General features: G+C 44.5%; 7 protein-coding genes, 2 long non-coding RNA genes and 3 other non-coding genes across 20 annotated transcripts; 4 read left to right on the forward strand and 8 right to left on the reverse strand.

Moving 5' to 3' along the window:
* Positions 1 to 23,803: 23,803 nt before the first annotated feature.
* LOC100844894 (protein TIFY 11d) lies at positions 23,804 to 25,273 on the reverse strand. 2 transcript variants are annotated; one of them, XM_003571685.4, is made up of 3 exons: positions 24,794 to 25,273; positions 24,395 to 24,646; positions 23,804 to 24,171 (listed from the first exon to the last, which is right to left on the reverse strand). In XM_003571685.4, exons 1-3 carry the CDS (start codon positions 25,039 to 25,041, stop codon positions 24,075 to 24,077), a joined length of 597 nt encoding a protein of 198 aa, XP_003571733.1. In that variant the 5' UTR covers positions 25,042 to 25,273; the 3' UTR covers positions 23,804 to 24,074. The 2 variants fall into 2 exon arrangements, with proteins under 2 accessions (XP_003571733.1, XP_014755883.1); XM_014900397.2 differs by having other exon boundaries at positions 24,395 to 24,652.
* An 8,837-nt stretch (positions 25,274 to 34,110) lies between these two features.
* Positions 34,111 to 41,387, reverse strand: LOC100826572 (translation initiation factor eIF-2B subunit beta). Of its 2 annotated transcripts, none has more exons than XM_010236381.3 (9): positions 41,191 to 41,387; positions 40,952 to 41,106; positions 37,721 to 38,002; positions 37,336 to 37,465; positions 36,240 to 36,347; positions 36,041 to 36,143; positions 35,841 to 35,966; positions 34,952 to 35,145; positions 34,111 to 34,450 (listed from the first exon to the last, which is right to left on the reverse strand). In XM_010236381.3, exons 1-9 carry the CDS (start codon positions 41,241 to 41,243, stop codon positions 34,360 to 34,362), a joined length of 1,242 nt encoding a protein of 413 aa, XP_010234683.1. In that variant the 5' UTR covers positions 41,244 to 41,387; the 3' UTR covers positions 34,111 to 34,359. The 2 variants fall into 2 exon arrangements, with proteins under 2 accessions (XP_010234683.1, XP_003573855.1); XM_003573807.4 differs by having other exon boundaries at positions 37,336 to 37,468.
* Positions 41,388 to 43,645: 2,258 nt separating this feature from the next.
* Positions 43,646 to 45,707, reverse strand: LOC100826885 (probable calcium-binding protein CML8). The gene is made up of 6 exons (XM_003573808.4): positions 45,399 to 45,707; positions 44,695 to 44,873; positions 44,484 to 44,511; positions 44,210 to 44,362; positions 44,017 to 44,119; positions 43,646 to 43,909 (listed from the first exon to the last, which is right to left on the reverse strand). Exons 1-6 carry the CDS (start codon positions 45,399 to 45,401, stop codon positions 43,839 to 43,841), a joined length of 537 nt encoding a protein of 178 aa, XP_003573856.1. The 5' UTR covers positions 45,402 to 45,707; the 3' UTR covers positions 43,646 to 43,838.
* Positions 45,708 to 58,211: 12,504 nt separating this feature from the next.
* Positions 58,212 to 60,610, forward strand: LOC112271405. The gene is made up of 2 exons (XR_002964292.1): positions 58,212 to 59,476; positions 59,611 to 60,610. It is a non-coding gene; the product is annotated as an uncharacterized LOC112271405 (long non-coding RNA).
* Positions 58,717 to 58,824, forward strand: LOC112272082. The gene has a single exon (XR_002965781.1). It is a non-coding gene; the product is annotated as a small nucleolar RNA Z188 (small nucleolar RNA).
* Positions 58,915 to 59,022, forward strand: LOC112272080. Its single transcript, XR_002965779.1, has one exon. It is a non-coding gene; the product is annotated as a small nucleolar RNA Z188 (small nucleolar RNA).
* Positions 60,611 to 82,489: 21,879 nt separating the features above from the next.
* Positions 82,490 to 89,512, reverse strand: LOC100827185 (ATP-dependent RNA helicase eIF4A). Of its 4 annotated transcripts, none has more exons than XM_014901680.2 (8): positions 89,312 to 89,509; positions 89,176 to 89,224; positions 88,898 to 89,038; positions 88,324 to 88,557; positions 88,105 to 88,144; positions 87,944 to 88,041; positions 87,813 to 87,852; positions 82,490 to 82,903 (listed from the first exon to the last, which is right to left on the reverse strand). In XM_014901680.2, the coding sequence occupies exons 1-7, from the start codon at positions 89,389 to 89,391 to the stop codon at positions 87,835 to 87,837; spliced, it is 660 nt and encodes a 219-aa protein (XP_014757166.1). In that variant the 5' UTR covers positions 89,392 to 89,509; the 3' UTR covers positions 82,490 to 82,903; positions 87,813 to 87,834. The 4 variants fall into 4 exon arrangements, with proteins under 4 accessions (XP_014757166.1, XP_003573857.1, XP_014757165.1 ...); XM_003573809.4 differs by having other exon boundaries at positions 82,490 to 82,852; positions 89,312 to 89,507; XM_014901679.2 differs by lacking the exon at positions 82,490 to 82,903 and adding an exon at positions 82,910 to 83,058.
* MIR7754 (microRNA MIR7754) lies at positions 85,753 to 85,875 on the reverse strand. Its single transcript, NR_127042.1, has one exon. It is a non-coding gene; the product is annotated as a microRNA MIR7754 (primary transcript).
* Positions 89,513 to 93,160: 3,648 nt separating the features above from the next.
* Positions 93,161 to 94,867, reverse strand: LOC100827499 (tryptamine hydroxycinnamoyltransferase 1). Its single transcript, XM_003573810.4, has 2 exons — positions 94,397 to 94,867; positions 93,161 to 94,274 (listed from the first exon to the last, which is right to left on the reverse strand). Exons 1-2 carry the CDS (start codon positions 94,763 to 94,765, stop codon positions 93,345 to 93,347), a joined length of 1,299 nt encoding a protein of 432 aa, XP_003573858.1. The 5' UTR covers positions 94,766 to 94,867; the 3' UTR covers positions 93,161 to 93,344.
* A 19,410-nt stretch (positions 94,868 to 114,277) lies between these two features.
* On the reverse strand, positions 114,278 to 126,461 carry LOC100845502. 2 transcript variants are annotated; one of them, XM_003571687.4, is made up of 12 exons: positions 125,950 to 126,461; positions 125,757 to 125,858; positions 121,640 to 121,720; positions 120,687 to 120,796; positions 120,466 to 120,601; positions 120,301 to 120,399; positions 118,837 to 118,942; positions 118,369 to 118,688; positions 118,090 to 118,272; positions 117,803 to 118,000; positions 116,156 to 116,470; positions 114,286 to 114,772 (listed from the first exon to the last, which is right to left on the reverse strand). In XM_003571687.4, the coding sequence occupies exons 1-12, from the start codon at positions 126,295 to 126,297 to the stop codon at positions 114,680 to 114,682; spliced, it is 2,091 nt and encodes a 696-aa protein (XP_003571735.1). In that variant the 5' UTR covers positions 126,298 to 126,461; the 3' UTR covers positions 114,286 to 114,679. The 2 variants fall into 2 exon arrangements, with proteins under 2 accessions (XP_010234685.1, XP_003571735.1); XM_010236383.3 differs by lacking the exons at positions 125,757 to 125,858; positions 125,950 to 126,461 and adding an exon at positions 124,162 to 124,873 and having other exon boundaries at positions 114,278 to 114,772.
* A 458-nt stretch (positions 126,462 to 126,919) lies between these two features.
* On the forward strand, positions 126,920 to 131,687 carry LOC112271617. Its single transcript, XR_002964929.1, has 2 exons — positions 126,920 to 127,037; positions 131,378 to 131,687. It is a non-coding gene; the product is annotated as an uncharacterized LOC112271617 (long non-coding RNA).
* Positions 131,688 to 137,484: 5,797 nt separating this feature from the next.
* On the reverse strand, positions 137,485 to 140,938 carry LOC100828411 (protein CutA 1, chloroplastic). Of its 3 annotated transcripts, none has more exons than XM_010236384.3 (7): positions 140,715 to 140,938; positions 139,669 to 139,760; positions 139,362 to 139,424; positions 138,303 to 138,334; positions 138,078 to 138,172; positions 137,857 to 137,945; positions 137,485 to 137,773 (listed from the first exon to the last, which is right to left on the reverse strand). In XM_010236384.3, the coding sequence occupies exons 1-6, from the start codon at positions 140,879 to 140,881 to the stop codon at positions 137,861 to 137,863; spliced, it is 534 nt and encodes a 177-aa protein (XP_010234686.1). In that variant the 5' UTR covers positions 140,882 to 140,938; the 3' UTR covers positions 137,485 to 137,773; positions 137,857 to 137,860. The 3 variants fall into 3 exon arrangements, with proteins under 3 accessions (XP_010234686.1, XP_014755480.1, XP_024317940.1); XM_014899994.2 differs by adding an exon at positions 139,893 to 140,037 and having other exon boundaries at positions 137,488 to 137,945; positions 140,715 to 140,854; XM_024462172.1 differs by having other exon boundaries at positions 137,488 to 137,945; positions 140,715 to 140,934.
* Between the last annotated feature and the right edge of the window lie 704 nt (positions 140,939 to 141,642).

Raw genomic sequence — 141,642 nt, forward strand, 5'->3', positions numbered from 1 at the left:
GAGAAGTGCACGTTCGGCGTAGACTCGGGGTACTTGCTGGGCTTCTTAGTATCTCATTGGGGGATCGAGGCCAATCCACAAAAGATCGAAGTGATTGAGAAGATGGAGGCACCCCGCAAGGTTAAAGATGTCCAACGACTCAACGGTTGCGTTGCGGCGCTCGGGCATTTTATCTCAAGGTTGGGCGAGCGAGGCTTACCTTTCTTCAAGGTGATGAAGAAGAAGGGCCCAGTTAAGTGGACCCCCGAGGCAGAAGCGGCGTTCTAGGACTTGAAGCAGTACCTGAAGTCGCCGTCGATCCTCGTTGCCCCTAAGCCGGGCGAGCCGTTGCTGCTTTACCTAGCAGCGACAGACCAGGTGGTGAGCTCCGTGCTCGTTGCCGAGAGAGAAGAGGAAGTCCCGGGGGCTGAGGCAGTGGGGAAGGGGGCTCCCGGAAATCCGGAAGAACCCCCGGCTACCACCGCTGCCCTGAGAACCGAGGGGCAGCCCACTCAGGTTGTCCCCCGCAAGCGGCTAGTGCAGCACCCCGTGTACTTCGTCAGCACGGTGTTGCGCGATGCCCGAGTACGGTACCCGCAGATCCAAAAGCTCTTGCTTGCGATCCTGCTCGCTTCACGGAAGGTGCGCACTACTTTCAGGCGCACATCATCACGGTGGTGTCCGGGTTCTGCTTGGAGCGAGCCCTCATCAACCGTGAAGCCACCGAGAGGGTGGCCGAATGGAGGATGGAGCTAGCGGAGTTCGGGCTGCGTTTTGCGAATACCAAGAGCATCAAGAGTGCCGCTCTCGCCGACTTTGTCGCAAAGTGGACGCCCACGGGAATAAAAGAAGAAGAGCCGGAAGCAAGCCTTCCCGACAAGATAGATGAAGGATACTGGGTCATGTACTTCGACGGCGCCTTCGGCCTGCAGGGTGCCGGTGCCGGAGTAGTGATCGAGTCGCCCACTGGAAATCAACTCAAGTTTGTGATTCAGCTCGACTTCACCAACTCTACCAACAACACAGCAGAGTACGAGGGACTGCTAGTCGGGCTGCGCGCTTGGTTGTTCGCGGGGATTCTCAACTCGTGATCAATCAAGTGAACAAAGACCCCACAGATGGCAGTGTATGTGAAAGAAGTGCGAAAGCTGGAGTCCAAGTTCAAGGGACTCCGGTTTCAGCACGTGAAGCGCAAGGATAATTTTGTTGCGGATGAACTGTCCAAGCGGGCAGCGGAATGCAGCAAGGTACCTCCTGAGGTATTCGTACAGAATCAGTCAAAGCCCATTGTCGATCCCAAGTCAGTTGCCAGGAAGCCCCCCCGGCAACTCAAGGAGACCCCGCAGCTGCGGGGCACCATGCTACTGAACATGTGGCATGCTTGAGCCGGGTACCGCCACCTTGGGCCACGAATATCATTCGCTACCTCAAGGACGGAACCCTCCCTGAAGAAGACATTGCCGCAGAGGGAGTGGCCCGGCAAGCAAAGATGTACGCTCTGGTGGATGGGGATCTCTACAAGAAGCGTCCAAACGGAGTCATGCTCCTCTGCGTGCCCCAAGAGGAAGGGCGCACACTATTGGAGGATATCCACCGAGGCACATGCTCGCACCATGTGGCCTCCGGGGAGCTAGCTGGAAAAGCATTTCGGCACAGCTTCTACTGACCGACAGCATTAGCTGACGCCAAACAATTAGTCAAGACCTATGAAACATGCCAGTTTCATGTGAAGAAGAGCAACCAGCTAGCTCAAACCTTGCAAGTCATCCCGTCCTCGTGGCCATTTGCGGTCTGGGGGCTGGATATCGTCGGCAAGATGCCGAGAGCTATCGGCGGCGACGAGTATCTTCTCGTGGCCATCGACAAATTCTCGAAATGGGTCGAGGTGGAGCCTGTGCGAGCTGTCACGGCACAGGCGACCATCAAGTTCTTCAAGGGCATTGTGTGCCGGTTTGGTGTGCCTAACAGCATCATCACTGACAATGGCACACAATTCACCAGTGCTGTGTTCCAAGCATACTGCGAGGACATGGGCACTAAGATCCACTTCGCCTCTGTCGCCCATCCAAGAAGCAACGGGCAGGTGGAGCATGCCAACGCAGAAGTGCTGCGAGGGCTCAAGACGAGAATCTTTGACAAGTTCAAGGGCCACGGGAAGCACTGGGTCGAAGAACTCCAGCCCGTGCTGTGGTCGATCCGGACCACACCAAGTCGGGCAACGGGCCAAACTCAGTTTGCCCTCATCTACGGGGCAGAAGCTGTGCTGCCCCTCGAGCTCAAGCATGAGTCACCTCGGGTACGTGCGTACGGGGACGACAGCCAACACGCGCAGAGGATTGGCGACCTCAGCTTCATCGAGGAGATTTGATGCCAGGCTGCTGTGTGAGCTACAGGCTACCAGTATGGGCTCCGTCGTTATCACGACAGGAGAGTCCGTCCCCGAGGGCTCGAGGTTGGAGACCTCGTCCTGCGCCAGATACAAGGAACGAAGACCGGGAACAAGTTGACTCCAAACTGGGAAGGCCCTTTCCGGGTAGTGCAGGTGACCAGACCGGGGCCTGTCCGGCTGGAAATTGAAGAAGGTTTGCCGGTGCCCAATAGCTAGAATATTGAGCACCTGCGCAAGTTCTACTCGTGAAACGGTGGTGCCTTCCCCACGGGTGACGCTGCGGCGGCGTGCCTCTTTAAGCTAGTGTAGCCGGGCAAGGCCTGTTTGTAATCCGCTAGCACAAAGATGAATAAAAATAAGTGTTATTTCAGTGAATATTGCGTTTCCTGTTAATATGTGCTTCTGTCTCCTGCTCTAGGTGCACATAATTGTCTCTTCATCCTTGGCTGTGAGCAGGGGGCTGCCGGAACCCCGAAAACAAAGCTCGTTCCCGGGACGCCCCAAAACGTGGCCTAGCAGTTGCCGGACCCGTCCACAACGTGTTACGTGCTAGCAAGGCAGCATGGAAGTATGAAAGTGCTCACACCCAAGTCTGAGGTCGACTCTTCTGTGCCCGGGGGCTGGGAGGCAGGAGCTTATCCAGTTTGTGCTGTTTTTTGTGCGTTTTGAATTTTTTTGTTATGCACCTAGGGCACTGGTGCATCCCACGGCGTGTACCGCTGTAGGATGCATTGTCACCGCGTCCTTGCCGAGACTCTCTAATGGATGCTCAAAATCCAGAGGGATCCACATATTGAGGGAACAGGAAGCTAAGTACTTTACTTTGAGTTCTTGGTTCTTTTTCTGCACTAGCTTGCCGGAGTAGACCCAGTCCCTGTGTAGCCGGAGTGTAGGAAGGGCACTTGCGAGGGGAGTACGCTCCCCATGCACGGCTCACGGGTCCGTCCCGGAGGCGTGTGTGCTGGAGTAGTTAACTCGCAAGTGGAGAAGTAGCCGGTACTGCCCAGCCCCAGGTTGGCACTGCGGGTCCGTCCCGGGTCCCTGAGCTGGTTGGGTTAGTGGTGAGCGCGCCCCCGGGAACACAAGGCGTAATACACAGAGGCGAGGTGGCTGCTCGGCAAACTAATTCACGATACAAGAAACCACACTAGAACATAAAGAATCACAGTGCATTGGAACGAAAGTAAGCTTTTAAATTGACTAAGACGAGTATATTGTTTAAGGCGCCTCACGCCAGTCATAGGGGAACAAACAAAAAGCAAAAAACATGAAATATACAAGGAACGACTACTCAGGGGGCGCTTCCGAGGCGGCGGTCTCGGCGGCAGGCGGCTCCTCGGCGGCAGCCTCCTCGTCAGCTTCACCAGCACCGGCTTGCCCCGTCATCCATGCGACCATCTCGTCCACGAAGCGGCTGACGGCGTTGGTGTGCTCCTCTTTGTTCTCCTCCAGCGATCAGTCGTTGAAGATGGTCTCGAAGGGGAACTCCGGATGGGCTTGGTAGACTCGCGGCAGGATGGCACCGGCAACCTGTGACGCGGCAACGCTCACTTGCCGGTCCCCGAAGCTGCGGATGCGGTCCTCCACGCCCGTCAACCTCCCCACGAACTCCGCGAAGAAGGGATAAGGGTGCTGACGTCGCTGCCGTCGATGGCTGCCGGGGGTACCCCCAGCTTCGACAGCGACTTGTTCCCCAACTCCGCCAACCTGTGGAGCAGGGCAGTGTTCTACTGGCACTGGCTCCCGAGCTTCGCGTGGTTGCAGCGGGCGAGCGAGCTCGGTCTCAGCTTTCTGGCTCCTTAGCTCGTCCTTCAGCTTAGAGATCTTTGCCGCCTTCTCCGAGTTATCCTCGTCGAGCTGCCAAAGATCGTTTCCGACGACGTCCAACTCGCCCTTGAGGGCTGTTGGCGTCAGTTGCAGCTTTGAGCTGCTGCTAAAACTCGCGTTCCCGGGTTTGGAGCTGCTCCTACACCTCCTTCTCCCGGGACACAGCTTGTGTCGCCGCAGCCTGCGCTGCCGTGGCCTGCTCCCCGAGTCGCTGGCGCAACTGCTCGAGATGAGGCCTCTCTTCTCTCGTCAAGGCGCTCCTGGAAGCCCCTTCACGCTTCCTGGTACTCTCGTTCGGCTTGAAGGCGCGCCGTTTCCAGTGACTTGAACACATGTTGGTGCTCCGTCCGCAGCTCTTGTAGCTGGCGCTGGATGTGCGCTTCCGGGACCAAGGGCTCGGACGCCTCAGCCCGGGCTTGCTGCACCACCCGGATCTCCTCCTAGAGGCGCTCCTCGACCTCCTCCCGCGCGCCGTCCAGTCGGCCCTGGGCTGCCACGAGCTGTTGGCGCACCTGGTTGTAGCAGTTGATGAACTCCAGCTGCTGCCGCTTGATGCCGTCAATAATCTCTTGGCCCTGGTCGAAGATGCTGGGGTCCCAATTCAGCGGGCCCCAACCTGCCCCCGCGATCGCCTCGGTACTCGAGGAGGCTCCTGCGGCCACAGTCTGTGACCGCACCACCTTCTCAGGTGCCGGCGAAGGCAAGCGCGTCATCCCGCTACAGCCCGCCGCGAGCTCGTCTAGTGTCTTGGGGACTGGGCGGCCGCTCACGGCTAGCCTCCGTCGCGGCCCGGCCGAGGAGCTCGGATCCGGTGGCCGCTTCCTCCCCGATAAGTACCGGGTCAGTGGCGTGGTCGCCGGAGGAGTCCACTCAGCCCCCACTCGGCCCGGTGGAGAGTTGTTCCACCGTCACCTCAGGGGTAGCTCCCGCATCGACTGCGGTAGCCCCTGGGGTGAGTTCCGCGGTGCCCTCTCCCGCAGTAGCGGCAGCAGAAGGGGCTGCAGAAGGGATAGCTAGAAAAGATAAAGCGCAAGTCAAGAGAATAGAATGGGGAGGAGTACCAGGGCGGGTGTGGCATACCTTGCTCCGTGTCCCCTCCCTCCGCGTGGGTCGCCTCTTGGCGCCTGCCGTCATCCATTGCCGGGTCGGTCCCGGCAACACCTCCTAGCCCTGGATAAGGAAGCACAGAAGAAGTATTAGACGCTAGAAGAAATAAAAGGAAGAACTGGTACACGGCAGAGTTGTCGGGCGCACCTGCTCCCGGGGCCACCATCCTGCCTGTCGTGTGGGCGGCGCTGTCCCCACCCACTGTTGCCGCCGTCGCCGCAACCCCCGTCCCGACTTGGGGGCTTCCCCCACTCGGGCCAGGGGCGGTGCGCGGTTTCTTTGCCAGGGTCGCCGGTGGGGAGCTCACCGGTCCCCTCTTTCCCGCCGGCCTGAGACAAGGAAGGTTAGTCATCAGGGTGCTACCGGGAAAAACGGGAAGTGGAGTCAAAAAGAGGAGACATGGTTCAAGGGAAAAAGCTTACTTCGCTGGATTCAGAATTAATCGACGGTCGGCAAAGATCCCTCCCAGAGGAGGCGCCTTCCACGCTGGCGGAGCGTCCCCGCTATCGCCAGAGTTCCCCACCGCGTCGGGGGCTGAGCCCCGAGCCAGTGAGCTGCCCCCACGCTGGCTCCTTTGCACGGCGGGCAGGCGGGATAGCGGCACGGCGTCATCGTCATCACTGTCCCCTTCCGCAAGGCTGTCAACACCCTGGAACCCTTCGTCCGCGGATGTGTTGACAACCTCGCGGGAGATGTCGTAGCGGGCGGAGGCGCCCGTCGGCTCCTCGGAATCCCCGTACGAGTCGTCCTCCCCCTCGCTCTCGGCCACCAGTTGCTTCCCAGCTCGGGACCTTCGTTGCGGGGGAGGGCTGCTTGACGGTGTCCCCGCCATGATTCCCCACTCATTGCAGGGTGGCTAATTGCTGGTGCTCGGGTTGGCGACTTCCGCGTAGAGGGCCGTCACACCCGGCGAAAGCCCGGCGAAGGGGGAATTGTCGCCGGTAATCCCCCTTAGCCAAGTTTGGATATGCTCCATCGTTAGCCCACCCCGCTGCAGCCTCATCTGGTCATTCTCCCCTGAGTAGGTCCAGACTAGGTGGGTTCGGTGTTGCAGCGGGGCGATGCACCTAGTGATGAAGCTCTGGGCCACGTCCAGATCCGTGAGCCCCGCGCGCCACAGTGCTGCGATATTGTCACAAATCGACGCAAGCTCCGCGTCCCTAGCGTCGCAGTCCCGCTAGTCGCAAGATTTCTTCAGCAGCGCGGTGGGCTTGCTGTAGGCTTCGTCTTGCTCCATGATGTAGAGCCAGCACTAGTCCGTGCGCCACTCCGACTCGATCTTCCGGTCCTCCGTGACGATGAACTCTGACTTGAGCCCGTCCCAAAACCGAAATGAAACCCCGGAAGACATCGCCTCGCCCTTCTCGACTCGAGGATGGTAGTAGTGGCGGAATAACGCCACGGATGTCATCACCCCCACAAACGCCTCGCAGATGTACCGGAAGACGGTGAGCTTGAAGGAGGTGGGGTGGATCTGTGCCAGTTGGAGACAGTAGGCAGAGACGATGGCGCGAAGGAAAAGGGAGTGCGGCGGCACGAACCCGGAGAGGATGAACCGCACGAACACCCGGTAGTAGTGCTCGCCGGGGTCCGACCCGACAGGCAGGATGCGCGTCGGGCCGTATTCGTTGTGCTTGGTGGCCACCGCCAAGCGCAGCTTCTCCACGGCCTCGCCATTGTAGCCGAGCCTGAAGAACGCATGCCAGGCCCTCTTTTCCTTGTCTTTGCGCTCCTTCTCGAACATCTCCTTCTTGCTCTCTTCTCCCCTTTGCCGCTGGCGCCCTTGGGGCTTGCTGGGCCTTTGGGTGCCATTGGTGGAGTGGGGGGAGGAGGAGGGGGGAAGCTTCTCAGGAGTTGGAGCGCAAGGGGCTTGGGGGAGGCGGTGGCAAGGGCAGTGGCAGTGGGGAATCCTTGTGACGCTGCCCCTGGGTATTTATACACCAGACAGGCGGAATTTCAACAGGAACCCCCCACGATCAGCAATCAAGTGCCCTAAAGTTTTGGAGGAATCAAGATGGTTTGCGCGACGTGGCCATAACTCCCTGTTTCGCAGGTGGGGAGTGAGGCCAGGGATCGTGCACCCGCCCCTTCCGTTCCGACGGGAGGAGCCGTAACGGCGGCCTACATGGCCGGGTTCCCAGCTTGGCCTGGGACCCACGCGTCGGGAGGGCGTAGCCCGGCAACCGATCTAGGATGACACTACCCGGGAGCTCAAGGTTGCCGGCCCACACCCAGGGGCTACTGTCGTACCAGTGGCCCACGGGACCCTACATAAACGGGACGCGTGGGTCGCAACCAACGAGACCCCGCTAGGTTGGCTCCCCGGGAAGGGCAAACCCGGGAAGCTCACCCCCGAGGAAGTAGCCAAGGGGGGAATATGGAAACACGCTTACCAGCAGAACCGTCGCACGGGGTACTAACATCATTGGCAGCATCGGGGCCATGGCCAGGATAAGAAGGACAACCATCTCAACGGCTACCCAGGAAGTATCATCCCAGGAAGTTATCAGCTCGCTGCCCCCGCAACTAGCCAGGCAATGGAACAAGTAGCCAACCCGGGAACCCCCCGGGCGATCTGTAAAGCACTCTGATTTGCGAATAAAACTAAAAGCAGGACGTAGGGTGTTACACCTCCGGGTGGCCCGAACCTAGGTAAACCTAGCTGTCGACACCTCGTGTCTTTAGTCATGCCGGCGATCGCCGGAGCGATCTCCTCGCCCTCCACCGAACCCAAAAAAGGGGTGTCCAACATCCCCAGTGCCGGAGTCCCGTGCTCCGACACATAGTAATTGGTTTCAGTGCTACTACCTCCGATCATAAATTGTTGTCGAAATATTACATGTATCTAGACACTTTTCATGAATAGATACATCCATATTTGGGCAAATTTGAGACAAGAATTTAGTATCGGAGAGAGTAACATTTTTTTCTAAATTCAAATGAAAATCAAATCAAATAAGTTGATTAAATTTGTATAAATTCAATGAAATTCGTTTGAAACAGTACTTAAATGATTCGCAAATTTTTCTATTTCTAAAGGTTTAAACGGTTTAAACCTTTATAATGTCCTCACCGAATTCAGGATGGCAACGGGTATGGACGGGTCGACCACATCCATATCCATATCCATATCCATCTCCAAACCGACTATCCATCCACGAAAATATCCGTGGATCTAAAACAATATCCGCATCCATATCCACAGGTATGCGAGTATCCATGGATTATCCATATCCATACAGTATACATCATAAACAGCAGCAACATCAGCATATACAACAATAGCAGTATACAACAGCAAACAATATCCATTATTTTATTAAATACCGGGTGGCTTGAGGAGTGGCGGCTCGTGGGAGCGAAACTGAAGGAGGAAAATTAGGGTTAGAATTGTGGGAGAAGAGAACTATTTATATGAGTATATGATTGAAAATGGACCAACACGTCAGTAATTTATTTATTTTATTAAATAGCGGGTATCCATGGATATCCATGGATCCAATTTTCTATCCGTGTCCACTACATGACTTGGCGGGTATCCATGGCTGGATATCCATGGATCGAGATGCCGCTCCATACCCGCGATCCATGGGCTGGATATCCACTTTTTCAGTATTCATTGCCATCCTGACACCGAATGTGCCTTAATGTAGCAATCAGCAACTTGATTGCTAGAAGAAACGAATCGTGTCCAGTAACATGATCTCAAAACGTTCCCATAAGTTGAACTCAAATTATCACACCATAAGCAAGGACATCTTGGCCCAAGAGATTGTACTCAAATGATCCGCGGTTGCATTTGCTAATGCTTTAGGGCATCTCCAATTTTGGTTGATACTAAGTTTTTTCTCTTCCTTCTTCAATATATTTTTTCTTTTCTTATTCGTCCGAGGACATTATAAATGTTTAAACATAATGTGATGAGACTACAATGTCTTGAGATAGAATCTCGGTGTGCCAATAGTTGTCTGAAACCATCCATTATAACCAATATTGTTGACACAATGACTTCAAAATTGTAAGTCGCATATGGAGTTGTAAACCAACATTATTTATTCAACTCATTCATTATTTCTGCTCGCTCACAAGAGGCGCTCAAATGAATAAAAAATCGATGTTTCGATATGAGATTGAGAATATGACATGTGTTTACCCTCTCTTTAATATGATACACAATTCTGGTTTTATTCAATATAACACGTGGTCAACAATACACAACATTGTCAAATGGTAAATATAATTGGATGATAGTACGAATGAGTTAAAGACAACAACAGATGCAAAAGGATTTATCGCTGTGTGCATCGATTTATGCAGAGGTCGGGGATCTTCCCCTTTTCGAAAAAAATGTACCATAGATTTATGGAAACTGAGCACTAATTAGAAGAAATTAGCATTGAATATCTTTCTTGCTTTTGTCTAAAAAGAATTATTATTGTCTTGTGCTTCGTACGGAGCATGCTTCTCCAAGCTACATGGTACTCCCTCCGTTTTGAGAAAACTCCATTTAAAACCTGAACTTGTACGAATCGTCGAAATCGAACCCTGAACTCCTAATCCCGGATTTTCAGACCCTGAACTCCTAATCCCGGATTTTTGGACCCTGAACTAATTAACCCCGGTCAGTTAACCCCCTAACCCGAGATTATCCATTCGGTTAACCGGGATTGCTAACGTGGCAAGGGATTAAGTGATTAAGCACTCCATTGAAGCGACCACCCCCTACACGGGTTCGATCTCTGTGCTTTAGTGCTAGTCCCTGGATCGACTCACTAGCACACACAGTTTCAAGATGTAATATCATAGAACAAAGGTCTCAATATTACAACGAATCATCCAGAATTTAAAAGGTACTTACAACTCGCATAACCTCACGGGTTAGCTGGAAATAAAACAACTGTTTAGCAGCGGAAGGTTACCTCCAAAGTAAAAGTTTTGTTTCTATTTTGAATTTTTTTTCAAAAGATTTGGACAGAATATACAAGAACAAAGAGGTAATTAATATGCATGAAACAATGATAGGATTTAAATTAAAAGATTGTGTGGTTTTTTGCAACATAGGGCAAGATTTAAACTTGCATGCCACTATTATTTACAAAATAATTTCTCTTCTGGTCCTAATGGACAGAGAACATGCTCAAATAATTTTACAGCAAGCTAACATCTCAAAACTATTTTGAAACAATTCATTTGAACTTTAAACCATATTCAAGCATTCTGTAATTTTCTTCTGGCAAAGTTTTTCAATGTTGAAATTGTACTGTGCCAAAATATTCTACAAGTTGTGAGGATTCCAGAAAGGTGCGGATCATAAATTTTGGACAAACGGTTTGAAAGATATGATGTTTTGAAGTTCCAGGGGCTTTTCTACAAAAGTGTCATTTTTTATTTCGGACGAAAAATAAGATTACAATTGCTTTGCCACGTGTCAAAATCTCATTGGACGATACCGGTTCATCTAGGGTTTTATTGCTGGCCGTTAGATTGAGATCAACGGTGGAGATTAGGGGGAGGGCTCACCGGGCGGCGCGGGTCGCCGGAGCTTCAGGAGGAGGCGGCGGCGGCAGCTGGCGTTGACGGCGCGGGGGTCTCCGGGCGGCCGTTCGGCTCGGGGACACGCGGGGCGGACACGGTTCGGGGGCGCGGGCTCAACGGCGGTCACAGCTTCGGTCAGGGAAGCTCGGGGCGGCGCCTAGGACGGCCGGAGGTCGGCGGCCGGCAGCAGAGCTCGGGTGGCGGACGACGGCGAAGCTTCGGCAACCAAAAACAAAAAGAAGCGTGTCACGTGGTGTGGAAAGAATAGAGGAGTGCGGAGAGGAGGTCTTCGACGCGCGGGCTTCACCAAAGCGGCGGCGGCGGCGCGAAAACGGTGGCGGATGAAAGCTTTTCCGGTGAGAAATCTGGGCGGCCTGGCAGCGAAATTGGGAGAGAGAGGAGGGGGAAAAGACTGCGGGCGACGAGGGTTTTAAGATGACGCAGTCGGTTCGGGGAAAAGAGGTCTTGTCCGAGGCGGACGCAAAGTGGCCGTCGCGCGCGTCGTGGCCGGAGAACTCGGAGACGGTTGGAGAAGAAGGGTGGCGGGCCCACCGATCAGCGGCCACGGGCGGCTCGGGCGGGGCGGAGCCGGTCGGTCCGGTCCGGTTCGGTCTAGTTCGGGCCGGTTTCTTTCGGTTTTTCTTTTCTTTTTTTCTATTTTCTGTTTTTGAACCTCAAAAATTGATTCGAAGCTCCAAATCACTCCAAATAAATTGCAACAAAATTTGTAAAATCTTATTTTCATATGATCTAACTTTTGGAACAAGAATTTCCTCAAAATAAAATATTTAAAAATACATTTGCCTATAAAATGGCTTTTAGGGCCCTTAGGCTATCAAAATAAATTATTTTTCAAAATAATTTCAAAAGCCAATTTATGGGATAGCTTTATATATGCATTAAATCCCTTTTTATACCAATACCCTCATGGGTTAAAATGCAAATACTCAAAAGTAAGATCAAAGCGCAAAATCAAATAAAGTCATTTTGCAAAAGGGTTTTCTGGGTAAATTTTAGGGTTTTCAAATGTGGTTAAATGCAGAGTGACATGATGCTCATGATATGCAATGCATATGAAGAGTTTTAAAAATTGGGATGTTACAGACCTAACCCCCTTAAGATGAATCTCGTCCTCGAGATTCCTGTTGGTTAGCAAAAAGGTGTGGGTGGTCTTCTCGAAGATCATCCTCGCGTTCCCACGTAGCTTCTTCTTCGGTGTGGTGATTCCATTGAACCTTGCAGAATTTGATGGTCTTAGAACGGGTATGTCTTTCAGCTGTTTCCAAGATTCTGGTTGGTTTCTCTTCATATGTGAGATTGCTTTGAATCTCGACCTCGTCAAGTGGAACTGTATCCCTTAGTGGCGTATCGGCCATTTCCGGGTGGCACTTCTTTAACTGCGACACGTGGAATACGTCGTGGACACTTGTCAACTCTTCAGGTAACTCCAACTTGTAAGCTACCTCTCCTTGGCGTCCTAAAACCTTGTAGGGTCCAATATAGCGTGGCGCTAATTTTCCTTTATTCCCAAATCTTTTAACTCCGCGTATCGGGGAAACTCTAAGATACGCTCTGTCACCAATCTCATAAGTGACCTCCCTTCGTTTGGAATCTGCATAACTCTTTTGCCTGGATTGAGCTATCTTAAGCCTGTCTCGAATCAGCCTGACTTTCTCTTCGGCATCCTTTATCATGTCGGGTCCGAATAGACTAGGGTCTCCTACACCATCCCATAGCAAAGGTGTCCTGCATTTCTTGCCATACAAAGCTTCGAATGGTGCCATTCCAATACTTGTTTGAAAATTGTTGTTGTATGAGAATTCTGCATACGGTAGATTCTCATCCCAGCTAGACCCATAGTCCAGAGCGCAAGCTCTTAACATATCTACAAGAATTTGGTTCACTCTTTCTGTTTGTCCATCCATCTGCGGATGAAACGCTGTGCTAAACTCTAGTCTCGTGCCTAGATATTCGTGCAATTGTCCCCAAAACCTTGAGGTAAATTGGGTACCTCTGTCTAAGACGATCTCTTTAGGAACTCCATGTAGGCATACAATCCTAGACATGTATCGTTTGGCCAACTGTGCACTTGTATAGGTGGTCTTCACAGGTATGAAATGGGCAACCTTGGTCAAACGGTCAACTACTACCCATATTGAATCATAACCAAATCTTGTCCTTGGCAAGCCGATGATGAAGTCCATGCCTACTTTATCCCATTTCCAGTCTGGCACTGGCAATGGTCGAAGTAATCTAGCTGGTTTCTGATGTTCAGCCTTGACTCTGCTACAAACATCACACAGAGCGATATACTCAGCGATATCTCGCTTCAATCCTGTCCACCAAAACTTTTCTTTCAAGTCCATGTACATCTTTGTATTACCGCGGTGGATTGAGTACGGTGAACCATGAGCTTCCTGTAGTATTAGCTTTCTGATCTCGGGGTCCTGTGGTACACAAATACGCTTCTCAAACCATACGGTACCTTGGTCATCCTCAACGAATCATTTTGCCTTTTCGATAGTCATATTATCCTTTATCACTCTGATTTCTGAGTCTTCTTTCTGGGCTTCTTTAATTCTGTCCAGCAGAGTGGGTTGTACTTCCATGTTGGCTAAGTAACCTTCCGGGACTATCTCTAATCTGAGATCCTTGAATTGCTCACACAATTCAGTAGTTAACTCTCCAGCTATAAGTCCATTAACATAGCCCTTGCGGCTCAAAGCGTCAGCTACTACATTAGCCTTGCCTGGATGGTATTGCAGATTCAAATTATAATCCTTGATTAACTCTAACCATCTTCTTTGTCTCAAGTTCAACTCCTTCTGCGTGAATATATACTTCAAGCTCTTGTGATCGGTGAATAACTCACAATGTTTTCCCATGAGATAGTGCCTCCAAGTCTTGAGTGCGTGCACTATAGATACTAGTTCTAAATCATGAGTGGGGTAATTTCTCTCATGATTCTTAAGTTGTCTTGAGGCGTATGCTACGACTTTTCCTCCTTGCATCAAAACACATCCCAATCCTAGACGCGAAGCGTCACAGTACACTTGGAAAAATCTTCCAGTAAGTCGGGTGAAACGAGGATGGGTGCTGATACTAGTCTCTTCTTCAAATCTTGAAAAATTTCTTCACATTTATCAGTCCATTCAAACTTCTTCTCTTTCTTCAAAAGCTCAGTCATAGGTTTGGCTATCTTGGAGAAATTCTCTATGAACCTCCTGTAATATCCAGCAAGTCCTAAGAAGCTGCGAACATCTCCGACGTTCTTAGGGACTTCCCATTCAGTCACTACTGCTACTTTAGCAGGGTCAACGGCAACTCCGTTTCCTGACACTATGTGTCCCAAGAATCCTACTTCGGACAGCCAAAATTCACACTTGCTGAATTTTGCATAAAGCTTGTGCTCTCTAAGGTTTTCCATGATCAGACGCAAATGTTCTTCATGTTCTTCTTTGCTTTTTGAGTAGATCAAAATGTCGTCGATGAATACTACGACAAACTTATCCAAATATTCCATGAATACCTTGTTCATCATATTCATGAAGTATGCCGGGGCATTGGTTAATCCAAATGGCATCACTGTGTACTCATATAGGCCATACCTAGTGGTAAATGCTTTCTTGGGTATATCCACTTCTCGGATATTTAACTGAAAATAACCTGATCGAAGATCGATCTTTGAGAAAACACAGGCTCCTTTCAATTGATCGAATAGATCATTGATTATAGGTAGTGGGTACTTGTTCTTTATCGTCACCTCATTTAGTGAACGATAGTATATGCACATCCTTTGGCTCTTGTCTTTCTTTTCCACAAATAGGACAGGTGCTCCCCATGGTGATGAGCTAGGACGAATAAATCCTTTGGCCAACTGTTCTGCAAGTTGCTTCTTCGGTTCTTTCAATTCATCTACAGCCATCTTATACGGTCTCCTGGCTATAGGTCCACTTCCGGGCAATAACTCGATAAGAAATTCCACATCTCGGTCCGGTGGCATGCCTGGTAATTCCTCCGGAAACACATCTGGATATTCTTTCACTATCGGTACATCCTCTAGGCTAACCCCCTTAAGAGAATTCACCTTGGGTAACTCAAGCTCATAGGTTGACTTGAAGCGGATTCGCTTCTTTTCCGGAGTTGTGAGTGTGATAGTCCTCTTGACACAGTCTATAAGTCCTTCATACTTGGTTAGCCAATCCATTCCTAGGATCACATCCAAGCCTTTTGATCCTAACACTATCAGGTCTGTGGGGAACTTGTGTTTTCAAATTTCTAGTGTCAGCATTCGGCATTCATAAGCCGTTATCATCTCTCCCCCAGGTGACTTCACCTTCATAGGGTTCACTAAGGTACTAGTGGGTAATCCATTCTTATGCACAAAACTCCTTAAGATGAAAGAATGCGATGCACCGGTATCAAACAGTACGAGTGCTTCAAAAGAATTTAGACGAAAGGTGCCGATTATGATACCTTACTCCTCCGTGATTTCTTCCATGTTGACGTGGTTCACATTGCCCTTCTGGAGTGGGTTAGGCTTTGCTCCAGCCTCATTGAATTTCTCAGGACAATCATTGGAGTAGTGCCCCATCTTGTGACACTTAAAGCATTGCACTTGGCTCAGATCCCTGCCAGTGGTGCGGTTCTGCCCTGGGTTGCCTCCATTGTTCTGGCCACTGCCCTTATTGTTGTTGATCCTTGGATGCTGGTGCTGGTGGTTCCGGCTGCCATTACCTCCCTGGTGGTGGTGGTGTCCTTGACTTCCATGGCGGTGATGGTGTCCACTTCCTCCATGGTGACTCTGATGATTTCCACCATGCTTAACCATCAAAGAGCTGCCACTACCCTCGTACGAGGTGCGCGGCTTCTGGTGTGAACCATCGTGGTTGTTGCCATGGTGAGGCATCTTCCTCCTGTTTTCCATCTGATTCTGCTTGTTTTCAAGGATGATGGCTTTGTCCATGAGGGACTGGTATGTAGGGATGTAAACAACTGCCAGTTGAATGGCGAGTTCGTCGTTCAAGCCATCCAAAAACCTTTCCCGGCATTTTGCATCAGTGTTGACGTCGTCCGGGGCATAGCGTGACAACTTGTTGAAAGCTTCAATGTATTCTGACACGGTCCTGTTCCCTTGCCTCAGTTTGTGGAATTCCCTCTTCTTCAAGCTCAGCGCGCCTGCAGAGATGTGGGCGGTGCGGAAGGCATCTTGGAACATTTCCCATGTGACCTCCTCCATGGGTGTAGTGATTTGATAAGTCTCGGTCCTTCAAGCAGGTGAGCAGCAAACCTCACCTTGTCAGCTTCAGTGCAGCCCACTGTCACTAAACATTTGCTCACAGAACGGAGCCAATCATCAGCCACAATTGGTTCCGAGGAGCTGGTGAAAGTTGGTGGACGCAGCCTCAAAAACCTAGTTAACATGTCCACTTGAGGTGGTGGGTTGGGGTGCCGGTTGTTGTGGTTGTTGTTGTTGTTCATCTGCTGGGTCAAAGCCTGCAGAATCTGAGTCTGTGCGGCCAGTAGTTGCTGCATGGTGGCAGCATTGTTGTCTGGTCCCTCCTCATTGTTGTTGGCATCGCGCCGAGTTTCACGTCTCGGCGGCATCTGTTTTGGGACAGCATAGATGAGGAGTAGATAGATGGGGTCTAAAAGAATCTTAACTCAACAACAAGCAAGCAAGGCATAGCAATCACCAAACAAGTAAGATCCAACAAGCAAATAACTTGGTTCAGGCATCCAAGCCTAAGAAAAGGAGTTCGAAAAGGAAACAGACAAAGTTTTGTTATCCAAAATAATTTACTACTATTATTTGTGGCCATCAATAAAACCAAAAGTGACAGCTCACATATTACGTCTACCATGAGTAAGTACGTACCAATGGGTTATTATCCTATCAAGGTCACCTTCAAATCTTGTAGTTCTTCATAACTTCATTCGTTGAAATCTTCACGAACCCTTGTCGCAATCTCAATCCTCAACTTCTCCTTCTTCATCCTCTACGGTAACTCTAATACTTTTGAAAAGGAGAAGAATGTTTCAAAATTTTCAAAATGGAGATAAGATCATGGAAGAGTAGATGAGTTGAGAATAAGAGAGGTTTCATAGATATCTGGTTTTGCAATTAAGTCCTTAGGTCTTATCCAACACTAGGGTCACGATCCTATAGGCAACACAATGCTCTGATACCATCTAAAGCGACCGCCCCCGTACACGGGTTTGATCTCTGTGCTTTAGTGCTACTTCCTGGATCGACTCACTAGCACATTTCAAGATGTAATATCGTAGAACAAAGGTCTCAATATTACAACGAATCATCCAGAATTTAAAAGGTACTTACAACTCGCACAACCTCACGGTTTAGCTGGAAATAAAACAACTATTTAGTAGCGGAAAGCAGAAGATACAAGGGCACATCAACACCACGGTGAGAGCGTGTTGGAATGTAGGCCCGTAACCCAAACAAGCAGAACGTACATCTTACTCGTCGTCGGAGCTTCCTGCATCCTTAAACGATGCAGCCACTACGGTCAATACATTGAATGTATTGGCAAGATTCACTAGGAGTTATAACAGAACCTACCAAGTATATGCATAATGTGGCAAAGTGGGGTTCAAGGCTATTTGCATAAAAGCTTAGTTGTTGAATCCTATCTTTTAATCAAATAGAATTTTATCACTATTGGACACGGGGTAGACACACCCATGCTCTTATTAACCTAGAGCACATTGAGTGGATTCATCAAGTGCTCCTACCCTGTTCAAACCATTCGTTTTATTTAAGAAATTGGAATGAGTGAGAGTTTCCTTACAGCTCCACATCTAGTTGCTCAAATTGTCCATTGCCGGGGACACGGCTAAGTACTTAGTTTTGACGCTCTCGAGAGTTTGTACACATTCCCCACAAGAAACCGACGTGTTAATCCCTTGCTGTCCTCAGGGTAGAGTAGCAACGGCATCGATTACGAGATTTTCAGAGGTAATTTCCTAAACCACGAGAGAATCACGCTCCCCCTACACATTCTACCTCAATACAATTTCTCGGGTCTAGGTTCATACAACTTACTCTTGTCTCGGCAGAGCCCATATAGCATTGTGGTTGTACTGGAAGCTGCTAAATAGGAAACTAGTCCAGTCTCGGTTACCTCAGGTGGCATTCCACATTTGCAACATAGGCGCTCCCCGAATCCACGGAAGAGACGTCCATGGACGATCCATTCCTGAATCCACAGGAACTCGACTTAGAGGACCCATAGAAATGGATCTGACCCCGCTAATCCTCAAAATCTTCAAAGCAGCCCACCCAAGACGGTTCATTGAATTAATTGTTTTGCCTTACATCTAATAAAACATTTCATATCGCCAAAGGCATAACAATATCATAATGTAGTTATTTCCCCCACGATACTACCATAGCCTAGCATTCAACTACAATCGATGACAATTTGGTAGTAAGGTAATGGCGAGGGTAAAACTATACTACCTGGGATTTATAGCTAGCATAGAGGTACGAGTAATATTCTTAATGCATCTAATAAAACAACTAGTGCATAGTAAAATATTTAGGAGAATGATCAAAGTGAACTTGCCTTGTCCAAGGTTGTGGTAGTTCTCGCACTCTTCGCAACAACAAGGAATACACTCCACACAATCTAAATTAAAAGAAGACATACACACAATAAACACAACATTCAATATGAAATCATGCCATGATGATGCGCACAAAGGTTACCTCCAAAGTAAAAGTTTTGTGTTTTTTTGAAAAAAAATTCAAAATATTTGGACAGAATATACAAGAACAAAGAGGTAATTAATATGCATGAAACAATGATAGGATTTAAATTAAAAGATTGTGTGGTTTTTTGCAACATAGGGCAAGATTTAAACTTGCATGCCACTATTATTCACAAAATAATTTCTCTTCTGGTCCTAATGGACAGAACATGTTCAAATAATTTTACGGCAAGCTAACATGCTGAAAACTATTTTGAAACAATTCATTTGAAATTTAAACCATATTCAAGCATTCTGTAATTTTCTTCTGGCAAAGTTGTTCAAAGTTGAAATTGTACTGTGCCAAAATATTCTACAGGTTGTGAGGATTCCAGAAAGGTGCGGATCATAAAGTTTGGACAAACGGTTTGAAACATATGATGTTTTGAAGTTTCAGGGGCTTTTCTGCAAAAGTGTAATTTTTTATTTCGCCCGGTTCGGTCCCGTTCGGCCGGTTTCCTTCGGTTTTTCTTTTCTTTCTTTCTATTTTCTGTTTTTGAACCTCAAAAATTGATTCGAAACTCCAAATCACTCCAAATAATTTGCAACAAAATTTGTAAAATCTTATTTTCATATGATCTAACTTTTGGAACAAGAATTTCCTCAAAATAAAATATTTAAAAATACATTTGCCTATAAAATGGCTTTTAGGGCCCTTGGGCTATCAAAATAAATTATTTTTCAAAATAATTTCAAAACCCAATTTATGGGATAGCTTTATATATGCATTAAATCCTTTTTTATACCAATACCCTCATGGGTTAAAATGCAAATACTCAAAAGTAAGATCAAAGCCCAAAATCAAATAAAGGCATTTTGCAAAAGGGTTTTCTGAGTAAATTTTAGGGTTTTCAAATGTGGTTAAATGCAGAGTGACATGATGCTCATGATATGCAATGCATATGAAGAGTTTTGAAAATTGGGATGTTACATGCATGTGCACCCCACGTGCCTTTATTGACTTGTATATGTTCGTCCCGAATGAAAATTGGAAAAATTATATGGTTCTTGCGTAGCAGATAGAGGAGGCAGCCGCAATGTCGTCCTCGTCCGGTGCGGCATCGCCACAGTGCAGACATATTTCATGTTCAGAATCATATCTACAGCATACCAGGAGCACAAATTATCTAAAAACCAAACGAAGATTAACCCTAATTGGTCGGTCAAGAAACCCTAATTTTCCTGTGAGAAAACCCTAGATATCAACCCAAAATAACGCTTCTAATCTGCGCAAATCAACGACGAGCAGGTCGGGGAACTTACTTTACGGTCACCTATGCCTCTGATCATCTCGAATCAACAGCGATCATCCGCCGGTCGCCATTGCCGCTTCGGAAGCTCGGGGTCGAAGATGGACAGTCCCGAGAGTCGGCACAGGCGACGTCAACGATGGTTTTAGGGGTTCTCATGGGCTGAAGTGGCAAATGGGCCGAGCATATCTAAAATCCCAATCTAATATGCCGTGTCAACAATCCCGGATGAACCAAACAGGTAATCTCAGGTTAGGCGGTTAATCGACCGGGATTAATTAGTTCAGGGTCCGAAAACCCGGGATTAGAAGTTCAGGGTTCGATTCCGATGATTCATACGAGTTCAGAGTTCAAAATAGACTTTCTCCTCCGATTTTATGTAGGGTGTGTATTTTTCGCAATGGAACGCGCGCACCCACCCGCCTGCGCGATTTGCTCTAACTGAAAATCGCTCGCGACGTTGTCCTGCGGAGCTGCACTGCTCTAACTGAAAATCGCTCGCGGCGTTGTCCCGCGGAGCGGCCTCTAGTTGCTGGGACGCACGACGGCAGTTAGGCTGGAGAGACAAGCGTATGCGGCAGTTTGCACGCGGAGGCTACCGGCTGGCTTCGCGTTAATTCGTGCGGAAAAATGTAGAAGTACGTCCTGCAAAAAGAAAACGGAGGGAGTAGTCCCTTTTTTTTATATAAGGCGTGTAAATTTTAGAGCCAATTTCCGAAATATAAGGCGCATAGCCTTCTGTCCGTCCACGCGCGCTGGATGTCAACACAAAAGTCACACCCGCTATTGCATGCGGAAAAGTAGACAGTTAATTTTCTAGTGGGTGCATCCACACGTTCAATTCTCTTCCGATGGGTGTTGAATGGTGCGATTTTTTATAGCTGGAGTAACAAACTGCTGGGCAGTTGCCATGCGGGAAACCAGAAGTGCACGGTATGGAGTTTGCTTTAATATTAGCGCTGAGATTTCTACGCATTATATAAAAAACGGAGGGAGTACGTATACAGGGTATGCTAATTGATAGTTTGATACCGGCTATTTCTATCCTCGATTTGGGCTATGAGTAAATCCAAGAGTACTACGCTAGCACCAAGGAGGGCACGTGCCGCCGTTAATTAGTTGGCTTTTGAAACCAGTTTCTTGAGAGATCTTTCTCAGCTCTACCTGTCGATCACTTTACGCCACCCGGATCTTGTAGGCACGATTGCGGTAGAGCGGCACATCGGTCCAAGAGGAATTTGATCGAATAACATCGGACGAAAATGAGTATTCATCACCTCCATGTTTCAGGGTCGAGAGGGATCTATCAATTCTCAAACCACAACCGACAAGTCTTCGGTATGTGCTAAATAGGGCCGCAAAAACTCATCACACGCTAGATTGATGTGCATAAACAGAGAAAATCATTTTTTGTTCTACTGTTAGGCTATTTCAGGTCCACAGGCATTAAGCAGGCCCAAAACCTTTGTGAAAAAAAAAAGCAGGCCCACAACCACAGAGCAACTGAAACTAATACAAGTCTGCCAACTCTTTTGCCTGTATCTAGCCGAAGCTGCCTATGTTCTTATACCACTTGTTACCTACTCCCTCCGTTTTTTAAAGATTGGCATATTAGATTTCATTAAAACAAGACTTTGATCATAAATTATTATGTTAAAGTGTGGTTTATATGACATAAAATCACAAGTACCATGAAGTAATTTTGATAACGAATCTAACAATAGTAATTTCATGTCATATAAACATACATTGACATAGTAATTTGTGGTCAAAACCTTATCTTAATGAAAATTAATATGCCAATTTTTGAGAAATGTGGGGTAATTTTTAGCACACTAAAATAGCAAATCGGACGCCCACGTGTATTAATCACGTCAAATTGAGCAAGACATGCTTATAAGAGATATTGAGCCCTCTCCCAAAAATACTCCCTCCATCTCATATTAACTGACTTTGTATTACATGTATCTAAATGCTTTTTGGATGGAAACATTCATATTTGGACAAATATGAGTCAGTTAATATAGGACGGAGGGAGTACTAGACTAGCTACCCTCACCATTAACGTTCTATACCTTCTTCTACAATTGATGTGGAACTAAAACTCAACATCTAGGGTCTGTGTGAAAACGTGCATATCAAAGTATGTCAAATTCCTTTTTAGATGAAACATGTTACTCCCTCCGACCGGTATTACTTGTCTCAAATTTGCCCAAATACGGATGTATCGATGTGTAAAAAGCGTCTAGATACATGTAATATTTCGACAAATAATTCCGACCGGAGGGAGTATATCTTTTACCCAGAAAAAGTAAACTGTTGGAGGATGATGGATGCAAGCAACTACATGCGTACAAAATGAAAACGAGCGTAACCAAAATGGGCTAAATTTTTCTAGCAACAGATCAGCTGAAATTAATGTCTTTCACTAATTAATACTAGACCGCTGGCATGTATGCGTGAGGTCTCTCCAATGCTCCAGCTACACTTTCGAGCACCCCATAGATGCAAAAGAAAAAAAAACTAATGTGGAGGCTTAAAAAAGAAAAGAAAAGATGACGTTGTATTTCATACAGGTAAATACACCCGCGGTCTTACTATTATTGAGCCGGTGTCACTTTAGCCTAAAATTATGAAATTGCACACCTAATCCTAATTTTATTTTAAGTGGCGCACGCGTGCTCCTAAACTGGTTCCGGCCCGTTTGACCCGTCTACGTGGCAAGTTGACCCGGTACACGTCAGCAGGGGGGCACATTCAAAAGCAGTTTCATTTGAATTTCAAAAAAGTTTCATTTAGAAACTTCTCACATTCAAATCAAAAACAATTTCATTTCAATTCAAAGGAGTTTCATTCATAAACTTCTCACATTCAAATGAAACCTTTTGAAATTGAAATGGAATTGCTTTTGAATGTGGCCTCACGCCGACGCATACCGGGTCAACTTGCCACGTAGGAAGGTCAAACAGGACAGAACCATCTTAGGACCTCACATGCGCCACTTAAAATAAAATTAGGACCTGAATGTGCAATTTCATAATTTTAAGACTAAACTGGCACCGGCTCGATAATAGCAGGACAGCGGGTGCATTTGCCTCTATTTTATAATACAACTCATAGCGTGTGGAACCAATACTACTAGAACAGTATGTTTTTCTCTCATAAATTCACTAAATGACAACTCTTAGATAGAAAACTAAAATACAAAGCATTAAGAAAATTATATCATCCAAATACATACTCCCTCTGTCTCATATTAAGTGACTTTTTATGATATGTATCTAAACGTTTTTTAAACATAAATACATTCATATATGGACAAATTGAAGTCACTTGACATGGGAGTGAGGGAGTATTATACATTTATGTTTACGAGCGATCTGATGCAAGGAGTATTAGACAGGCCCAAGACCGCAGCCCATCTCCTCCCGGCCTTTTCCACATTCCACCAGTTCTTTGCCCTTTTTGTGGACTCGCGCGGAAAGTGATGAGGCACCAGAGAGTCAACATAGAAAACCAGAGGCTATTTCGAAGACACACCGCAACACGCCATTTCCCACTTCGTATTTGCGTGACGTCTAGCCTGGTATGAAAAGGTAAACTAAACATAGACCAAAGACTTGTGTCTTGGATGCAGAAGTGTACCATGTACCAACTACCCAGAAAAGCTCACACGGCGCACACTTTCTTCTGCATCTTCCTCTCTCCCTCTACTTCGCGTCAAACTTGAAACTGGAATGTGCTAATTAATTATCTCACGAACCCTCGTACAAAATGTTGTTGTGAGAGAATAGAAATCGTTTTTACATGTGTCTAGATGTTTTTTAGGTATATAAATACATTCATATTTGGACAAATTTAAGATAATTAATATGGATCGGAGAGAGTAGTTAAGATACACTTAACTAAGAGGGAAATTAAACAAAAATACTGGAAAAAAATGAATAAAATATACCCAATTATCTTGAAAGATTAGCACTAGAATAAGTTGTTCACAAACATAAATAAATAAATAAATAAATTAATGTCTAGAGGGGACCATCTAAATAGCTGAGGAAATCTTAAGGTGCCAACTTAACTTACATGCCCAGGACGAGAAAATAATTAATTAGAAAAGAATTCTCTTGGAGCTTTAAAGAATTCTCAAACAAAGACGGCCGGTCCTGAACAAGTCGGAGCTTCCCTTTTTCTTTCCCCTCGAAGCTGCTAGGTGTTCAGAGCGCGAGCCACGTCGACGGGTGGTCATGATCTTTCGGCGGCGGCGACGCCACCGGCTTCTGGTAAGGACGATGATCGGCCGTCGCGACCTGCCTGTTAATTGAGTAACGCGCACATGTCGTTATTCATCGTGGGCAAGATTTAGCAGATGTTTAATTATCCGAACAACATACTACTAATTAATATGGCTAAGCGCCAAGCGGTGATGCGTGTGGAGAAAGATAAAATACTTTCTCGTAGATAAATGTCGCAAAAGAAGGAAACCGACAAAGGAAAATAGGTAGGAGGTTGAGTGAGTAGTAATTGCGTCGATCACCTGTGCTTCCTCTTGTGGAGGAACCGCTGCAGCGAGGCCTTCCTGGCGAGGGGCAAGTCGGAGAGCGCCCCGGGCTCCGGGTCCGGGGATTTGTCGGCCGCCGGCGCCTCCGGAGAAGAGGAGGAGGAAGAGACCGATCCCGCCAGCTGCATCAGCTTCATGGCCTTGTCGGCCGGGAAGTCCTCGAACACGACCACACGCCCGTCGTAGAACATGGTCAGCGGCGCCTTCGTGATCTGCGTCGTTTCCGCCCTGCAGCTTCAATCGACGCAAATCACCCCCCTCCAACGACGTCAAAATCAACCAGATCTACGCACGCGCGTCCCAAAGTAACCGGCAACCACAAACGAAAAGAGAGTAATTGATTCATTCCTCGGCATGATCGATCGAATTACTCACCATTCTTTGGGCAGCAGCTGGGAGGACGACGCGCCGCCGCCGCCGCCGGCGGCGGCGGCGGCGGGGAAGAACTGCATGGTCCTCCTGGGGGCGTCCGCCGGCTCATCCGGCGACGGCAGGCCGAGGCTCAACGCCAGAGACCTTGGCGCGCCTCCGCCTCCTCCTGCCTGCTGCTGCTGCTGCTGCTCCCGCATGTACTGCCGCATGAGCCCGCACGTCACGGCGAACCTGTTGCTGTTTCCGGCCATCTCGATCTCTCTCTCGTTGATCCCCTTTCTTTCTTCCAACAACGAACGGGTCAATCTCGGTCCACCGATCAATCTCTAGCTTCTTTGGGGCGGAGTGCGTATGACACTGGCGTGTTTATATATACGTGGAAGGGCGGTGCTGATGTGGCGATTTGGCTTGCGTCTGTTGCTTCTTCAGTTTGTTTGTGTTGTGTGGGGCTAAGAGGCGAGGAAAGGAGCACGTGAAATTGGAGGGTGTGGATGGCCGCGGGTAGCGACTTGCTGGGCATAACAATCTGTGGGCAGCCACCGCACGGCTCCACTACCGATTTATTTACGGCTCAGACATACATGCATATCTTTTTCTTTCTTCCATCCAGGTAGGAGAATTTATTTGGCGCAGGCCAGCTGCATGCCTGCATATCTTTAGATATTCTTTTATTCTGCTCCTTAGCTTTTTTTTAGGGTGTGCTAATTGGGTGACTGGCAATAGTTGGCTTGGCTGCCAAATGGTTCTAGTGCTGTCTCTAGTAATTAATTAAATGAGATCCAAAAATACTTGAGCAAAACTTTTTTTTCTTGCATTGATTTTATCCAAAATATACTCGAGTAAGTATTTATTACTCTTATCATTAAAAATGGAAGACTGTATCCAAATGTAGGATCATATCTATCACTGGTTAAATCTTTCTACTAGAGGTGGATTACTACATTTTAGGGCATGTACAATGGGGTGACGTCAGCCTTCTCTTAGCGATGCCACATAGGATAAAATCTGATGTGGAAGAGAGAAAAACGAAGAAAATGCACAAGCCTTCTCTTAATTAAGAGATGATCTCTTCACAAGAATGATAAGGCAAAGATAAGGCAAATTTATCATTGTACTAAATTTCATCTTTTTTTAACATTTATTTAGTTAATTTTATTCATCTAAACATTAATTCTAAGATAGAACACTAAGAGATAACCCATTGTACAACATGTTTTGTTGTCTTTTCTAATTGACGTGGAATGCCTAAGATAAGACAGTCTTATCAACCATTGTACATGCCCTTAGTTTGCTAATGTTGGGAAATCATATTTTTTGTCTATTTGGTCTGGTCCGTGTATTCTATGTGGTGAAGATTAAGTCAATGACAATCAAAATGTCAAAGAGGATGGGTCAATCCACATAAGCAAGGCAAGCAAGTCACACAAATTCAAAAGAATGACCAATATATATAGAAGACAAAAGACTCGAGCCGAGAGAAGGAAAGCAGCGCACCCAAAAAGAAACAGTGCTCACGTCGCTTCTCGCGGGCGGTTCGTGCGAACCCTAGCCGCCGCCCCCTAGGGATCCTCCTGTCTGCTCATGCCCCCTCACGGCTGCGGGGTGGTTCCTGGCTGTGGTGTGGCCCTTCTCTTCGGACGGCTTGTTGGGCTTCTCCCCCGCTAGTTGCCGGAGCAGCGGCGTGGTCCTAGCCGTGGCGCGGGCCTCCTTCTCCGGTAGTCGTGTCCTCCTTCTGGCGGCGGCGGGCATTGTCGGTGTCAACGGTGATGAGCGATTCCGCCAAGGCACGCGCGTGCTCTGGGTCCTTCTCCTACTCATCGCTGGACGCGGGTGGCACCGCTAGTGTTTCGTCGTCGTCGTCGTCACCTGATGAGGAGCTCGAGACGGCAGGTCGTGTCGCGCAGCGCCCGGCTGCGCAGCAGGACTCGATCTCCTCCTGCAACAGTGTACTCACAACGCTGGCGCCACTTGAGCTCTCGCTGTCATGGTTGGCTCGTCCCGGAGAAAAGTATTGGAGTGGCACTACGGGAAAATCATCCTTTGCCGACGGCCTGGGCCTTTGCCGGAGGCTTTTTTTTGGGCCGCCGACAAAGAAGGCTTTGCCGACGGCAAAAAAGAAGAGGCCTCCGGCAAAGAGAAGGCCTACGGCAAAGAATAAAAAAGGCCTCCGGCAAAGAAAAGGCTCCAGCAAAGAACATAAAGGCCGTCGGCAAAGAAGGCATCCCACGGGGACTTAACCGGCACCTAACGGGGAGAAAACTGACGGAATTCTATGCCGGAGGCCGGCCGCCGGCAAAGAGTTTTCAATATATATTTTTTGTATCCCTTTCCTCTCGTGTTTCAAATTATGATGTAAACTACCACTTTTTGAGTTAAATTTTTTACTATACTTTCATTTAGCATTGATGACGGGCAATATGAATTAAAATCAAAACTTTTTATGTAAAAATATTATTTATCATTTTCTAGGACCGTGTAATAAGGAAAAATGAAAAAAAGACTAAAACTTTGTCAAAAATTCACAATTTTTGGCATGGTACCAATTTATAGGTATATAACACTGGGATAAAAATTACAAGTCAATACACAAAACTAAAATGGTAGATACTTCACAAAATGAATGATCTCGAGAGTGAACCTCCACATTTGCATCCCGAACCAAGCCTTGTGAAAAAAGAAATAATACTAAAACATTGTGAAAAAAGAACAATTTTTGGCATGGTGTCATTTTATGGGTATATAAACTTGGGATGAAAATTACAGGTTCATACACAAATTAAAATGGTACATGCTTCACAAATTGCAACATCTTCGTCTAAGTTTCCGGAATTAGCGTTCAAATGTCCTATTTGAGTCCCGAACCAAGTTTTGTAATCAGTTTTTCACTTTTTGATTTGATTTTTTTTCTGTGGTTTCATTTACCATCATTGATGAGTAATGTGAATTAATATCACCAGCTTTTATGTAAAAAGAATTATTTATCACTTTTTAGAGCCGTTTAATAGAGAAAATGAAATAATACCTAAACTTTGCCAAAAATTAATAATTTTTGGCATGGTGTCAACTGATGGGTATATAAACTTGGGATAAAAATTTCAAGTCAATAATAAAAATAAACTGAGAAAAACATTTGCTAAGTAGACACACGAAATAAAAATGAAAAATATGCCTTTGCGGCAAAGACTAAATAATCTTTGCCGGCGGCCTAGCCTCCGGCAAAGGCATATTTGCCACGTCACCGATCGGCGTGACCGTGCCACGGATCGGTGACGTGGCGCGATCTGAACCGTACATCTCTGAAGCGACCGCCCCCTTATTAGGGTTCGATCTCTGTTCTTACTGTGCTAGTCCCTGGATCGACTCACTAGCACACAGTTTCATGATGAAATATACAAAAACAAAGGTCAAAAGTACTTTATTACATCGCATCATCCAGAATTTAAATAGTACTTAGAACCTCGCATGACCTCTTGGGCCAGCATAGAACAAATATTGTTTCATCATCATAAAACGATGTTTCAAAATACTGCAGCGGAAAAAGGGTAGAACATAAGGGCCTCAACTACTCCAAGGTGAGAGCATGTTGGAACGTAAGCACGTGACCCACAACATAACGACGAACCTCACTCATCGTCGGATCCACCTGCATTGTTAATTGCAGCCATTACGTGGTCAATACATTTGAATGTATTGGCAAGTTCACCAGACTTATAAAGAACCTACCAAGTACATGCATAATTTGGCATATGTGGAGTTTGGTTGTTTGCATAAAAGCATCATAGTTCAATCCTATCATTTTTAAACAAATAGTTTTAAATTCTATTGGACACGGGGTAGAAACACCCATGCTCCTATTAACCTAGGCACATTGAGTAGAAACATCAATGCTCCTACCCAGTTCAAACCATTCACTTTATTAGGAAATTGGAATGAGTGAGAACTTCCTTACAGCCCCAATATCTAGTTGCTCATAATTGTCCGTAACCGAGGACACGGCTAAGTATTTAGTTTGACACTCTCGAGAGGTGGTACACTTTACCCACAAGAAATCGACGTGTTAATCCCTTGCTGTCCTCAGGGTAGAGTAGCAACGGCATCGACTACAGGAATTTTCAGAACATAATCCCCCAGACCACCTGAGGGACGCGCCCCCACCTACACTGCTACATACCGATGTCACCTCGGATCCGGGTTCATATTTCTTACATCCATCCTGGCAGAGCCCATAATACCATGTGGTTGTACTGAAAGCTACTAAATAGGAAACTAGTCCAGTCTCTGGTTACCCCGGGTGGCATTCCTCAGTTGCAACGCAGGCGCTCCCATAGAAATGGCGAGACGACTCATAGAAATGGACCCGACGTCGCATACATCTCCACTTCCTCAAAGCAGCCCACCCAGGACGGTTCATTGAATTACTTGTTTTGCCATACACTAGGAAAACCATATTGTAATTCAATAGTATCACATTGTAATAATACCACCCTCGTATATTATCACAGCATAGCATTTTACTACTACGATGGCAATTGGTGGTGAGGTCATGGCAAAGGTATCCTATACTACTAGGAGAATCATAGCATAGCATAGATACAAGAATGATCCTAACAATGCAACTAATAAAATCTAGTGCATAATAAAATATTAGGTAAATGATCAAAGTGAACTTGCCTTGATAGTAGTTGGTATTCAAGCACTCTTCACAATCACACAGTTCGCTCTCCGAGAAAACTAAACAATACAAACAATGCATACATAAACACACCATACAAACAAAAGAATATATGTATGCCCTCATGTAATGCAAAACATGTGACATGAGTGGGTTGATTTTATTCGGGTGATCAACTGGTCCAAGGCATTAATAAATAAGCACATGTAATTAGGGTTTTAAACAAATAGCAAAGGTTAGGGTTTAAACCCTAAAATAAGGTTTTATTGGCATCAGCACAATAAATTAATTCAAGATATTTATTTCTCTGTCCCATTGGACAGAAGACAATAAAACAAATTTTTGGGCACTGGTTTCATTTAAAATGGACTTCTAAATAGTTAGTTATGATTTAAATGGTATTAAACCCTATTCTGTAATTTCAAAGTGATTTAAATATTCAAATTTGAATTTGGACAGTGCTAAAAGATTCTACATTTCCTAAGGATTCCAGAAAGGTGTGGATCATTAAATTTGGCCAAACAGATTAAAAGATATGATCATTTGAAGTTATAGGGGCTTTTCTGCAAAAGTGCCATTTAATTAATCCGGGGGATTAAAATTACATTTTTCATTTTTATTTTCCCGTGCCACGTGTCAGCTCCTCATTGGCTAATACCGTTTCGTTTAAGTGAAATAATCTGATCTAATCTGAGCCGTTGACTAGAGATGGACGGTCGGGATCGAAGATGAGGGTTTACCGGCGGCGCTAGGGTTCCGGCGGTGGCGCAGCACGAGCGCGGCGGCGGCGAGCGGTTCCGGCGACGAGGCGGCTTGGGGAAGCACGCGGTCGGCGCGGCGCGGCGCGGCACGACGAAGTCGCGGACGCGGTCGGCGCGGCTCGGGGCGGTTGGGGTTGGCGCCTAGGTCGAAGACGAGGCGGCGGCGCGGGCGGCGGAGCTCCGGCGAGCGTCGGGCTCGGCCATCGGGGCGCTGCAGTGCACGAAAAAGACGAAGGAGCGCGTCACGGTGTGCGCAAGAGGGAGAGGAAGACGAAGGCGCAAGCGGCGGCGAGGATGGCTCACCGAGGCGTCGGTGGCGAGGGGAAAAGCGGCGGCGTCCGAAGCTTCAACGGCGAGCAATTCCAGCAAACTAGCGGCGAAATCGAGGGGGAGAGCAGAGGGGAAGAAGAGAGGGGCGCTCGGGCTTTATAGCGATGCGCTCGGGCGGTTCTGGGAAGGTCGGGATTAGCGGGGAGCGGCAACGGCGCGAGGGGACGGCGGCCGGGAATCGCGGCGGCGGGGCGGGGGCTTTCCTTCGGGGAAGAAAGCCCTAACAGGTGGGCCCCACCTGTCAGTGGCTGCGGGCGCCTGCGCGGGCCGGTTCGGCTAGGGCGGTTCTGGGCCGGTTCGGCCCAAGCGGTCGGACCAGTCCGGTTTCCCTTTTCTTTTCTTTTCTTTTTCCCTTTTTCTCATTTCTTTGATAACTTTTGATTTAGAACTCCAAATTGGTCCAAATAAATTCCAGAAAATTTGTAAAATCATGTTTTATCATGATTCAACTTTTGGGAATAATTCCTCTCAAAATAAAACATATATAAATACATTTTCCCTATAAATGCCTTTAGGGCTATATAACTATTTAAATAAAATAGTTTTTCAACTCCAAAAATTACCAAAAAAATATGGGATAGCTTATTTATGAAATAAACCCCTTTTATAAAAGGACCCTATTGGTTTGAAGATCCAAGGCACAAATGGGTGTAAACCCTAGGGTTTAAATAGAAATAAAGTCTTTAAAAACCTTTTTGAGGTTCAAATTTGAATCAAAATTGCAATTGTGGCATGATGCTCATGGATGCAATGCACATGTAAAAGTTTGAAATTTTGGGATGTTACAATCTCTTTTTTCTTTCCTCCTCTTCTCTCTCTGTTTTCTTTTCCGGCCTTCTCCCTGACCGCCCGTGCCTCTCTTTTTCTCCTTTTTCCTCTCCGCCCCCTCTCCGTTCTTCCTCTAGGTGCGGCGTGCAGCGGGGGGGGGGGGGGGCGAGGCCGGAATGAGCAGCAGCAGCGCAAGGACGCGGCGAGGAGCAGCAGCACTGGCGGCGCGAGGAGTAGCGGCGACAGCGGGGCGAGGAGCCGCAGCAGCAGCAGCGAGGAGAAGCGGCGGGGCGAGGGGCAGCAACGGCAGCGACCTGCAGCACCGACGGCGCGAGGGGTAACGGCGGCGGCCTGCAGCAGCGAGGGGCAGCAGCGTGAGAGGGGCGGCGGCGAGGAGGAGCAGCGCGAGAGGGGCGGCGGCAAGGAGGAGCAGCAGCAAAGAAATTACTTTTTTTTTTAATTACGGGTTTTTTTCTTTGCCGAAGGCTAGCCACCGGCAAAGCATCATGTGCTGTTTCGTCCCGTTATCTACTTTTCTTTGCCGAGAGCCGCAAAAGGCCTCTAGCAGAGGCTTTACCGAAGGGTCCGTAAAAAGGCCGCCGGCAAAGAAGCCTTTGCCGGTCTGCCTTCGTGCCGACGCCCTTTGCCAGCGGCCCCGAGGAAACGCCGCCGGCAAAGGCTTTGCCGGAGGCAAAGAGGCTTTTGCCGGAGACTTCGGGCCGCCGGCAAAGAATGATTCTCCCGTAGTGCGACATGCCTCCGAGCACGGAGCCAGCGGCGAGGAACCGCCTTGTCTTCGACTCCTCTGCATTTGCCGCGGCTAGGGTTTCCTCGACCGGCCGGGGACATGGTATGGCCGTCGCGGCCTGCACGGCGGACGGTGAGGCGGCGGACAAGTTCTGTGGCAGCATTGGGTTCGCCGGAAATGCTAGCTAGCGGTGGCGGAGGTGGTTTTGCGGCGGCGAAGGGGATTTTGTGGCGGCGGTGGGCTGTTCGGACCCCCTCCCTCCGAGGCGTAGATATACGTACCTCGGACTCAGCTGTTCGGATCCATTCCTTGGAACAGCTGTTTCGATCCCATAACTCATTTTTTCGGGCTGGGCCTGTTTCGTGTATCTGTTCGGGCCGATTGTTTGATCCAAAACCGAGAAACGAGAAAAGTACATTTTTCGTCTCTCAACTTGTCGGAAAATTCATTTCTCGTCCCTCAAAAACAATTCGTAATTTTTTCATCCCTCAACTTTCAAAACCAGACACTTTTAGTCCTTAAGGCTATGCGAAGCGATTTGTCTAGCCACGTGTCCGGTTTGCACTTAATCCCATGACCGCCGAGGCTGTTGAAATTGGCCGTCGTCGTGCTCTGGATCTCGTCCAGCCACTACTTCTCTTCCATCTGCATCATCCATATCTTGATTGAAAAAAAAATAAGTGAAAAAACTATGCGAAAACCAGACACGTGGCTAGGAAAACTACTTTGGATGGACTAAGCATATAAAGAAAGAAAACCATATAAACAAAGAAAAAAAGTAAAAGAAAGGATGGGAGATGTTTCCCATGCCAAATCAAAAAGAAAGGTGAAATGAAAGATACCATAGCAATGTGTATCATACTGCCTGTTTCCTTATAGTAGGATCTCCAACTTTTTGGAATGTTCCAAATTCCACTTGAGCATCCAAATCTGGATCAATACCAGCAAAAACATCTCGGAACAAGGTTCTAGCGCCATGCCAAATGTGTCCGAAAAAGAAGAGCAAAGCAAGCATGACCAAAAGTGAACCAACCCTTTGGACTGCTGCGAAAAACACCATCCGATTTCAAAGTAGCCTGATCTAATTCAAAAATTTCCTGACTAAAAATGTCCGGTTTTGAAAATTGAGGGACGGAAAAAATACGAAATTTTTTTAAGGGACGAAAAGCGAACTTTCCGACAAGTTGAGGGACGAAAAAAAGTACTTTTCCCACCGAGAAACTAGTTCAGATCGCATGTTTTCCGTAAGGCCGGGCCCGTTGCCGGCATCTGTTTGGGCTGATGTTTTGGTCCAAAACATCTGAATGAGTTTAGATCGCATGTTTTCGGTAACCGCTAGAGTTGCTCTCAGGTGCCAAGGGCTGAAAGACATGGGGCCAAAAACAAAACACAACGAAAAGCCCACAAAATCTAAAACACACGGGCTTGTGGAGCGTCAACAAACACATAACAGCACACAGCAGGTCGCTTATTCTAAAAAGAAACGCAGCAGGTCACCGTGCGAATCTTAATGCGCAAACAAATTGGAGGGTCAGGTTTCAAAAAAACAAAAAGAAATCAGAGGGTCACGCCGTCGACTGATCTGGAACTAATGCTCAAACCAAACTGAAAAATCTTCAGCCAAGCAGCAAGACTAATACTTTTAACATTTGGAATTTAGACCAGGCACAGGATGCAGGGTCAAAATATAACTCACACTCCGCTCCACATATGCAGCTTGAAGGACGAGATGTCATGATGCAGGGGGCCACAAGACATAATACCCTACACCGTGCATCTCACATATGTAGCTTCTTCAATAGTCTAAACAATTCATCCATTTTTCCCCATAAAGAAACAATTCATCATTAATCGGTCATGACCCAACCAATTGTCCAGACAATATTGTACTCCCTCCGTCCAACAAACGTCCAACGAAAGATGTCTCAAGTTTGTCAAAATTTGGTTGTATCTAGACATGACTTAGTGTATAGATGCATTCAAATTTAGTCAAAGTTGAGACATCCTTTGTTGGACGGAGAAGTACCCAAAAAAGGCAGCATTAAAACTTTCACAAGGAGCATGATTGCATTGACCTCCTGCAATTTGATAGTACTTGCACAATTTGATAGTACTTACACTTACACAAAGGGAAAACAGCTGATTCCACTCAAGTGAGCAATCTCCTACACACTACAGGCAAAACGAAGAACCACGATGAGTGTGGCAACATCATTTCGGTTTAAACAATGTCCCAGATTATCTTCATAATGGTAACACACACCAGTAGTCCAATGTGGCTTGTGTTCTTTCAAGATGTTGACTTCCGTTGTACTACCAAATCATCAGCTGAGTAGTATTCAGAAATAAGCCGGTACATATATGATGGACTGTGCCCGCCACTGTTAAGTATATATTGGAGAGTATGTTAGCAGCAGCTGACAGTGATTTCAAATGGAAGAGTATAGCGATATAGATGACACATGATCAAATTTCAACTTTATAACACTTATGCCAGGAGGGAACACATATATTCTTTAAAGAAGATGGACACCCCAATTCAAGGCGAAGAGGATTCTATCCCGGGTGGGACGGGGGGTCTAGTCTTCTTCCTAGAATTATCCATACCTTGCAAACTAAGTTAGGCTCCATTTCTAAATTTAAAATTGCTCATCGTAAATCATAGTTCTCAGCTCTTAAACATAAATTTCATATGATATACAACCTGATTTATGTTTAAGTTCTGTACAAAAAGATATCATGTTATAAGTACGATTTCATCACATTAGAATTCATGGAACTAGAATATGAGGCACAGAAATATTCTCATAAACTCAAAGTAGGGTGCTCCCAACAAAGCTTCGTTTAGATGATCCCGAAAAATAGGTAACAAAAGAACTTACGTGTCGGTGACGAAAAGACTGACAAGCTTCGGTGGCACGTAGTCAAATGTTGGATTAACAACATTTAGAAGTGGAGTACCATCCTGGGTACTGAAGTTCATGCAATTTGAGAACTCGCCAAAGTCCAGCAAATCAGATGGTGATTTAAGTTCGTTCAGTAAAACCTCCGGATTGTGTGGATATAAAGGACACAACTGTCATATGAAATGAAGAATATTAAGTGTTCACTACAAAACATAAAAGTTGGCACAAAAAAGAGATGCAGAGAAAATTTCAGAAATAAACATTGTGACTCATCTAATGTATGATCATTCTGGCAGCAACTACACTATTAATACTGATTAGTGCTTGTCTGTGAGAGGCCATAGGGTTTAAATCCTCATCAGAGCAAGGTTTAGATGACAACTGGACAAGACAAACTGAATTATTGAACAAGAAAGGGCAAAGATAACTGATGCAATGCAAGTTTTTAGATCTAAGCACAACCTGGACTATAGAATCTGCATGAAACAGAGTGTCCTGATGACTGAGATGAGACCAGAATATTTGTGTAGAACAGTAAATAACAATTCATGACATATTTGCATTTGGATTTGATGGTCAAAATATTTGGTTGAGGTCCTTATAATGGTATTTTTTTCACATGAGACAATTAGCATCACAACATGACTTATTTGGGTCCACTTTTTTCCCTTTATTTACTATGGAAACTGGAACAGGTCATCAATTAAAAACAGGAGGATGCACACAATTTTGTTCAGAACCCAGCCACACGTGTCTTGCTGACCAAACACTGCCTTAAGAATAACAGGAAAGCACTGTGATTCTTCAGATGCTTGATAGCGTTGCAGTAGATGTCACAATTACATGCACAATATATAGAATGAACCTTATGACTGCCTGCAACCACGACAAAGGGTACAGCATGCTTTTGAGCAGCAAGAGCAACCATATTCATCCCAACAGGTGCAATGACTCCACCATTTGCCATTATTGCATGAGCTCCAACTATGACCTACAAGATTAATCAGGAGTTATAGTTCTGATGCAAACAAAGATGTCTAAATAATAACTACCATGCATACATACCATGTTAACTCGGGAGATCATAGCAAAAATTGCAGAATCTGTTATAACAGTAGTCTGTACACCTTTCTCAACCAGCTCTTTAGCAAGAACATGTCCCTGATATCTGATTCAACCATTAAAAGAACAAAACTGAATCAAGCAAGGAGATCCTATTACAAGAAATATTCAGTTCACAATGAAGTTCACAAAGTATGCAGACCTTGGAGAACCTTCAGCAACAAATACACGAAAAGATCTCTTCTTCTCCTTAGCAGCATACAGGAACTCCTTCACGGTTCTCGAACGACCTAAAGTTAGGATCACCTCACTGGGGCAACCGAAAGCATCAATCAGATCCAATTAGTTTTTGAATAGTACAAGCAAAAACTGTCATAAGCTTTCGGCCATAGCTCAATGCCGCAAGGCAGCACCAAGCTATGAGTTGTCCCATAGAGGAATATTACGATTCATGTGAACAGTACCCGCGTGAATCAATTAAGGAGTTAAGTATGGTAGCTTTAGTAAGGATATCTATTTAGGTAAAAGAGATTGTCTTAGTTAAGGAAGAAAAAGATATGGTTTGTTGGGAAATTAAGGATTCTATTCTTAGGCATCAAGTTGTGCCTTCCCTATAAAAGGGACGCCATGTACCATTATGGATTATCCAGTGAATAAGAACAGACTAGTAAAGATCTAATCCCTGTTCCCAGCCTTCTCTCCCTCTCATTCCCAGCAGCATGGCCAGCCAACCCTCACTCTTCGGAGCTGTACCTCCAACCTTGTCACATTCATCGGTCTTAGGACCATGTCTATTATAGCATGTGCCAAAAACATTCAGATGGTTCTCACATGTTGGAAGGCATCGCTGAATCTAATTTTCACATTAATCCAGACCGAGGAGGCGAGGAGCAATTATGAGCTTAAGTTTTCTTTATACACCTTAAAAGTAGATAAGTCCATGCAAGCTTTGGTACAAGTTTATACAATAATTGCGGTAGCGTGCCATAAGCAACTACTTCTATTTGTTTAGGTAGTTCAGTACATAAAACACGAAAGAGAATATTAAAAACCTTTGCATATTTTGATTCATTTTTGTGAAAGAAGGCAGTGTAATCACCCAGACATTTAAGAACTTTAATCATTTGCCATTCGGCACATGTTTCTTTTGTAATACACACATGTGAAAATTATCAGCAATCTCAATCCTATGCAAGAGCTCAAAAAGTTGTCCAATCATTTATTTCACATAAATAAATAGATATGATTAGTTAAGCTTAAAGTAATATTTATCTACATTGGCCAAGGAATGATCGTACTTCTGGTGAATAAGTTCCACGGCTTGCTCAGAAATCTGGTCATAGCATGTATCAATCTCCTCAATAAGATCGCCAATGGCAGCAATAACATCATGCTTTAGTTTCCGAGTTTTTAAGCTCTTGTCACCAGCTGCTGACATGGCAAACACAGAATGTCAATGTCAATAGTAAAATTAACATTATAAAGGAAGCCCCATAAACTTGATAATATATCAATTAGGTACATACAATCATCTTTTTTTACAAACAAGTAATTGTAAAATAGACAGGAGAAAAAAGGAATTCCTCTTCAGGTAGACGACTCAAAAGCGCGTAGAGAGAAAAGGAACGGCTGATCAGGTGGGGTATAAGTACTGAAAGAGAATTCTAGAGATAATGAACTTACTTTTCCCATCTGAATCCCCAGTTGATGATGCAGAACGTGAAAGTGCAGTGCTCACAGGAATATCGTCCAGTAGAGTCTGCAATGAAGGTGCACGGAGGGCATTTCTCGCATGGGAAGCAAGAACAGCAGCGGATAGGGTAGGATGGTCATCATTTCCACTGTCATATTCATCATCACTGTCAACAGTTACAGAAAGACCTTCGATACCAACTGCTGTAGAAGATATATCTTCCTCTTTTATTATATGCAAAACACGTCTCACAATGTTTCCAACTGCAAGCTCTGCAAAAGGTCAGGAAAAATATTTTAAAAGGCTAAAAACTAGAATTTGCTACACCACATATTGTTTGGAGAAAATATCTTGTGCTACTGAGGACCCGGGTGCTACTATGCTCCAAAGCCACAGCAACTTAACCAAAAGTTGTGGAAATTTTGAAAAACACTGTAACATGTACAGTCCTACAAAATTTCTACTCCAAGATTGATTTATACATACATTGAGAAACAAAAAAAAAACAAATACAGTCATGATAAAAGTGTAATTCGCAACAGAATTGAAAATTGTTACTACTCATAACTGTTTTTTTTTGTTTTTCAATTATATATATGTTCTGCCAATCCACTCAATTTTTTTGAAATTGTTTCACAACTTTTTTGTTTGTAGTGCTCATGGCTTCAGAGCATGGTAGCAACCTAAGCCACATTAGCACTAGGCATTTTCTTATATCTTTCATTATACATGAAGTCAAAGCTGAATAATGAGTGTCACCCTATTGTAAGAGTAAAATTTTCTAGGACGAAAGCATCATTATTTCTGACACCCAAGGACCATTCAGCAATTGGATTATTCATCAAGCTTGCTGATAACTACAGATGAAGTGTTAACTACCTAGACTGAAAGCTTCACTAAGTTCTAATGGTACTAATGCCAATAAACAAAAGTACTGTGTATATTTCACCAAGGGCACAAATTAATTTATCGTGTATATTTTGTTTATACTTCTTCGAAGTGAACACGTTAATTTCACTCCAGACATAAACCCAGCGGAAGTAGATAAATGCTTCAGTTGAACTAGGCTGCTTCCATGGAACAACTAGCTAGTGAGCATGATTTTCAAGAACACTATACGTTTCACAGTATAGTGCGATCCTACAACAACTGGGAGGTAAAGGCTACATATCGCATTCTGGATTGCATTTCTCTAGTATCGTTGTCAGACTCCGATACTGTTGTGGACCTTGATCCACGACAGGGTAACTGTCATACTGAAGATAGCCAGACGGCATGGCTGCAAGGGATTGGGTAGACATAGGTTGAGAGGAGAGAACAACTTGGGAGTGAATATATTGTCTCTTCTTCTTGATTCAAGATTCAAATTAGATACAAGGCATCCTTATATATTGGATATTCAGACCCTTGATCTTTCCTAACACAATACAAACTCGTAATGACTTAGATCCTTTAATCCTGAACTTCCTAATACAATACTATTTCCTAAAATACTCTCCTCCCTACAGTTTCCTTGGTTCTGCAAGTCCTTGCCCAATACATGAGCATCTTCTTCTGCAGTATGTGCCTTCTTGCAGGATGGCTGTCCATTACATCTGAACATCCACAGCACTACACCCCTCCCAGGATAGACATTGGTTTAGAGGAGAGAATAAATTGGGAGGAATAGATTGTTTCTTCTTGCTTGATTCAAACTTGTTCAGACCTTTCACTTTTTCTATCACAATACGAACTCCCACAACAGATACTAACATTAGAATTGATTGGATTGTTTCAAATGATACTAGCACCAAAAAAATATAACCGTGCCTCAGTAGGTTAGATTGGAGGCATCAGCTTGCACTTCTGGCCGCAGCAAAGTACATAAACATGACTTGCCGTTCTCGCTAGACAAGGTGATACTAAATCTTATGCTTGTTGCTCCTATTTCATTTATCAGCCGCATGTGACAGTGGGCTGAATTTCGTTTTCGCAACTCTGATAGAAGAAGCCCATGGAGGTCTACTATGACTGGCATATCCCAGTGGACAAATTTTTTATTTCTTTATGAGCTAACAGGATGAACATTTGCACTGCGTGATTCCTCTAAAAAATATTGCACTTATAAATAAAACGAAGCAGTGCTGGCACATATAGCTGCATACATGTGTGTGTACTTTAAGATAACCATTATTGTGATGCAAGTAAAATATATTGTTGTAGCAAATTATCATGTCTTCACATAACATTGTGTTACATAATCTATTTGTTTATATAGTAAAATAACAATTTTACTTAAAAATAAAAATCTCATAGTGTTGTGATGCTAAACAATCGTGATACCGAAAACCTTGCTAGTGAGCTTACCCTGGAAATCTGGATCGACAATCTCATCATATTGACTTGTATTGTATCTCTCATATTCATATAAGCTTCTAGTAAACCTTCTTTTTCTCTACCTTGGCTGGAAGACCATTATCTGGTAATAATTTGTCTTGAAATGTAGGGGTACTAAATTTAGTTGTATGTTGACCGTTGGTTTAATAAATGGCACATCTAATTGATAGTTCATATGAAAAGCTATATTGTAAATTACAACTTACATTTAAGTGCTCGAGTTCATTGATAGGTCACACGCATGTAATGCACAATGGCCATGCAATTCACCATGCACTTGATGAGATTTAAATTACATGACACTCAGAAATAACCAGCATGAAAAACTAGAAATCCATAATCAAGAAAAACAAAAACAATGTCCAAATTGCAAAGACTTAAGTAGATTTGCTATAAGATCAACTTTCTACACTTCCCACTTGATACTACTCACTGTTCTAAATAAAAATAGATTTGAGACAACCTTTTAAGAAGCACTGACTGAAAGCAGGCAAAAAAGAGAATTCTCAGATAGAACCAATCTATTTCCTAGAAACTCCGTTGTTCCACAAGATACATGCCTTCCATAGCCATGACCCAAATGATCTATCGGTCCATCTACTGGGCAAAAACTGCATCATCTAGCACAGCTATGTCAATGTCAAACTATGCTACAGATATATTAACATAGAGTTTGCAATTGGAGCAACAGACAAGTTCACTAGCAGATCAATACATCCCATTGAACCCAGTTCAGCGTAAGTCAAGCAATTACACACGAATAAAATAAACCGTGACGAGGAATTTACCACTCGAACGATGGAAACACAATCGAAATTAAAATACTATAAAGATTGAGGGCGCACCGATGGGATTAGCGGAGATGAGCTGCTCCCCGACGGAGCGGATGGCGTCGGCGAGGGCGGCCGCTTGGTTAGTGCTGCCCATCCGGTGCTGTGACACCACTGACCTCAGAAGCTCCGCCGTCTGCCGCGCCACAGCATGCGACCCCTCCACCTTCCTGCCCACAAACAGACATAACTTACGGGCAGACCAGAGCGACGCCTATTCGGCCCGGAACAGGACAGGGCGGCTAGCTTCTTACCGGCGCTTGAGCTTCAGGACGAACTCACTGACGAGAGGCTGCACGTCCGGCATGGCGGCGCGCGGGTGGGAGCGGAGGCGGAGGATTTGGGGGTCCGATCGGCGGCGAGGGAGAAGACGGCGGGGCTTAGGGTTTTCAGAGAGAAGGACAAATTCCTCAACGGGGCGCTGCAGGTTTACAAAATTTACAGTTCGGTCCTCCTCCTTCACATGTACTCTCTCTGTTCCTGGATACGGAGTACTATAAGATTTTCTAACTTCATCTTATCTCAAACTTCTTGAAATTGACCGAATTTATTTTCCTATAAAAAAAGAAATTGACCGAATTTATAAAAAGTATGCAGACACATACAATATCAAATATACAATGCAATCAGACCAAATTTAACCACAACAGTAAATTTCAAGGATCCAAGATTTGAGAAACTGTTTCATGTCGCTCGTGCATCTCCTCCTCAATTGATCATGTCATAGTGCTGCCCTTAGGTGGTCCCTAATGCAGTGCACCCATGCAGTAGCAGAAAAGAGCAACCTAGAATTTAACATAGTCCCTCTGATCCATATAAATTGTCTCAAATTTGCCTAAATATTAATGTACCTATGCCTAAAAAATGTCTAGATGCATGTAATATTTCGACAATTAATATGGATCCGACAGAGTACTAAAATTGCAACCGCAACATACTAGTATTTACAAAGTGTCATAGAACAAATCAATACTCAAACAAGGACATATTGATGAAACAAATCATGGAGAAATACTTCATAACACCAAGCATCAAGTTTGTCAATGAGTTACATAATAAAATTGCTTGATGGAGGAGATGGTGATGAAGACAATTCCCCGGGCTATGGAGAGAAAGACAATGTCCCTGATGACGTTGACGAGCAGCCGGAAGCGAAGGGGAAATGTTCCCCACCTACCTTTCTTCCTTAGACCTCCCTCTTCATAAGGAGGAGAGTTTCCCCCTGATCTTGGTGCCTATGGCAATGGAGACCCGAAACCTTCCTCCATATTGGATCTAAATCTAGAGGAAACTCTCTCTCTCTCTCTCTCTCTGTGTGTGTTTCGGCCTCTTCCTTATGTCCAAAAAACATTAAACTTATTGGCACCCTTAAGTTAGGGTTTTCACGATGGAGTCCAAAGGGCGGTGGCAAAAGCCTTGTGGGCCCAGGGCGCCTGGGGTCCTCGGGTGTCGTCTGGCGGTCTCCTTTTTTGTGCCCTTCAAGTCCCCCCTAGATCTTCTCTCCAGCCATTTCGGTCATTTAAGTACCTGAAATCATGAGACAAAAATGGGGGGGAAACTGCTAGGCATTGTTAATTGCATTTAAGCCCACAAAATTAATAAAAACATGGATGAAAACTTCAAAAGAAATAGATACGTTTTGGGCGTATCAACATGTTGGTCAACCTCATCACTATACCGGGGCATTCCTCGGGCAAGTCTTGTAAAAGCCCGACCATCGAATCTAAAGCCCGAGCTTGGCCCGAATCCTAGACTTTTCCCAAACTCAAGCCCAACAAATGACTGATTGTACATGTGAAGATGCAGAAATAGATTGTACATGGGAAGAGGAAGCATCGGGCGGCGTCGCTGCGATGGGAGGAGAGGACACAACGGTGGCGGTGGACCGTGGTTGGAGGAGGACGCAGCGGTGACGTCATCGTGGTTGGAGGAGATGAAGTCGCAGCGCGTGGTCAGGGGAGAGGAAGGGACGTCGGCGGCGACTTTAGGGGCGTGTTGGGCCATAGGGTGCGCCGCCGTCAGGACGTGGACTCGGGGGGAGAGAGGGAAGTAGGAGTTGATTAGGGATTGGGGAGTAGTTGATGGGCCGTACGCAGGGCAGAGTGTGGGTGGGGCTTTGCCCATTATTGTTTTGTAACCATTCTAGATCCCATTACCGAGCCCGGGCATGCTAATTCGGGCTGCAAGTTAAAGCCTAGCCTGGTACGGAAGTTGTCACGGCTTGTGGACTTAGACCCGAACCCTCCACCAAAAGGGATCGAAGCCGCCCGGCCAGTCCAGTTTTTTCTCGACAAGCTCGAGCCACGTCATCATGCCCAAATGTACTCATCATTTGGGCAAAGGAGGATGGTTAGGTCAATTTTAATTGAGGGGGGGGGGGGGGGGGCGCTTTCGTCCTGCAATGGGCAAGTGACCGACCTAGAGAAAACCCTCAATGTTTAGTTGCGGGTGAGTATGAATATAAGGATTTTGTTGCAACGGGCTGGAGATGGTTGCATGGTTTTCTTCAACCAGAGTGTATGACATTCTACTAATACACTCGACAATGTTTAGCTATTTCCTTTACACATTTTCCATTGGGCGATTTTAATTTCCACATTGTGTGATCGTTGAACAATAAAGTCAACGAATTTTGAGCGCTCCAATAAAATGGACATGTGAGGACGGGGATGCCCTTTTTGGGTCAACCTTAGTGAAAAAATCATGGTATATATAAAAGATATGCAATAACATTTATTTTCTAGTAATAACAGGAAATAGTCTCGATAAAATGAAGGGACTAGCCCCCAACTTAAATTTCATAAGTAAAGACATCATCTATTATCTGTTAGTGCTTCACATTCCAACACGTGCGCAAGGGGCTCGCTATATAAATATACACTGTACATTGGTGTTGTGCTAATTAAAACCCGGTACCGAAGCTTGTGCGCTTCATCATCTTCATAAACTCGTCCATGTCGATCTCACCGTCACCTGCGTGCTTAGAGTTAAAGACTTAAACAGCCACATCATGTTGAGTAGTAGTACTGCTAATGCTATGCACGGACGGTCAGAACTGAAAAAAAGAAACGGATAGGTACCGTCTTCGTCGGCGGCCTCGATCATCTCCCTGACCTCGTCGAGCGTGAAGTGCTCGCCAGCGTCGATGGCCAGCCGCTGAATATCCACGTCAGATATCTTCCCCTGGATTATTAACATATATGCAGATTACATTACGGCAGCTAACAGCTTATAAACTGATGAAGAACACAAAGCAGGTAGGTAGCTAGGTACGTTTCCGTCCTGGTCGATGATCCGGAAGGCCTTGGTGAGCTCGTCCCTGGCGTCCCTCTCGCCTATCTTGTCCGTCATCATGTGCACGAACTCGTCCAGGTCGATCGTCCCGCTTCCGTCCTTGTCCACCTCCGCGATCATCTGCCTGATTTGCTGCCAAAACCATCGCACGCACGCACGCACATCAGCTCCAACGACACTTGAAATTTTATCGATTCATCCATCATCTTCTCTAAAGAACAAAACGATCCATCAGCTAGTATAAGCCACGTACCTCCGGCGTCATCTCGAACCCCAATGCTCTGCGAAAGATAACAGCATATCTGAATTAGATACTCACTCCCTTTCATAATTCTTATCGAAATATCACATATATCTAGGCATATTTTAGAAATAGATACATCCACTATTAAGCAAATTTGAGATAAAAATTATGAAACGGAGAGAGCACACTTGACGACACTTGAAAAATCAAGCGTAAGTACCTCATCGCAACATTCAGCTCCCTCGCATCGATGGTGCCTGAACCGTCCGTGTCGAAGAGATCGAACGCTTCTTTGATCTCCTTCCTCTTCTGCGCCGTCAGTCGCTTGCGGCGGCCTCTCTCTCTCATGTAACTAGGGGCAGAGGAAGGAGACTCGTCGTAGCCCCTGAAAGAGGTCGCCTACATGCCAGAATTCAGAGCTCAGCAACTGCGGTTTTTGTTCAAATGCCACTCTCCTGTCTCCTTGGCAGATTTTCTAGCTTCCGATGAAAAATGGAGTATATATCATCTGATTTCAACTAGTACTACCAAGATAACATTTTTGACATTTATTATCCAAAAAAGAAAGAGACAAATTATTCTAGAATCTTACCATGTGTAGAGAGACTACTTATTACTAGTTCCTTCAGGATCAACCAAGCACTCAAATGACCTACAACTGGAAGCTAAATTTACTCAAGCAGAAAGTACTTCATCGGAAGTAGATTGCCTATGGGAGAATCATCTCAAGACTTGCAAAAAGAAGTACAATAGGATACTTAAGGGGGGGAATCATCCGTTTTTCCTCAAGTCTAGCTACTCCTATCATTAGCCTAGTAACGAACAGGGAAGATGAGCCAACAGCGAGCTAGAACACAAAGGCGGAATTCCTAAAATTCGGCAATCACAAGTAAATATTCATCAGGTTATCGAGCAATCGCGTACCATTTGGAGACGAAGCAAAGCAGAGGTTTCTTCCTCCTTCGCAGTTAGCCAGCCAGGCTAGCGCCTTCTTCTCCTTATTCTTGTCACTCTCTCTTTATCGTAGAGAATACGAGAGAGGAAAGGATAGCAGAATAATTGGTTGCTTTTCAGAATGAGACAGGAAAGTAAACAAGGGAGAAGAAAAGGCGTTCACTGCAGCTCCATGGAAGCCTGCACGAACACGTCGTTAATTAATCAGAAGTCCTCACAGATCCATGCTTTATCGCTCGGGGTCCAAAACTATTTCATCTTTGGATATCAGGAGCATAATTAAGAAACGGCAGCTACGTGTTCGGTCGCTTTTACTGCTTTTACACGGAACAGGGCGGCGGGTGTGGTGGATGCGACTCCGGACTGGATTTTCCGGTTTCCAGTAGTATCGTTTGCAAATGTCATTTTCAGAGACTCGTCCTTTCTCGATTTACTAGTATGATGCCCGTGGGATGCTACGGAACCATCTTACATCGCTACGGAATTATAGCGGTCTCTCTTGTTTGATTTTTACCACAACCATTTTTGCTTTAGTGAAGGATTGGTGGCAGCGGTCTGTTACCTTCGACTACATCACTTTTTAATGCCTTTTTTACTTTACAGAAAGTAACTCTCAAATAAAACAGAAAACGAAAGGTATCGAATATTATGCCAATTTTTTTAATTTACCAATATAGAGGGGGCGAAGGGCAGGGGCCGAGACAGATCTGATCGTGCCCAGTACCTGGCAGCTCATCGATGTCGTCCGAGCCTGATCCATCGCGCCCGTTGCCCAGCGAGTCGACGTACTTCTCTTTCTCCCCTTGCCCACTACACCTTCCTGGCGACCCTTACTACTGGAGTGTTGCACGATCCACGACAACCATGTCCACCTCAACCACAACGCTCCAACTTCCTCAGGGGTGAGTGTAGAGAAGTGCCAAGGTTAGGGTGTGCTTTCTAATGACGTCGCCCTCTAAAGGTGAGAGAGGGGGCGGAGTGGTGATGGGAAGGAGGCACTATGTACATTGTGGCGACTCCAAAGGCGGGAAGAACGAGATCTAATTTTCTGATTCGGAGGTGTTTGTTTCCTGGGATCAAGGAGGAGGGGAGATGACCATCGATGGGCACTTTCATTCTAGTGTTTGTTTCCGTTAATTGAATATTCTAATTATTTTATGTTTGTTTCCATGTACAAACACAATTTGGATATCCCTTTCTTTTTTGTTGGAGCGGATGACTGGTCCTGGTCAGGTTTTGGTACGGGACGGTGAGTTTACCACTCACAAGTAAACTGTAACAAGCAACAAAGTCTTTGATACAAACAATTTGCAAACTGCCTTAAAAAAACAATTTGCAAACTTTCCTAAAAAAGCTAATTCGCAAACAATTCTTTCGCTGCCATATACTCTAAAAAGGACAGTAAGAAGAATTCTCTTGAAGCCATACAAATAATCCTCACAAAAATTTACCAATCATCATTGATTAGCATATACATAGGCAATTCTTTCATAGATCAGCAAGTGACGACCAATGAAGCAATCCCGTCTCCCAACGGCAAGAGCCCATATTGGCTACCGATTTTTTTTTGAGCTTTGGCTACCGATGTGCCCAAGCCCCAATCCAATCTCCCTATCTCCTGTTCTCTCCCGTCAGCTCCTCCCTCTCCAAGTCTTCCTCCCCCTCTGTTTCCTCCCGTGCACACCGCCAGGGCCAGGCGCCCCTTACCCCCACCAATCCATTTCTCGGTTTCTCCCGTGTGCCGCCGCCCGCCGGCGTTGGTGGCGCATCCCTTCACCGCGCCCCTCCCTCTCCCTCTCCTGTACGGCTATACTCCATCCTTCTCTCCTCCCTGCAGTCCCCAAACCAGATCCCATGGAGCCCGCATCCCCCATGGATGGTTGCTCCGGAGCCATCGACCTTCGGCTGCCGCGCCGCCACCGCCTGCCTCCGCCGTCGCGCGACCATCCCCTGCCGTGCCGCCGCGAGCGCCGTCGTCCCACGACCTTCCCCTATCGCGCCGCCAACGCTTGCTGTCTCGAGCCACGCCAGTTGTCGACCTTCCCGAGCCGCACCGCTACCCGCTTATCGGAGCGCCGCTGCTACCCTCCTCTGCCTCGCCTCGCCGGTTCGCCGCCAATGCTTGAGCCCTAGCCGACGGTGTTTTCCTTTGCAGGAGAGAATGGGGAGAGAGGCGTGAGAAGCTAGATGGGTCGTGGGAGACGGCAGAGATGGAAAAGCCGGCCCCACATGTAAGAGATGGGCAGGTGCGTGACGTACGACCGCCACCACAAGGATCTTTTATAGGAGTTAAGATTTGGTTGCCAGCATGCATTAGGTTATTCGTGCGTTGCTACGAAACATAAATATGTGTAAATGAAACTTTTTTTTTATAAAACCAACTAGAGATAGTGATATCTCGTATCTGTACTCGTGATATCGCTTTCGAGAATGCTGGCTACAGAACCCAATCCCTTTTATGTCTATTTCACGTACGGGTGTGATAAACTTTAAAATTGTACCATGTTCTCATGTTCTCAAAGTTTGGTCTGAACTCAAGATTCAAACCTAGAAAAATTTATTAAGTTTTCTTTAATTGTGCAATATATATATATAACACGGCGAAGTATTAAATAATAGCTCTTCGACGGTACCCATAATTTTAATATAAGTGGGTTAATATAAACCGTTCATTTTTAATCTAAAGGATCAGATTAGCCCATACTCCTCAACTCCAGTTTAGGTCAATGGGGTATCACCTTGGAGTATTCAGGAAGCGGGACAAAAACGTAATTTAACCGGGCAAAACGAGCCCGGCAGAGCAGGCTCGATGACTGCGAGGATGGCGCGGCGGCTCGTGCCGAGCTAGGACGCCGGGCAGCAAAGAGGGTGTGGAGGCTCCAAGCGTGGGCGGCCGGCAACAAAGACGGGTGGCGAAGAGGTCGCAGGCAGTGAGGACGCCGTGCTCGCTGCGAGAGCGGCACCGGCGGGCAGCGGAGATGGCGCGAGCGTCAACGGCGGGCCGCTCCGAGGGCTCGAGGGCGGAGGCGCGCTCCGAGGGCGGCGCCGGCGCGATGCAGCGATCATGGGGCGCTGCCAGCGGCAAGGTGCCAGGGAGGAGGGCGGCGGCCGGACAACGTCGGCAGTGAAGAAACCTGCTCCTTTTAGTTATCTTTATTTATTACTTGTTCTGTTTCATAATTCTTGTCGAAATTTTCATGTATCTAGACAATTTTTAGAAATAGATACATTTATTTTTGGGCAAATTGAATACAGGAATTATGAAACGGAGAGAGCAATTTGCATTTTTAAACTCGTACGTCGTCCCACAGCGCAAAGACCATCCCGATTTTCTTCCTCGCTCGAAGCGTTTTCTGCTCCGCTCTGCACACAAGAAAAGCCCGCCTCTATCCCCAACCCGCAGGCGAACGCCACAAATCGCCGCCCTGGCAACCGTTCCTCTCCCACCGAATCCATCTTCCCCCATCCTTCTCCCGCTCTGCGCGCCGTCTCCCCCCGGCCGCTGGCGTCACCTCCCTCCTTCTCGCAAGCCGCCGCCGCCTCTCTGTCACGCGAGCCGTCACCGCCTCCCTCCTCCGTCGAGGCCGCCTCCCTAATCCCTGCGAGCCGTCGTCCTGGATCCGGCGAGATCCGTCCCCGTCAGCCTGTGCCCCTAGCGAGGCTCGGAACTTTCTCATCCGCTGCGCCCCAGCAAGGCAGCCCATCTCCCCGAACCCTACCACCCCCAAATCCCCAAGCGATTCTCTTTTCCCGTTCCTGTTGGCGGCGGCACACGCCATGCGCGCCGGAGCCGACACCGCCACGGCCTCCGGCACCGATGCTCGACGGGCTACTGCTTCCTCCTCTTGCAACGTCCTTCCTCTCTCGCCGCTGCCGTCACGGCCTTTCGATCCCTTTCGTGTGTTTTCTAAATGCCTCGTTTATCCCCTTTTCTAGGATTTTTGTGGGGTTTGGCAGTCAAGGGCGGGGGCCAAGCGCGTGCTCGCTGACGAGGTCGTGTCCCCTGTCACCTCCTTTATCTTCCACGAAGTAAGCTGGTCCATCTCCCTTCAGTTTTTCATTTCTTCCTTCTCTCTGTCCTCTGTTGTTTTGTTCCTGCTATAAGCGTTCCGGCTAAGATGGCATTTTCTTTATCATCGGACTCTTTAGATGACAATATGTTGTAGATTGTAGATAATCATTTGTGGTTTTCCTACTGAACTGCAGGTAAAAAAGTTAGTCGATGACAATGAACTTCACGACAATTTCGTCAGATGTTCTTACTCTGCACTGTGGAAATTCTCATGTTTTATTTTGCTAATTGGCTGACCTAAATTTGACGAAGCTTAGTAATGCTCCTTAGGTGGTGCAAGTGCTTGACTACCATTTACTCTTGAATTTCTTTACTTTCATTACAGCTGCAAAAGAGTAGAACATGTTCAAGCTATTAATTTGGACATTTCTCAAACTGTAGAAAACGGTATCGGTACCACTACTTGTGCAAGTATCGGTTCTTCACGGCTGCTCTTGAAATGGTAAGTGTTGATAAGATGAACTTACTTTGTATGTGAGCTTTGCTGCTTTCTGTTACAGATTTTGATTGCTAGTAATCTTGGAGAGCTCTAGAGGTCCTGGTTACATGAGCTTATTGCAGATAGAAAAGAATACTTGAGGAGAGTAATTTCCTTCAAAACCCGACTGATGCGTTCATAGCAGGGCGATCATCCTTTTTTCCAGAGGATTGGTCTTCCTAATTCCTAGCCATTTCTCTACATCAAATAATATTTATTATGATACTGAGGATTTTTTTATCAGTGTGCACATCTTCAGATGCCTTAATTTTTACCATGCAAATTCTGAATTATCATCCAAGTATTTCTGATGCTTCGTGTATTAACAGAAGCAACAGACTTAAGCGTTCATAGCAGGGAGAGCATCCTTTTTTCCAGAGGATTGGTCTTCCTAATTCCTAGCCATTTCTCTACATCAGATAATATTTATTATAATACTGAGGAATATATTTTTTTTAACTGTGTGCACATCTTCAGATGCCTTAGTTTTTACCATGCAAATTCTGAATTATCATCCAAGTATTTCTGATGATTCGTGTATTAACAGAAGCAACAGATATCTTTTCCTATTTAGAGCCAGTGAAGGTCATAATTGAAGAGCTTACGATTGGAGAGGTTGTTCTGATGTGCAGGTAAAATTCATACATGACCTTGGTTGAACACAGAATGTTTTGGTGTCCTGGTTAGCTCGCATGATTTCTTTTAACTACCATGTCAGAACAGATTTCTGATGGTGCATGTTTGACTATGGAAAACCCTAGGGGCTAGATTGATACCTAACGAGCTGGTCATCAAGAATTAATTTCATTCTGAACAGTCTGGTCTTATAAGTTGAAACCTCTGCATCTGATTAATTCTTTCCTTGACTGATCTATAACCATGTCTATTTTTCTATTTTCCCCAGAAAAATAGACTCGTAGTTTTGCTAAATTTGATATATGCCTAACTGCTCATTTTCATGTTCTTTGAGTGATATATGTGTTTTACGCTGAGTGATATATTTGTAGCTGCACTTATTTGCTAATTTTGATGAAGTGCTTTTCATACCCTGAGACTGTTCATGTTGCAAGTTTTCAGATTGGATTTTAGGATCACTTTTTACATATTGGCTATATCTGCTTTAAAAAACGTGGTACATAATGAACTACTTGATGAAATATAGTTCACCTTTTATATATGGCATTGATTTTTAAAAACTCTTTTTTAGGGGAAAGCTTTTAGTTAACCGATGCACTTGATGGAACACAAGGTAAGCTGAATTTGATGTTCGACATTTTAATTTCAGTTAACCAATGCAATGAAAGCCTGCAAGCCATAGGAGACTTTCACTTTCTACTTAAGTTGTGCTGGAAGCAGATGCATTGGTAGTTTTGAGCCAACTGAAGACCATGAAGAGGAGGCACTATATGTACTCTTTGTATTTTTGTGGTAACCTAAAGTTGGGTTGCCATGTTGAGAACTGCTTCCAGCCTTTTTCATTTTCATGTCACTCTTTGTATTTCTGTCATAGAGATTCGCATGTTTGTAGGAATTATAAGAACCGAGTGATTTCACCGTAAGTGGTTTGCATTTTCAATTAACGTGTTTATTGCCTATACGTCTGGAAATTTGGATGCATTTTCATTTATGTTTTCACAAAGAGTTTGTAGATCCGTAGCAACGCACGGGCACTCCACTAGTAACTAGTACAGTGCCCGTGCGTTGCCACGGCCTCTTAAACATATGCACATAAAAATTCACTTTTATAGAAAAGCAACATGATTTGACATTCGCAATGAATAAAACAATGGTTATTAATCAAAATGTCATTTACTTCCTAAATCTAGAGTCAAGCTTGACAAGCGAGCTGTCTACACAGATAGTGTACTATTTGCCACTTGTATTGAATCAATTGTTCATACAGACCTAGTATTGGAATTTGGAACACATCTTGCTCTACATAACATTGGTGTTACTCCATTCCGTCGAATTGTCTTACTTTTTATATCTATTTGTAGAGCTAACTCTTGAAACTTTGTGACCGGGTTGAGCACATCTTGCTCTACATAACAAAAAGAATCGGGAACTTTTAGGTCTGCATGACCTGCACCACGCCACCACAGCGAGAAGGTCCAGTGAATAGAGACAGGCCCTTTAAGTGACATAGAGTATGTGCTAGTGCGGAGAGGCCATGAGCCTGTCAAAAGGCCAGTTTGAGAAAATTCAGTTCGGCAACTTAGAAATCAGCACGAACCATTTTATCAAATTGATCAGCCCGCACAGAGTTACCAAGTTGAAGTTCGCGATACTTTGGTCCAGGCCAGCGGCTTTAGCAGGGTCAAATTCTCCTTTTACTTCTGCTAATTCACATGAGTAGACTGTAGCAGTATCACCAGGCTTCGAGTTGATATCTGTCAAGCTACTGGCTCCATTATGGTACCTCGGTTAACAGTGTTGATAAACCCACTACTTCACCGTCAATAATAACAGTAGCATTTGTAGATTGTGAAGAAGATGCATTGCGTTCCACATCGAAGCTGTCTGTGAAGCATTGCCCTATTTGGGATAAAAGATTTCATCTCCCCCGCTGGAAAATCAAGGTCTGAAGAGCCCCACATATTCACCTGCATTGCAGTTAAATGTTAAATATTATAACCAATTTGAACAAATAGATTAATCCAAAACATGCATGAGCATCAGCATTTAGACATTACTGGAAAGAAAGCAATAAAGAAACTATTTCATCTCACCGACATGCCCTCATCTCCCACACCAGCCAGAATTAGCACAAGACCTACATTAAGTAAGAACCCTCCTGAAACATAAGCTTAGGCCCGGTGTAATTCTTCCAAATCCAAGCAACTTACATGCATGTTCATAGTTCAGATCAAATCAACTTTGGTCATAACATAAACAATTTCTTTTCTTAAACAAGCTTTCACAGACTCATAAAATATTGTTCGAATTAACTTATATCTGAAGAAAAACTAAAGCAACATGAATATTTACAGTTACAGGTGTCTAACCAGGAAACATCTAAAATGACCAAGGACCCAAAACAATAGCAAATTTCTGATCTTATCTCTACTCACCATGACACCGCAACCCTCGTCAGCAATCCTTGCGTCTCTCAGTGCTACTACACTATCTTCCACCATGTGCTATGCAGAACTGTTAGTGGTGTATGTAAGATCTCTCCTTTTCACTTCTTTTGGAATTTAATTGGTAATAAAACTGCAATTTGTGTATAGGTTCAGCACAAAGGGGTACTAAAACTGCAATTGGCCTATATCTTCAGCACAAAGTTGTGCTCACCCCGAGTGTTCTCGTGAGCATCTAGTTGGTCTTGTGGTGCCCTTCGCGGAAGGAATGGATCGGGGCGAGCTCGGTGCTGACGTCGACCTTGTCGCCGTTGGATGTACAGTCGGATCCCCTGCTATAGTGGGCCTTGGCCGTGGGGAAGGATGGCGATGGCGGGGTATGGGGCTGCGACCCGTCACGACCTAGATGAGGAGTGGGGGGCGTCTCTGGTGTGAGTCCGTGGCTGGGGAGGGCGACCGCATCGTCCGCAGAGGGTGAGGGCGGCGGCTTCGGACACGGCGTTCTGCTGTGCGTGTCCCATCCGAGGAGGTTGGCGGCGGCGTCCGCCCGGGACGAGGCGCGGCTGGGACAGCCAAGGTGGAGCAGAGCGAGTCGTGGGGAGAGGACGAGAAGGCCCTCGATCTAGATCGATCCGCACGACCGGCGAGGTTCAGGGCCATGACAGAGGCAGAGGGCGGCAGAGGTGCGAGGGATCGAGTTAACGAAGGGTTGGACGGCAGGTTGATTTCACACTTTCGTAGGGGGTAAAATGCAAATATCCGGTGGACGACGACGGAGGAAACATTCCTCCTTTTATTATTAGGGTAGATTTTTACGGATGTGAAATATCTATACTGTCGTCCCTATTACTCCTTTTGTTTAGAGGGAGTATTAAGTTCGGTAGAATTTGTTAAATTATAAAAACATAAGAACTATAACAAGAAAGACATATATATGTACTACCTCCGTCCAACAATAAGGGACGTATTAGCTTTTTTTTACCATTGTTTTGATCAAAAATTACTCTATTAATATATAATTATATGACATAAATTCATATCCGTTATATTCCTACTCAAGAATATTTGCTTATGGTTATGATTTTAATCACATTAGTTACATATTCACGAAGAAATTTTTGGTCAAAGCTTGGTCAATCGAATCCTAATATGCCCCGTATTGTTGGACGGAGGGAGTAGTTCTCTAGTCTAGAAATTGGTATGTCATTTGAATTAATCTAATAGTAACTATGAATCTAATTACAAAACATGTGACAAACCTTGAGATTTAGGTCTGACTAGGCGTGATTCGTGAGAAGAGACATCTGAAAGTATGGACTCCAACGACCGGCACATCGTCGCAATAATCAGCGAGGATGGAGCATCTAAGGCTCCAAGCTGCGTCTGCCGGGTGGCAATGTCCTAGTAAAGCCGAGACGTACACACCGACGGCATCTGCACCCATCGTAGTAGCCACTCATTCCTCCATATGGGCATGCTAATACATGGGGTCCACCGTATTAGAGATAGGTGATTAAAAGAGAGGTACCAGGCACACAGATGCTTTTGGATGGACCCTGACGTTTTCTCTTTCCTACGTTTTCAAACTTTGATTCTCTCTCTTTTGTATCAGCCACATCACATACCTATTTTCTTTTTCACTCACACTTGGTTTTCTTTGTACGAATTTTATTCCCTAGTACATAGTACAGTGTGTCAGGTACATGTACATCAAATGAAGGTACATAAACAAAGGTATTAATTTTATTTCCTAGTACATAGTACGTCGTGTACATGGACTTATGAGACAAGTACATGGTGTGGTAAATCACATGTATTAGAAAAATAAATCTGTCAAAATTTGGTACCTCTTCTAAGACTAGTACATCGTATGGGTACATCACATGTACCTTAACAATTTTTAAATATCTCACATATCAAGATTGTGTACATCATGTACCAATATAAATTCACAACACAAACATTCATAGAATATAAGTACGTTGTCATGTACCCAAGGTACATGATGGTACTCAAAAATCACAGCACAAAAATTCACTACCCAGTGACTAACTACCTTCTCAACTAATTTTTAAAGATGGAACCACAAATTCACATGGTACTCCAAAATAACAGCACAAAATCATGGTACATGATGGATCCAAAATAAAAAGTCACATTGTACTCCAAAATCATGGTACACGATGGATCAAAAATAAAAATCACATGGTACATGATGGAGACCGAGAGGGGCTGCAAGAGAGGCGGCTCGCAGGAGAGATGGCTGCTAGCGCCCTCGATCTTGGTCGGAGAGGGGACCATGGGTAGCCGCCGGTAGCCGCGTACAGGAACAACGTCGGAGAGGAGGCCGAGGAGCAGCTTGGCGACCATGGGAAGGTTGGGGGACGCCTGGAGGATCTGCAGCGAGGCGGCGGAGGCACCGATGCCGTCCTTGAGGAAGAAGTTCACGCTCAACCATGGGAACACGAGGCACGGGGTCAGCCACAGCCATGGCCGGATGGACTTTAGAGTGGGGAGAGGAACGTGGGACACATCCATCTGCGAATTGAGATTAAGAAAAAAGGAGGTGGACAGGTGGTTGGCAAACACCATGGCGTCGGCGTCACCCGGAGGTTTGGCAATGTCCTAGCATCAGCGAGCAGCAAGTATCCGTGAGTTAGTATTGTGAAATCGAATCGTCGAAGGCTGAGAGATTTTCCCATAGGGTTGTACCCCACCATGTTAAGTGGTGCATCTAGGCATGGCTGTCCTTTTTTTTTTCAAAAAGAGGAATAGCCCCGCAATCTGCATCAAGCGATGCACACAACCATTTTTATTGCATTCATTCATCTAATTCCTTTCATTAAGGAAAAAGGATTAAGGAACGAAATTGTTGGCTGTGTCCGTTTGGGTAACATTAGGCTTATCATAAAGGAGCAATTGTTGGCGGGCTTTGGTTTGGGTTTCTGATCCTCTAAATAAAATTAACACCAAAATCTAGTATTCCTTCTATACTAGTCGCTGTTTTAGTTCAAATTAGCACTTAAACAATGACACGACTTTAGGATCGGAGGGAGTACTAGCTTGTGAACCTCCACGGCCCAACGTTCGTGGCGTGCGGCCTCGACGACGCTTTGAGTCGGCTCGCAGCTATAAGGTGCACCCTGGATCCAACGTCTGTGGAAGCGGTACGTCAGACCTCCATACTACATTTTTTTTCCGAAAAGATTGTAGGGGAAATACTTAAATTATAAATGTGAGCACTAGGATTTTAACCATGTTGGATGGAGTCATGCACTCACAATTGTACCACCGCACCTTCGTGCTACATTACTTTTTAGTTGTCATCAATCAAAGGGATTTACAGCTCGTTTGGCACCTATCACTTGGGTCTAAAATTCTGAAATTTATTTTGCATTCTACTCCCTCTATACCGGATTGATTGGCCCCGGCATTTTTGCAAAAACACCATTGCTATTTCCCAAAATCGACTCACAGTCCACGTTCTATCAGAACTTTTGTGAAAACCCCCTGTTGTTTTCTGGAATCAGGTCGCGGTCCACATTCAGTTGAATGTATGTACCGCAGGTTGATTTTGGAAATTAACAGGACTTTTTGAAAAATAGCTAGCGCCAATCAATTCGAAACGGAGGGAGTAGAAATTAAGGGCATCTACAAGGATGAGCCCCCATTTGTCCTCCCCATTTGTCCATTTGAGGGTGTTTGGAAAAATGAGGCTGGAGAAAATAAAGTTGTTCAATGGGAGCCCCCATTTGACCTTCTCATAAGTGTTTGACATGTGGGACAAGTGGACAAGTTTTGCACTCCCTATTCTATCCCCAAATTTGGGAAAAAAATTGGGGATGTGGACCACTTTTTAACAAATGAGGATTACCATTAGATTGTATATTTGCCCAAGGATCCTCCAATGGACAAATGAGGTAAGTTTGGAGGGTGCCCTTGGAGATGCCCTAACTTGTTTGGTTGGCACGAAATTAGCCATATAAATTCAATCTCAAATTTTATGGAATCAGCATATTACTCAATTCCTCTCTAAAAGTCATTATTTGTCTGGAATTGACGCTTACTCTACAAATCCATGTGGCAGACAAACATGACTTTTGAACCGAAATTCAAATTCAACCAAATGAAATCTGATAAAAAATGAGATTTCATTTTATTTCTACCAAATGAAATAAAAAAATGGATGACAAACGAGCTGTTAGAGAAATGTGGATTATACTATCCATGTAATAGATAGCACAAGACTATGTTTAAATATCTAGCCTATTTTTCAATCCGTACCAACACATGGATATGGTGCTAGCAACGTAAAGTGAGAGGAACGTTACCTCTAGGAGATAGGGGCGCACAATGTCTACGAGCTCACCTTTGACCCCGGTAGCTTCGACAACAACGTTATGGCTTATGGAATATAGTTGCCAGGTCTTCTTTCTGCTGAGCTGGCACATTGAATTTTAGCTTGTCGGTGTTTTATAAGATGTTCTAACTTTGTGTTATAAAAAAATATATCAACATTAACATTTTTAGTTTAGTTTTATTAAACCCGTTATACATATATCCATAGTATACCAAGCCTTCGACCAAGTATCACTCTATTAAGTTTGACTTATTGATCCAAATCATAACCATAAGCAAGTATTTTTATATTATGTAATTATATTAATTTAAATCACATAAATTATACATTAATAAAGTAATTATTGGTCATAGCAAATAACATAAGCCATGTATATATAATAACATGGAGGGAGTACTTATTTGATCTTTAGTTATCAGTATGTTTTTCTTGGTCAAACTTTATACTATTTATATTTAATTTAAAACAATGATAGAACATCACCCCTTTTGATAGAAAAACAATGCTGTTGTCTTTTCATCTTATGTTAAAACACAATGCACAGATCGAAGGAGAAAGTCATCACCACAGCTAGCATTTCCTGTTTAGGAAAAAAAGGGATATACAGTACTTTTTTTTTTCTCTCGTAAACTATGATACAGTATTTAAGAGAAATACTCCGTACAATATTTATTGTTAAATCCAAACACCTAATTTTTTTCTGAAATATCCAAAAAAAGTAAAAAATTATCTCCTGAAAAAAATCTTGGATTGAAAAAAAGCGTGCAACATTGACATTTCGTGTCTACTAGTACCCCCCATTGGCCTCTGCCAACCCTTCGTTATCCGAATTGCACCCGACTACCCGATCGTCGATCACAGGCCCAAATCAACAGTACCCGTCCGTTGGTTCCTTGGCCAGTCCGCTACCTTAGCTAGTGAGCTTTACATATGGACCACCCACGTTGGCCAGTGGCCACCGCCTATTAATTCCTCTACTGCTCACCTGTCCAACAGATTCTTTCTCCCACCTAATCCCCTCCGTCTCATCTGAATAAAAGGACCCCTCTTTTTCTCTCTTCAGGCTTTTATCTTTGGGTGGTCGAGTTCTTGATTCTTCTTTAATTTTACCATACGCGGAAGTTTCTTGATTTGCCTTTCTAGTTGCTCTGCTCGGTTCGATCTTGATTTTGCCGTTCTAGTTGCTCTGATCGTTTCGATCTTGATTTGCCGGTGCTATCTCTGATTTTGGGGGCACCATCTCTTGTTTCAATCTCTCTTTCTCTCTCCCCGACTCTCTCTCGCTCTCTCTGAATTTTTTGTTTCTATGATGATCTAAAAGCATCGGTGAATTCTGGATGAATGCGTTTGCGCACGAACAGTGTGCCGCTCTGGTGATATCCCTGCGTTATTCATCTGAGGCACGCGCGCATGAATGATGAATGTTATTGCTCTCTAATCTTTAAGTTTCAATCTTTCTTTCTCTCTCTCCCCGGCTCTCTCTCTCTCTGAATTTTGTGTGTCTATGATGATCTAAAAGCATCGGTGAATTCTGGATGAATGCGCTTGCGCACGAACAGTGTGCAGCTCTGGTGATATCCCTGCGTTATTCATCTGAGACACGCACACATGAATGATTCATGTTCTTGCTCTCTAGTCTTTAGTTTCAGACCAGTCTTCTTTTACTCGATCCGGCAATTCAGGTCGGTAGATCTGCTTTATGGAAGTGACAGACTTGTAAAATGCTGCCCTTTTGTTTTGCATCAGGACTGATTTTGTTTCACAATCAATTGAGATTTGTCGCGAAACGAAAGGAAATTCGACTGAGATTGACACTTGATGCATATTTATCAATATACATAGGTCCAAAACTTGTAAAGGACAAAAAATCAATTAATTTTTTCAATGCTCATCAGAGTGCTGGACATGCAGATGCAGATAGAAGCGTCTACAACAGGATGACACAACATACAAGCGTCGATACAACAAGCTGGGCTCTGATTCGCTGGTTCTGTTTATTCCCATCAATGTGCAAAACATGCAGGTACAAGTGGGAGCTCTGATTCACGATCTGTGAAGGTGATTCTGACATCTCTTGCCCAAAGAATGCACCACTTATTAGTACGGATACTGGGATGCGTACTGCGATTAGTGTCGCCTGCGTGCTGTGTTGACAGGTTCCTGTGAGATGATTTTGGTTGCTGTGTTGACAGGTTCCTCCTGTCAGGTGTTGGAGAGGACGTGTTGGTTCTCGCACGTTCCCCCTAGGTATTCGGTTCAGTTTGTCCGTCCATCGATCATTCAATCTGTTCCCGTGTTCTCTGTTTCGCGTTTGTGATCTTTGCTGTCAGGTTCTTGTGTGATTCCTCGCAAGACGGATCCGTCCTAAATCCTCAACCCATCCTCTCTGGATCGCTTGGACTCTTCATAATAAAGTTGAATGATCGAATGATTAATACTGCGAGTCGTGCATTTATACACGGAGTTAGCACAACAGAACCTGAAACGGATGTGACTACAATCGAGCCGCGTGCACACGGGATGCGGTGATCGTTGAAGGTTCGGCAGTTCCGGGATTTTGCCATCACGTTGCGACTGTCCCGAAATTCGTTGAAGAGTTACTACTCGATCCCGGACAAAGTACAGCTCGATCTACATATTGTGCTTCGTCCGCTAATGCTGCATAGGGAAGGATCTTACACATCAGCAGCATCGGCGGCAGAAACCTTGGCTTTGGTGGCGATAGGAGTAAAAATGGGTTTGCAATTGAGCATGCGCGCACGGTCAAGAGATATATTGCTCATAGGACGGAAATAGGCCATGAGGAGAACGGTGGACGTTGATGTCGAGAAAGTGATGAAGATCACCAAGATTTGTCATGGCGAACTCCTGACGAAGATAGCCATTGTTAGTTGTATGCACATTCAGATTTATGACGCAATGGAAAAGACCAAGATTTGTGTGAGAAGTCATCAAGTGTGAGCACCACTCGAAACTCACAAATAATCCGACTCCAGATCAAGGAAAACAACTCAAATCGATGAACTATTTGGTTCTAGCTGTGCTGTTCCACTCATCCTCACTCACACCGAATTCGATTACAAGAGTAGGTCAAATCTAGCCTAGTCTACCCGGTCCGCCGAAAGCCAAGTTCTTCTTGGAAACTCTACTATATAAAGGTAGTTCCTGAAAACTCTACTAGATAAAGGTAAAGGTTACAGGGTCAATTGCCCCATTCTGGGCCTGCAAACCTCGCTGGAAGTTGTTGTTGTCGTTTGGGCCGAGTGTAGCGAGGCCCATCAGAGGAAGACTTGTACAGGTCCACCGGGTCGCTGACACCCTCTCGTTCTTGAGAATTGGCTTGTCCCCAAGCCAATGCCCGCGGAAATTGCTGCTTGAGCGACTCCAGATCTTCCCACGTAGCTTCTTCCAAGGAGGCATCGCTCCATTGGATCAGAACTTGAGCAATAGTGAACTCGGAGAGAAACTTGCTTAGAAGGTAACTGGGAATGTACCTGGTATGGATGAGACAGAGCGTTTCAATTGGGAAACATGGAAAACTGGGTGAATTCGACTCGTAGCCAGCAATGCAAGGCGATAAGCAACTTGACCAATTTTCTGCTCCACCATGTAAGGACCATAAAAACGAAATGCCAGCTTGTGATTTGCTCGATGAACCACTGACGACTGAACATATGGTTTCAATTTGAGAAAAACCATGTCACCAACTGCAAATGAAGGCTCGAAACGATGCTTATCAGCTTGGGACTTCATGTCTTGTTGCGCTTGAAGATGTTGCCTAACAGAAGCAGATACAACCTGACGCTGGTCCAACCACAACTGTAAATCTCCAGGCTGAACAGTATCAGAAGCAGATAACCCAAAATACCTGGGACTGTGGCCATATAACACTTCAAATGGTGATTTATTCAGAGCAGAATGACAATTTGTGTTATACCAGAATTCACAAAGAGAAAGCCAGCGAGCCCAACGATGAGGATGAGCACTAATGAAACAACACAAATACCATTCAATCTGTTGATTCACACGCTCAGTTTGACCATCAGTTTCAGGGTGATATGCTGAACTGATCTTTAGTTCAGAACCAGTGAGTTTGACCAAGGCCTGCTAGAACTGACTAGTAAAAACCGGATCTCTGTCAGAAATGATGTATTCGGGCATACCATGTAAGTTGTAAACAAGATCAACAGATGCTTCAGTAACCTTTTGAGCATTAAAGGGGTGATGGAGAGGAATAAATGACCATACTTAGTGTACTGAGGTGGGAAGGCCATTGATGAAGTCCATGGAAATCATTTCCCAAGCCTGACTAGGAACTGGTAAAGGAGACAATAGCCTAGGATAAGGAACTCTTTCAAGTTTAACCTGTTGACAAATAAGGCATGATTGCACTTGATCCTTGATGAAAGCCTTCATTCCTGTCCAACGAAATAAGGAATGAATTCTCTTATAGGTAACTGGAAATCCAGAATGACCCCTCACAGGGCTGGTATGAAATGCATCAAAGATTCTTCTATGAAATTCCAACAATGTCCAATCCACAAACAAGTGCTGTAAGAGACCATTGACCAACTTGAAGTGCTGATGTGAATCAAGTTCCAAAGTAACTTGTTGCAGTAAAACTTGTGCCTTGGAATCATGGGCATAACTGGCCAAGATATCAACTAACCAAGCTGGTTGAGAACAAGAGGCAGCTAAAATGTGGGCAGGAGAATGGGGTCTACGAGATAGTGAATCACCAGCAGTGTTGGTAGTACCATTTTTGTACACAATCTTGTAAGTTAAGCCCATCATTTTAGTAAGAGCCTTGTGCTGCCATTCAGTGTGGAGCCGCTGATCATCTAGATGGGACAAGCTTTTTTGATCTGTCTGAATGATAGATTCCTTCACTTGTAAATAAGATCTCCACTGTTCAATGGCTAAGAGAATTGCCAAGTATTCCTTTTCATAAACAGAGAGAGATTGATTCCTTGGACCCAAGGCCTTGCTAACATAAGCCAATGGGTGGCCATCTTGCATAAGAGCTGCACCTATGCCCACATCACAAGCATCTGTCTCAATAATGAAGGTTTTGGTAAAATCTGGAAGGGCCAAGATAGGGGCTGACACACGGGCTTGTTTCAGAACATGAAAAGCTTCATCAGTGACTTGAGTCCAGTGGAATGGTGTTCCCTTTTTGAGCAATTGTGTCAATGGTTTACTAATGATGCCATAATGTTGTATGAACTTCCTATAGTAAACAGTAATGCCAAGGAATCCTCTGACCTGTTTGACATTAGTTGGTGTAGGCCATTTTTGAATGGTAATGATTTTACTGCTGTCAGTAGCCACTCCTTCTCCACTAATGACATGTCCCAAGTAAGCTATCTGATGTTGTGCAAAAGCACATTTGGACAACTTCACCTCCTACTGGTGCTCATTGAGGATCTGCAAAACTTAAGAAATGTGTTGTAGATGATCTTCATATGTTTTGCTGTAATAAGAATGTCATCGAAGAACACAAGTGCAAACTTGCGCAACACTGGTGCTAGAGAACTATTCATAGCACCTTGGAATGTGCCTGACGCTCCAGTAAGGCCAAATGCCATGACCTTAAATTCAAAATGCCCATTGTGAGTCTGAAAAGTAGTTTTGTATTTTTCTCCAGGAGCTAGTCTAATCTGATGGTACCCAGCCTTCAGATCCAACTTAGAGAACCAAGCTGCACCAGCTAACTCATCAAGCAACTCATCTATGACTGGCAATGGATACTTTCCTTCCACTGTCAGGGCATTAAGATGCCTGTAATCAACCACCATTCTCCATGTTTTGTCTTTCTTGTTGACCAACAAGACAAGGGAAGAGAAAGCACTATTGCTGTGTTGTATCATACCGCTTTGCAGAAGTTCAGTAATTTGATTGTCAAGTTCGTCCTTCAAATGTTGTGCTATGCGATATGGACGAATGGAAACATGCCTAGCTCTAGGAATGAGTGGAATGGTATGGTCATAGCAGCGTCTAGGAGGCAACCCTTCCGGGGATTTAAAGACGTCGGCAAATTGATCCAATAAAAGCTGAATTTCTGCTGGTATGGGTTGAAAGATCGAGTACGTCACAGAGGGGGGGGGTGAATGTGACCAATTTTAAGTTTTCTTCAAAAATGAAGACTGAAGACAGTCAGAGTACTTCGACAACAGAGATTTTACTTAGCAAATTTTATAGTTGCAGCGGAATGAAGAAAGATGAACAAGTTAAGCAGTAGCAGTGAAGACAAGAATAGTAAGAACAGTTTTACTTCAACAGAAAGTATAAGATTGAGGAACGATATCATCAGAACACGAAGACACAGGGATTTGTTTTCCGAAGTTCAGATTGTTGCCACAATCCTACGTCTCCGTTGAGGGGGCTGAGTCACACAAGACTTGCGGACACACAAGTCCACCCAATCCTCCTGAACTAAGACCAAAGTCTCGCCCAGTTACTCGTGGTAGATCTTGAGGTGATCTCCGGACCTTCCCAGACCGGTTGATGGTGAATCACAAACTTCGATTGCTCTTCAACACTGACTCCTAGCCGTCTAGATGATGCCAATCACCAAGAGTAACAAGCTTTAAGTCTTCGGCTAGAGAGGGGATGCCATTCTTCACGCTCAGTTCAGCTCTAAGGGTTTTCTCAGGTGTACTTTGGAACATCTCCTTGGGGATCACCACCGAAACCGTTCGGGGTGGGTCGTCTTATATAGCCTTGGCCACCGCCGATCTAGCCGTTGTGACCCGTTGGATAAAGTGATCCCTGAGACTCCAGTTCACACTTTATCTCTCTGTCTCACAATGGTTAAATTATGTGGTCAAAACATAAAGCAACAAAAATTTTCAAACACATTAGAAATCAGAGTGAAGACTTCACGCAGAAGTTTCTGTGAAGCCTGAAATGCTTCATTCTTCACTCCGACGAAAAACACTCACACAGAAAATGGTTTTTGCCTAAGCTGAACATAAAGAATAGGTTTCAACTAAACCAGCTCCACACTTCAAAGCCCCCTTAATAGTATGGCGTTCCTATACTCAAGTGAAGAAAAAGCTACGGAAAGACCTATGAGGAAAGCTATGCTTCACATTCTTCTCCGTTCTTCACTGAAGATATGCACTATTTAAGATTGCTTTTTGAATGCAAGTGCACTTTAGGAGTGTGAGGAAATCTTCATATTCTTCAGAAGCAAGGGTGTGCATCGTGTACAAGGTTAGAGCAGCAATAAATAAAAATTCATACATGCTCATAAATTGAAGTAAACAGATGCAGCACCAATAGGTATTGAAGTAAACATGCATGCATGAGGAACAAAAATGCATGAAGATTAAATTTATTACAGGCACTGCAGAATCCTCATGCAAGAGGCAATATTAAGTGTACTTCAACACAACCAAGAGTTTTAAACCACGACGGACGGATAGGACTTAAAGTTTTCAAACGACGAAGGACGAAGAACCAGATAAAAAGCAAACGTCCCCAGAGTCAAATAAACGCGAACCCCCCCCCCCGCCCCCGACTCCTTCTCCCCCTTTGGCAACAAGATGCCAAAAATGTTGAAGACTCTACTGGCTTGGAGTGGTTTCGATATCTTCAGGCTTTAGGACGTCTGGGAAGTGCTTGGCGAGGAAATCTTGAAGCATGCCACTAGTCTTCTCTTCACGGGAAATCAGCTTCTTGATTAGCACCTCTTGATTCTTCAAAAGAGCTGCCTGCTTCTCGAGCATGTCTTGTTGATCGTCGATCTTCCAGGAGAGCTTCACTACCAGGTTCTTCAAGGAACCATCCGTGCCTGAGCTGGTCTCATACTGTGAGTCAGATGGACGAAGTGGTTTCTTCAGCTGCGGTTGCGACGGAACTGGCTGTGAGGACACCTTGGACGGGCGATCAGACACTAAAGTAGGAGGAAGCAGAGACGGCTCTGGATCTTGAGGCTTCAGCGAGAAGTATTTGTGTTGATGTTCCAACTCTTTCAATGGTTGAAATCTTTTGCCTTGTCTTGATGATTTTCAGCGATGACTCTTGCAACATTGTACTCACACTGAGTGGCAGAGAGAAGATGCTGCATCTGGGCCATGGTGACCGTGGTGGCGTCAGGTCAGGGCCAGTGGGTAGGGTCTGAACTTCTCCATGTCGATCCAACCTTGCAAAATAGTAGTACTCCGTTCCCCTCAACTGAGCATAAACTCCACACAACCGAGCCAATGCCTCCTGCATTGCTCTTGAGATGGCCGTCTCCCATGAGTTGGCAGAAACTTCAAAGACAATGTCCCTGCCGTAGAGGTTAGCAGGGTTGCTCCTGATGCGGGCTCTCATGGTCCAATTGTCAAGGCGGTGACGGTTCACTCCAACTTCCTGTCCTTCGAACTCCAGGGCTGGTAAACTCAGGATCCTAGCAACATCACAAAGCTGTTTCTCAAAGGCATGGTCTCATTGGCCGGCTTGGTGGAATCGTTTGGGAAAATTCATCTAAAAGATAAAAGAATAGAAGAGATTAGCAACAATTAAATTAATAATTTACTTCATGAGGATAGTAAAGGGTACAAGAAAAATAAGTATATAAATTTTCAGGGTGATAAGATTTTTCCTAAGGTTTTTCAAGTCTAGGGTCTCGAGCTATGGGCAACATGAGCTCTGATACCATCTGTGGTGACCCAGACCATTAAGGACATGGAATCACTGTGTTTATAGTACTAGTCCCTGGATCAATGCTAGTACCCACAGTTCACGATGAAATATCATAATTCATGTCTTTATTACAACGTATAAAAGATATGAGTATTATTACACAACGAAAGTCTAAAAAATATCAAATGAAGATAAATGAGCTTCCATCCACGCCACAGGCAAGTTGAATGTAGACTCGCGACCCTCGTACCTCCTTCCTTTAATTATCGCTCTCTGCACATGATAGGTGCAGATAAGTACATTGAATGTACTCGCAAGTAAATACCTGTGAGGTTAGGAGAAATGCAAGTACATGCTTATTGGATAGTTCCTAAGTGGCTTCTATGGTTCTTTTGCAAAACAGCAAGTTTTATTTTGAAATACTCATAATAGCTGTTCTTTGCAAAACTCTAAATCTAGAATTTCATAGAAAATAGTTTTGAAAAGTAGATATGGTCTTTCTGTGGAATCTCCACGACCTAACTACGCATTCTGGGTCAAACTGACACTCACATAGCAACCCTTGATTTCCCTTGACCCATTCCGTGGGATCCATCAAGTAGATACTCATTCTGTGGATGCTTCCATCGAGTCAAAACAGTTTTTGGTTTTTTGAAAACAAAACTAGAAGATCTCCTCTTAACCAGACTTAGTAGCTCAAAGATCGCCCGTAACCAAGGGCATGGCTAATCGATTAGATTGACACTCTCGAGAGGTTTGTACACTTTACCCACCAGACACAATCATTTCAAAGTGTTTCCTAACGACAAGCGTGCGCAGCAGGTAAAGATTGTGACGAAGTCTTTCACTAGAAGCCCCCTATACTTAATCCTGGCACCGCCCGCCGCATATGAGCACATTGGCCCCTCTCCGGATGACGGTACCCAAGTAAGGGTTTCCCGCTAGTTACTCGACTAAGCCAGAGCCATAATAGAAGGTGGTTGTACAGGTAAGCTTTTGGGTTCCATTGGAAAAGAATTGAACTTTTAGATTCTGGACGGCGGTCCCCACCGAATTCCTGAGCATCTGCAGAGCCGAATAGGATGCTGCCCTTGTCGACAACCAATAATGGTCTCAAACATACCCCTCCGCCCAGTTGAAAACATTTTGAGGTTTTGTTTCGAAAAAAATTCCAAACACATATGACTCAATTCTGAGCACTTAATATTTTGAAAATAGTTTTGGGTCCCTCCCGCAACAATAATGTCGCAAGCACTTTGTAAAATCATAGAAGTAATAACTTAGGGTAATTGGTGGCATGACAATAACCTATAGGCATACTACTTAGGACATAGCTAATAAATTGCAAACGCATTTTATAAATACTTCATAACAATATAAACCTACACATGCATGCCTACAACTTGTAAACAAAGTAGCATATGCAAAAATTATAGGATTCTAGATGATCAAAGGTATCCACTTGCCTGAGCCTGAGTTGCTGTAACGATCATAATTTCCCTGGCACTCTTCGCACTCACACTCGGGATAATCTATCGCGAAGAACGAAAGCAATAATGAATAACTTGTTGAACAACTCCAAATAATAACTCCCATAAGAACCGAATAAGAATTACACAAACTTAAATTTATAACAGAAGCTAACAAGGCACAACTAATACTAATCCAACGGTAAGCACAGATCTAAGGCTACGAACAAGATTTCGAACCAAGTGGAGACAAATGATAACCTGCAGGCTGATAGCAGATAGCGAATCTAACGGGAAGAAGACTGTCGAAACACGTCTGAACTAACAGTACGGAAGGTACTGAAACTAGATCGTAACTTAAGGCTTATAACACAGAAAGTTTCATCTAAGACGGAGCTACGAAACAAAAGATACAAGCCTACGAAAGTAGCTAATCAAAAACAGGGTTCTGTGAATACAGTTTTCAATTATTAATCTAGTAGTGTAATCGAATTACATGTTACGTGAAAAGTGTTCTGAGGCGTAGAGTTTTAACCAATGTTTACATTACAGAAAGAATAATCCAAAAGGGATTTATAGATTTTAAACATTAAGCTCTACAAAGTGTCTAATCAATAACAGTGCTGGTTAGAGTAAACCGGTGTTAAGTTCTTTTTAACAGGTAGCTAGTTTTGACAAACTTTTATCTTTTAATAGGGTGTAACACAAGACCTACTCGTCAAACTACAGAAGCTTACAACCTAAACGGGTCTACAATCTACTCAACAAGAACATCGAAAGATATCTTATCTAAAAATACTACTGGGAATACGATTTGGAATGACGAGCACTGCTGAAGATGATAGATACGGGGCTTCTAAAGAGATCTAACTTATAGAACAAGATGTAAGCTAACAGATGCAAAAAGAATATCCTAGATAGTATCTACGGAACAAAAGATACGGGGTATAGAAGTAGGCTAATCAAAACAGACTGCAGCTTGAAAATAGAGCAAGAAAGCTCACCGGAGAAGATGGAGTTCGCCGGAATTGATGGGAGTCGGCGAAAAAGAGGTTTCCGAAGGTAAGGCTGTGGTGTATGGTGTTCTAGGCGTTGATAGGGATCTAAAGGTGGTGGTGGCTCGGACTAATTTGGGGCGAGGCGGTAGGAATTGCTCGCTGGAGTTTGCGTGGAAACGGCGACGAAACTTGAAATTGGTGGCAAGATTGACTGCGGCTTCGAGCTAGGTTTCGAGGGATTGATTGGTGCTCTCGAGGGCGTCAGGTTGGGGGTATTTATAGGGTGCGGGGCGCTCGGGATAAGGCCGGTGGTGGGTGAGATTTGAACGGGATTCGGTTTCGCTTAAAATTCGGACGAGATAGAGTCCGGGATGGTTTCAATCTTGTTGGTTAAAATTCGAGCGGCGGAGCTTGGCGGCGGGAGGGGGGGCCGGAAGCTGGGCACGGCCGGAGCTTGGCTTGGCTTGGCCATGGCTGCAGCCAGGAACAGACGTGAGGAAGAAGAAGGAAGAAAGGAGAAAAAGAGAAAAAAAAAGAAAAGGAAAAAGGAAGGATGGCCGTTGGATGGGGAATGGATGGACGAGATTAGAAGATACCCTTTTGGTACATTTAAGTGGAAATGGGTTTCACGGGAATACGGCTCCATGCAGAGAAAACGTACTCCGCGGAAGAAAAATAAAAACAAATACAGAAATAGCTTTTCTGTGTTTCTAAATCGCTAGAAAATCAAATAAGGCAAATAAAATACCAAACGGCATCGGAAAAATTCCAGAAAATTCCTGAAATTCCAAATACCTGTTTGGAAGCTAGGAAAAATAGTTTCCTCATGGAATATAATTTATATAAATATTTTTAATGCATATGCAGCTCAAATAAATTCCAACAAATGCATATAATCACTTTTAAGGTCCAAATAAACTCCTAATTGAATTGTAAGATCATCTCCAAACTCAAATATGGTCAAAATGATATGCATGTGACATGAAAAAGGTAATAACATCCAAATTAGAAAAATTGGGATGTTACAAACTTCTTCCAGTAGGAACTTTGATTCTCAATCCAAATTCCTTGGTAGTCTTCTTCACTTCAGCGATCTCTGACGCCTTGCGAGTCATGGTAACTTTCTCCGGTACGACTGGCGCAGGAATATCCTGACTTTCTTTAGTATCTGAGGGGGCTGCTGGCTCATTTCTGGCCTTGAGACCAATCTCGGGACGGATCTCACGAGCGGCATCCCTCGTTTTCTCATATTCGGTCTTCTCTCGATCAACTTCTTCATTACCACCTTGTTCTTCAGGAGATTTCTTCTTGGCGGCTTTCTTCCTGGCTTCGCTCTTGGCTTTGTCAGCCTTCATGCTTTCGGCTGCCTGCTTCATTTGTTCAGCAAGCAGAGCCTTCTTTTTCTTCTTCTCAAGCTCAGCCTGGGTCTTCAATGCAATTTCTTTTTCTTTCTTCAGGGTGATGAGGTCAGCCCTTTTCTTTTCTTCAGCTTCCTTCTGAGCTTTCTTCTTCTGCAATTCAACATTTTTCTTTTCTTCTTTCCTCTTTAGGGCAGCTTCTATCTTCTCTTTCTCAACACGTTCTTTCTCAGCTTTTTCCTTCTCAGCACGTTCTTCTTCTTCTATTCTTCGAGCAACACGAATACTTCTGTTGAGCTCCCATTCTTCAGCCTGAGCCTTGGCAACAATAAGACCTACAACATGACTCATGAGGTGATCTGGGAGCGATCCTTCCTCAAATGCAGCAAGAGGAACGGGGTCGATTTGTACGACTTGAGGACGATAGGGAATTTCTCCAGAAGCCATAGCGGTAGCATCCGCAGCATCTTTTGATGAAGAACCGGGTCCAACAGCAGAGGCTTTTCTGGCTTTATTCAGGTCCTTTTTAAACTGCTTCTCTGAGTCTTCAGAGCCCTTCCTCTTCTCTGGCATCTTAGCGTTGCACTTGGATTCTTCACTAGGCTTCTTGCGGAACTTGAGGAGACAATGAGGAACCTCTGAGCCTACAAGCTCTGGCAAGACCATGCAGCTCGACTGCAGGTTCAGACATGAAAACATCACTGTCTTCAGCATCTGAAGCCTTTTTGGACTTGGGCTTCTTGGAGATGTCAACATAATTGATGTCTTTGATGATCTTCAGAGCCTTCTTGTTGAATTCCTCACGGTGAGGCCCTCCATCTTTGTGGACAATCTTGAAGTGCCCCAGCTTAGGAGCAGGAAAGTACATGTTGGCATTCTCAGCCTCTTTGGTTCTTCTTCTGATCTCAGCTGCGAGCACATGGGAGTGCTTACGAATGATCTGCTAGAGACGATGTTTTCTCTTCATCCTGGTCTCCCCTTCAACGTCGTCTTCTGAGGAATAGAAAAATAAAGATTTCTTCAGCTGTGGGAGGAGGCACATCCTTATATCTCTTGGCCTTTTCTTTCTTCTCAGCCTTGGGCTTCATCACCACTTTCTTTCCACGATTGGAAGAACTTCACCAGGACGTGGGGAATTGATAGCATACTTCAGTCTGACTCTTGGTGAGAGTGTCACTCTCAGAGGAACTAGTTCCTCAATTTCCTCATCTGAGTCTTCGATGTTCACATGCGGAGACGCAGGAGGTGAGGGTTCAGGAGTTGAATCAAACATATACCGAGTCTCTTTCAATGAGTCATTGCTAGACATGGTCGAATCTGACATGGTGACACCTGTGAAATAGAGGGTACGAAGAACAGGTGAGAAGTACACAAATTCTAAGAAACAAATATTTTGGCAAGAGTTTTTAGCTGAAGCAAATTGACCATGTTTATGAAGAATGACTGCTCAGTTCTTCAAAGAAGACAGCTACACAGATTTAAACTAAAATTCTACTAGAGAGCTTCAACCTAGATCTGATTTAGCTGGAGCTTCGAAATCTTAGAGTAAATCATTCTAAGCAAACACAGCAATGTACAGAACAGTTGAGGATTCATCTAATTTTAGGAATTAAATGAAGACTTGAAGTGTACCTAAGATGAGCTCGGTGAAGAACAGAGGAATCACCAAAACCCTAATCGCAAAGCCCTAACTCGGCGAGAGCAGTCAATCTACTGCAGCAAACGGAGGATATCAAGATACGTTTGCTACTTGGAATCGATCTACGAAGGGAAAAACGATGCTTGCCTGCAGTTCCCGACTTGAATCGATGCATATTGGCGATGAGACTGATGAAGATTGGAGCTTGAAGAACTCATCCGGGCTGGAGCAGAGTCGCAGCGAGAAGGAGTCGCGAGAGCTTCCGGGCGAGAGAGAGATGGGAATTTGCGGTGTAGGGTGATTTTCCGGAGGAGGGGTATGGTGGCCTTTTATAGGGAGGTGAAAAAGAGAGGATCTTATAGGTATCTTTTATCCCAAAAATTTCGGTAGGGTTTCCCCGTACAGTTAATTTTCCATTGGGATAAGATTTTACTGTTTGGAAAGATTCGTGAAGACTATGGCTAAAACGGAGATTCCGTTGAAGTGGTATTCTTCAGAACTTTGAAGACTTGCGGTTTTACCAAAAACAAAACTCATTTTTGAAGAATGAAAATTCTTGCATTATCGACAAGGATTACGATGATACATGAATTACGATGAACAGTCTTTGTGTACAGACAAGAAATAGATAAGATAGATGGGTTCTATCGTGTCCTTAGTTTCATTTTCATCTGACAGTAAGAGGCAAATGCAGTGAAGAACAACGCCGCAGATGAATTTGAAGAAAGAAACAAACAACAGGCTTCTAAACCTACTGAAGACAAACGAAAAGAAGAACAAACGACACTAAAACTGAGGAACAGAAATACTGAAGACAATGCATCTGAAGTAAACATGAATGCAAGAGTATTCACAAGTATGCAAGTTTTCAAGAGATATTCTGGTAATCCAAGATGTTTAATTCACTCCTCAGCTCACAGAATCTGATTTTATCAAGAGGTTTGGTGAAGATATCTGCGAGTTGTTTGTCTATCCTTACATGGTTTAGGCAAATTTCTCCTTTGGACACATGATCTCTGAGGAAATGGTGTCGAATATCAATGTGCTTCGTGCGAGAGTGTTGGACGGGATTATTGGCAATCTTTATGGCACTCTCATTGTCACACAGGAGAGGAACGGCATCCACTGAGATACCGAAATCTTTGAGGGTTTGCCTCATCCAAACAAGTTGGGCACAACAGCTGTCTGCCGAAACATATTCTGCTTCAACCGTCGACAAAGCAATAGAGTTCTGCTTCTTTGAAGACCAACTCACTAAGGATCTTCTGAGAAATTGGCAGGTGCCGGAAGTGGATTTTCTATCAACCTTGCAACCAGCATAATCTAAGTCAGAATAGCCAACAAGATCGAAAGAAGCACCTTTGGGATACCAGAGACCGAAGCATGGGGTGTGAATTAAATATCTGATGATTCTTTTTACTGCCATGAGGTGACAGTCTCGAGGATCTGTTTGAAACCTTGCACACATGCAAACACTCAACATGATATCTGGCCTAGATGCACAAAGATAAAGTAAGGAACCAATCATGGAACGAAAAACCTTTTGATCCACCGGTTTACCAGTAGTGTTGAGGTCAAGATGACCATTAGTTGGCATTAGAGTTTCAATTTTCTTGGCAGATTCCATCCCAAAAAATTTCAACATATCACTGATGTACTTCGTTTGAGAGATGAAGATTCCATTCTTCATTTGCTTGATTTGAAGACCGAGGAAAAACTTCAATTCTCCCATCATGGACATCTCAAATTTCTCAATCATCATCTTTCTAAATTCTTCGCTGAAACTAGGATTAGTGGAACCAAACACAATATCGTCCACATAGATTTGACACACAAATAGATCATCATTCATTTTCTTTGTAAAAAGTGTTGGATCAACTTTACCAATTTTGAAACCCTTTTTGACTAGAAACTTTCTGAGGCATTCATACCAGGCTCGAGGTGCTTGCTTCAAGCCATAGAGTGCCTTATCAAGTTTATAAACATGATTAGGATGTTCTGGATCTTCAAAACCAGGAGGTTGTTCAACATAAACAAGTTCTTCAATTGTTCCATTTAAAAATGCATTTTTCACATCCATTTGATATAAAGTTATGTCATGATGATTAGCATATGCAAGAAGAATTCTAATAGATTCAAGACGTGCAACAGAGGCATAGATTTCACCAAAATCCAAACCTTCAACCTGAGTGAAGCCCTGTGCAACAAGACATGCTTTGTTCCTGATGACGATTCTGTCTTCCTCTTGCTTATTTCTGAAGACCCATTTAGTGCCGATGACATTTTGCCTTGGGCTTTCAACGAGGGTCCAGACTTGATTTCTCTTGAAGTTATTCAGTTCTTCATGCATAGCCATCACCCAATCCGGATCCGATAATGCTTCATCCGCTGTCTTTGGCTCAACTGAAGACACAAAAGAGAAGTGCTCACAAAAATTTGAAACACGTGAGCGAGTTTGAGTACCTCTTCTGATATCTCCAAGGATTTGATCGACAGGATGATCCTTCTGGATTATTTTGCAGATCTTCGGATGATGTACTTCACCACCAGTAGTGCTACGTTGTGCTTCATTTGAAGCAACAGTTTGTTCTTCAACCGGGGTAAAAGCTCCTGTTTGGTTAGGTTCTTCAGCTTGTGAAACACCTTCTGCATTATTGATTCTGGATTCACTTTGCTTGACTTCTTTTGGACGAATATCACCAATGGCCATCTTTTGAATATTCCCTGAAATTTTTTCAATATCTACAGACATTGGCAATTGCTCTTCCTGGTAGCCGTTAGCTTCATCGAACTGCACATCCTTAGCAATTTCAACAACTTTTATGGTGTTGTTGAAGACTCGATAAGCATGTGCATTCGAGGGATAACCCAAGAAGAAACCTTCGTCACATTTAGAATCAAACTTAGCTCATCTATTCTTCTTGTTGAGGATGTAGCATTTGCTTCCGAAGACTCTGAAGTATGACACATCAGGCTTGCGGTTGGAGATGAGCTCATATGGAGTTTTCTTCAGGAGTCGATGAAGATACAAGCGATTTGAAGCATGGCATGTGGTGTTGATGGCTTCAGCCCAGAAATGGTCAGGAGTCTTGTACTCATTTAGCATAGTCCGAGCCATTTCAATCAACATGCGGTTCTTCCTCTCCACAACCCCATTTTGTTGAGAAACATGAGGTGCAGAGAACTCATGATTCACGCCAAACTCATCAAGAAATTCTTCCATCATCAGGTTCTTGAATTATGTTCCATTGTCACTTCGCATGCCCTTGATGGTTACTTCAAATTCATTTTGGGCTCTTCGTGCAAACTTCTTGAAGATCTCAACTACCGTGCTCTTATCATCCAAAAAAGAAAACCCAAGTGAAACGTGAATAATCATCAACAATCACAAATCCATATGAGTTACCTCCTATACTCATGTATGTAGTAGGACCAAACAGATCCATGTGAAGCAACTCGAGAGGTCTTGAAGTAGACATGGCATTCTTCGCGGGATGAGATGCTCTGATTTGCTTCCCAGCTTGGCATGCACTGCATAAATGATCTTTCTCAAAGAAGACGTTCTTCAGACCTCGGATGTGGTCGCCTTTGACTAGTTTGTTTAGATTCTTCATGCCCACATGACCGAGTCTTCTATGCAAGAGCCACCCTAATGAAGATTTTGCAACTAGACACGTAGGGGGTGAGTATGAGGAGTCTTCAAAATTTACAAGATAGAAATTACCCTTTCTTCGCCCTCTTAAGACAAAAGAGTTATCCTTTTCTAAGTAACATACACATATAGTCTTTCCCTTACCATTGTCACCAAAACTGATGTTCTCATGATGTTGAGGACCAAGTTCTAAAGAGCTAAACATTTTCTTCTCACCGGTCATGTGATTCGTACATCCGGAGTCCATGACCCACTCTTTTTCTCCGGATGCATATGCCTACGAACAAAGTTAGACTCGTTTAGGCACCCATGTTTTAATGGGTTCCTGCATATTAGTAGAACTTGAAGAACACAAGGCATCACGGAAAAATGCATTGGCAGATTTTGGCACCCAAATTTGAGGTTCTGCATGTTCTCCACGCATTATGGTTCTAGTGAAATTAGCTCTCACTTTGTTATCCTTACCCATCCTCAGAATGTAAGATTCATTAACATGGAATATCAGGTAAGCACGTGAAGTATTGGGACGCTTTGAAGCATCCTTGCGAGGATTTAAGTTCCCCAGAAATTGAGGAACCTCAGCATACTTCCCTCTTCCTTGGACAAATGTTGTAGGGGGATATTGCTCAGGGAACCAAGCATCACCGTTGACATTGTATTTTCTCTCAAAACCGATACCTTCCTTGCGACGGCGAGGAATTTGAAGATCAAGAATCTGGTTCAAGGTTTCAGTCCCCATGGTGACACTTGAGGATACCAGCCTTAATCTGCTTCTTCAACTTAGCATTTTCTTCAACCAGTGAGAGATCACTAGATGAAGAGTTAGTGACAGCAGTGCAAGATTCACCAATAGAAGTAGTAATGCTAGAAGCAACATCAGGTGGATCAATTGAAGCAGTGAAATCAGTTTGAGTCACAGCATTTGAAGTAGTGATTTGAGGAATATTGTTTAATGAAGAATTGCATTTAAAACATACTTAAGGGGAATCATCGTTTTGAGGTAAGTTGACTAACTTAGCATTGAGATCAAGATTCACGGATTTGAGATCCTCATAAGAGTTCTTCACATTATCATGCTTGAATTATCGAAACATAGTTAAGACTAGTCTCGGCATGAACTTTCTTCAGATCCTTATGAGACTCTTCCATGGCCCGAAACTTAGACTTGAGTCTTTTGAGTTCATTAGCCATGTTAGTGTTCTTCTTAACCTCAGTGATAAACAAATCTTCTTGCTTCTCAACAATGAACTGAAGTCTTTCATATGTCATGGGTTCAGATTCTTCATTATCAGTTTCATCATTATCACTAGAATTTACTTCATCTTCACTATGAGATGACACCTTAGAGGATTTTGCCATGAAGCATGATGGTGAGTTGCGACCGTCTCCGGAGGCATCTTCAGATGATGAATCTGCAGAGTCGAACAGTGAAGTCTTCTCTTAGGCAGATGAAATAGCTATGACCAATCCGGTGACACCGTCTTCAGACTTAGAATCAGATGATTCTTCAAACGATGAAGAGTCTGAGTTCCATTCACCAACATGTGCTCTAGAGTAATACTTCCCCTTCTTCTTGTGAGCAGAGTTCTTATTCCAATCCTTCTTGTTGTGACGATCATGGCTCTTTTTGTGAGGATATTTCTTGAATCCCTTCTTCTCCTTGTCTTCATCAACTTTCTCAAGACATTCAGCGATGAAGTGCCCTTTCTTGCCACAGTTGAAGCAAGCTCTTTTGGCCATATCAGATTTCTTTCGATGAGCAGATTTCCGATACTTGGAGGAGCTAGATTCACCTTGATGCTTCAGTTTGTTTCCAAACTTTCTTCCAAACTTCTTATTGAACCTCATCACAAACAGAGCAAGCTCATCACTGGAGTTGGATTCTTCATTAGACGAAGATGAGTCTTTAGATTCTTCACTGGAGCTAACGATTTTCTTGGATGATTTCTTGTCCTTGAGTGCAATGTTCTTCTTTGAACTAGATCCAGGACCATGGATCATCTTCTTTTCTTCCTGATCAAGCTCATAGGACACAATTCTTCCAAGCACCCAGGTAGGGGTTAACTCCTTGAAGTCTGCCGATGCTTGATCAATTCACAGACAGTGGTGTACTCCATGGGAAGAGCTCGAAGGAACCTTCTGTTTTGCATCAAATCAGTGATATTGTGATCATCAAGAGCATTCAACTCATTCACAATGGTGCTCATACGATCATAGAGTGAAGAAACAGTCTCGTTGGGCTCAAGCACAAGTCTGTCAAACTGACTGATGAGGCGAGTAACTGTAGAATCTTTAACAGTGGTTGTCCCTTTATGGACTTCAGCGAGAAGATCCCAAATCTTCTTGGCATCAACAAGGTTACTGATCTTGTTAAACTCGGCATCACTGACAGTTGAGAAGATGATATCACAGGCTTTGGCGTTCGCTTGATACTTCTTCAGAGATATAGCATCGTATCCAGAGATGGGGCCCTGAGTAACAACAAAACCGTTTGTGACTGCTTCCCAAGCACAAGGGTCAGTAGATATGATGTGAGTCTTAATTCGATTTTTCCAAAAAACATATTGGTACTGCTAAGAACAGGTAACTTCCCTTCATTAGACATACTTCTTCCTCAGGTGGTTAAACCAAAACAAGGAAACCTTGCTCTGATACCAAGTGAAAGATCGAGTACGTCACAGAGGGGGTGAATGTGACTAATTTTAAGTTTTCTTCAAAAATGAAGACCGAAGACAGTCACAGTACTTCGACAACAAAGATTTTACTTAGCAAATTTTAGAGTTGCAGTGGAATGAAGAAAGATTAACAAGTTAAGCAGTAGCAATGAAGACAAGAACAGTAAGAACAGTTGTACTTCAACAGAAAGTATAAAATTGAGAAACGATATCACCAGAACACGAAGACACAGGGATTTGTTTTACGAAGTTCAGATTGTTGCCACAATCCTATGTCTCTGTTGAGGGGGCTGAGTCACACAAGACTTGCGGACACACAAGTCCACCCAATACTCCTGAGCTAAGACCAACGTCTCGCCCAATTACTCGTGGTAGATTTTGAGGTGATCTCCGGACCTTCACAGACTGGTTGATGGCAAATCACAAACTTCGATTGCTCTTCAACACTGACTCCTAGTCGTCTAGGTGATGCCAATCACCAAGAGTAACAAGCTTCAAGTGTTCGGCTAGAGAGGGGATCCCATTCTTCACGCTCAGTTCAGCTCTAAGGGTTTTCTCAGGTGTACTTTGGAACATCTCCTTGGGGATCACCACCGAAACTGTTCGGGGTGGGTCGTCTTATATAGCCTTGGCCACCGCCAATCTAGCCGTTGTGACCCGTTGGATAAAGTGATCCCTGAGACTTCCGTTTACACTTTATCTCTTTGTCTCACAATGGTTAGATTATGTGGTCAAAACATAAAGCGACAAAGTTTTTCAAACACATTTGAAATCAGAGTGTAGACTTCACGCGGAAGTTTCTGTGAAGCCTGAAATGCTTCATTCTTCACTCCGACAAAAAACACTCACACAGAAAATGGTTTTCGCCTAAGCTGAAAATGAAGTATAGGTTTCACCTAAACCAGCTCCACACTTCAAACCCCCCTAATAGTACGGCGTTCCTATACTTAAGTGAAGAAAAAGCTACGGAAAGACCTATGAGGAACGCTACGCTTCACATTTTTCTCCGTTTTTCACCGAGTTCTTCATACCTCAAGCCAGTACCTGTACTTCAATTTTTAGGGGTCGTCGATGCTGGCTAAACCAACTCTTCTGAGGAACTAAAACCTGAAACACTCCGTGTAACTCATTAGTTCCTCAACCATGTTGTCATCATTCATCAAAACCCATACAGGGGCAAGATTTCCCTTTCATGGGTTGATCTTCTACAGGCACAATAGCAGACAAGGAAACCAAGGTGATAGCACACTCATCAGGATAACTTCATTGCAGAGTAACCAATTCCCCCTTGCGGTTGAAAGATAACCACTTCTAGGCCCAATCAACTTGCATAGGGCTATGGACTGCTAGCCAATCTAAACCCAAAATTCCAGCATAAGTTCCCAAAGGTAGCAAACGAAAATCACTGAAAAATTTATGACCATCACAAGTCCAGAGACATTGCATGAGCTGATGGTGATAATGAATGATAGTACCACCATCTACTTGCACCTTAACTGGAGGAATGGACTGCACCTGCTGTAACTGACTAGCATAAGAACTATCCAGAAAAGTGTGTGTGCTACCAGAGTCCACCAGGAACAGAAAGGTCTTGCCCTGAAGCTCAATTAATAGCTGAAGGGTAATTTCAGAAGTTTCCTTCTCGACAGCTGCAGGCTGCAGCAGACAATTGCATTAACTGACGAGACTGTTCAGGTTCCTCCTCATACGATAGCAAGGACAGATCTGGTTGTAGATGTTCAATAACTCTTGCACAAAATGCAATTGCACAGTCTGTTGACACTGATGATCCTTACTTCACCGTACTCCACATATGAAACATAAGCCCTTGACCTCGCGATAGCTGCGAAGAGCATTCCGTTTGTCCTCCACAGGAACTGCACGTTGGGTCTCAAGAGTTTGCGCTCGTCCATCACACGCTGTTTGGGTGGCGGTGGAAGGAAGTGGGAGGGGTTGTGCTCGGCGAGGCACGACAGGTACCAAGGAAGTATTCCCCTCGCCAACCTCCTCATGCAGAAGAGCCAATTCATACGCATCATCCAAGTCACTCGGTTTATGTAATACCACCATCAACTGAACTGGAGCCTTCAAGCCATCTAAGAATCTGGTGAGATAATGTAAGGGATCTAACACTTCTTCATAAGGTGTCAACTGGTCATACAGATCAGAGAATCTGTCAACATAATCTGCCACAGTGTGAGTTTGCTAGATATGAAATAACTGCCGAATCAATTGCTGATGCTGATTACAATCAAATCGAGCCTGCAAGACATCACATAATTCTTCCAAAGTAGCTTGAGGCATTCGACGCTGCACGGATTCGAGCCAACGAGCCGCAGCCCCTTCAAACTGAGCCGACACATAAGGTATCCAGAGAGCTTGTGATGTACCCCAGAGGCTGAAATAGTCTTCACAGCGAGTTTGCCACAGTCGAGGGTTGGATCCATCGAAACGGGGCAACTCCACACGAGGTCCCGAACCAAAACCATCAGGTGTATCAGAACCCCGGGGATTCCGGTGGAGAAGCAGATTTGGGGGAAGTTTTGGAATCGGACGCACCTCGAAACCGCGGTGGAATGTAGAGACCTTGCAGCTTGGGGCGGGTGCTCGTCATGCCGGAGTTGTCGTCGATGTTCAGTCCGATGGCAGCCTTGGGTAAGGGAGAACTCTGCAGTCTTGAAATTTCGCCTCGTGCCTCGCAGCCCATCTCTAGGCGGATCTGGCCGATGTCGACCCTGAGATCATCGCGAACCCCGTCAATCCTCAGTGTAAGGTCGTCAATTTTCATGGACGCCTGCTCGAACAACTTGCCCACGGTCATGACCAGCGCGTCTTGCTGCTCCTTGAATTCGCCCTTGAGAAGGTCATAGAGTACACGCCCATCCGGCGGTAAACTCTCCATCGCCTCCGCGTGCCACCGTACCTTGAATCGAGTGTGGTGGTGGTGGTGGTCGGGAAGCTCCAGGACCGGTAGCTCTGATATCAGATTGTGAGCACCACTCGAAACTCACGAATAATCCGACTCCAGATCAAGGAAAACAACTCAAATTGATGAACTATTTGGTTCTAGATGTGCTGTTCCACCCATCCTCCCTCACGGCGAATTCCATTACAAGAGTAGATCAAACCTAGCCTAGCCTAGCCGGTCCGCCGAAAGCCAAGTTCTTCCTGGAAATTCTACTAGATAAAGGTAAAGGTTATAGGATCAATAGACCCATTCTGGGCCAAGCCTCGCTGGAAGTTGTTGTTGTTGTTTGGGGCTAAGTGTAGCGAGGCCCATCAGAGAAAGATTTGTACAGGTCCACCGGGTCGCTGACATCAAGTATGAATAAATAATATTTTAAATTGGAACACCTAGGCACGGGGCGTCCAGAGATCACAATGTGTTAGCTGAAAAGGTAAAGTAATCCTCTTTCCAATCCATAAACCATTTTTTATGGATCGGAACGAGTACATAGAATCAGAAAAAGATTGTTTGGGCTGCTTGCCAAGCTAAACAGATTCGCAAGATAATTACAACGGCTAATTTTATTGGGTCTTTGGTGAAGTAGCGGCACTAAGATGGCCAGGACGAGGGTGCCATAGCTCGGTGTCGTTGATGGCAGCGAGGCCAGTGGAGCTGGACGATGACGAAACAAAAAAGGGCAGAGGCTGCTGGAACTATTGGACCTCATGATTGTGTTCCTGGTTGATAGATCAGGAGGGTCAAATTCCACGGAACGATCATTGTCAGAAGTAAATCTACGAGCAGAGATTAGATTTTTGATAATATTAGGTGAGACAAGCACATTGTTTTTTGAGGGAAAGACAAGCACATTGATAAGATGGAAGGGACAATACGTAAGAAGGTGGAACTAGGAGAAGTAATGGAGAGACGAGCTCCATTGCCAACAACGATGCTATCAGTTAAATTTTGTGGACTAAATTTAAATTCATCTATACAACAAGTCATGTCTAAATACATTCAAATTTTGACAACTTGAGACATCTTTTGTTAGACGGAGGGAATAGAAGCATAAATCTTGGAGAGGTTATATGCATTGCCGATCATGTGGGATGTTGTAACCGTGTCCAAGTACCAGTCGCCGTTGTTGTTTCATAAAAAAATTCTTCAATTTCTCTTTCCTATCCCTAAAACTGGTTTTAGAAAATCTGCTAAAGATGCTCTTAGTATCACGGAAGAACTCAACTAAACAGGTCAGTTTCACCACACATGCTGAGCTTGACCCCTAAGACTGGTTTTAGAAAATCTGCTAAAGATGCTCTTAGCATCACGAAAACAGGTCATGGTTTCACCACACACATGCTGAGCTTGACCTTGACCTTTTCACATAGACACCCAGACGACCACTGCCACCTTGTTCGCTCTTTGCCCTGGCGAAACACCTCACTGGATAACTTTTGACTGTGACGTGCTTCAATTGCAATAGAGCATCGGACCCGTGAGCACTTGCCAGTTGCCACAACTATGACTCCCAGATACGATGCCAAAGAGAATGGTAATTAGTAGACTCCAGTCTAGTTAAAAACATGGTTATTCATCTCAGAATCCATACACTCTCGCTGATCCAAAGAGAGCAAGAAGAACTATAAGAGGATCTAATGCATTGTCTTGTGAACAACATGCAACAAATGAGCCGCTCCAGTTGTGTTAAAAACAATATCGTTTCTGCAATTCCAAATAGTCCTAACATAAAGCTAAAAGCCTAAAAACCAATTTTAGCTTTTGTTGTTTTATTAACCCCATTCAATCAATTCCCAAACAACGTGAACAAGGGAACAAGATAGGTACAATGAGTGAATGTTTCATCGTTATCACAAAAAACCAACAAAGTTTGCATCCATTCCAGTTTCTCCTAACAAGGTTGTCCTTAATAAGGAAGACCTTTCTATTCAGAAACTGCATGAAAATCTTTATCTTGAGTGGTATCTTGAGCTTCCACAGAAACTGCATGAAAATCTTTATCTTGAGTGGTATCTTGAGCTTCCACATGTACTTATGGAGAAATCTATTGCGTCCATTCAACATGTCCACATGCATAGATTAAACAAAAAGACACCTGAGGTGGTCAGCTTACATCTAAAAGAATGTGGCTCATCAAAAAGGTTTGTAGGACTAAATGTAGCCAAGCCGTCCACTTAGTGCCAGAATTCAGTCTGAAACCAATGTTAAGCTGAACCTCGGATAGAAAATGAGCAACATAAACGTCTTTCGCTGCACAATATCATATAAAGATGGATACTGTTAGGATAGAGGCATGTCACCAAGCCATGAACCTCCCAAAAACGAGTGCTCAACTATTGCCTAACACAAAGGATCCTTTTGAGAAAGAAAAAAAAATCATCTTTGACTTGCATAAGACCTTTCCAAAAGGGAGGTGATAAAGTTTTAGTCTGAAGATATTTGTTGTGCAGCAACTCCTGCCACACACCCTCGTGAAGAAGTTTAAACAACCATTTGCTGAGTAAACACTTATTACTAATATCCAATACTTCAACACCCAAGCCCCCCTGGTCTTTTGGTCAACAAATGATGTTCCATTTAGTCAGACGATATTTCTGTTTATGCTCATTACTTTGCCTGAAAAATCTAGATCTGTAGAAGTCAAGTCTTTTCCGTACCCCTTTGAGGAAAGACAACATAAACATCAGCATGTTAGTACGTACCCAATTAATAAGGACAAGTGACCCCGTACGATAGCAGCTTGCTTTTCAAACAACCTAGCTTCCTTTCGAAGTGTTCCTCCACGGATTTCCATTCTTTATGCGGAGAGTTCTAAAATGCATTGGGACGCCCAAATAGAGAAAAGGGAAGTAACCAGACTTGCACCCAAACAATTTCTTATACTGGTTTTCCTCTTCGCTGGCCTTTACAAATAGAAAATCTCACTCTTGTGAAAATTAATCTTTTGAGACCCAAAAGGTGCTCAAAGATGCACATGATAAGCTTCATATTGACAGCTTTCTCTAAGTTTTGTTGCATGAAGATAATCATGTCATCCGCCTATTGCAGGACGTAAAAGCCCCCAGCTAAATGAGGGACTAGGCCTCCAACCTGACCATCCTCCTTTGCCCTAGCAATGAGGATCGTCAGCATGTCCGCCACAATGTTAAACAACATTGGGGGCAATGGACAATGTTAAAAAAATAGATGAACTTGTTTAGTTTTGATCTAAATGCTAGAAGTGTTTTAGAAGGTGCTTCTTGCCTTGCTCATGATCTACACAAACCCCAATCGTTTTACTTCCTGAGATGCATTTCTTTACTTACTCACATTGGGTGCCTATTATCAATTAATCCCAATTATTTACTTCCTGTGCTGCACTCTTGTTCACATCGGCTGCCTATTAATTAACATAGATTTCTTGGTGTCATATTGACCAAAAGTTCCATTTCTCATGTAACTTGGTGATCAATTTGCCTAATTTCGATAAGAAATCCATTTTTACATAAATTTCTTATACTTTGATATGTGCAGTGCATGTTTTACTAAATTATGTATGCTGCAAATCGTTTCTACTAAAATATATCCAAATGAAATTTGTTCATGCCTAGAAATATGCAGGTAAAATTAGTATCCATTTCTTTCAGGTACCTGGGAGTAAGCCGTCAATTCCAGGGTTTTTTTATCTCATATTTTATCAGTTTTAGTTCAATCAATCTTTTTGCATATAGTAGTACTAGTATGTGCCAGCAATAATAAATTACGAGGAAGTAGAGACACCGAGTGAAGCAATTATGATAGATAGGTTAACATTCGCAATGTTGGAGAAGCTTGTGAGGCCTGCTACCTTAAAATTTGTGGTGTTACTTATGTGGAAAGCTAGATAAACCACAGGATATCAAATATCATCGCACTCCGTCAAATTGTACTTCGAGGAAGAATTTGGAACAGCCGACGTCATTTAGCTTCAACAAAGACAAAAGAGCAACATGACACAGGAGCCTAAGCTAACTGTGGAGCCAAGGGCGAGAAAGGAAGCATGGGAGGTACAAAGAAAACTTGACAGAAGAGACCATAGTTGCCGTGAACCAGGTCGAGGAGTGGGGTCACGGGTTGCTACCCCTCCAGGACGATGTGCAACAAGGGGTATATACCTCTTCAGGACGCTAATTGGAGACGTTTGTCACAAACCAAACGACTTTGGGTCGATGACCCCAATACAATACGATGGGTCGTGGGTAGTGAACCAAACCATTTTGGTTGATGACCCCCACATGATTCAACAGGATATGGTACGTGTCCTTGGTGAATTTGGGTCGATGACGCCGATATGTTACAATTTATATGTATTGTAGTAACTAGATTATAACATGCCATATAATAAGTTCACAACAGCGCAATCTAAATTTATAAGTTTACAACAGCACAATCTAAATTTATAAGTTTACAACAGCAGGATAATTATAAGTTCACAAGTGCAGACTTAAAGTTCTAAGTTCACAACCAAAATACTCAACAATAATTGATAACTCTGAGTCTGATTTATTATTTCATCTCATCAATCTCTAGCTTTTCTGACCTTCTAGAGAGAGTTACAGTTTAGATTACATACCATTCATTCTCTAGCTTTTGTGGCCTTCTGAATTTTTCTTGGTGGTCCTTTGTGAAGAGTTGGTTGTTGTTTATCAACAAAATCATTATCCAAATTCTTCCATAGCAACTCAAGTTTGAGGATTGATTCCTCAAGTATGTTATTGTGGGGGTCTATATCCCACTTGCGGTGAATACCTCATTTGTAGTTATCACAAAACATTTGACTGGAGAAGTATATTTGAGTGTATATGAACAAGCATATCCACCCTGTTGTGATTTAGCATGTTCCTTTTGACATTGTGAATACAAGAATATGTACTTCATGTTCTCTCAACTGAGGAACTGCTAATGAACCTTGACCCAGTCTCGATCGATCCCATTAGCAGTTCCTTAGCCGAGAGAACATGGAGTATATATTTTTATATTCACTCCCTTGACTCAGGTTCGATCGATCCCATTAGCAGTTCCTCAGCCGAGAGAACATACTTGAGGAATCAATCTTGTTTATATCCAACAAGTTGACTCAGAACACAACAGATAAGCTTCTTTATATCCACTCAAATATACGTTTCCACTCAAGATTTTGTGATAACTACAAAGAAGGTCCTCACTGCAAGTGGGATATAGATCCCGACAATAGCATACTTAGGGAATCAAGCCTCAAACACGAGAAATTGAGACGGAAGAAATTAGACAATGATTTTGTTGATGAACAACAAACTCTTGACAAAGGACCACCAAGAAAAATCCATGATACCATAAAAGCTAGTGTCGTGGTGGTGTCACGGCAGATGGCATAGGATGGCTTATGTTGGGGCCGATGGACGAAGGAGGAACCGGAGAAGGGAGGACGTGATTAGAACCACGCACAACACAAGAACACATATAGTTTTACCCAGGTTCGGAGCCCTCTTGATGAGGTAAAACTCCTACTCCTGCTTTGTAGTATTTCCCGAGATACCGAGGGCTACAATGGCGCTCCTTGAGCTGTTTCTTGAGGAGGAAGAAGAAGAAGGGGAAAACCCTAGATGACTAAGTGAAGGATCCCTCTCCCAGGAGGGGTGGTGCTCCTATTTATAGACCGCCGATGTCACACTGACATGTGGACCAAAAGCGAACCCTATCTTCTACGGGGCCCGCCGGGTACGCCCCATGGTTCCCTCCGGGTTGCACGGCAGGGGACAAAACAGCTTTACTTTTCGTAGCGTCAGGCGGCGCGCACTGTAGCCACGCGCCGGCCTTCGTCATCGGTCCTTCTTCGGCGCGTCACTGTGCAGTCGTCTGGCACCGCGACATGAGCAACGACTGTTTTCTCGTGATAAAGGGGGCACTGCTTTACTTTGCGCCATGTGCTCAGGATAAGACCGTTGACGCATCCCGGCATTGGCCGAGATCAGACTGCTTGTGCTTATCCTGCAATCGCATAAGACAAGATAGATATGCCGGCATACCCTTGGTATGCCGGCCTGTTATCAATTCGGCTTAAGGATGCCGGCGTAGTTGCCTGTGCCGGCTTTGCCCTCGTTATCTCGGCTAGTATGTGTCGTCATGACCCTACCCGGAGTCATCCCCCCAATAGCTAGAATATGAATTGTATGTAATCTAAATCATAACTCTTTGTCTTTCTATCGATCTTTTTGGTAAATCATTAACATATATATGATGTTTCATTGTAAGTAAAAAAACATGAATGAGAGTAATGTTTTTTTACTTACAATGAAACATCATATATATGTAATCTAAATCATAACTCTTTTTCTTTCTATCGATCTTTTTGGTAAATCATTAACATATATATGATGTTTCATTGTAAGTAAAAAAACATGAATGAGAGTAATCTAAATCATAACTTTTTGTCTTTCTATCGATCTTTTTGGTAAATCATTACCATATATATGATGTTTCATTGTAAGTAAAAAAACATGAATGAGAGTAATGAGATGAAAGAATAAATTGGAGTCATCAATCATCTCTTATTTGTTGGGTATTTTGGTTGTGAACATATATTTTCTTAGTCTGCGCATGTGAACTTATAAGTTTTTAGCCTGCAGTTGTGAAGTTATAAATTGAGATTGTGCAGTTGTAAACTTATATGGTTATGTCATAATTAAGTTACTACAATACTCGCCTTGTATCATACCAGCATCATCGACCCTTGGTTGATTGAAATTTTCAGTTCCTCAGTAAAACAGAAGTACAAATTTTTATCATGTTCTTTCTGAAACATAACTATAAGACCAGCCAGCCATATGAAGGGAAGCAAATAGTAATTCCACAAACCAATGTAGCACCAACAAACCCCCTTCGACTAACCCTGGGGACTAGCCTGGTCTTTTTTTTTGTTCTTATCTACTCAAATGGCAATCGACTGCCCTCAGAAAGAAAAATGTTGAACCTGTAGACTAGTAGTTAGCGCTGAAGAATCATAGTACCTTCTGAAATGAACTCAGGTAGTCATAATATCTCAGAAACCTGCATTGCAAGTTTACATGTATGAGCTTACTTTTAAGAGCTTATTACTGTATGACGGCAAAATGAACAGCAAGTAAAAGAGCATATTTACATGTATTGGCATCTCTGCAATGACAAAACCACTGGTTTCTTCTAGAGACTTGAGAAGGGCTACCTCGCCACCAACCACCATATTAATAATGATTCCATCTGCACTACCATAGTACATCAGCTAAAGAAATACTCATAAGAAGTAGGTCAATCGATATTTACCTGCAGCCAAGCATGCTGACATACGTCTTAAATAAGCTTCCTGAAAAATCCAGATGCAAACATCAGGAATGACAAAACGGTATAAAATTAGAATCCAGGGCACACGATGAAACAGCATGAATGCATAATACCACTAAAAGGTAAAATTTAATGTAAACAGCTCATGATGTTTGGGCCATAGAAAGTACTAATACCAAGATAAATATGTGGACTGGTCACCTTCTTTGTGGGTAATTCGTAGTTTATCAGCAAACGAGTCATAAGGGGAGCCTCTCCCATTGCTGCCAAAGGCAAACAAGCATCTGTTGCTACTGTAATGCTTAGCTTCGCAACCATGCTTTCAGGCTTGGGACTTGCAGAAATATCAGTATCTTTAGTCTGATTCCACTGCATTACTGCTTGACGGGACTTCTCAAGAATGGATGCCCGCTCGGGTTCAGCTTGATCACTATACTGTGTTTACAAATTTCACGGATTGGTATAAGTAGCTAACAAAAATTTGTTCATCAAAGGGGTCATAAACAATCAAAGAGAACTTGAAACGGCATTCATAGCTTCATATCAGGTGCAACAGAAAAGTAAGAGAACTTCAGACCTTGGGATATGGAACAACATTCGCAATAGTACGAGTCATAATTCCTAGATGCAGGGGCCAATCATCATATCAATAATTGAACAATTACTAGTGCAAAATGTGTATACCACAGAAGTAAGAATCCAACAATTGTCACTCAATGCAACCAGAAAGTGTCACAAAACTGAACATGTAAATTTGGAATAAAACTGAGCATACCAGCGGTGATAATGACACAAAGGGGAGGTTGGCAACAGCAGCACAGGTGGCATCGAGCTCATCCCGTGACGAAACACATATGGCGATTGGCAGTGCACCGCGGCGATCAGAGACAACGCCTAGGAGTTCCAGCAGTGTCCTCTGCATCATGAATAAAATCACAGGTTCACAAAAATCCGAATCTCTTTCAATTCGCTCGATCTGTGGCTGCTCAATTGGACCCAGTTATCATGTTACAGAAACCCAAAATGCATGGGACAAGGGAGGTGGATACGCACCATCTTGAATTGGAGGCGGTCAACGGCAAGGTAGAAGTGGCGGCCGGAGCTGCGGACAGTGAGGAGGGTGTCAAGAGGGTTGATTCGTGCGGAGAATACACATGTGGATACGAAGATCAATCCTGGAAATTCTCACCTGGATTGGAGGGGTGTCGTGGCTGGGGAGCTCGGAGACGACAGCGCATCGGAGAAATCGGCGGCGGCCGGTGACCTCATCGGTACCCAGAAAGCGAACCAAAGGAGGAGATGTCCCTGCGGCACTGTCGCAGAATGTCTTCTGCTTGCTTAGCGGGTCTGCACTCTGCACAATATCTAACCTAGAAGAGAAATAAGTTTTTTCTTTGAGGGGACGAAGAGAAACAAGTTTTTTCTTTGAGGGGACGAAGAGAAACAAGTAGCCTATGAGTTGAAGGCCTAGACCAACGTAAGGCCCATGGGTCTCGAGGCCTGACCAATACTGCTAGCTCTGTTTCCAGGAAGTCGTAACTTTGTATCAAACTTTTAAATTTTGACCAATTTCATAAAACAATCTCACATTAAATGAGTATGAAAGTACATATCATGTGGATTTAATAAAAACTAATTTAGAGTCATAGATGTTGATTAATTTTTCTACATTTTTTGTTAAAGTTTAAATTTTTGACTTAGAGCAAAGTTAAAACTTCTTAAATTTAAAAACGGAGGGAATATTAGACTAACTCAATTCATGGCGTAGTCCGGAGCCTCGCCGTGAGCCCTCCAGACTTTCTTCCGACGTTCTGCGACTAGGGCGCGCTGCCCCTGGCTGTGTAGCTAGCTCGTCTCCCTCGACACCGCTGCCGCACGCCCCTCCTGCTCACCGAGTGCAGCCGTGTGCCCCTACGGCTCACCCACGCGCCCTTCGGGCTAGTTGTGCCACCTTGTCCCGCACCTCCCCCGTTTGCTCCAGTGAAGAAGAAAAAGAAAGGAAAAGGAAAAGAAAAGGCAACTCATCGATAAGTAGGCCCCGCATGTAGTAAGTAGAATAGGTCTATGGAATAGGGGTCATTGCTAAAAACACTTGTACTTTTTGGGACCCCGAAATTTGGAGAGAGCCCTAAATGCAGTTTAGAGATCAATCCCATGGTACCTGAACCTGGTTAAATTCGGGTTGTGAGATCTCTAATGACCTGAGAGTATATATCGCAACGTCCGAAGAGATCACGTACGAGCTAGTATTTTTACCCCTCGGGTATCCTAAAAAGTTTCTTGGTTGCCAATGCATATAGGGGATGACAGTGTTCGGGATGATCTTATGCATCACTGTACGTGATAAGGTGATACCAAAGACCATTCACCTCTGCAAGCTAACGCTCGTGTCGCCTGGGGAGAGGAGGCGTGCTTGTAGGAGCGCCCACGCCAGCCTTCGCGAAGCTGCCGCGGTCATCTTGGCAAAAGACATGCACGGTCCACCTGGAATTTCAGATTGTATGAAGTACGTACCTGGCTGAAGTGTCAAAACCTTGAATAGTTGTGTGTCTCGGTGCCTCAGCGCCGTACTGGCCCAGCTTGAGTTTTCTTGGATACGCACGATGACAGCTGTCCAGGAAAAAGACGGACTTGGTTGGGCCAGGAAAGGTTGCACACGAGCACGTACGACCAAAACAGCTAGCGGATAGAGACGCGTCCCCTGTGTATGGATATTTCGTCAAAGGTAGGTGCTGCGACGTGACGACCCGAGCCAGATATATATCTAGTGCACTTTGGCACGGCGACCCAAGACAAAAAGCGGGTAGGCGGCCGGTGCGTGTTGGTCTGGCATGGTTCCGGCGACCAAAGCCAAACGGTGCGTGTTGCTTTAGCATGGACTATGCAGCACCAAGGTGTCCAAAATATTTCATGTTCTAACTTTATTTTAAGTTAATTTAATTTCTTAGATTTTGACAAGTTTATAGAACAGTCTGTCGTGCAACAGCATTTGTAACTCTAAACAGTTTGATTGGTTTAACTCTAAATTTTGACGAGTTTATAGAAGAGAAACTTTGCCAACGCGTGTGTGGTTAGGCCACTTTGCTAGCTGGTCTCAATACATTCGCAGAGATGACCAGCTTGCGGATATACTAACCCAGCCTCTCGGTAGGGTGAAGTTTAATAATTCAAGAGATGACAGTACAAAGGATTGGAGTGCCAGCAGCAAGTATTTGTGCATGGGTTAATGTCAACTTAAGAAAGGGCTAAAAAAATGTCAACTTAAGCATGACATTCATAGAACGTGGTAGGTTGGTTCAAGAGTTTCTAGTATAATCATCAAGTGTACAAGATGATATCCTGGTCATGTCGCATACGTTGTCAAGGTGTAATGAAGTACAGTTTAGTTTCACACGGTCCGATTTGTAAATCGAATTGGGTTACACTACTTCGGGTAGCGTTGTGTTAGGCAAATCTGGTATGTCGTGTTGGATGCGTTTTCAAGCTCGTTGAGCTTCTTTGTAGAGCATCAAAATGATTACTCCCTCCGTGTAACAAAAAATATTTCAACTTTGACCAAATTTGAATGTATCTATACGTTAAGTCATGTTTAGATACATCCAAATTTTGACAAACTTAAGACATCTTTTGTTGGACGGAGAAAGTACTTTTTCCGTCCAACAAAAGATGTCTTAATTTTGACTAAATTTGAATGCGTTTATACACCAAGTCATGTCTAAATACATTCAAATTTTGACAAATTTGATACATCTTTTTGTTGGACGGAGGGAGTAAAAGAAAAACGTGCGTGTTTTCCTGCAGCCAAAAAACCTCCCGAAGAAACCTTTTCCTCTGCTTTCTGTCGTGACTCTGTAGTGGCAGAACTTTGGTTCTGCAGTTTATAGTTCATTGTGATCAACCTGAAATCGGTGACTAATTCTGATGTTGTTCTTCGATGTTCAAATATGCACAATTCATTAATCTATAAAGACATGCGTAGTAGTATATGAGTGTACATGCACACGTACATGTCAGGAATGTTGAACAGATCATTAGTTGCTGTGTATTCCCGGAAAAAAAAAGATTATTGCTGTGTATGTGTACCGTGTACACCAGCCTTGAGTGTCGTCAGACAACTGAGCGAGCCTCTTTAAGTTAATTTTGTTAAGTTTTGACAAGTTTATAGAACAGTCTATATCATGCAACATTTGTAACTCTAAAATTTGACAAGGTTATAGAACAGCGGTTTTACTATTTCTTAGACGACTGAGAAAAAACTATTTTTTAATCGATGATAACAACCTTTTGATTCAATCATTGAGATTCGTGTAAAATTAATGTAGATCCGATGGATAAAAAAATCTTCATTGAATGGCTACGATTGTTGACCGAGAAATAACAACTTTGCCAAGCCGTGTGGTTAATCAGGGCACTTGCTAGCTGATCTCATGAACGAGGATAACAGTCCTCGGTCTCCCTTTGGAAAACCCCGGTGCACCATGACAAGAGCAAACACATTCATACACGCGGTATCACTACGTCATAAAGCGCGTGCAGGAAGGTAAGGTATATGTAGAAGTAGAATATATCTGCATAGATGACCAGCTTGCTAATATACTAACCCAACATTTCGGTAGGCCGGTGAAGTTTAATTCGAGAGATGAGACAAAAGGATTGGAGTCAAGGGTTTGTTAATGTCAACTTAAGAAGGATATACAGAGAACGTGGTAGTTTGGCTGAAGTAGAAGATGATATCCTGCAGGTCATGTCGCAAACGATGTCAACACTAGAGTTTAGCTTCACAGTGTGGTTTGTAAACCGAAGTGTTATACTTGGGGCAGCGTTGTGTTCGGCACATTTTGTATGTCGTCTTGGGTGCGGTTTCAAGCTCATTGAGCTACTATTTAGAGCACGAAATGATTTTAAAGCAACGTGTTGCTGCAGCCAAAAATCCTCCCGCTGAAACCTTTCGTTTCTCTGCTTTCTGTCGTGACTCTGTGGTGGCAGAAATTTGGTTCTGCAGTTTGTAGTTCATTGTGATCAACCTGAAATTTGTGACTAATTCTGGTATGTTGTTCTTCGATATTCAAATATGCACAATTCATTACACTAGTAGTATGAGTGTACATGCATACGTACATGTCAGCAACGTTTAACTGATTATTAGTTGCTGTGTATTCCCCAAAAGAAAAAGATTATTGCTGTGTATGTGTATTCCAGCCTGGAGTACCATACAATCAGAATCAGTCCATGGAATAACATATCTGCTTGAACGCCTGGACGTGCTCGTCGTCGAGCGCCATAAACAGGTCGACTCCGCCCTTGGCAGCGCAGGACGGCACGAAGATCATGAGTCCATCGAAGGGAAGGTCCGGCGGCAGGAAGGCGCAGGGCGGGCCGAACCCAAAGTCGAGATCGTGGAAGCGGAACCCGAGCCAGCTGTCCACCTCCAGGTCCGGGCAGAACACCATCCCCGGCGTGGCCGCCGTGGACTCAAGCTCCTCATCCGCCGTCTCTCCGAAGTCGACGAACGACTGGATGTACTCGTCATCCACGCGCGCCACGGCGTCGCGGATGGCTGCGACCACAGCCGGGTAGCCGGAGGACAGCAGCTCCCTGGCCTGCATCCTCGGGAACGCCCATAGCACCATGTTCCCGAAGAAGTCCGCGGGCACGGGCGGCCTGGCCCGGCCCCGGCAGTTGACGGCCACCCGGACGTGCGTGGGGGACTCCGGCGGCAGGTCACGAGCCGCCGTGACCTTCTTCCAGGTGTGCGCCAGGAGGCACTGGAACGTGCTGCAGCGCGCGCCCACGCGGGCCTTGAGGCTCGCGATGAACTCGTCCGGGTAGTGCACGACAAGGTTCTTGATTTTGTCCAACGGGAGGACCCTGTTGTAGGAGTGGGCCGTGCTGTGCTCGCCCTTGAACTCGATGTTGCGGTGGTCGAACGCCGGCGCCGGGGGGTTCCGTGGGACGACGGTGGCGGAGCGGTCAACGAACGGCGTCGGCATCAGGTCGGAAGACTCGGTGCGCACGGCGGCGGCCCAGGCGGTGTAGAAGACGCTCATGGACTGGCCGTCGGCGACCTGGTGGTGGCAGGCCGTGCCGATCACTATCCCGCCGCACATGTACCTCGTTAGCTGCACCTGGAACAGCGGCTCGTTCGTGCGTTCCTGCAACCATGCAACGTAACAGTACGTCAGTACGTGTGAATTGTTTGGTACTACGTCTAAATTAACATAAAAACACGCACTGCAAGCTGCTCTAGATCTCGCGCGGTTAATTAACTATATACCTTGTCGGCGTTTGGGTACAGCGCGTTGATGTGCGCGGACACCTCGTTGGCCAGCGCGTCGGCGAGGTCCCCATCGGCGGTTGCCTCGACGACGAGCACTCCGGCGTCGTTGAGATGGAAACACTTCCGGCCCTGTTCGTCGATGGCGAACCTCGCCGCGAGGTGCGGGAACCTCGAGACTGCGGAGATGAGGCCGTCCTTGAGCGCATCATTGGACGGTGCCGCAGGCCCGTTCCACGCAAACACGGCCGGGATGTACCCGTCCGTGGAAGCGCGGTCGAAGACGGTGAGCGGGACCTTCTCCCCACCACCGCCGCGGGGCGAGGGCTCCAGCACCGTGCTCCGTGTGATCTCCACCTTCACTGCCATTGTTGTTGGAACTGGTTCGTGGCAAAGCTTGTCAAAGTAGTAGTACTACTCGAGTGTATTGCTCGATCAGTTGGTTGTGTGTGAGCCAGGGTTCGTTGGAACGTAGCATGTATATATAGGGCTTTTGTGCTGCCTAATAAATGGGCTGACGCCGGATACGTACCGACCAAAGTGAAAGAAAAAAAAAGGGCGGGGGAGAGAAGAACCGTCGAGAGCACCTACCACGCGTACTGGCACATTGGTCAAAAAAATAAGGTAGCTAACGTTGACTCTTCGAATTTACGCACGCACCAAACCCCCACTTCTGCGTTCGTGCGTGCGTGTGACTGGAGTACTTTGCAACGGCGCACGGAATTCCAACAGAGAATTCGAATCATTGTGCGTGTATGTATGCACGCGAACATTCCCTCTTGACTTGTACTCACGTACCATTCCTTCTTTTATTAACGTGTCTAGTGTGTACTACCACTATTTCTTGTGCCCTACTCTTGTTTCACTTGTGCCCTACTCTTGTTTCACAAAGGTGCGTGTCCAGTGTCCTCGATGATTGTCATCCAGGTCTCCTAAGACTTTTGCCGACAACTTCCTTTCTGCATTGGGTATATATGGCTTCAGTTTTTAAACTAAATACAATAAGAGCATCTTCAGCAGGCCCCTGCTCTGATTTTAGGAGCCAAAGAAAGAAAACATTTTCACGCGAGCCCCTATTAGAGTTCCTAGTAGAAATGCCCCTAGATCTACCAAACCCTCATTCCCAGGGGCTCCGGAGGGGGGCACCTATTCCCTCCCATGCCATGCGACGCAGGAGCGGGCTCGGGATTTTGACACTAGGTATTCAAAATTATTCTGAAAATTCACCGGTCAAAATTGTTCTGAAAATTCATTGGTGAAAATTTTGTGTCTCTAATCATGTGATCCTTGTGGTGTTGTCCTCTTGTGTGTAGAGTAGTGCGTGTAGTCATTCTACGGCAGAAGTGTCGAAGAGCGGAGCATCAGCCAGCCCGACTAGCTGGCCAACGCCCAAAAACGTGGACGCCGAGGAGGTAGAGGAGAAGTCGCTAGATTGTTGAATTGGAGGCATGTTTGTTTTGGGATTTAAAATGAAGTGAGGAAGCACGAAGTGCAGGCATCGATCGAGGTCGTACAAGATTATGAGTATCCAGTAGACGGTTCGATTTTCAACGATCTAAACTCCTAATTAGACCATTGGGCCAATTCATGGAAAGGAGGAGATAGATGGGTAGTGCATTTTAGGTCTCAATGATTGAATACTTCGAATTTTAGCCCAAAATACTTTCAGAATTCCTAGGGATCAGTCGTCTGAGAAATCATATTTCTCAGTCGACACCTGAAAAGAAAATAGTTAAGTAAGCAAATAACCGAAGAGAAATCAGTGCAAGATAGTTGGTCTGGTGGTATGTTGATATTCAATATGTTGCAAAGGTCGTAGGTTCGACTCAGGTCCCTTCCCGTGCCTTCTGTTTCCTTTTTCTTTTTCTACTTTTGGTTTCTAATTGATAAATCATTTAATTTTTTCTTTTACCTTTTTTTGTTTTAACTTTATATATGTGCACTAACGTAAAATAGCAGTATAAGATAATTTGTACAATTATTTTAGTTTTTTTAATCCTAATTTTCTTTTGGATGAGTTGCATATTCCAAAAATTTCAGTGCAATTAAAAAAATTCACCCATAATTTTAAATGTTTCACCTGCAATTTTTAGAATCGCGGGTAACTTTCACCTACAATTTTTAGAATCGTGCATAAAATTTAACCTGAATTTTTAGAATCGCGCATAAAGTTTCATCTGCAATTTTGAGAATCATGCATAAACTTTCACCTGGAATTTTTAGAATCATGCATAAAGTTTCGCCTGTAACTTTTAGAATCGTGCACAAAGTTTTCCCTGCAATTTTAAAATCCGGCTAAAGTTATGCCTGCAAATTTTAAATTTTGATTGTTATTTTTTTGTTGCATTTTTCCTTTGTCCGTGGAGTTTGGTTGTGTTGTGCAAGTGTGCTTTCGTCAGGTTCGGTCATTTTTCAAATTTCAAGTCTTTAGCATCGTTTTAAAATTTGTAGAAATACACATGAGAAGTATATAAGTTGGGACTCGAGTTATTAATACAAGGAAGGATGATATTTATTGTGATCACACACACGGACACACACACACACGGACACACACGTACACATGCATGTGATAGGGAGTCACACACACATATCGACGGGGATGTAGGCCGGTCGACTAGAGCCCGACTGAGCCGTAGGCAAACCCAAATACTTTGTACATGCATACATATAGCATACACATATTCGATTTTTGCAAAAATTCAAGGGTATCCACTTGAATACCCTTGAATTGAGCTAGGCCTGCCCATGATGCCACGTCAGCATATGTACTCGTCTCCGTCCACGCCCCACCGCCGGCCCCCATCGATGCCCTGTGCCTCGCCGCCGGCCACCCCCGCCGACTACCGGTGCACCTTGCATCCGTCTCGAGCCTTGCCGCCGCCGCACCGCGCGCATACGCCCCTCCCCCTGCCCTTGGCCGTAGCATCCGTGGCCGCGCCGCCTCCGCTGCGCCGCACCTCGCCGCTGGCCTCCACCGCCCGCCCCGCGCCTCGCCCTGCCGCCGCCTCCGCCGCCCCGTGCCATGCCACTTGATAGCCTCGAGGGTGTCCCGATCTTTCGATGAGATACCTAATTATCGATTTGGTAGGATGTGATATTGACGATCCGAGTACAACCTAAGAGGCAGTGACTTAGCGATCGATACACCAACTCCAGAAGGTTATTGATCCCGCGGGGGCACGATCAACCTGACCACGAAGGTCTTTGTTCCTGCAAGCAATCGAAGAACAAGAAAGAACAAGATGAAAAGCAATCTGAAATTGCGAATAGGAGATATGAAGGTTCACGAATCTGAATGCTCAATATAGTTGGAGTTTTGATGACGGTAAAATAGGTGGTCTAACCGACACACGCGATTACACGAAAGTAGCGAAGGCTAAACTTTATCTAATCAAAACCCGAGGCTTCATAGGGGGGCTTGTGGGGTATAAATAGGAGGGGAACTAGGTGGTTTCGGCCAGGCCCTTGAGGGACTCCGAAACAGCCTAGGAATACTCCTAAAACACAACGAAAACATCTAAAAATTGGTTGGACCCTATTACATGGCCTCATGCCCAATAAAGTAAGGTTATAACCCTCATCTTTGGCCCATAGATATCCATTGTGTTGGGTTCGTTGCATAGGAAACAAAAATTTTCCTACGAGAAGTGCGGAAGAAACCCAAGAATATATATACTAGATGTATGTAATGAGAGGGATCATGAACACCATACCCTCGTAGACCGCTAAGCGTTACGATCACGAGATCGTTGTTGGTGTAGTGGAACTTTCAATGAGATCAATCTCAGTGCCGAACGGACAGCACCTCCTTGGTATCCACACGTTCAGCTTCACGTTGTCTCCTCCTTCCTCGATCCAGCAAGCGAGAGGGAGAGGTAGACGAGATCCCGGCAGCACGACGGCGTGGTGACTATGGTGAATATTCTCACGGGCAGGGCTACGCCGTGCGCGTGAGAAGAGGAGGAGAGGAGGGCTCAGGGGAGAGAGATCCAACTGAAAGCTTGGGGTGTCTCTCTCCCTTGCCCCCCCTTCTATTTATATAGGGGTAGAGGAGGTGTGGCCGGCCAAGACTATCCCGTGGCCAGGACTCTCATGCGGCCAGGACTCTCCCGCGGCCAGGACTCTCCTCCTGGCCGCATGGGCCCTGTGGGCTAGCCCCTCGGCCCATTAAGGCCAGGGTGCTCCCTCACAGGCCCATTTAGCCCAGGGATAGGTGGGCCTCAAGGTGGAACCCTCCGGATCCCTCCGGAACCTTCTAGAAGCTTCCCGGTCAAAACCGGGAAATATTCCAAACTTTCCAGAACCCTGAAAACAACTTTCCATATATAAATCTTTATCTCCGGAACATTCTGGAACTCCTCGTTGCGTCTAGGATCCCATCCAAGACTCCGAATCATAATTCGATATCATCATCATTTATCTCATCTAACCCAAGCAACATGAAACGTTAAGTGTGTGACCCTACGGGTTCGAGAACATGTGGACATGATCAAATATCAATAACCAATAGCGGGACCTGGATGTCCATAATAGTTCCCACATATTCCACGAAGATCTCATCGGTTGAACCACTATGTCGAGGATTCAATTAATCCAGTATCCAATTCTCTTTGTCTCGCGATATATTACTTGCCCGAGATTTGATCGTCGGTATCGCCATACCTAGTTTAATCTCGTTACCGGCAAGTTCTCTTTACTCGTTCCGTAATATAATACCCCCGCAACTAAACACATTAGTCGCATGCTTGCAAGCTCATTAGGATGTTATATTACCGAGAGGGCCCAGAGATATCTCTCCGTCACAAGGAGTGACAAATCCCAGTCTTGATCCATACAACCCAACAAGCACCTTCTGGGATACCTGAAAACACCTTTATGATCACCCAGTTACGAGATGACGGTTGATGCCCACAAAGTATTCTTCCGGTACTAGGGAGTGGCATGATCTCATGGTCTAAAGAAATAATACTTGACATAATAAAACATAAGCAACTTAAACTTAAGTGACACGATCAAAAGCTATGTTTAGGTTTGGGTCTGTCCATCACATCATTCTCCTAATGATATGACCTCGTTATTAAATGACAACACATGTCTATGGTTAGGAAACCTTAACCATCTTTAATCAACGAGCTAATCTAGTAGAGGCGTATTAGGGACACGGTATTTGTTTATTTATCCACACATGTATTTAAGTTTCCAATCAATACAATTATAGCATGGGCAATAAACATTTATCAAGAACAATGAAATATGATAATAACAAATTTATTATTGCCTCTAGGGCATATTTCCAACACATTGGAGGGAGAATCCTCCACTTGGCCAAAATCCCATTGATGAAGAGGATGCGACCTTCTTCTCATCTCTCGTTATGGCGGTTTCAATGTTCTGAAATCATCACTTGAGCTAGTTCCCGCCACCTTGCTGCCACCTCCATGGTTTGATGTCCAACGCTGATCCTTGAGGTCCAAGCTAGGTCCTTCATTCCTAAAACACATAAAAAAAAACCATTTTAGGCAGCAACATATTCTCATTAATATTAAATGAAGTACTGAGAAACGAAAGTACTTGATAATTTAGTTGTCGTGCATGAGCTCTAGTAATTGGTCCGTGTATCTTCGGTACTTGAGGTGTAGACGCTGTAGGGGCTAGGGTTGTGTCATTAGTTGGGATGTCCTCATCACAACTGTCCGCATCCTTTGCCGTGCCGCCTCCCACAGCCGCGCCTTAGCTCGGCCTCTGCGCGTAGGGAAGAAGGCTGCATTTCCCTCGTTGGTCTCTCGCATGAGTTCAGGGAAGAAGACTAGAAAAAAGACATGTCTCACTGACAGATGGGCTCCATATGTCATTGTAACAGAAAAATTAAGTAGGGCTCCATAGAGGCTCCTGTTGAAGATGAAATTGAAATAGGAGCTAACAAATTTAGGGAAAAGCCCCAACAACATCTAGGGCCCTATTTTATGGGCTACTGTTGAAGATGTTTTAAGGCCCTCGTTTGATTCAATTAAAGGATTTGCAAATAAAAAAGGGTTTGGCTATTTCTCATTCACTCGATTCTTAAGAATAAAGACTTAAATCTCAGTCGACGCACTGGAGCTATTGGGTTAAGATCTGAATGTCATTCCTATTTTCCCATCTTTCATGTGCTGGCATTGGCGGGATTAAAATCTAACATTCAGCACGTCGTCTCAGCTCTAACTAAAAATCAGTCAGCTTTGCTAGAAAAAAACCGCAAAAAAAATTAGGAGAAGAGCCCTTAGGAATTTTTTCCACGTTGGACATTTGATTTGTAGGATTGACTCCTATAATAAATTTTTAACTATATTTATTATAGGAAACTTTTCATCTACTCCAAACTTTGCTGCAATCAAAAAACTTTGTTGTAAATTAAATCATGTAGAAATCAAGTGGACATGGCTTTACAATCCTGAACTTTTTCTATTCATGTGTTTTCCCCATCCTCTGAATCAAAAGAAGCCCTAAGGACATTGATGTTAGCATATATATATTTTTAGAATGCAACCCACCAGCAATTACAACCCCACCAAAGTGGCCGGAAGGAACAAAAGCCCTCCGTCACAGGAAGCAACCCACTCGCCCTAGGGGCTAAAAAGGAAAATCTGACCCCTAATAAAGAGTCTGGTACTCTCCCACTGAACGACCTACTCGTGAATTTCTTACGTCAGGCGACACCCTGTTGAAAACCACGTCGTTTCGATGGCACCATATGGACCAAAGGATCAGCGTGATCGCCATCCAAGTGTCCTTTTGTGCCCTTTGGGAGAACCAGATGCACAACCACCACACTCTGAGATCTGGCTCACCGTTGGGCCTCCAAACCGCATGGCCACAGGGCGCCAAAATAGGATCCCAAATCTGTCATGAAACCATGCACCTCAACAAAAGGTCTTCAAAGTTTTCAACACACTTTTCAAGGTGCCATGGACGTACAGGGACATCATCGAGTATACCAGCATCGCAGTTAGAGTAGATTTGGCTAGCACAATAAAAGATTTATTACGTACCAGTGGCCTCTACATCGTAGATGCAAACGTACATGTCTTGTTTTTTTTTAAAACAGTATGCATACATATTATCTAGTATTGTGGTTTTATTAAAAAAATGTCAGTGTATAAACCAAAAGGGAAAAAGGAAAAGAGCAAAAACAAGTACGAGTACATAAATTAGCAAAAACCGCATGTCTAATTTATAGAGTCTGAAATAATAACGTGGCAAGCAAGTTCAAAAGATTGTTTGATTTTTTGTAGGTTTTTAAAACCCGTGTTCATATGGACCAGGTTCGTCCTAGCATTCCTCGTTATTAAGTGTAGACAAGCTAGGCTGGTTAGTCAACAACAGGTGTGATGTCTTGCAAGATAATAGCATGGCCAGGCATGCAGTACGGATGAGATCGTTGTGCACGTCGGTCGTGTGTTCAAAAAGGCAAAGGGCAAGAAAGCGATCGATGTGAACCGAACTCGGTCCAGTCGGGTCTGCAGGATGATTAACTTCATTTAATCCTACGCTGCGTGTACTCTGTGTCTACTCTGAAGAAGTTCGCGTTGGTACGTCTGTGACGCTAGGTCTCGAATATGTGTGCTTTCTGTGATAACCAATCAGATTAATTTATCGACTCAATTAGCAGGTGTGTGTGAACAACTACATATGGGACATTATGGGGTTGTAGTGAGTAACGATATGCGCGCACACGTACGTCATCACGCTCTTGCAGGGAATTCGTGACACCACCGATGCAGCATGTGTATAAAATTTTGTAGTGTGTTTAAATTTTCCTAAAGAAGTGTAGCTTCACTTTTCTTATTTCTAGTCATGCGTATACTCCATTTGAAAAGAAGTTCACCTCCCAAATCATGCGTACCTCCATATGAAAAGAACTCACCTCCCAAGTCTGACATACATCGAAATATATATTCGCAACACGTTCTCTCTCGCGCGCACCACGCTGTCATGCCGTTTTCATGCATTTACTTGCTCTATAAAAGAGAATTAAAATGCTAGTACTCTCTCCGATCCATATTATTTGTCTCAAATTTGCCAAATATGAATGTATCTATGTTTAAAAAGCGTCTAGATACATGTAATATTTTGACAAGTAATATGAATCTGAGTAGTATAATTTTTCAACCGAGTGTCGGAATTGCTATCGACCTGCATCAGATCTCTCTGTTGAGAAGCTCTTAAAGCTTAGACCCCATTTAAGTGTGTTTTGATGATTTTTTTTTGAAAAAAAACATTAAAAGAAACTAACTTTGGCTCAATTTTTACAACTACGACTCTCTGTTGTCTGAGTTCCATTTTTATATACTCTAGGCAACTATGACTCCTCTGGTTTTTTTTTCTTCTTCTTTTTTGTAAAGGAAGATTATTCGGTCTTTGCATCGACGCAATGCACACAATCGATTCTTTTTGCAAAATTTAGGCAGCAAGTAGTCTAGTTCACGGATCACAGAATGTGGATACAAACATCAAGCAAAGGAAAAAGTCTAACATACCACGACTATGCATTCTGAATTCTAGAAACTAGCCGCCAGCCAACGTGGTTGTATATATCATGAGCGACCGTCTCCAGCCGAGTACATCAATCCAGAAGTCGTATGCTCACGCTAGTCCAGCGGCAGCAGGTAAGACCACAGATGGACCGAAGCAGTGACCCTGTAAATAATCTGCAAAAAAATGTTATTTCTAGACCTCCAAATAATGCAACAACTCCCATCCGAATGTGAGCTTTGATCTATTTGTCAATCGCGTAAAGCCAATTCTCAAACATATTGGTAAAGTGAGAGCCCCCGCGTCGCCCTCCTCGGCGACACGAGGGAACCCTAGCGCCGCCGGGCTCTAGGCCCCCTTCCTCCTTCCTCCCGAGCAACGCCGCCGCCGGAGGAGTGCCGGTGAAGCCGGGCATGCCCTGGGAAGGCGACGGCAGGGCGATATTTTCCCCTCCCCTGCAGGCGCGTGACGAAGTTGGCGTGGGCCGGGGCGGGCACGGGCCTGCGTGCGTGCCGGCGCGGGGTGGCCGACGGAGGTACGGGCCGGATCTGGGCCCGATTCGGGCGGCAGGCCAGATCTGGGTTGTGGGGTGGCTCCGCGAGCTTGGCTGGCCGGCTGTGGGCGGGTGCTGGAGTGCGGGTGGCTGCCGTCGTGTTGGCCGTCTCGGTGGCCGGCGGTGGGCGGGCCGGATCTGGGCGTGGCGTGCGGCGTGCGACGTGCGAGGGGCCCGAGACTGCGGTTTGGCATGCGCGGCCGGCTCGGTGGCCGGCGTGAGCGGGCCCGATCTGGGCCTGGCGGGCTTGGCGATGCTGCCATGTTCCACTGTTTTGTGTGGCCATGTTGGCGTGGCCTGATCCGGTGCGTGGGGCGGTTGCGGCGCCCTGGCCGGTGCCTGGTGGTGGTTTGGCGCGTGGCGTTTGGCGAGCTTCGCCGGCGCTGGCCTCTGGCCAGCCTCAGCTATTCGCTCCTGTCCGCGGTGGGTTTAGTGGCTGCGAGTGAAAACCCAGGGTCGGTGCTGGTGGCGACGGCATCCTCGGGTGTCACTTCCTTTTTGAAGGCGTCGCTGTGCAGCTCCGCCACATCTCACCCTTCGCAAACGAGGTGACTCCGAACGAAAGCTCTGATCCGGTTTCCGGGTCGGGTAACGGCGACGTCCTCGGACGCCACGTCGTCCTTGGAGGCGTTGCCTTTGGACACCTCGTTTGGCGGTGGAGTTTTCTTGCCGTGGTCCTAGCCAGGGAGGGTGACTTTGCGCTGCACCGGCTTGCTGATGCACGAGCCGTTCCCGTCGGGGCAACCTCTCCTGGCTCCGGTCGTCGAAGAAGCCCCGCTCTTCCTACCTTCTTCTGACGCAAGGAGCCGTTCCCTGTTCGGCGTCGTTGGAGCGGAGGAGGTCTTTGTCTTGCCGGTAGCGACTTGTTATTTGGTTTTCTGTGTTTGCTCTTTGTCAGGGTTTTCCGCACGGCTTTCCTTGAATAAGCCGTGCATTTGTATCCCGGTTTTCCTCATAAACAGGGCTAACTCTATTCTTCTAATCGAATCACGAGGATCGACCGTTGCGTCCTCAAAAAAACATATTGGTAATGTTGGCAGGGGGAGGTAAATGGAAAGCAAAGTATACAATCCTCCATAAATTTGAGCACACAGACTTGAGATAAGTAACGGATGAATAAACTATGTTGAGTCACAGAAACAACATTTCATACGTAAATCCAGTCTAATTCCTTTCGGCAAGATTATCTTTAGTCAAAAGCATTCTTCTATTAAGGAACCACATAAAAAACTTAAATTTCACCGGGACTCTAGTCTTCCATAGGTATTTTTGCATAAAAACAGTACAAAGAAAATTCGGGAGGCAGCAATCTTCAGAGAAAACTTATCCGGTTCATGAGAGAGATGAAACATCATTAAGCGGTGGGCTAAATGCAGCCATGTTGTCCACCTATCTCTGGCTAGGAGCCGTCTTAAACAAAAACCCCATTTGGCTCCCGAGATCCTTATGGTGCACAATGTCTAATAATTATCCTCCAAAGAACGAGTGCTAGCCACGTAGAAAGAGCGCTTTGCTAAAGAACACATCCTTAACACGTGTAAGGCTCTTCTGGAAGTGGAAATCATTTGGTCTAGTCTTAACTTGAGATAGTTTGTCAGAGTGAAGGTATTTGTTTCTTAGCAGTTGCCTTCCTCATTAAGTAAATTAAATAGCCATTTGCTTGTTTTTTAAATCAAGAAGCTCAATACCTAGTCCATCTTGGTCATTTGGGCAACAGAAAATGTTCAATTTGGTCATTCGGTATTTCTACTTCTGGTGATCAGTTTGCCAAAAGAAACAATATCTGTAGAAATCCAATCTTTTCCCTACTCTGACATCTATTTTAAGGAAGGATGACATAGACATCGACATATTTTGACTCCTCTCCTAGCAAATTTGATTGCGATGTAGGCAACTTGACTCATGTATTAACAATTTTGACTCCTCAACATGCAACATTAGCTCATTTATTACATGTTTCACCCTTTATTGACAACATTTTCTGATGGATTTGTTGGAAACTTTGGTTCCACTACAAACAACCACTAGAGCAAATTTTCGCTCATGTGTTCACAACTTTGACTCCTCTACAAAGAAATTTGGCTCATGTATTATAATTTTACCCCTCTGTTGGCAATTTTGGCTCCACTGCAATCTACTTTACCGGTTCATCGGAGCAGTATGTGGTGAAGGTAGCGCTAATGGTTCAACCTTCACCTCGATCGGTACAAAGCATGCGCAACTTGCGCCTTGTCTCGACTTCAACTACATATTTGATTCGTCAAATTAATGGCTCTTGCGGTCTCGTCCTTTGTCGGCAGGAGTTAGCCACATGAACCTATTAGGGTCATCGACAAGGAGAAGGAAATATCATTTACCGGCGGTCGTAGCCGGCGTGATCAGGCCATACATGTCTTCATGCACCAAATTGAGCAGGTCGTTCGCTCGGTGCTTCTTCCGCCACAATTTTTGCATCTTATCAGACACTTGAGTGGCCTTCCTCCATTAACTACACAGCTGCTTGTGAGCCATCGTCTTTGCTACCACCTGTAGTAGTTCGGTCTTGTCCTTGCCTACTTGCTGCGGAACCTATTGATTCATGCAAAAAGAATGATATAGAAAGGTCAGGAAATCCTATCTTGGAGTCTCTTTCCTCTGCTTCGTCGGCAATATAACCTGGCCACATCAGCAAAACCCAAGCCACGAAACATGGCCTCAAGGATCGACTGAAATTAACTTGTGTTACTAAGGCCAGGGGACGGATTTTGAGGATTAAGAGGTCAGGGTCTAATTCAGACATTGTTTACAAAATGGAGTTTGAGAATAGACTTTTCTCTCATTTTCATGTGTAGCTTGTTTAAGAAACAACTATTTGATATGATTAAAAGTGACTGTTGGATGAAGATTCAACATTCCACAATATTGACTATACACCTCTGATTCAATACCCCCCCCCCCCCCTCATTTTAAGAAAAACACAAGGACGGTTCAGATCGCTCCGTACCCCTTCATAAAAAGGGCATGATGGGCATTAAACAATATTCCGTTATCTCTTTTCCGCCTGGCTCCGTACAGCACTCGATGTTTTCGATTTTCCCGGAGATTGCACTGTTGGATCTTCACGAAATTTCACGAGATAGTAGTAGACACAATTTCGCACAATCCCACCGAAGGGATCGGCGAAAAGTTTCTTAAGCCAGCCGCAAACAGGCGAACAAGTCAGATGTTCGTGTTTTCCCTCATGGACACGAGAGAAATCCAAACATCACTCGGTGTTACGAAGTTTTCCGGAGATTGCACCGTTCGATCATAATGAAATTTCATATTGTAGTAGTAGATAAAATTTCGCACAATCCCACCGAAGGAATCGGTGAAACCATTCTCGAGGCATCAGGAAACATGCAAACCAGTTGGATGTTATTGCTCTCCCACACAGTCACGAGAATTCCAAATAACACTCGGTGTTTCGCAATTTCTCGTTGGATCACGATAAAATTTCACATTGTAATGGTAGAAAAAATTCCGCACGATCTCACCGAAGAGATCGTTGAAACATTGCACGGATCAGTGGGAAACATGTGAACATCGTACGATCACGCATGGCTTCAACAAATCCGAACAACACTCGGTATTTTGGTATTGGCCAGAGATTTCACCGTTGGATCACGAATAAATTTCACAGCGTCGTAGAAGAGACAATTATAAACATTCTCACCGGAGGGATTGTCGAAATAATTCTTGAGGCAACGGATAGCTTGCGAGAGAGAAGAGGCAGGACGAAATAAAGAGTAGGAAAAAGGAAAAAAAGGATGACCTTCTGAGTTTGGAAAGAAGGGTGCATTGGATTAGTCCTTAAAGCTAGCAATAGCCGTTGTGTTCATGAGATATCTCGGAGTGATCGGCCACATTCCCCTTGAAGACGTTCCGTTACGTGGGGAGGAAGCAACCAGCCATCAGCCTCCTCGTGCCGAGATGGGCACGGTGGGAACGGACAGAGGACGATTCCCGTGGAAAATCCTACTACAAGAAAAAGAAGACTTGGAAAGAAAAAACTGGCAAAACAATGTGCGACGCGACGAAGCGTGGCATCGACCGGCGTTTCGGATGAGCGGCTACGACTAACGAGTAGGTAGTGCGTCCGTGCTGGTAAGATGGACGGATACATGACCGCTTAAGACCAAGTGCAAAGCGACTTGGAGTGGACAACTAAGCCAGTACGTTGATTAACCGATTTGACTAATTACTACAGTAGTACTGACAGTAAAATCTTGTAGTGTTGGCTAGGTCATGCATATGGTAACAACCCACTCATAAGTTCATACTCATAATGAACACAACTAGGTAGATAGTATAAAATCGTAACTCATAATGAAGGACTAGGTGGAAACTGAATTAGTCGTTGACAGTAATCTGACCGTGTCTGCTACTACATCATGCAAACTGAATTAGTCGTTGACAGTAATCTGACCGTGTCTGCTACTACATCATGCAAACTGAATTAGTCGTTGACAGTAATCTGACCGTGTCTGCTACTACATCATGCATGCATTATCGTGTGTGCAGGCTTAATTAGTCCAAGCAGAATGAAGTGGAAACTCGCTCACTAATCACTAGATCGGAAGCTAGAGATACCACGCACCCAAATTAAACAGTACATTCCACTCTGTACCGTATAAATGTCACCGAAATCACAAACAGTACACAATTAGTGAATATGTACATTATTTTTTTTGGTCGCCAAAAATGATACAAAGATCTTAAACACATAGATGTGGTATAATTTTCAATCTATAGCAAGCTGCAAGGAACGGTGCCAATAATAAATTTATGATCCAACACCAAGGCATGTACGAGAGGAAGATGCATACGAGGACTATCTTATTACCATTCTCTTAACTAAAAGATCTTAAGACCGTGTGGGATAACTGCTCACGTGGAAGTGATAAATGAAAGAAAAATCACCCTTCTCTTTTTTCTAGGGAACTTTTAAATTTTTTGAGGAGTCAGGACAACACATTTTCAGCAATCGTCTATGAGTCACGTGTTTCTTTTTCAGCTAAATTATATATTTTCCTAATCTCATAAGCGTGTAAACATAAACTAATCGCCACATACAACACGAGAGATAACCTGCTCGAATTTGGGATTAGGCCCAAGGCCCAATCTGAAATCAATTCCTAGAAAATCTCAAAAGTCCATTCATGTAGCCTTGCCCGATCCTCGCGTCGTCCTCCCGAGCGACTCGCGTTTCCCACCTAGCGCAGCCTCCGTTCCCTTTTTTTTTCCCTCGCCGCCACCGGAGAAGGCCACCGGGAACCGTGCAACCGACGAGAAAGGTGGCGGCGGGGCTCCTGCTTAGCATTTCGCTCGGGATTTCGTGGCGGCAGGGTGCTCATTCGTCTACGTTGGCGCGGCCCAGATCCGGCGTCCCCAGCTCGAGTTCGTCCTCGTTGCGGTGTGCCACGGCTGGATCCATCTGTTCCGGCACGAGGCGGCGCACGTTGGTGGCGGTGCTTGGTGGCGCGTGGTCGGCTGGAGGCGTGGCGACCAGATCTGCTGGGGCTGAGCGTGGAGGCCTTTGATCTGTGGGGCTGCGGCCGGCGGTGCGTGGCCGTCGATCTGCAGGGGCTGCATGTGGAGTCCGTCATTCTGCAGGGCTGCGCGTGGAGGCCGTCGGTGTGGCTCGATCTAGAGTTGGAAGCGCCTGATCCGAGGCTGGTGGTGCCGGATCCGGTTGGCCTCGCAACCGATCTGCGGTGGATCCATGGAGGGGGCCTCGATCCATGGAGGCCGCAGTCCGCGATGTAGCGGGCCCGATCTAGGCCTGGCGGGCCATGGGCATGCTGTCCTGTTCCGCTAATTGTGTGGCCAGGATGGAGTGGTCTGATCCGGTGCGTGGGGCGGTTGCGACACCCTGGGCGGTGCTCGGTGGTGGTTTGGCGCGTGGCGTTCGGCGAGCTTCGCCGGCGCTCGCTGTGGTGCGGTTGATATGGACATGATCACCATGGATATGACCATTAGAACCCTAATTGTTGGTGTATCTAATAGCAATTATAATCAGGTGAATTCAATTACAAAATGTTTTCAATATGTTACTTGCAAAGAGGCGGAGCTACTATCTTGTGTAATTTTATTATGTAGGCATCTTATTGAACTTTACAAGTCCAAAGTGAAGATGAAGTGTGATAGCCTGCAAAGAGAGATTCAAAGTGAAGCCTATCAAGTCTACTTTCCAACAAATCAAAGAGCACATGATTTGGAGCTTGTTAGAAAAAGATATCACGAATTAAAGTTGAATCCCATTCGGGTCCGAGCTGTCAGGAGACCCCGAATTTGTTTTAATCACCCAGGCCGCATCCGCAGTCCAAATTAAGCAACCAAGTACTTGTTGGAAAGGTAATTACAAGAACTTTCCAACGGATCTGGCCACCCACACTCACATCAGCGGTGGCCTCTGGCCAGACTCGGCTATCCGCTCCCGTCCGCAGTGGGTTTGGTGGATGCCGGTGCAAACCCTGCATTGACGTGGTTGGTGCCGGCGACGACGACGTCCTCGGATGTCGCTTCCTTCTTGAAGGCGTCGTTGCACAGCTCCGCCACTTCTCACCCTTCGCAAACGAGGTGTCTACGAGCGAAAGCTCTGATCCGGTTTCCGGGTCGGGTAACAGCGACATCCTCAAACGCGGCGTCCTCCTTGGAGGCGTTGCCTTTGGAGACCTCGTTTGGCTGCGGAGTTTGCTTGTTGTGGTCCTGGCCAGGGAGGGCGACTTCATGCCACACGGGCTTGCCGATGCGCGAGCCGTTCCCGTCGGGGTAGGGGTGGACATAAAGCTCGAAACTCGACAAGCCAAACGAACACTCGTTAGCTCGGGGTCGTCTAAGCTCGTGCTCGTTTGCAAACGAACCGAGATGAGTTTTGTTTTCAACTCGATAGCACTAACGAGCCTAACGAACCGAGTACCAGGTTTCACGAGCTACTCGATAAGCTCGATAACAGAGCAGGCCGTCCCAACGTCCACGTCCAGGCAGTCCAGCCCATCTAATCTCTTGGGCATAAACGGTCAACCTCCTCGATTCTCTCCGCAATTCCCTGAATCTCGTGTGGAAAGAAACTGATGAGAAGTTGAAGCTACGAAGGGAGTTCATTCTAGAGCTAGAGGAAGCAATTGATTCACTGTTTGTGCTGCCTGGTTAGGGGTGTTGGAGCTGGACTGCTGTTCGATAGAGGATATAGCTGCTCCTGTACTTTTAATTGTGATGTTTTATATTGTTTATTAGGCTCTTAACTACTCAAGTTGGCTGAATTAAGTGTCAGGCTGTTTGTGCGTCAGTATGTGCCTAGTTGGCTTGCTATTTTGCTAAACATGAACTGCTGGTTGTGTTTATGCATTTGTGCAATTCTGCTAAAAACTGATCTGCTCCTATCCTATTATGCTTTGCTGCTACATATTTGTATAAATTATGAAAATGTGATTCACTACTGCTAACATGTTGTCATCTCACGAGCTTTAACGAGTGCTCGCGAGCGCTCGCGAACTTTTAACGAATCGAGTCGAACTTGAGTTTTAACTCGTTAAGCATAACTAGTTTAACGAGTCGAGCCTTAACGATCACAAGCCTTAATGAGTCGAGCTGCTCGATAGTCCACCCCTACGTCGGGGCAACCTCTTCTACCTCCGGTCGTCAAAGAAGCCTCGCCCTGCCTACCTTCTTCTGGCGCAAGGAGCCGTTCCCTGTTCGGCGTCATTGGAGCGGAGGAGGTCTTCGTCTTTGCGGTTGTAGCTTGTTTATTCGGTTCCTGCGTACGCACTTTGTCAGGGTTTTTCGCACGGCTTTCCTTGAATAAGCCATGCATTTGTATCGGTTTTCGGGCCCGATTTCTGCATAAATAGGGCCAACTCTATTCTTCTAATCGAATCGCGGGGATCGACCATTGCGTCCTAAAAAAAGGCCCATTCATGAAGTGGGATGAGGAAGTGGAATAATCCCACCTTGTTAGTATAGGTGGAGTTGGACCAACATATAAGAATGTTGGTATCTCACCTAGTGTAGAGGTGAGCAAGGCAATATATCCCAAGCGCGCTCCTCCTCCTCCTTTGCTCGCCTCGTCGCGGCGCGTCGCGTTTCGTGGTTCGAGCTGGTCCGGGTCGTGCTTATCTTTTGGGCAGTCAGAATTTGTTGCGGACGCGTAACAAATCCAATAATTGTGGAGCCGGTTTTGATTTCCTAAACCCACGTCACACGTCGGTTGGTTTCCTTAACCGAACCGACGTCCGCCTGCGTCCACTATCCAATCTCGCTGTTCGCCACAAACCCTAGCCGCCTTCGCGTCCACTATCCAATCTCGTTGTTCGCCGCATTCTGCTACTCCATCCCGTCGGCTGCTTGCATAGCTCGCCGAGAGAGCAGGCCTTCGGAAACCCGACCTTCGAGATCCTGCCCGGAAGACGGTCGATAAGGTTTTTAGGGAGCGTTCTTACACGACTGCTCGCTCCATCACGTCCCTGCTTCGTCGACTTCTTGGTCACCAATGGTCAACATCGTCCCCAACAACTCAGACTCCGCAGCAGCAGGCTGCCCAACTCCTAACTTCAAGCATAGAAGCAAATCGAACAACAGGCGGCTGTTGTTGCCCAAATGCAAGCACAGGCGCTCGCAGCTGCCCAGAAGGTTGCCAGGTCAGCTGCTGCAGCTCGCGTGAACATCAACACCGCTCGACTCGTCACCGACTTCAACAAATTCATCAACAAGGAACAACCAACTCATGATAAGGAAACCTTACCGTACGCAATCAGCTCTTTCTTGTTGATTTTAATCAGTAGTTATATTATTCATGATGTGGAATTAGACGAGTTTTATCGCTTTGTGTTCCTATTTAATTTGTCTGGTTTGCATGATATAATATTCTACATGATGTTTGCCATGATTTTTTAATTAAATATTCAACGAAAATACCTAAATTTTCAACATAATCAACTGTAGTATAAAACGTGAAAAAGTAAGAAAAACTATCTTCTCAATTACTAGCAGTCCACGTTTTATTGCAACTTTTGCGAAAAAACCTATAAATTTCCAAATTAACGCGCAGTCCACGTTTAATTGAAGATGTGGACTGCCAGTTTATTTTGGAAATTTACAGGATTTTTTTTTGCAAAAAGGCCGGCCCCAATTAATTAGTGACAGAGGGAATACCGTACATGCCATCCACAGTATGATCCACATTTTTTTTATCCTGTATAAAGAGAGACAAGCCATGTAAGAATGAAAAGATGTCGGCAAAAAACAATGGGAATATTTTATCATCGAAATTATTTTCCGCCTCAAGTCTGATTTCTCGTGGGAGCCTAAGGGCTTAAAATTCGACACGTACTACACGCCATGTAAGACTTAGTACTAAATTTTTACCTTCATACAATTTGCCTTTTCGACCAAGAATGTTTCTCCTATGAGATCAATCGAACTTCTTCACTTCTTTTACTCTAACTGAACTTTTGGAGAATGCTTCATGACACTTTATTCCTCTTCTGATCTGTTCGAATGGTATTTGGTGCAGGCCTTTATTAAAGAGCCCGGCCGATGACTAATCAGGTCCCAAGGCAAATTGAACTTCCTTCCATTGTACATAGTTTGGAATCTTGATGTTTAAGTTTACTACATGTCGACTGATCTGAAAAATGGTTTAATTAACAACATTAGTATTCACCTCTCAAAAAAATAACATTACTATTCCATGGTGGTTTCATACTTTCATATATACTTCACCGGCCATGCATGATCTTGTGTGCTAACACTACTATAAAACGGGCCATCCAATAAACACATGTCAATTGGAAAATTTCGTCGCAATCCTTTCTCAATATCCCGTCTTGCAAGTTGCAACCCTATAATATTCAACTCGACCGAGTGCTAACTCCCAAGATTATTCCAGTGTGTGTCAAGGATAAGCCTTGTCCGGGTTATAGAAGTGCGCTGTATAACGACAGCCAGAGTCAAGCACATCTTAAAATCCACTTGATTCGACAAATAGGTGAGCTTTTGCATCCCCGAAAAGAGAAATATAAAAAGGGCAGCTTAATGCATCTCAAAACCACGCCTTAAAAGCATATGTTTACCGGAAATCATGGCTTTTAGCTACTCTAAATCAAAAGGTGCCGTTATCTTCAGAGTAATATTTCCAAGGAGGATGTGGTGTGCTTGGTTTCATAGATAAAGGTGAATGGAGTAGAGTCGTCCAACTTTGTAATGAAGGGGAAAAGATGAGATAGAAGCACATTTCTTCATGGGATGGTCGAGGAATTTTGGGGCGAACCCAATCCAATTACGGCAAGTCATCTACTCCCTCTGATCCATATTAATTGTCTCAAATTTGTCCAAATATGGATGTATTTATGCCTAAAGAACATCTAGATATATGTAATATTTCGACAATTAATATGGACAGAAGAATAGAACATTTATGAAACTGTCTCTCAGTACACATTTTTGGTGGATGGTTTCGTATTTCAAGGGTTGAGTTAGACGCACCAAAGTTCAGGTAGTGATTCAAACTTTTCCGTTTTACAGCTTTTAAAATAAGAACTTCAAACTGCACCCGAATGTTCCACCCCAGCTCAGTTAATAGGATGAAGAGTTTAGGTCAGTGATGTGAACTTCCCCAAAAATAATGGATAGACCCCATCAACAGCGGTACAACCAGTCACTCTACTTCAGACTTGATGACAAACTTTGCATAAGAAACTGCTCTAATATCAAACTGGGACGCTGCAAGAAGTATGACAGATATATGGTATTCTACTGGATACCCCCTTTACTACATCGGAAATATACATGGTACAGAAAGAAGTCACACAGGGAATAAAATATAGATTGTACTTGTTCAATTGTTGTACAACACCCGGTTACATGATTACACAGAGCAACGGAGGGTACATCCATGTGAGTTTTATGGTCGGTGTCTCCATAATCATATACTCACCTATTTGTCGAATCAGGAGTAATGCAAAAGACAAACTAAGATCAAACCCTTCCTACTCATATCACAAGTTCACTCATATTCTTTGGTGCCTTGCATGAAAACTGTGAACTGACTTATTTTTCTTCTATGTTTCAATGTTACATGGGCAAGAAGATAGCACACAAGACTGAAAGGGGGAACCTAGTTTAAATACAGCTAAAGAGTGTGATGGAAAATTTGCTTTCTAAAACAAATAAAATGTGTATGCCATTTACACAAAACACTATGAAAATATTTGTTGGATTACTGTTTCTGCATTTCCTTCATATTGCATGAGGAGTTGGATGGCATCCGGCCTAGGCAAAGCAAGGAATTCCTACAAACAGGAGATAGAGCTAAGAGGTTAATTTATGAATCATATATAAAGCACTTAAGAAAACTCGAATACTGACAGTTGTTCATCAGCAGTTTACAATCCATTCTCATCAATCTTAGAAGTACATGCATAAACATATCATTCTGATACCTATAAATAGACAAACTAGAGAATTCAACATTACAAAGCCACTCTACATCTACAAAGAGTTTCAGGAAAACACGATCTGAAAAACAAACTTCCTCTGGTTGCATAAATTAATTATACAATATGAACCACAAATGACTGCCAAACTTCTCAATCTTTGAATATTAATTGATAAAAAAGACTCCATGGGTTAGTTAGGTGCAAACGTACCATTAAACGTGTCATGAAAAATATTTTCAGAATAGAACTTATTTTCTGATTGTTATGTACTCCCTCCGATCCTAAATTGTTGTTGAAATATTGCATGTATCTAGACGCTTTTTAAGAATAGATACATCCATATTTGAGCAAATTTGAGTCAAGAATTTAGGATCAGAGGGAGCACATTTTTATTAAAAAGAGCAGTCATCAAAGCTGCACAGCATCGATTGTGCAAAGTCAAAAGCATCATCTAGACTGGAACAGAGGGATGCCCATCTGAAACACCAGGCCACAAACTCCAACTTGTTGACATCAATTCAATTTACCCTCAGAACGGGGAGTTCCATTCTGAAAAATAGCGCAAAGTAGACCAAGGTTGAAAGTTCTCCCTGACTAAGTTACTTTAGTACCCAACTTAGTTCAACCTCACCAGCTGACCGCCGCCATCTTGCTACAGCCTCTTCCACCAGTATGACTTCACACTCATCATTAACTATTGTTTATTGCTGCATGCTGATTAATATCAACTAATTTTGATTGCTTATCTCCTTCTGTTATTGCATTGAATAAGTGACATTCAGATCGGGAATTTGAATTGTGTCTGTTGTCATCCAGTGGGGTCTTGTCACACCAAACCTAATCATTGACCGACAGTCATTGATGGAATGGAAAGCACCAGTCTTTGACTGACAGAAAACAACAGAATGAAATACTCCCTCCGATCCTAAATTCTTGTCGTGGTTTCAGTTCAAGAGTACAAAAGAGTCCTAGTACAATCTCTAACTTACAACGAAATGTCAATTGCCAAGTTTTTTTCAACGCCAAGCTATATTGCATTAACCTAGTCACATTCAACGCCACAGAGGTTGATGTTGAGCGAAGGGGTCAGATTTGGTTAAAGTTTCGCGCTAGGATCACTTTGGGCTGAATCTCGGAAGAGGCACATTTTTGTTGATTTACACTAAATTTAGTAGCTTATCATTGAAGGAGCTAATAAGTGGCAAATGAGGAATTCTCTTATGATATATGACTTACCATAACCTTGAGTATAGCGCTTTCATCGCATGCAACTTCTGACGACACCTGTGGGCTACTACCTTCATCTGGCACCTTGCCACTTGAGCATGTTGTGATTTGAGATGATCCATTGCCACATTCATCTGTAAGAGCCTTGGACATACTGTGACTCGCAGATGGATCGAACTCTTTCAGAGAATCAATCTTCAAATGATGATCAAAACGGTCCTTGCACATCTGAAGCTTAAACCATTCGGTGTGCGTATGAAGTGTTGTCCTCACTATCTTCATTAACTGGGGTTCTTTGATACCAAGCCTCCTGCTTATCGCAAGCTACAAAAGAGAAGATGTCATAATACCATCCAACTTCACTCCAGACAAATATTACAAACAGTGGCCCCACATCCTTCACTCTGACTACAGAAAGCAAAACACTTTTCTAATGGTGCCGGTATGTACCGGCACCGGTTCCACCAATCACAGCCTCCCCACGTGCTGAGCAAAGCAAAGCCCCCCACCCCCCACATACCCACTCACGTGCTCGGGCGTCTGCAGTGAAGATAAGGAATGGGAATGGGATTGGATTTTCTTAGTTTTGTACTAACACATTTTGTGTTCTTAAAAATTATTTAATGGTCCAAACAAAATCAGAATTTTATGAAAATTTGAGGGTTGTTTTAAGATGGGAAAATCCACCTTCAGTAAAAGTTTCAAAATTTTCAGAGCAAGTTTGAAAATCCATTATTGGAATTTTATATACCATATACCAATGACATATATCATTCGTATATCATATACGAATGACATATCCCATTCATATATCATAGACCATACACCAATGACACATATCACATACCATTCATTTATCATATACCAGTAAATATATCATATACCGATGACATATCATTCATATATCATACACCAGTAAATATATCATTCATATGCCATATACCAATAAAAATATATACTCATTGGTATGATATATGAATGGATATATACTCATTGGTATGATATATGAATGATATATGTCATCAGTATATGATATATTTACTGGTATATGTTAAACGAATGGTATGTGATATGTGTTATTGATGAATGATATATGTCATTCGTATATGATATACGAATGATATATATCATTGATATATGGTATATCAAATTCCAATAGTGGATTTTCAAACTTGTTTTGAAATTTTTGAAACTTTTACTGAAGGTGGATTATCCAATCTTAAGACTACCCTTAAATTTTCATAAAATTTTGAGTTTGTTTGGACCATTAAATAATTTGTACAAACAACAAAATGTGTTGGTACAAAACTAGCAAAAACCATTCCGGCATTCCCATTCCCATTCCTACTCTTACGTGCTGACACCTGAGCACGTGGGGTGGAGGGCTCCGATTGGTGGAAGCAGTGCCGGTACATACCGGCACCGCTAGAATCACCGCTTTGCTACAGAAACTTCAATCTACAGCACACGTTCGCCAACAGTTGCTGCTAGCCTACCAGTGAAGGGATGATGGTGTGTTTCTGTCTTTCACGTGCAGAGATACTACACAAATTGAACTCTAATACCACGAGTACACATGAGAAATTGAAAATGCGTACGGTTTACACTAGATAGTTCAGATTTGGTATCTCCCTGGAACATATAAACACTACATACCTGGAGAGAACTAGCAAGAACAGGCAATGATACTGCCTTTGTGAGTACATCTTCATTGGGTTGAATCAGTGTTACCAAAGTTTCCTTCAAAGGCTTCAGTAAAGCTTGGTTACTGGAAGCAAGAGGTCCCAGATGAGAGGATGCTACCTTGAGAGCAGCTACACAATCACCACCAGCGACTAGCTTAAGAAATTCAACCTGAAATGGTAAAATATACAATATTCCTAAGGCACATGTTTCTACCTACAAGACCTGCAGAATAATGTGATTGCAATGTAGGGACTCACCTGTTTTAGCTGAAATAGAAGAATAGGGTTTTGAAAAAAGAAATCAGGATCTATGCTGTTTATTTCATCCACAACTTTGGAAGCCATTCCTTTGCCTGTCAGGTCCCTCATCTCTAAAATAACCTCATACTTCTGATCTTGCATGTTTCTAGTATCAGACAAACCAGAATCTGACACCAAGTGCTAAAATAGGGAAATGATCATCAATGATTTTTATTTATTTTTGAAAAATCTAGGATCAGGTCAGAATAATGAATTGAAATTGAAAATAAAGCTTACCTTTTTTTCTATCACAACATCCTCATCCATGTCAAAGGCAGGAGGCAGCATTTCAAGATTTGCATCCCCTGAAGTCTCGCATGAATAACATAGATCATCTGCTCGACCTCTCCATCTCTTCCGCCTTCCCTGCCCTGATGTACTGCTCCTAACCCTGCGTAATCTCTTGGACCAAGAATCATGATGGGTAATATCACTTGTGCTACAACCACCATCCTGATTGTCAGTCATTTCACATTCAAACTGTGTTTCATTATTTGCTCCTTGCTTATTTATAAAACTAACACCATTAGTTTGACCAGATTTCAAGTCAGAAGTCCCTACAGAATGTCCAAGAGAAGATCTGCATTAGTGCAAGACAGGACCATAAAGGTACTTCTGAAAGATAACTAAGCAACAGAGCACAATAATCACATATCTAAAGTAATCAAATTGTCAGGTAAGCTCAAGTACAGTTCAGTCTTTTACCAGGATGGGCATGAGAACAGCCTTCAACAATCCCCCTGTATATACAGTACTCGTGTACAAGTTTATCCAGAAGTGACATATCCAGCTTCATTCGGCACAATTCGTTCTGGCATTTTACACATTTCGTTATAGGCACTGGTATTGAGGAAGACATAAGGAGCTATTGCTTAAACACAGATAGAAAAAAAAAAGAAAAAACTAGCCTTGTCCCATTCTATTAAATAACAGGCCAATAATAAGAACACGTCAGTAGTTTTCACTTTTCAGCTTTAACATTCCAAAAAAACATTCATTGTTCACCAATGTCTAATCTCTCTTGGCCATGCCAACAACCACACCCCAAACCACCAGCCATGTCATCTAAAGAAATGTGTTGCTTCTTCGAGGACGTGCAGGCCTTCCTCCCCTGCAACTCACAAATCGCCAGCTCGAGTAATCTTAATCCTATAAGAGCTGCTGCGGCTCAAGACATCTTCATTGGCAAATTTGGCTGGAGCTGCTTCACCACATTCAGAATGGAACCTTCTCCATTAATAACTATGGGACCTAAATTCTATCTTCTGAGATTAGTTTGTTTCAATTGCTTGGTTAGATGCTAATCTCTGAAGCTTGTGATCCACAAAAAACAATTAAATTGCTTGGTTTGGTTATGAAATCAGCCATGATAGCTAGTGCTCCTTGCCTACAGCACAAATGCAACTGTCACTCGCCCGAGAAATAAATGCCCAAAGAGGCACGTAACTGAAGCACGACAAAAATCGCTGTGTCGGCTGGAATGCAGCTGTTTGGTATCAACGGGGAAGGGGCAGCATGTAGATGAGGAAAAGGAGGCAGCAGTGCCTCCCACGCTTTGCCTCCAGAAAGTCAACCTTTGATGGCAGTTCCACATAACAGAGCTCGCCGGATAGCAAAGAAGACAAGTGAGAGAGAAATGGGGTCCTCAAACTGCTTGTGCATGTGCTTCATTCTGCCCATGGCGTCATCTCAACTGAAACTGCACTAGACATGGTGCATGGATATAGAGGATGTCAAAAGTGATAAAAAGAAACACATGAGAAAAAAATGGGATGAGATTATGGCTGGTGAGCAAAACCAGTGATGTGGCTGCCAAACATGTGAACAACAACTACAGGAGCCAGCGCAGGTGCGAGAAGTGAACAACTTTGATAGTTGGTGGCAGAACAGGGAACAGCTTGAAAGTGGTGTTTTTGGATTTAAAGAAAAGTTGAAGATGTAAATACAAACTTTGATCCTAAATTTATATTTCACAACTTTAATAATGCTTCGATTAACAACCCTTTTGAAAGAGTAATAACCTTACATACTAAACAGTGCAACTTTTACTAAAATAGCTATTCAAACAACTTTGTGTTTGCCAGGTACTTTAGGTGGAAATTGTAACACAATATACACATAGATGAATAGTCCCATACTCAAATTTATATTGTAATAAAAGTATAAAACCTGAAATGCTTGATATAAATCTCCTTTTGCAAACTTCAAGCTGTCAACAGCGCCTTGTCTCGTCAACTGCACCGCGTGTGCTAGGGCTTGAATGTCAACCTGATAATCAACTATTAAAAGCTGGCATATGGAGCATAGAGTAAATAGTTTCCAAGAAGTGCATGCCTCGTCAAATGGTGGTGCTTCTACTGAACATTCCTGGGGAACTGCAGGCGGATCACGATCCTCAAAGAGCAGCCGATCGGTCAGATCAGATATAGGTGATGAAAGTCCTTGCCGTGAGCAAAATACTTTGTGAATGCTTTTCAAAATGTTTGAAGATTGTCAGAATGGTATCAAGAAAGTACGCTAGGAAAGGCAAGACGATGATGTCACATATTAGGTACCTCATTAAGTATCTTAGGGTCATTGAGAGAATAGGATCGTAAGCTTGTAGATGAGCTCTTAATATGGACGATAGCAACCCAGCAAGTTCAAATCTCCTGTTTATAGACCACTGTCAAAAGCATTTCAAGAGAAAGAAATGTGTCAGATATCGACTACCAATAGTAGACTCTGTCGTCAGAAAAATAGAGGTAATAAGAAGCAAGAAACATAACGCTCGAAAACTGTAAAGGTGTAGTTTAAAGCAGCAAACTGTTCATGAACAAAAACTTGACAGAAGCTACTTATAAGGATAAGTGAAATAATTAATAATCGTTAACTTCAGAATGTGAAGCGTGGGAAATTGCAAGTTTCCTTTACTTTCATAACTAATGGCAGCGTATCCAGTGAAAACCACTTTTAAGGTGCAAACTGTTCAACCTCCATCGTAAATTGTTATAAAAAATTCTAAATATATATATATATATATATGTTAGAGAAGTAATGTTTAAAATTTCAAGTCCAAACTCAATTGCGTTAAGTAGCAGCAAAAAAACAATTTCAGCATGAATAGTGGTCCTTCACTGTTTGGCACAATTCATTTGTATGTTTCTCTTCTTAACTCCTTTAGACTTGAAATTTTGCACATCTGTAGAGCATCACACCTCCAACATATGGTATTTTTGTAGGAATTTTTTGAAACTTTTAAACATGATTTTATAGAGTTCGCACCGTAAGAGTGGTATCCACCGGATACGCCGCCATAACTGATATAGTTATAGCTGAAAAGTACTTCTAAATCACTAACTAAATAGGTATTCTCAAACAGAAATGCTGAGAACATACGAAATGACAAGCACTTGGTTCCATGATCGAGAAAAAAGAAATACTGGGGACATGCTAGTATGCTACCCTTCTAATTGTTCTATGGTTGAAAAGCTCACAGAGTAATATGGGAACATAGGATTGTGCATACCTCATTGGCAACTGGGGAAGATTGATCATCTTTGTCATATATTAAAACCAGCAGTATATGCTTGAATTCCTCATAAGCTTCCTTTGGAACATACCAACACAGCAATATTCATTATGCATGATCAAAATGAACACATAGAAATTCTAATGAACATGGCAAAAAAATAAAATAATTATGCATGATCAAAATGAACCAAAGAAATTATAATGAACATGGTAAAAAATAGAATACAGGTACCTAAATTACTATCCAAAATACGTAGGAACTAAAATTTGTATCACATGTTAGTCCAAATGAATGATATGATATGCATCAGTTTGGCTACAACAAGTGCCTCCTCAATGTGAGCAGTGGGCATGGGAAGCAACCTAAGTTGCACAGTACAGGGATATGGATACAGCGATATGGGGATAGGGCATTTCTCGAAAGTAGCAATCGGGGATACGACAAGTATATATACATGTCTTATCTATTTATTTTCAAAATACAACAAGATTGCCAATATACCATCGTCACTGCCCACTCCCAGTCAGAACAACACAAAAGGTGAGACTGACTGGGCCCACTACTGGGTACCCCTTCACCAGCTCCTATGCCTTTCTCTGTTAAGTGTCAAGCAGCAAGACACACCTGTCCCCGCCAAAAAAAAAAATAGCAACCTACATACATACAAGCACGCAGTTAGGCAGAGCAAGAAGCTGGTACTAGCTAGTAGCCAGAGACCAAGAAACAAAGAAGAGATGAGCGAGCAGGATGGGATACCTGCTGCCTACTGGAGCCTGGAGGCGGCTGTCAGTGTGGAGGAAGAAGGCTGCTGCCAACGTGGAGGCAGCAGGCGGCCTGGGAGGGGGATCCGCATGGCATGGAGGGAATCCCAGCAGAGGCAACACATGGAGGGGATCCTGTCGGCAGTTTGTGGGTCTAGCGCGTGGGCAACTTACCTGAGAAATGGACTCTAGGCTTTGCTCTCTCATTCATCACCTTGGGCTGCTTTTGGTCAAAATACTGGGCTGGTGTATCCCAAACTGTATCCGACGTATCTAAGCCCTATCACTTTCTTTAATTGTTTTAAATTGAAAAATGGAATACTCCGGGATATCTGTATCCCGATGTATCCTTGTATTTGATACGTGAGATACGTGCTATGGCATGCTCTGGACGTAGGGCCAGCAGGAACAACAAGATGAGATGCTGGAGCTGCATCAGAAATCCATATAGACACTTCCAAGTAGTTAGATGTGTCATCTGGTCAAGTTTACCATTTGATTCCATTGGTCATTCAGTCCAATTAGATTGGCTTCTTAGATCAACATAAAACCAGTGGCAGCTCCCGGAGCGCAATTGTAATTCAAACCATCAGCATACAACCTCTACTGGAAGGGAACAAGGATTTCAATTTTCAGTATTTGACACATCCTGCCCTTTTACATATCCCAATGTTCAATCTAAGCATGTATAATAGATTCAAAATGTGACCTCCCCGGGCTAAAAAAGGAAAGAAACTGGAAGTTATGATAACAAACAGGGAAAGCAAATAGTTATAGCGTAGAGCAGAAGCATATTAATTCGCTTTCAATAGTGTGTTACTGCGCAACAGGAAGTAGAATTGTACCAAGGAATTTAGTGAAAGTAATAACAGTAGTTTGTTGCAGCATCTTATTCCAGTATACTTGCTCCAAATATTTCATAACATAGGTGTTTTGAATGAAAGAAGGCCAGATGGCATCTTTCAACAAGTAGGTTCAGTTATTCGCACAGAAGGTCACTCCAGTGGAACACCAGACTAATTATCCTTTTTGAAAATTTACACCACCAGTTAATCCCTAGAGTTAGCCTTTACCAACTATAAATTTTACAATCAACAAAATGCTATGCTAGTCTCCATAGTCATCCTTAGACTGAATAAACCAGATGAAAGCAAATGGGTTACCTCCAAAAATAGCAAGAATCTGAAACTAAGTTCCAATATTCCTTGAAATAAACTGTTAAATAAGCAAAGAAAACCTTTCATGAAATTAACTTCTGGGGAGGAGTGAGAACAAGCACATTTTGTGACGTGTCCACTAACTCCGTTACAAGTTACAACAATTTGTGGTATTAATTTTAGGGAAATTTGCTCTTTTAACACCTAAAATATCATTCGTTCTCATCGCAATTCCAAAAATAAGTTTACCGTCTTATGACTAACTAGTTACACCGTTTCTCCAGATAGCACCCCGTCCTACTTTACCAATTCAGACTGTCAAAATCACACCAACATCCTTCTGCCTTCATATATCTATTCTTATCTAAATTAACAAATTGACAAATTCTGTCACAAACAATGTATAATGGTTCCGTATGAGCTACAAGTGTCCTGCACCATGTAGACTGTTAAGAGTTGTATATACTTTCCATGTATTGTTGTGTATTTTCCCCATTTTATAAGGGGTTTCCTGCATATTTACCACAAATGTACGTTTGTGTATTCGACCTTGGCCTCTAGGAAATATATTAGGGCCTAGGTTAGGTTTTTGTCTTACCCCTGCCGAATGATTCTGGACGCCGCAACTTGTCCACCTGGATAGATTTTCCCTACCAAACATCAATTTTCCACCAGCCCGATTCCTCTCTTTTGCCGGCCCTGCTTGCTTCCGTGAGGGCCGAGCTCTGCATTGCTAGGTCACCGGACTCTGCCGAACTCCGCTTGTGGCCTTCGCCGGACTCCTCCAACCATCTCGCCAGACTAGTTCGCCGCTGATCACCCCGTGGACCGCCCACCAGGGACTAGGCTCTAGCTCCGCCCACTGTCATCTCGCCAGCAGTTTAACACTTTTGTGTTGGCCAAGTATTCTGATTCCCAATATGGAAGAAAAAATACAAGTTTGGGGCCATTCGAGGCTTGATGGGATGACTTCAAATGATCTCTATCTTTATCGAGATCGATCTTCTATGTTGCCATTGACAAGATATGCACCAAGATGAATAATTGCTTTAACGAAGCATCTTCAGAGATAATCTTGAGCTTCTCATGCATTAATCAAAAGAATTCGTTCTCTGAGTTCGATGCTGACAAGCTTGCTAGCTAGCTGAAATTGACTGATGATTTCTCAAATGATGATGATCGTGCAATCATTAGAGACCAACTTCAAACATACATTCTTCAGTGTGAGAAGGCATGCTGCATTTTTCTTCTTTTGTGGATCTTCAAAGTTTGGTTCCAAAGATGGTGGAAACCGAGAAACATTTGGTTTTTCCATTGGTCTGCAAACTAAATGAGTTGGCTTTGTTATTCCTGTGTAAACTGCATTGGTTAAAAGGGCCTTCTCAGCTATGAAGATTATCAAGTTCAAATTGTGCAACGAGATAACTAATGATTGGTTCAGTGGCTGATGATACGCTACACCGAGGGGGAAATTCTTAAGCAACTAGATGATGACCTTATTGCTAAGCGGTTTCAAACCATGAGGTTTTGGAAAGGACACTTGCCTAGCCTAATTAGCACATGCACACTATTGGTATGTTTCATCGTCTCCAATGTGTCACATTTGCAATAAAAAAAATGCAAGATTTACTCGTCCATTTTTTTACTCACAGATCCTCTTTTGGGTGTGCAACTCGATATTGGATTATGGTATTTTGTTGTTGACTCCTTTGAAGTTGATAGGTGGCTACTGTCTTATTTGTTATCACATTTTATGTTTATTTATGTACAACTACTGTTGTGATATATTGAGATTGCCCTGGATTTGTCTTTGTCAACATATCGCTTATATTTACATGATCTGTATCTAAATGTCCAATAATTGCAGCCGGTAGGGTAGACCATAATTATGTACTTGAGCTTGCCGTGTGCCCAGGTTCCGACAAAGGGCTAGCTCCATGTTTGCACACAATTAATGTGATCCAACCGGGGTACACATGCAGACTAGTGTTACCAAATCCTCCAAACTCAACACAATGGAAACTCAATCAACCATTAGACTCATACACATACAGGAAATTCTGCAACTAACATTCATGGTCCAGTACACAGTCCTAACACCAAATTCATGTCAAGTGATTAAACTTGACGGCCCTAAGTGAAGCAAGCAACATTAGATTCAGTCGAGAGGAAGGAAATCCATGCAGCACTCACCGGATAGGCATCGAGAGCGCATGGTGCGAGCGCTGTGCGGAGGCAATCGAGCGCCGCCTCCCTGTCCTCCTCAGTACCCCTCCTCACCAGTTCCACGAACCTCTGCAAAACCACACAATTCACATCCAGACTGGCTGCGGCAGACCCAGAGAGAGAGAGAGAGAGAGAGAGAGCGCAAACAGAGTTTCGATACCTGCTTGTGGAGGTGGAAGAGGAGGCGGTGATCGAGAAGCGCCGCGGGGGCGTGGGCGCGGAGGAGCGCGAGCGCAGCGTCGACGTCACCAGCCTCGAGCACGCGACGGGCCCGGCGGATGAGGAGGCGCGAGCTGTAGGACGAGGAGGTCGAGGTGGATGGGGACGAGGAAGAGGTGGCGGTGGTGGTGGAAGAGGATGGGGACGAGGGCGGCGACGGGGAGGCGGGAGGTACGATGAGGCGGTCAGATCTGACGAAGTCGAGGACTAGGGCGTCGAGCGAGTCCCAGTTAACCGGCGGCAGCGGCGGCGGCTGCGACTGCGACGGCGGCGGGGGCGGTGGGTCCATCACCGGCGAGGAGGTGGCGTGGGGCTATGGGGGAACGGGTGGTGGGGTTGGGATGTTAGCGTGAAGTCGGCGGAAGGTAGATGGGTCGGGTGCGTACGTGTAAGAAAACTAAGAGCATCTCCACCCATAATTTGGATACCCAAAACCATTATGGGCAGAAGAGAGATAAAATTTAAGTACTCAAAATTATCTAAACTTGCCCATATTTTGCAGCGTACCCAAAACTGACTAACCATATCCTTTTTGTTTATTTCTTTTATTTTTTTGGCACAAGTTGCTCATCTTCCCCAAATCCATTCCCGTCGTGGCCCCAAATTGTACCCAAATCGGACCCAACAAGACCGGATTCGCAGCGCCGCCACCGCTGCACGGCCGGAGCCGCCGCCCCGAAGCCGCTGCACGGTCGGGGAGAGCTCGCGAGAGCAGCAGAGGCTCGGGGAAGGGGGCTGCGGGACAACGGCCGGCGGCGCCGCAAGCTCTAGCAGCCGGAGGTTGAAGGGCGCGGAGATCGGCGCCGACGAGGGCCGCGGGGCATCAGGTCGAGAGGAGGAGTACTCCTTCGTTGATCGGGGCGGCAGAGCCGGCCGTCTGCTTCTTCGATCTGGGCGGCGGCGCAGGTCGGGCAGGGAGCAGTGGCGAGGCGCAGGGGCTAGAGTTGAGGAGGAGGGGGGCGAGACGCCGGCCGGAGTCAAGGAGGAGGAGGGCCGCAGAATCGAGGGGAGGGCCAACGGTGGCAACAGGTAGGCGCTCGGTCAGCAGCTCGGGCCATGGGGTAGGTACCCATGCTTTAGCCCCATGGGGTAGGTACCCATGCTTTGGCCCCCAATAACAAGCTAAAATATGGGTAGCTACCCAAAAAATTTGGGTATCCAACTTTTATGAATATGCTGTTGTAGCTAGATGTTGGATCAAAATACCCATATTGACAGTTTTTGGTATTCTTTCCAAATATGGGTGTTGTTGGAGATGCTCTAAGTGCGATAGGTTGCCACGCAATTACATTCTGCGATAAACAAGCACCCCTTCCAAAATCTGAGTTTTATCACATATATGTGTTTAAGACAGCTTCATCTTCAAGAATTCTACAGAGCATTCATAACTCCATTTTTTCGTGGAGCCAGAGATGACGGTATCTAGGTGTTTAATATGTTTATCTTAGGCTAGTTACTTGCACTATGAGTAGTCTTATTGCATCGTCAAAGTAATCACAACTCTATCTCCAAGAAAAAAGGGCTATGAATGATCGGTTCCATCAAATCTATGGAGTTGAATCTGTGCCAAACATACCCGCAGTATATATCAACGTCTATTACTCTAAACTAGTTTTATTAAATCCATCATGACATATTAATAGGAGAAAATTACACCAGAAATCCAAAAAATTGGTAAGTGTGAACAATTTGTAAATCATGCATTTGACACTCTAAACTTGGCAAGCTGGAACACTTGCAGTCCAAATCGTGTTTTAGATCTGGAAAGTGCCACGTGTTGGCTGACGTGGCTATTAGGAAAATTCGGAAGGGAATTTCTATTAAATTTGCATCTCTAGAGTTTTCTCAATAACCATCATGAAGCTTTATCGATCTTTCCTACATCTTACCTTAGAGAGCCCTCATGCTCGAATCCAAGAGTCCGGACCACACGTGGTTTCGCAAAAAGAAAACACATTTGCAAGTTTTTTCCTTGTCATTTGATGAGCTCGTTGATGACGTGGGCTAGTTTGCGAGGTTAGGGTTTGGAAAAGAATAGGGAATTACTGTAGTTCGGAAGAGGAAATTGTAACGGCCCGAAAGCAACATCTTATATTTAAGCCCTTGTTGGACCTGTTTGTAATTTAATTCTTGTGGCATGACATTTTACATTTGCATCCATGCCATGTCATCTCTTCTTTGCTTCACATAAATTTGAAAATTACATTTTAACTTGTGGTTTGAAATCTTGTTGTTTGAATTTGCTAGGAGATTCAAATATGAATCATCCTTCCTTCTTTGAGTTTTAATTGATTTTCCATATTTTACAAGTGACATTCAAATGGGTTTTGTTTTAAACTTTTCATCCCATTTGAATACTCCCAAATATTAGTGCCATATTTGAATTCTCCTACTTCTCAGCTTTTCAAAATGGTATTTGAAATTTGAATCAAAAAACTATTTGCAAAAGAGAAAACAGAAAAAGAAAAAAGCTTACCTTTCTTACCTCAGGCCTGAGCCGGCCCAGCAACGCGCCCAACGGCCCATCTCCTCACTGCGCACGCCCGCGTTGCGCCTTCCAGCCGCGAAGACGCATTTTCCCGGTTTACGCCTTGTCTCACAGGGGGTTCTTCCTCCTCTACTTTTCATGTTCCTGCCCGGTGAGCCCCCCTGCGCGACGTCGACAGCGACAGGGAGAGCTCCACGCCCCTACTTAAGCCGCGCCGCGCCCCTCCTCGCAGCCCTAGCACCAGGAAAACCCTAGATGGGTCCTCCTCTCCTTTTTTCTGCGCGCCGCCGTCGCCTTCTTTTCCGAGACGTGGGCGTCGCCGCGTCGAGCCGCCGTCTCCGTCGTCCTCAAGCCCAGCCGACCGCGTCAAAAGAACCGCGAGCGCGTCTCCTTCGTCTACACGCGAGTAACTGGCCGGAGATCGACTACGTCGTCGCCTAGCTCCTCTTCTTCAACTCCGGCCGCCGACGACCCTTCTTCAGATTCCGGTGAGCTCCTTCTTCCTCACCGGCGACAGCCTGCTCGGTGAGCTTCGCCTCGTCCTCGCGCACCCGTACCACCTCTCCTCTCCCTTTTTAGTTCACCGTAGCCCTAGGTTTGCGACGACCGTGCTCGGGACGCCGCTGGCGAGCTCCGCTCCATGCCGCGCCGGTGCTCCGGGGAGGCTTGCGTGGTGGCCGTCACGCCATCTTGCCTCTGCCGGTCTTAGATCGATGAAAAGGCCGAGCCTTGTTGCTTCGCCTGTTGCGAGGTCGCCGTGGCTGCCGCGCGCGCCCGCGAGCCACCGGTTTTTCCCTTTGGTTTAAAAGGGTATGCACCCTATAGCTATCGAGATCCGATTTGTAGCCCGACTGGCCACTTGCTCCGTCCGTTTGTCCGGATCCGTGCGTCGCGGGTTCGATCCCTCGCCGGTGCAGGATAAAACCCCTAATTTTTTGGAGTTTCATCGGCCACTGACACGTGGGCCCCATGGACCCACCTGCCAGTTGCCTAGTCCACCGCCGCACCCGGTGGACCGAGTCCATGCGCCGGATCCGCGTGGGTTTTCCTTTTGGTTTTTGTTTAATTGCAGGAAATTGTTTTATCTTGTTTAAATCCTAGTAAATGCATGCTAAATCCAAATTGGACAAACCATATATGTTTTGGAATCAGAAAAATGCAAGGAATTTAACTATATAATTAGATTTACACTTTGATGTTTCAAATTTCAAATCTATCCCAGATTTGAAATTCAAACATAAGAACTTGTGTAGCTCCTAGTTTAAAATTGGTAATGAATTTGAACCTTCTGTAAAAATGTGAATTATTCCTTGGAACTTGTACTTTATGACCATGTTACTGTTTATTATATTTGGGCAAAGTGTAACCACTGTTATCATCTATCTTATTAGCTAATGGATAATCTATTTCACTAAATGCCTAGAACTCTTGTTTAAATTGAATGCATCAGTCTATCACATGCCATGCATCCTTGTTCGCGCATTGCACTCTATGTATGCTTATTCCTACCTAGCTTGTGTGTTTGGATCTTATCGTTAGCGACTCCGACTTACTCCGCCTACGATCTGAGTTCCCACACTTCCTCGGACCCCCTCTCTCGGTGCCCAGCGACCGAGGATCCAGGCAAGCAGCCAATTCCTTGAACATGTTGATTATACCCAATGCCTCTCTCTCATTCTTGCATTAAGTTACGTTCTTGGTTCTTGTCACGATGCCTCTAGGATTGCATAGCTTTAGTCAGCTCTACTCAAATGCCTGTTGTCTTGTTCCTTATTCTATTACCATGTCACATGTTTGTTATTACCCTAATTGGTCATTAGAAGTTTTTGCTTAGCTTGCTAGTCTAGTGTCCTTACTTGGGGTTATACAATTGCTACATCCACATGCTACTTTCTGTATTTAATTGCAATTATTAAACTGTGACATGTTATATTACCTGCACAAGGCAACGATGGGAGGCCGTGCTAATGCATTGGTGTTTTGTTCCATTGGCGCCGACCTAAGGACTGAGTTCTCGTTTTCGCCGACCCAAGAAACTTCGCGCTAACCACTCGTGGGAGAAGATATGGCTTCCCCCTCGGCTTAGTACTCGTTTCATAGCTCTTCCAGGGGCCACATAGTTCGGGCGTTCCATTTGGCATATCGCATATACGCTGGTGTTGTGTTGGAGATTTGTTGGTACTTTGCAAACATATAGGATTGCGGCACTAGTCTGGAGTGGTCATCCTGCGGGCCTTGAACCACTACCAGCTGTTCTCGCAACTCTTGAGTCTGTACGACGCTTTGGCCGGGCTCTCGTTTCGGATTAGACTCAGTTGGGTGGTCCCCTGGATTAGTTGTGGGGTTTGGAAACGTCGTATCGCCCAATCATGCCGACACACGCCTTTGTGTGTTCCTACTCGAGTGGCAATAAGGGTTGGACGAACGTGTACGGGTAAATTGGCACACCCTGCAGGGATAAATCTTTCGGAAAGCCGTGTCCACGATTATGGACTTGGTTGGTCATTACTTGATCATAGAGAACTTAATCATTTTAATCAACTTAATCTCATCAAATTGAGTAGTAATTAGCCTTAATCATGGATATGCTTAAAACTGCTTAAGTGTGAGTGCCTTTGGATCATTTCCTCACAAGGGGTTGAGGGGGTGATAAGAGGTTGTGTTTGGTTGGTGTTAGTTATTAGAAGATCACCTCACTTAGTAGACGCTTCTCATCCTCTACTTAGACGATGTCATTAGTGAGTCTCTCCAGATATATTGCTGCTGCATAACCCCACCATATTATCCATCCTTTTGAGACTTGTTGCATGTCTAATTTAGATCTCCCGTAAGTCTTGCGAGTACTTTGTACTCAGTTGCTTTGCAACGTTGTTTTCTTCAGAGTTCCTAGAGGAGCAGGTCAGTGGTTACTTCGTGGAGTTCGACGACGACAGCTTCGACGTTTAGCCAGCAGATTCCAGAGCAGGGTTCTGTGAACTTGTGGCGGGCTCTCCTTCCAGTTTCGGCCTCTTAGGCAATAAATGTAACTTGTCCGTACTCGGGCCTAATTTGCTTCCGCTGGTATAATGATGATTGTGGACATGTGTCCGTGAGTTGTAATAACTTGGTATTTCGCTCCTTGTATGAGCTTGACTTAATCTTGTGTTTTAGAGTGATGTAATGTTATCATTTTTGTTCCAACCTGCGATGAACACGTTGCGTGTATGTTGTGAAGTGTTCATCGTAGGGAGGCACTGGAGCTTAATTTATGCGCGAGTTAGCATTTGGGGCTAAATTGCATAAATTCGGTCCTAAGGTCTCACAGAAATAAAGACGGAAACATGCCTCGATCTTATAGGAAAAAGGAAGGAACCTTGATGAGGTTATTTAGAAATAGCAACAAGTTTGCCAACCCCGCTCAGTTAGCTGCAACGTGGATTGAGCTATGAGATGTGATTTGGACTGATATTAATTGTTCCCATCTCCCAAGTTTATGAACTTCCAGTGCTATTTACTTTGTACACTCATTTGATATAGTAGATACAATACATTTTTCTATAACATTGATTAAACCTTAAAAAGTTTTGTTTAAGACAAAGTTCCTAGAACATCTTATAGTTTGAAACGGAGAAAGTATAGGACGTATAACTTTTGTTGACTACGAAACTTTTTAAAGTTTGACCAAAGTTATGTCAAAACGTATCAACATATACAACGTCAAACCAAGATAATATGATTCCTTTCAAAATATATCTAATGATACTCATTTGGCAACGTACATGTTAATATTCTTTTGCTAAATGGTTGGTCAAAGTTTAGAAAGTTTGATTGTCAATAAAAGTTATACGACCTATATTTTGGAATGGAGGAACTATTATTTTTCTTGCCTATAGCATATCGCGTAAGAATTGCATCCCAAGAAAGCCATTCCTTGAATAGTAGGCGATTCCCCACGCGTTGCCGCGGAAATTTCTAGATCCACGTCTAGATATGATGTTAGGAACAAATGATAATAATATGATCCAGTGCAAAGAAAATATGAATATTGTAAGACAAAACGACTTTAGCATTCACAACGGGCGTGTTTGGTTTGTCTGCAGCTGTTGGGTTGCATCGCACGAGGGCTGCTGTAGCCGGCGATGCAGCAGCTGGGGTGCATCCCCAAGCTGCAGCCGTGTGTTTGGTGTTCCATGAATGGAGGAGCTGCAGGTGGGGCAAAGGAACGGCGACAGAAGACGAAATAGAGGCAGCGGCGGCGCTAGACGAGGAGTAACGACGCAGAGGAGAAGGAGGAACGGCGGCAGCAAAGGAAGAGGAGAAGAAAAGCCTGCGTTGCCGGACCCAGTCGAGCTGCGGACCGAATCGAGCCCGTGAAGGTGGTGCTGCAGCTGCGGAGGACGGGTAGGATGACATAGGAGGCAGTCGCGGAGCGAATCGGGCCGGCGGCGGAGCCAATCGAGGTCGCGGCGGCGGTCGATTGGGCGGTGGCGGACTGCTCGTTGGCCCCGATTTGGGCCGGGAATAGGGTTGGGGAAGCTCGGAGATCGACGGGGAGGGCGCGTATGGCAAAGAGGAGGCCGGAGTAGGCCGCCGCCGGCGGTTTGGCACCGGGCGACGAGCACGAGAACAACGTCGGGAAGAGATAAACCAGAGAAAGGCCGTTGCACCGAAAAAACGCTCGATTCGAGCGTACGCAGGATGCAGGCTGAGGAGGCATTTTTTGCATCCGGGCTGCACCCACGTAACCTGTTCCAGGAAACCAAACAAGGTGAATTTTACATGGCGGATGCGAAACAGGTGCAACCAGCCCAACCAAACAGCCCCAACACATATGCAACAAAACAATAGAAGTAATTTCGATGTACATGAACATTAACAGCTTCAGATAAACCGAAAAGTGAAATTTCGTCAACCTGAATATTTATAGATCTTAGAAAGATTGACATACATATCATGAACATATGTGTATTTGGTGAACTATTTAACGTGAAAGTGAAAAATTCTAGGTGTCAAATATTAAATCGTCGAAGGGACCATCAAAATGGATTACTAGTGCTCTACAACAAATGATGGAGATGGTGATGTAGATACTTTACATGATAGTGATGTGAATGATGACGTGGACACCTTGCATGTGAAATTTGCAAACATTAATTGCAATTAGTGGGGATCAACTTTATAGATTATATAGATGAATAATCATTATTTATATTTACTCTTTACTAATCCCTCTGATCCTAAATTCTTGACTCAAATTTGCCCAAATATAGATGTATCTATTCTTAAAAAGCGTCTAGATACATGTATTCGACAATAATTTAGGATTGGAAGGAGTATCTCTTAATTTAGAGTTAGTTAATTGCATTGGACATAAACTTGGCTCATGGGGACAGTGTAGTCCATAAACTTTCCAAATGCAACAACCTAGTCCCTAAATTTTTTTTGAGGGAAAGCCATTAAACCTCTTAGCTTGAATGTTTAGCCCCAAAAGCAACCATCTTGGGCTAATCAAGCCTACTTGCGCGAGCGTTGCAAGTTTTGAATGTAAAACCCTAACTGTGTGTGCAATATCATAGTGAGGCCCTTATCGCCTGGAGGAGCAAATGTGCCAAACATGCCTCATGTTAATTTTAGACTTCATAGACAAAAACCTAACTTTAGAAACCCTCCAAATATGTAGCTTGTGTTTTCGACGGATTCTATCATACCCAATACTCCAGCCAGACAAAATGGAGTATTAGAAAAGGACACTCTTGACATTTCACATTTTCACATTCCTAAAAAAACAAAAAAAAACACTTCGATCGAATCTCTCTCTCCGTTTTAGTAATGTTTTTTTTAGTAATGTGAAAATGTGAAATGTCAAGAGTGTTCTTTTCTAATACTCCATTTTGTTTGGCTGGAGTATTGGGTATGATAGAATCCGTCGAAAACACAAGCTACATATTTGGAATTTGGGGTTTCTAAAGTTAGGGTTTTGTCTATGAAGTCTAAGATTAACATGAGGCATGTTTTGCACATTTGCTCCTCCAGGCGATAAGGCCTCACTATGATATTGTACACACAGGTAGGGTTTTACAGGCAAAACTTGCAACGCTGGTGCAAGTAGGCTTGATTAGCCCAAGTTGGTTGCATTTGGGGCTAAACATTCAAGCTAAGAGGTTTAATGGCTTTCCCTCAAAAAAAAATTAGGGACTAGGCTGTTGCATTTGTGAAGTTTATGGACTAAACTGTCCCCATGAGCCAAGTTTATGTCCAATGCAAAATGGACTAAACTCTAAATCTTATATATATAAGGTTAAGTAGGAACTCTTAAGGTAGGTCCATGTTTAGTCCTCAGGAACCTACATTCCACGCACAGTCCCCGAACCTTCACTCCTGAACTTGGCACGGGCGAGCGATCGGTGGTAGAGGCCGATGCGAGGGAGCCCGCGACAGAATCGGCGAGCTACCTCTCGTCACGGGCGAGCGGACCTTCTTCTCCGGCGCGGGTGAGCGAGCGGTGGCAGAGGCAATCACCAAACAATATTTCTACAATATATTTTGAACCGCTAGTCGGAATGATACAAATGATACAGCGTTGGAAAACTATCAACTAGGCACAACTTTTCCGTTTATAAAGGTTTTGCTAATTCTTTACGGTTTAAGAGCACATTTCAAATTACCGTCCGCTGGAATACGACCAAACAAAAAACAGCAGGCAATATTTCTATGATATATTTTGAACCACAAGTCGGAATGATGCAAATGATACGGCGTTGGAAATCTACGAACTAGGCGCAACCTTTTCGTTTATAAAGTTTTTGCTAATTCCTAACGGTTTAAGAGAAGATTTCAAATTACCGTCTGTTGTTTGAAGCAGTTAGGAAATTAAGAGACAAGCAGCGGAGGTTTAGAAACCCCCAAGAAGTTCACGGTCTATAAAAATTGAAGTTCACTAGTGTATTTAGGAAAGTTCAAAACGTTCACGCCCATGGACGTCCTTTTTCTCCGGCGCGAGCAAAGATACATGCGATGGAGATTCAGACACCGCCAGGAAGTTCACAGTCTATAAAAAAGAAAGTTCACTCGCGTATCTAGCGAAGTTCAATACATTCATGCCCGGAGACCTCCTTCTTCTCCGACGCGGGCAAATATTACAGTCGACGGAGGTTCAGAGACCGTCAGGAAGTTCACACTCTATAAAACGTAAGTTCACTCGTGTATCGATGGAAGTTCAAAACGTTCACGCCCGTAGAGCTCCTTCTTCTCCGACGCGGGCAAAAATTATAGGTGCCGAAGGTTCAGATACCGTCAAGAAGTTCACCGTACATAAAACGAAAGTTCGCTTGTGTATCAAAAGAAGTTTAAAATATTCATGCAGTGTTGCCTCGCAGTATATGCTGATTTTTCTTCGCGTTTCTCAAACTTTTTCAGATTTGCGCAAACGATCCTGCTGAGGTTGCCGATGAGGGACCTGCCCGCTGCTATTGCGTCTACAAGCCATGGTGCCACATCGTCAGCGTCCCGTCCCGTCCTATTCCCGTCAACCGAGAGGAAGGCAGTGGCGCCGCCCTGCCAGCCATGGTCGCGGCCATCTGCGCCGCGGCCGCGACCCTCTGCGCGTCCATCTGCCGGGCCAGGGCAGCGTTCCTCTCCTTGGCCTTCTTCTCCCGACTTCAGCGGGCGGCGTTCTCGACTTGGCGACGGGTGCAATCCACGAGCCAGTCGGCGACGCTCATCCCAGGCGGACACTCGACCCTCGATCTCTTCAGCGTCGGGCGCTGCATATCTCTTCCGCGGCATGGCTTTGGGGCGGCGGTGGCGTCCGTGGAGAAATGGCAGTATGAAGGGGAGGGAAAAAAGGGGGCCGACGAAAATTTGAAAGGAATTTTGTAATATTCTGCCGACAGGGGGTTGCTCCCATCGGTGCTCCCTGTGTGCACGTGGCGACCATCCACCGATACTTGCCACAGAAACAAAATCGCTAGCGATAATCTCATCTGTCTCCCTGTGCGGACTTTGAGGAGCGTGGGCAGCGCGATGATGGAGGTATGGAGCTGCCCCATGCCCTCCGGCCACGAGGCCGTTCCTTCCGTAGTTGACCCTCTTTCCGTCGACGTGCCTCTTGCAGCTGCGGGCGTGCCCGGATCTGGAGGCTCGAGGCGGCGGACTCACCGACGGCGGTGCCAAGTCTGCAGAAATTGCTTCCTGTATTGCCTAGTTCAGCGGATGAAAATCAAAATTAGTTCTTGCAGTGTGAATGCCACGAATTGGTTGGATTAGTGAAGCTCTCGTGATGGATTAGTACTCAAGTCCTCACTTCTGCTGCAAATTGGAGGCCCGCTCGCCTCACGTGGTTAGGATGCTTGATCTCCGCACGCCGCTCTGCGCGAAACTTCAAAGATATTGGCATAAGCTCCGAAACTAGATCTTTTCGTTTAGTATGGCGCGGTCGTGGTTGCGGCTGGAACTGGCGAGATTGGCCGTGAGAGAGCGAAGAACGTCGAAGGGCGTTAGTTTCATAGTTTGAGAGGGACAAAGACGGGCCTAGCAAAAATAGGAAGCAGCCGTTCGATCATCAATATGCGGTTGGGAGCACGGATGGGAGCAAACGAAAGGAACATGCAAGCCACGTCCCGGGCGAGTTGGGTGCGGCCCGGGGGCCGCCGGTTACTTCTAGAACTGGAGGAGTGGGCTAGGTAGTTTTTTCGGCGCAGACGCCTCATTTGGCCTGCCTTGGGAGGCCTTTAGGAGGGCAGGCTGGAGTTGCTCGCAGTCCTTGAAATGGAGAGGCTTCAGGAACAAGAAGATTTTCTGCAACACATGTACAAAGTAACTGAAGGAAAATATAGGAAAGCGTACACATGAGAACCGCGAGTGTATGCAGAAGTAACAATTAAATCTATCTCACCAATTTTGTTTTTCTTGGATTCAAGTATTATTATTATTTTTCTAGAAATTTGTCTTATCTCGTCTCACGTGAAAAGTAAGCAGAGAAGAAAGAAAGAAAGAAAGAAGCGCTGCCGCTGCTGCTGGCTGGATTCATCATTCATTCATGGTAGGCTTGCCAATTGCAATTCGGGAGAAGGGTGTGCTCCTGATTCATGGTGCTGGAAGTCATGATCAGCATCGGCACAACGATACATCAAATTCTGACACGTCATCACTTCTAGCCATTATCTGTATATACAACCCAACAATAAACAATTGGCAGAAAGGAGGCAATCCACAGACTCTTCAAGTTTATTCGACCCTAAGGGGGGTAAAGTCTGATTCGTTCCAGCAATGCCATCGATGCATACAGACTCCAATCGTTCTGCAACAAGCACAATATCTCGAATCACAACAGTCAGTCCATATTACCAGGTACTCCCAAATGCAGTGAACAGAAAGCTCTACCAGATCAGTTTTCCCTAGTGCTGTTCTTGAGCCACTCTAGGTACTTGAGGTTGCCCCCATTTATGGGCAGAGAGATGACTTCAGGAACGCTGCAAGAAAAAATATCAGACATTAAATCTAAATCTTGGTTCAAGACAGCCAACACGTTTAGTTTTACAACCTGTTGGTTCAAACTTTGCAGCAACAAATAGATCGAGCTGAAGAAACAGGATGTAACTTACTCATACTCATGGTTGGCTTTGACATGTTCAGTCAAGGCATTTACAAGAGATTCCCTTGTCTTAATGATGAGCAACTCTTCAGCATCAGTTTGCACCTGAGGAATGACAGATTGTTAACAACTAAATATCTCTACTTCTGTAGTTCAACGGATTAGTAAAGCATATAATATAAAGGAGTCCAATCAAAATGTTGAATGAACAAACAATTCATTGTTGTAACTGTACCTTTCCCTCCCACCAGTAAACAGATTCAATTCCTGGAAAACGATACATTTAGAAAAAAAATCAATTGAAAATAAGGATAAGAATGAGGAAGATGAGATGATAAGATATTAGTGATGACTGGAAACAAGATTGCCCAGTAAAGTAGAACAGCAGAAACTATCTAAAGAAATTGTTGAAGCTTAACTGTAAAACCATCTGCTGGTAAGCCAAATGCAAATCCATCATTTAAACACTCCTATTTGCTTGTAAGGAAAGAATCGCCTTGCTGTATGTGCTACACAAACAAGCGCATGCTGGATGCATGCATGTCTCAAACTGCCCACGCAGCGCTGTGCCCGCAGCCCTGCACCTATTTCAATTCGAGTGCATAGGCACAGTGACAACCGAGCAAGCTATTTGTTTACAGTTAACAAATCTTGGTAAAGGTCTGATTGTCAGTTAATCTGATTAAGAATTTTGAACACTAATTATGTTCCGCCACAGCTCCCACAAGCCAGAGTTGTGTTCTTTTTCATATTATTTTTTTCAAGGGCCAAGTAGAGTTGTATTATTATGTGTAACTTGTTTATACTCCATACCTTATATGCCTTCCCTAATCCCTACTTCTATAACTTAGTAGAATAGTTCCCTTCTGCAAACATATTTTCATTCAAGAGCCATATATTCCGTGGTGCGCCAATTCACTCCCAGTCATTAAGTGTAGTTCCAACTGTGATGATGTTGCTGCATTTGGAAGGTCAAGTAATTCTTGCACGAACAGCCACATAACTATGAGCATCAATACTTGGAGAAGTCAAATGTCGAATGGACATCATGGGTGGGTCCAGATGGCAATTCTTTCAAGGAAAGGGATAGAGAAATTAATTTGCTGAAATGCACAACGTGGGGTTTGAATGAAAATTGGAATAGAGATGAAGGGGTTTGGTTGAAAACTAAAAACTACTCTAGAAGATGGTCAATTGACAAAAAACAGTCTACTAAGTCTGAGTGTCTCCAACTCTATATACTCTATAGCTGCATAGAAATAAACAAGAGAGGACGTAGTAGTGTAGTACCCACCAGGCACTATGTTCACACAGGCAGCAAGCTTCTCACTGATAATGCTTTCTGATAGCTTTTTGCCTGCAGAGAAAAAGAATATAACTAACATAAAAGACAATTGTTCGCAAATTTCTTAATGCTGCTTATGAAATCATTGAAGTTATTAATACCATACAACCATCTAAACATGCACAATGCGTTATGAAAGCAAGTTCAGTTAGTACGAAGAAAGGAAAATATGTATGTCAGTTTGCAAATTGCAATACTTAGCAGCAACTGTAACATGTAATGACAATACAAAAGAGCAAGAACATAGATAAAGCACCTGCTTCCCGATTTGGAACTGTCACATACACAACAACGGAAGGCACGGTTGTAGTAGTAGATTCCATTCGTGCAGAACTGAGAGTTCTTGCCCTGTAAAGTTACAGAAGGATGACTGATCAGTGATCACCAACCATTCTACAAAAAAAAATGTGAAGTAACCCAGACTCCCATAGAAATACTCCTAATTATTGCAGAAACACATCAGCTTTTGTTGTTTATTACCAATATGCGATGAGGATAACCACAGAATTTTAGCAGACGTATTGGACCAACATTACAGGATGAAAACAGATGAGCTGAGTGTACTAAGGCATCTCCCAATGCTCCACTTTGGCGGTGTCTCTTAGCCCTCCACGTACGCAACAATCTAATGTGCCATCATAATTAAGAAAAGAGATATTGTTGTTGGTACAAGATCATAGATAAAATATGAGGCGACTTGCTAGAGTTCTGCTACAACTTATTAAATAAGAAAGCCTGACAGATCACACTTAAGATACCATTCATTTGAGAGTTTATCTCTTAATTAACACCTAAGACACAATGCATTGAGCGAGGCCTAAGATCGTAGGTAGCATTTCACTGAAGTGTGATCAATTGGTTTTCCTTGATCTCTTTTCCCAATATTTAAAACATTATGTAATCCAGCCAAGCACATGGGTGCAGGTTTAAGACTTTTAGGTAACAACCACCAATTGATGTCTGTAATTGTAGCGCAAATGGTTGATTAATACTTTCCTAGTTCCATAGCTCATCGAGAGGCCAACCATTTCTGCTCTGATCCCAGGTGTTTGTGGGATGCTTGTTCCCTTATTGCGTGGAATTAGAAAATACCCAGCCTGAAAAGGTAGTATGGAAAAGAAAATATTCCAGCCAAACATGTAATCTACTCCCTCCGTCTAGCAACCAAGAAAGCCGAGAGGCTACATGCGGTCAACAATGGTCGTAGCCGTCTTGCGGGATTCTCCCAGAGTTGAGATGAAACTGCTAATTAACTATGAGCGCAGAGGGGGAGGGGAAAAAGAGAGTAGTATGGATGGTGACCGGAGGAAGGGGATACGGCGGTTGGAGAGGGCGCAACCCGCGACCGCTCCAAGGCTGAGGAAGAGGAGAGCTCCCGCGAGCGGCGGCCGACGGCGGAGGATGAGAGGCAGCGACCCGGCGGGGGAGGAGGCGGCGGTGGTGGGGGAGAATAGAGCTGGGAGTGGCATCTTCTCGATTTCTTCTCTTCCTTTTTACTCGTTGCTGGGCCTCACATGGGCTATTTCTGGGGGCACGCGGCAATAGCATCGACCTCTGGGTTGTGTTGCTTGGACCGCAGCTTCACAGATGCAATCCTCTGCTGTGGCTGCCAGCTGAGGTCGCAAGGTGTCGTCTGATCTGTTTGTTTATATGGTTACTGTTACTGCAGTTGTAATTGAAATGTGCTGAATTGATTTAAATGACGTTATAGTTCCATAGATTATGTATACTGTACCTTTTTTTACTGCAATGACATGTTTAGTAACTGTTTTTTCAGATGACTAAGTTTTCAAAAGTTTTTTAACAAGGATTAAAGAATAAAATATTTCTCAACCTTGAAAAATCAAGATATCACTTAGATAAATAAAATGAACAGTTAAAAAAAAACATGAGCTAGAACATACATAATAGAACGAAGAAGGCAACCAAAGTAATTAGACAAATTTGCCATAATCGCCGGCCGCTAGGAATCAACTAATTGGATAATTAATGTGTGGCACTGTTGAAATTTGAGTTTAGGTGGATTGCAGACAAGATTGCACAGCATGGACGATTAATCACTCAGCAAGGCCTACGACGCGGAGCGCTCGAGGCAACAAGCCAAGCTACGGCCGACGCAGGGCGTCGCGGCAGCAGCTCTGGCCGGGTGTGGGCGGCGCCTTTGGTTGCTGGATATCAGCACGGCGGCGGGGAAAGGAGCTCGAGGCAGGGATTGTTGGGGCGGGGGTCT

Source organism: Brachypodium distachyon, chromosome 3 (genome assembly GCF_000005505.3).
Source record: "Brachypodium distachyon strain Bd21 chromosome 3, Brachypodium_distachyon_v3.0, whole genome shotgun sequence".
Taxonomy (NCBI): Eukaryota; Viridiplantae; Streptophyta; class Magnoliopsida; order Poales; family Poaceae; genus Brachypodium; species Brachypodium distachyon.

What these genes read in the sequence shown, in the direction of transcription:
- LOC100844894 (XM_014900397.2), bottom strand. Translation starts at nt 25,041, where the DNA reads ATGGCCGGAAACAGCAACAGGTTCGCCGTGACGTGCGGGCTCATGCGG. An exon ending in CAGCTGCTGCCCAAAGAATG is followed by an intron (nt 24,653 to 24,793) that starts GTGAGTAATTCG and finishes CGTCGATTGAAG; the next exon opens with CTGCAGGGCGGAAACGACGC. An exon ending in CTCCACAAGAGGAAGCACAG is followed by an intron (nt 24,172 to 24,394) that starts GTGATCGACGCA and finishes CTCAATTAACAG; the next exon opens with GCAGGTCGCGACGGCCGATC.
- LOC100826572 (XM_003573807.4), bottom strand. Translation starts at nt 41,243, where the DNA reads ATGCCGGACGTGCAGCCTCTCGTCAGTGAGTTCGTCCTGAAGCTCAAG. An exon ending in GTCCTGAAGCTCAAGCGCCG is followed by an intron (nt 41,107 to 41,190) that starts GTAAGAAGCTAG and finishes GTTTGTGGGCAG; the next exon opens with GAAGGTGGAGGGGTCGCATG. An exon ending in TGGGGATTCAGATGGGAAAA is followed by an intron (nt 37,469 to 37,720) that starts GTAAGTTCATTA and finishes TTGCCATGTCAG; the next exon opens with CAGCTGGTGACAAGAGCTTA.
- LOC100826885 (XM_003573808.4), bottom strand. An exon ending in GAGCTGAATGTTGCGATGAG is followed by an intron (nt 44,512 to 44,694) that starts GTACTTACGCTT and finishes TATCTTTCGCAG; the next exon opens with AGCATTGGGGTTCGAGATGA. An exon ending in TCATCGACCAGGACGGAAAC is followed by an intron (nt 44,120 to 44,209) that starts GTACCTAGCTAC and finishes TTAATAATCCAG; the next exon opens with GGGAAGATATCTGACGTGGA.
- LOC100827185 (XM_014901680.2), bottom strand. Translation starts at nt 89,391, where the DNA reads ATGAGGTCACCGGCCGCCGCCGATTTCTCCGATGCGCTGTCGTCTCCG. An exon ending in TTGTGTCATTATCACCGCTG is followed by an intron (nt 88,558 to 88,897) that starts GTATGCTCAGTT and finishes TTGTAAACACAG; the next exon opens with TATAGTGATCAAGCTGAACC. An exon ending in GTCAGCATGCTTGGCTGCAG is followed by an intron (nt 88,042 to 88,104) that starts GTAAATATCGAT and finishes ATGGTAGTGCAG; the next exon opens with ATGGAATCATTATTAATATG.
- LOC100827499 (XM_003573810.4), bottom strand. Translation starts at nt 94,765, where the DNA reads ATGGCAGTGAAGGTGGAGATCACACGGAGCACGGTGCTGGAGCCCTCG. An exon ending in TGTACCCAAACGCCGACAAG is followed by an intron (nt 94,275 to 94,396) that starts GTATATAGTTAA and finishes GCATGGTTGCAG; the next exon opens with GAACGCACGAACGAGCCGCT.
- LOC100845502 (XM_003571687.4), bottom strand. Translation starts at nt 126,297, where the DNA reads ATGGACCCACCGCCCCCGCCGCCGTCGCAGTCGCAGCCGCCGCCGCTG. An exon ending in TCTTCCACCTCCACAAGCAG is followed by an intron (nt 125,859 to 125,949) that starts GTATCGAAACTC and finishes GTGGTTTTGCAG; the next exon opens with AGGTTCGTGGAACTGGTGAG. An exon ending in TTCTTGCTAGTTCTCTCCAG is followed by an intron (nt 116,471 to 117,802) that starts GTATGTAGTGTT and finishes TCTCTTTTGTAG; the next exon opens with CTTGCGATAAGCAGGAGGCT.
- LOC100828411 (XM_010236384.3), bottom strand. Translation starts at nt 140,881, where the DNA reads ATGCCACTCCCAGCTCTATTCTCCCCCACCACCGCCGCCTCCTCCCCC. An exon ending in CGCCGTATCCCCTTCCTCCG is followed by an intron (nt 139,761 to 140,714) that starts GTCACCATCCAT and finishes GTAACTTTACAG; the next exon opens with GGCAAGAACTCTCAGTTCTG. An exon ending in TTTACTGGTGGGAGGGAAAG is followed by an intron (nt 138,173 to 138,302) that starts GTACAGTTACAA and finishes GTCATTCCTCAG; the next exon opens with GTGCAAACTGATGCTGAAGA.